The following is a 132877-nucleotide window of genomic DNA, read 5'->3' as shown; positions in this document are numbered from 1 at the left end:
GCCCACTGCCTAGTCTATTTGGTGGGATTGATAGCCATTTGTTGGCTCCCAGGTCTACCTCCTCCTCTCCAGTCCCGGCCTTGCGGAAATGAGGAAGATGACGTGGGAAACACTAGTCAGGCTTTGGCTTTTTGAGATAATGGAGCTCTGCTATCTGCAAAAGACTAGTGTGAATATGCCAACCTCTGCATACCGTACCTGCCCTGTTTGTGCTTTTCTGTCATCTATTTTTTTGAGCCATAATTGAATGTACACACACTAAACAAACGGATTTCTTCAATATTATATATTTATCTTTTCTTTTCTTTTTTTTTTTTTTTTTGAGATGGAGTCTCGCTCTGTCGCCCAGGCTGGAGTGCAGTGGCACGATCTTGGCTCACTGCAGCCTTCGCCTCCCAGGTTCAAGCGATTCTCCTGCCTCAGCCTCCGGAGTAGCTGGGGTTACAGGCACGTGCCACCACGCCCAGCTAATTTTTGTATTTTTAGTAGATACCGGGTTTCACCATGTTGGCCAGGCTGATCTGGAACTCCTGATGTCGTGATCCGCCCGACTTGGCCTCCGAAAGTGCTGGGATTACAGGCGCAAGCCACCGTGCCCAGCCTGCCTCCATGGCTTTTCTAAGCCCTCCCCTGCCCGGGTTCCACACCCTACCATTTCCGGGCCTCTCTCCATTTTTCTGACTTTCATTTCTCCTTCAGTCTTTTTAACACAACCCCTTCCTCGACAACAGAAACCCACAAAAACCTTCCTTATTCCAGTTGAATATACACCATCTTGTCACGGCTACTTCTTGCAAGCTTGTCCAACCTGCCTTATTTTGCTGTTGTTTTGTTTTGTTTTGTTTAGGCTTTTAGCACCCTGAAGCCATGGTTTTTAGTTTCAGTCTCTAGTAATAAGTAGAAAAGAGGGATGAGGAAGGGGCTTTACTGGCCCAACCAGAAACAGAAACTAAGAACCCATGACTGTATTCCCTCCCTTGGACACCATTACTAAGCTGTAAAAAGGGACAAGGGCTTATTTGGACCCCACCCTACCAAAACTGTCCTGTACACTTTTAAATTTTTTATTGAATATAAAATACACACATGCTTTATTATTATTATTATTATTATTATTATTATTAGAGACAGAGTTTCGCTCTGTTGCTGGGCTGAAGTGCAGTGGCACAATCTCAACTCACTGCAACCTCTGCCTCCTGGGTTCAAGCGATTCCCCTGCCTCAGCCTCCTGAGTAGCTGGGATTACAGGCGCATGCCACCACGCCTGCCTAATTTTTTGTATCTTAGTGGAGACGGGGTTTCACCATGTTGGCCAGGATGGTCTCGATCTCCCGACCTTGTGATTCTCCTGCCTCAGCCTCCCAAAGTGTTGGGATTACAGGCATGAGCCACTGCGCCTGGCCAATTTTTGTTGTTGTTGTTTTGAGACTACGTCTCAATCCTTGCCTAGGCTGGAGTGTAGTGGCGCAATCTCCGCTCACTGCAGCCTCCACCTCCTAGGTTCAAGCGGTTCTTCTGCCGCAGCCTCCCAGTAGCTGGGATTACAGGCACATACCAGTATGGCCGGCTAATTTTTGTATTTTTAGTAGGGACGAGGTTTCACCATGTTGGCCAGGCTGTTGTTGAACTCTTGACCTCAGGTGATCCACCCCCCTCAGCCTCTCAAAGTGCTGGGATTACAGACGTGAGCCACTGCGCCCGGCCTGCACATACTTATTTAATCCAAAAGTTTAAAAATATAAAAATGAAAATAGTGTGCCAGGCGCAGTGGCTCACACCTGTCATCCCAGCACTTTGGGAGGCCAAGGCGGGCAGACCACGAGGTTAGGAGATCAAGACCATCCTGGCTAACATGGTGAAATCCCATCTCTACTAAAAATACAAAAAATTAGCCAGGCGTGGTGGCGGGCGCCTGTAGTCCCAGCTACTCCGGAGGCTGAGGCAGGACAATGGCGTGAGCCAAGATCGCGCCACCATACTCCAGCCTGGGCGACAGAGTGCGACTCCGTCTCAAAAAAAAAAAAAAAGAAAGAAAGAAAATAGGGAAAAGTCTGTTTCCCACCTTCACCCCTGATTTGCCCAGTTCCCCCCACAAAGTAACCACTGTTATGAGTTGTTTGGGAATCCATGAGGAGTTATTTTTATCCTAGAACCCTCTTTGTGTTATTTCTGCTTTTGTATTGAAGTTAACTTATTTGCCTTTATGTGTTAATTACACAGGTAATACTTGAATATTTGGGTTCATGATGCAACAATTGAGAAATCTAAAATACAGGGCAAAACTTAAGGAACACGTTTATTTCTCCCCATTAACCTTGCCACCATTTGGTGTGTGCATTTTTCTCTACCTTTTTTTTTGAGACAAGTCTCACTCTGTCGCCCAGGCTGCAGTGGTGTGATCTCAGCTCATTGCAAGCTCCACCTCCTGGGTTCACACCATCCTCCTGCCTCAGCTTCCCGAGTAGCTGGGACTACAGGCGCCCGCCACCACGCCTGGCTAATTTTTTGTATTTTTAGTAGAGACGGGGTTTCACCATGTTGGCCAGGATGGTCTCAATCTCCTGACCTCGTGATCCGCCCGCCTCAGCCTCCCAAAGTGCTGGGATTACAGGCGTGAGCCACCGTGCCCGGCCTATGTATGTATGTATGCATGTATGTATGTATATATTTATTTTCACCATAAATGGTCTGTACATACTGTTCAGTTTCTTTCTTTTTTAACATAATAACATGTCCTGGAGATTGTTCAAATTACACATAGGTCTATCTCACCCGTTTTTTGTTTTTTTTTTTGGAAACAGGTCTTGCTCTGTCTCCCAGGCTGGAGCACAGTGGCATGATCATGTCTCACTGCAGCTTGCAGCTCCCAGGTTCAAGTGATCCTCCTGCCTCAGGCTCCCCAGTATCTGGAACTACAGAGGGGCGTCACTACACCCAACTAATACTTTTATTTTTGCAGAGATGTGCTCTTACTATGTTGACCAGGCTGGCTTCCCACTCCTGGCCTCAAGTAATCCTTGCACTTCTGCCTCCCAAAGTGCTGGGATTACAAACATAAATACTTTACATTTTCAATAGCTTTTGACATATCATAGTATAAATATTTCAAGATTTATCTCATCTTTGTGCACATTACTTTTTCTTTCTTTCTTTTTAAAGAGACAGGACCTCACTATTCACTATGTTGTCCAGGGGAGCGTGTCAATATAGCCAGGCTATAATACTAGGCTCGAGCAGTCCTCACGCCTCAGCTTCCAGAGTAGCTAGGACTACAGATGCATGTCACCATGGCTGCCTTCTGCACTTTGCTTTTATTTTTTTAGGACCTTAGAAGTAGAATTACTAGGTCAAAGGATGTGGGCATTTTAAATTGCCTTATGAGAGGTTTCATCGTTTTACATTTAAACTAGCAATTTAAGAAAAAAGACTTGTTTTTCCACATTCTTGACAAACACGATATCATGGAGTCTCTGAAAACTGGTGTTTGTTTTTGTTTTGACATGGAGCCTCACTCTGTCACCCAGGCTAGAGCATAATGGCATGATCTCAGCTCACTGCAAACTCCTGCTCCCCGGTTTAAGCGATTCTCGTATCTCAGCCTCCTGAGTAGGTAGGATTACAGGTGCACACTGCCATGCCCGGCTAATATTTTGCCTTTTAGTAGAGACGGTGTTTCATCGTGTTGCCCAGGCTGGTCTCGAACTCCTGAGCTCAGGCAATCCACCCGCCTCGGCCTCCAAAAGTGCCGGGTTACAGGTGTGAGCCACTGCGCCCTGCATGAAAACTGGCTTTAATATAACAGGAACTCGTGTTGTACAAAAGAAACCAGACATGAAAGAGTACATACTTTATCAACAGTGTTAGAAATTAGGGGCACTAGGAAACTACAGAACAGTGGCAGAAATATTCTGTATCTTAATCTGGTGTGGTTAGATGGTGTTACATGTTATACACATGTAAAAAACCATCAATCTGTACACTTACTAGTAATGCACTTTACGAAACCTACATTATACCGCAATAAAAAAAATTTTAAAGTCACTTTTTAAAGATTTTATTTTGAAAAGTTCAAACATACAGAAAAGCAAAAAGAATAATACATTTTAGCCAGGTTGCGGTGGCTCACACCTGTAATCCCAGCACTTTGGGAGGCCAAGGTGAGTGAATCACAAGGTCAAGAGTTTGAGACCATCCTGGCCAACATGGTGAAACCCCGTCTCTACTAAAAATATAAAAATTAGCCAGGCGCGGTGGCACATGCCTGTAGTCCCAGCTACTCAGGAGACTGAGGCAGAAGAATCGTTTGAACCCTGGAGGCAGAGGTTGCAGTGAGCCGAGATTGTGCCACTATACTCTAGCCTGGGCGACAGAGCAAGACTCCGTCTCAGAAAAATAAAAAAAATTAAAAAAATTAAAAAAGAGGAAGAAGAAAAAGACATTTTATGTCACGTCCATTAAACAGCTGTGAACATTTCCTCATATATGCCTTATATTAACATATATTTATGTGGTGTGTGTATGTGTGTGTGTAAACACACAATGACTGTTCACACCTGGTTTCTTTAGTATGTACTTCCAAAATAAGCATTTTCTACATACCACAATACCATATCACATCCAGCACAATAACATGCAGTCTGCTTTCAACTTGTTGCTGTTAGAAACCTATGTCAATGGGGAATAACAATTGTTTTCTAAAATTATGCAGTACTCCAAATTTCCTCACTTGTTTGTGTCATCCTTTTTAAAAAATGAGACCCATTAAATGACAATGTATTGCATTTGATTATTACATCTCTCTCTCTCTTTTTTTTTTAGACAGAGCTTCGCTCTTGTTGCACAGGCTGGAGTGCAATGGCACGATCTCAACTCACCGCAACCTCCACCTCCCAGGTTCAAGCTATTCTCCTGCCTCAGCCTCCTGAGTAGCTGAGATTACAGTCATGCACCACCATGCCCGGCTAATTTTTGTATTTTTTGTAGAGATGAGGTTTCTCCCTGTTGGTCGGGCTGGTCTCGAACTCCCGACCTCAGGTGATCTGCCTTCCTCAGCCTCCCAAAGTGCTGGGATTACAGGTGTGAGGCACCACTCCCGGCTAAACTCTCTGTTTTTTTTTTTTTTTTTTTAATTATGCCCCAGAACTGAGCAATCTCTTGTTTTTTGTTTGTTTGTTTTGTTTTGTTTGAGACAGAGTCTCAAATCTCGGCTCACTGTAAACTCTGCCTCCTGGGTTCAAGCCATTCTCCTGCCTCAGAGTAGCTGGGATTGCAGACACACACCACTACACCCAGCTAATTTTTGTGTTTTTAGTAGAGACAGGATTTTACCATGTTGGCCAGGCTGGTCTTGAACTTCCGACCTCAAGTGATCCACCTTCCCCAGCCTCCCAAAGTGCTGGAATTACAGGCTTGAGCCACGACGCCTAGCCAAATAGCTTGTCTTTTTAAACCTAGAGCAGAAGTTCTTAAGCTAGGAGTCCGTGGATACAATTGAAAGGGTCCATGAAGATGAATGAGGCAAAAATAACATTTTAATTTTCACCAAATTCTTTTTTTTTTTTTTTTTTTTTTTTTGTTTTGTTTTGTTTGTGAGACAGAGTCTCACTCTGTCACCCAGGCTGGAGTGCAGTGGCACGATCTCGGCTCACTGCAATCTCTGCCTCCTGGGTTCAAGTGATTCTTCTGCCTCAGCCTCCCGAGTAGCCAGGATTACAGGCACATGGCACCACACCTGGCTAATTTTTGTATTTTTAGTAAAGACAGGGTTTTACCATGTTGGCCAGGCTGGTCCTGAACTCCTGACCTCAGGTGATCTGCCGCCTCAGCCTCCCAAAATGGTAAGATTACAGGCTTGAGCCACTGCATCTGGCCCCAAATTCTAATTAAAATTTAGCGTTTCCTAGGCAGGGCGCAGTGGCTCACGTCTGTAATCCCAGGACTTTGGGAGGCCGAGGCGGGCAGATCATGAGGTCAGGAGATGGAGACCATCTTGGCTAACACAGCGAAACACCATCTCTACGAAAAATACAAAAAATTAGCCGGGTGTGGTGGCAGGCGCCTATAGTCCCAGCTACTCTGGAGGCTGAGGCAGGAGAATACTGTGAACCCGGGAGATGGAGGTTGCAGTGAGCTGAGATTGCGCCACTGCCACTGCACTCCAGCTTGGGCGACAAACCGAGACTCCATCTCTAAATAAATAAATAAAAAAATAAAACTATTGTAGTTATTGGACCTGCTGCTAGATCTTGTTATTTAATGCATTAATAATGGAACATGTGTATTACCATATTGTACTTTTAAATATTTTGGTAACTGTATTTCAATGTAGTTTTTTTTTTAATAATCCTGTTTTTTTTTTTTTTTCTTTTTTTTTTTTAATGCATTTAAGACATTCTGAGAAGAGAATTCACTGGCTTCACCAGACGGTCAATGGGGCTGGAGGGGAAGCCTTTGGCTCAAATACAGTCTGCCCCCCAACACATACCCTTTATTAGTAGTGGTATTAGTCTTTGTTTAGTATTAGTATTTGCTTTCTGAAGAGCCCAAGCCTTTGTTGAATGTCTGACATTCTGAATTCACTCGATTATTTACTCACAGTGTTACTTGTTACTTACATTTCCTATAAATGTAAAGTTAGGTCTAAAGGCTTGATTAGATCTAAGTTGAGTGTTTTGACAAGAATATTTTAAAGGTGATGCTGTGCAGTTCTCATAAAATTACATCAGTAGGCACATAATATCTGGTTGTCCCACTGTTAGTGATGCTAAGTGTGATCACTGGGCTACAGAGGTTAAGACAGTTTTGTTTTTGCATAATCTAATGGTATTTAAATTTATGGAAAAATGTAAACATATACAATAGCAGAGGTGATAGTGTAATGAACTCTGTTGTGTGGGTCACTCGGCTTCTACAATTATTAACATGTGGCCAATCTTGTTTCATTGTTATCTCTTCATTCCTCTCCCCCGAAAAATACATATACCCAGATTCCAGAGATCGTGTCTATTTTATTCATAAACAATAGTATGTATCTCTAAATGACATTATTGCATTTAATTGCAAATAACTCCTTATCTTCAAGTACCCAGTCTGTGTTCAGATTCCCTGATTGTCTCATAGATGTTTCTTTATGACTGGTTCAAATCAAGATGGAAACAAAATCCACACATTTCATTTCATTAAGGTATCTCTGTCTCTCTCTTTTTTTGCCATTTACTTGTTAAAGAAACTGGATTGCATTGAATTAGCACACTGTCTTAAAGTATTCATTTATAGATTAATTGAACATAAAATCTTCAAATATGAGTTCCATGGGAGAATAAAATGTATTTGACATAGTATATCTTTGCATTTTTTAGTACAAATAGCAATAAGTCACTACTCAACGTAATGAATCATCAGCTAACAATAAGAAAAAATATCCATTAAGATTAAGCTTGTTAAAATGCTACTTCTGAAGGCTCAGTGATCCTAACTTCCTCCCTTGACCTTAATTTAGGACTGCATCAAAAAAAAACTATTGCTTCTCATAAAGACTTTTTGAGAATGAAGATGATGACAATTACTTAATATAAAGTATAATAAAAAAAATTTAAAATCAAAGTTACCTCCCAACTGGAATACTGATTGTATTAGTTTCCCGGGGCTGCCAAACATAAATTTATTATTTCACAGTTCTAGAGGCTAGAAATCCCATATAAACATGTTGGTAGGTTTGATTCCTTCTGAGGACTGTGAGGAAGAATCTGTGCCATTCCTGTCCTCTAGCTTCTGGTGGTTTGCTGGCAATCTTTGGCATTGCTTAGCTTGCAGGAACATTTGGTGTTCCTTAGCTTGCAGAAGCATTACCTCAGTTTCTGCCTTCGTCTGCACATGGCTTTCTCCCAGGTTTCCAGATGTTGGTGTCTGGGTTTGTGTGTCTTTTTCCAAATCCCCCCCCGCTTTTTTTTCTTATAAAAATACCAGTTATAATGGATTAGGAGGCCACCTTACTCTGGTATGACCTCATCTTAACTAATTACATCTACAACAGAGCTTTTTCCAAATAAGATCTCATTCTGAGGCTCTGAGGGTTAGCGCTTTAAATAAAAATTTTGGGTGGGACTCAAGTAATCCCGCTCTTCTATTTTAAATTAATGTATAACATTTCCATTGACCTTTCATCAATTTACCAATTTGGTTTTTTTCCCACCTGGTTTACTTCTCTGGAAAAAATCCGGGCCTGGTGCGGTGGCTTATACCTGTAATTCAGCACTTTGGAAGGCCGAAGCAGGTGGGTCACGAGGTCAGAAGTTTGAGGCCATCCTGGCCAACATGGTGAAACTCCCTCTCTACTAAAATACAAAAAGCTAGCCGGGTGTGGTGGTGCGAGCTGTAGTCCCAGCTACTTAGGAGGCTGAGGCAGGGGGATAGCTTGAACCCGCGAGGCAGAGGTTGCAGTGAGCGAGATCGAGCCACTGCACTACAGCCTGGCAACAGAGCAAGATTCTGTCTCAGAAAAAAAAATTTAAAAACAAAAATAAAAAATTCACCTCACCTCCCATCACCTAGAGATTAATTATGCATCTGTAATAACGGGGGTGTTTGGGTATCTTCATTTCTGATGCTGAAATTTGCTGAAAATTTTCATTTTTCTTTTTTTTTTTTGAGGCAGAGTCTGGCTGTCTCCCAGTCTGGAGTGCAGTGGCGCAATCTCGGCTCACTGCAAGCTCCGCCTCCCAGGTTCACGCCATTCTCCTGCCTCAGCCTCCAGAGTAGCTGAGACTACAGGCGCCCGCCACCACACCCGGCTAATTTTTTTTGGTGTTTTTAGTAGAGATGGGGTTTCACCGTGTTAGCCAGGATGGCCTCGATCTCCTGACCTCGTGATCCGCCCGCCTAGGCCTCCCAAAGTGCTGGGATTACAGGCGTGAGCCACGGGCCCAGCCAGATGCTGAAATTTTTTAATATCTTTTTTCCAAGGTCTGAAACTGTATTTTGAATTGATGAGATAACATATAGTAATTGTGGAGAACATTTGAGAATTGCTGGGAATGACTAAAAATATTTAGGTAGAGGAAAAAACTTGGAACTGTCAACATACAATAGTTTTGCTCAAAGAAAGTGAGCTTCTGGCCGGGCGCGGTGGCTCACGCCTGTAATCCTAGCACTTTGAGAGGCCAAGACAGGTGGATTACAAAGTTAGGAGTTCAAGACCAGCCTGGCAAACATGGTGAAACCCGGTCTCTACTAAAATACAAAAATTAGCCGGGTGTGGTGGCCTGCGCCTGTAGTCCCTGCTGCTCAAGATGCTGAGGCAGGAGAATCGCTTGAACCCGGGAGGTGGAGGTTGTAGTGAGCCGAGATCGACTCACTCCACTCCAGCCTGGGTCACAAAGCCAGACTTCGTCTCAAAAAAAGAGAAAAGGAAAAAAAAAAAGAAAGAAAGAAAGTAAAAAGGGTATCTACATAGAAGCACTCAGGAGGAAAAAAAAAAAAGATAAAAAAGTTGTAAGGCTCTGCTCACAGTAACCACCATATTTGTTCATCGCTAAAACAATCTTTTTTTTTTTTTTTTTTTTTGAGGCGGAGTCTCGCTCTGTCGCCCGGACTGGAGTGCAGTGGCCGGATCTCAGCTCACTGCAAGCTCCGCCTCCCGGGTTTACGCCATTCTCCTGCCTCAGCCTCCCGAGTAGCTGGGACTACAGGCGCCCGCCACCTCGCCCGGCTAGTTTTTGTATTTTTAGTAGAGAGGGGGTTTCACTGTGTTAGCCAGGATGGTCTCGATCTCCTGACCTTGTGATCCGCCCGTCTCGGCCTCCCAAAGTGCTGGGATTACAGGCTTGAGCCACCGCGCCCGGCCCGCTAAAACAATCTTAACGGTGGTTTAAAAATATGCAGAATTGTTCTCCAAACTAATCTTCAGTATCACATAATATTAAGTAAAAAATATTTCAGACGTTTTAACAGAGATTACTTCGGCAATATTATGAACTCTACAATTTCGTGAATTTTAATGTCTTCTTATGCCCTAACCTTTGGCGTTCGGCTGCCCTTCAAACAGGCCACTCAGCAACAAATACTTTTCTAATACTTTTCTAGGGCAGATAACCTTTAACTGTGTAATTTACAAGATGAAATTTTCTGGTTTCATTTTTCCTTTTTTTTTTTGGAGACGGAGTCTTGCCCTGTCGCACAGGCTGGAGTGCAATGGCCCGATCTCGGCTCACCTGCAACCTCCACCTCCTGGGTTCAAGCGATTCTCCTGCCACAGCCTCCTGAGCAGCTGAGACTGCAGGCACTCGCCACCACACCCAACTAATTTTTGTATTTTTAGTAGAGACCTTGCGGGGTGGGGGGACGGTGGGGGGGTGGGGGACGGTGTGGGGGATGGGCTCACCATATTGGCCAGGTTGGTCTCGAACTCCTGACCTCGTGAGCCACCCTCCTCGGCCTCCCAAAGTGTTGGGATTACAGACGTGAGTCACCGCGCCCGGCCCATTTTTCCTTTTTTAGGTTAGCTTAGTTTTAGTAGTTTTGTATGTATTGAATTATTTGAAAATAAGACCATACGGGCTGAAGTCTGTTATTACAGTTGATGAGAGCTGAAACTGGTGAAATTACTAACATTGATTAGACCTGAAGTTGGTCAAATGAAAGCAACCTGAAGTTGGTCAAATGAAAGCAAAATAGATGCCGCCCAACGTGGGGCTCGAACCCACGACCCTGGGATTAAGAGTCCCATGCTCTACCGACTGAGCTAGCCGGGCAGTTACACGAAGGTGCTCTTTCTAGATCTTTTCAAAGGGATAAGCTTGTTTTGCTTTGCTCCAAGAAATTGCATTTCGTATTAAACGATCTTTCCGTTTTATATATATATATATATGTATTTTTTGTAAAGTTTTTCACGACTTTTAAAACTTGTGTTTCATGTCTGATTCTGTGCACATAAACTTTTGTTGTTTAATAAAAATGTATAAACAGCCCTCTAGTGGTCAGCACCTTTCCGTTTCCTTAAAGGAAGGCGATGCCGACTCCAGCCCGGAGAATAGGAGTGAGTGTGGGGGTGCTTCCAGTTAATCCTAAAGATTCCCGCCGGCAGAGCGCCCACCCCCTGCAGCGCGGGGACAGGAGATGTTCTCAGCACGCTCGTGGCCCACTGCAAAAGAAGGCTCGGGAGAAACGTCCTGCACACTCTCTGAAAACGATTGAAACTGAAAACCCAGCTGCAGAGCTGGTTGGCCTCTTGAGATCGTGTGACTTAGAGATTTTCGGAATTCTTTTCTTTGGCACGACAGTAGTTCAACTAAGACATACCATGGTGTTCACACAAGAGATTAGAAAACTAAAGCAGTCTCAGCGAGTAATTGAAAATACCGTAGAGAGTTTGCTCACGCTCAAAACTAAAAAGTGAAAACATTTATTCCATAGACTAATGGAACCTCAGTGTGGGAAGGGACCATTATTCCAAGCCTCTCCCTACTAAAACAAAAAAATAAATAAAGATTCATTCTGTTTTCCAGTAGAAACGATTTCACAGTAGCCAAACAGTCCCAGTTAATGAGGGAAACTACTTTGTAAGAAAAAAACAAAGGCCGAGCGCGGTGGCTCACGCCTGTAATCCCAGCACTTTGGGAGACCGAGGCGGGCAGATCACGAAGTCAAGAGATCGAGACCATCCTGGCCAATATGGTGAAACCACGTCTCTTCTAAAAATACAACCGGGCATGGTGGCACGCGCCTGTAATCCCAGCTACTTGGGAGGCTGAAGCAGGAGAATCACTTGAACCCGGGAGGTGGAGGTTGTAGTGAGCTGAGATCATGCTACTGCACTCCAGCCTGGTGACAGAGCAAGACTCTGTCTCAAAAAAAAAAAAAAAAAAGCAGGATTAGAAAAGCATACTTTGGCAAATTCACTTATTATTATTATTATTGACATAGAGTCTTGCTCTGTTGCCCAGGCTGGAGTGCAATGGGGCAATCTCAGCTCACTGCAACCTCCACCTCCAGGTTCAAGTGATCACTCATGTCTCAGCCTCCCGAGTAGCTGAGATTACAGGTGTGCACCACCATGCCAGGCTAATTTTTGTATTTGTAGTAGAGATGTAGTTTCACCATGTTGGCCAGCCTGGCCTCAAACTCCTGACCTCAGGTGATCCACCCGCCTTGGCCTCCCAAAATGCTGGGATTACAGGAGTGAGCCACTGCACCCAGCAGTGGCAAATCCTTTTAAACAATGGTTATCAATTGTGGTTAAACCATTATGTTAATTTTATATGTTAATAGTTGGTGGAGAACTGGATATTTACAGGGTCGAAGTAACACCACACAGGTTAGTAGATGCAAGGACAATCTCATTGTATGATGGTGGGTTCAGGTTGTTATTACCTTAATCCAGAAATTAATCTGAGTTTTGCTAGTGCTTTACTAATCCTCAACGAGATAGATAGTGTATCTTTAGCAGTGATACAACACAAAATCAATGGTAATTATTTATTCTAGTCAAAAAATGTTTTTGATTAATTAGTATCTAAATGTCAATAGGCCTTTAGATATTAATTCCAGTGTACAGGAAATGTAAAGGATAGAGGAACAAGATGAGTGACACCATAAGGAACCAATAACACAAAGTCAGAGGGTGGGAAATTCTCCAGGACAATTAACCTTCAACAAGTATTATATAATTTTTTAATGACTTTTGCTAGTTTTTCTTTTTCTTTTTTTTTTTTCTGAGACGGAGTTTTGCTCTTGTGGCCCAGGCTAGAGTGCAGTTGTACAATCTCGGCTCACTGCAACTTCTGCCTCCCAGGTTCAAGTGATGCTCCTGCCTCAGCCTCCTGAGTAGCTGCGATTACAGGTGCGTGCCACCACACCCAGCTAATTTTTGTATTTTTTGTGGAGATAGGATTTCACCATGTTGGGCAGGGTTTCACCATGTTTGCCAGGCTGCTCTTGAACTCCTGACCTCAGGTGATCCACCTGCCTTGGCCTCCAAAAGTACTGGGATTACATGTGTGAGCTACCAAACCTGGCCAACTTTTGCTAGATTAAAAGAGACAAAAGGGCCATGATAATCAGATGCAACAGGTGATCCTAGATTGGATACTGTTCTGGAAAAACTAGTTACAAAGAGATTTTGGAGTCAACTGGAGAAACTTGAATATAGTTTAAATATTGGATGAGATGAAAATTTACTGTAATGGAAAGTGGAGATGTTTTGCTGAAAAAAGCAAGTTACAGAATAAATGTAATCACTCATTTTGGTAAAAAGAAGGCCATTTACTAAGATATTAGTTATTGTTATTTGGGTAGTGGAAATCTGAATGTTTTACTTTTTTAATTTTTTGCTTGTCTTTGTTTTCAACTTTTCTAAAATGCATATGTATACTTCTGTAATATTAAAAGGGTTCTTTCTTAAAAGTACATGAGAAAGAAGAAATAAAGTAAAGCAAAGATAAAACTTTAAAATGTGGCCAACAATTAGTCTTACTCTGTCGCCCAGGCTGGAGTGCAGTGGTGTGATCTTGGCTCACTGCAGTCTCCGCCTCCCAGGTTCAAGAAATTCTCCTGTCTTAGCCTCCTGAGTAGCTGGGACTACAGGCACCCACCACCATGCCCAGCTAATTTTTGTATGTTTTTAGTAGAGACGGAGTTTCACCATATTGGCCAGGCTGGTCTCGAACTCCTGACCTTGTAATCCTCCCGCCTCAGCCTCCCAAAGTGCCGGGATTACAGGCATGAGCCACCAAGCCCAGTCTCTTTTTTTCCTTTTTATTGTGGCAAAATATACATTACATAAAATTTACCATCTTAACAATTTTTAAGTGCACAGTTCAATGCCATTAGGTACATTCACATTATTATGTGACCATCACCACCATCCATCACCAGAACTGTTTCATCACCCCAAACTGAAACTCCATGCTTAGCAAACTGTGACTTCACACTGCCCTCTCCCACCATCAGCTCCTGCAACCACCTTTTTTTTCTTTTTGAGATGTACTGTTGCCCAAGCTGGAGCCCAGTGGCGCAATCTCGGCTCACTGCAAGCTCCGCCTCCCGGATTCACGCTATTCTCCTGCCTCAGCCTCCCTAGTAGCTGGGACTACAGGCACCTGCCACCACGCCTGACTAATTTTTTTTGCATTTTTAGTAGAGATGGGGTTTCACTGTGTTAGCCAGGAAGGTCTTGATCTCCTGACCTCATGATCCGCCTCCCTCAGCTTCCCAAAGTGCTGGGATTACAGGCATGAGCCACCAGGCCCGGCCGACGCCCTGCTAATTTTTGTATTTAACCGCCATTCTACTGTCTCTATGAATTTGAGTATTCTAGGTACTCATATAAATGGACTCATATAATTTTTGTCTTTTTGTGTCAGGCTTATTTCACATAATGTCTTCAAGGTCCATCCATATGGTAGTATGTATCAGAATTTCATTTCTTATGCTGAATAACATTCCCTTATATGTATATATCAGGGAATTTTTGTTTATCCATTCATCGGTTGATGAACATTTGGGTTGCTTCCACCTTTTGACTATTGTGACTAATGTTGTTATGAACATTGGTATGGGGAATATCCGTTTGAGCTCGTGCTTTCAATTCTTTTGGGTATATACTCAGAAGTGGAATTGTTGAATCATGTAATTCTATTTATAATTTTTTGTGCGTTCCTCTGGAATTTTTTTTTTTTTTTTCGAGATGCAGTCTTGCTCTGCTACCCAGGCTGGAGTACAGTGGCGCGATCTTGGCTCACCGCAGCCTCTGCCTCCCGGGTTCAAGCAATTCTCCTGCCTCAGCCTACTGAGTAGCTGGGATTACAGGCACACACCACCATGCCCGGCTATTTCCTCTTTTTTTTTTTTTTTAGTAGAGTTGGGGTTTCACCATGTTGGCCAGGCTGGTCTCAAACTCCTGACCTCAAGTGATCTGCCCGCCTCAGCCTTCCAAAGTGCTGGGATTACAGGCGTGAGCCACCGCGCCCGGCCTGTTTGGAATTTTAACCTTTATGAAAGTCACTTCCATAATGCAGGCCTCTGTTTCTTCATCTACAAATAAAAAGGCGGGGTAAGAGACAGAGGGAGGGCTAAGTAAGGGAGGGCTTTAGGAGATCTCTAAAGAGCCTCCCAGCCTTATAGCTCAGGAATTGATGATCACTCAGAACCCTGGACAAAAGTGCTGGTCCCCTATTTAGAGCCTCTGTGAGTAAGTACAAGAAGAAAGGCTCTTCTTCCCAAGAGGCACAACTTGATTTTTACTTGGTGCTGGTTCTGGAGGGGCCTAGGGCTGAAGAATGGAGGATGGGTGGCCAAGGTTGCACAGGCTGGTGGCACTACGGGGCCCCTCTGCTTCTCCCCATCTCATCCCAGTATTTCTTTCCCCATCCCCTCACTTACTCAGTTTGCCTCTGTGTGTCAGAGAGAAGTGGGTGAAGCCAAGGTCTAGTCCAGCATGAAACAAAACACTTGAAATTTCAGCAAGGAAATTTCATCAGAAGGAACTGTACTATCTTCCGGTGTCACCATGGAGACGGCTGAGATGAGACTCATGAAAACCCTTGGACTCTAGTCTCCTTGCCTTCTCCCCCTGTATATCAGCTGCAGCTAAACCAGACTCCTCAGTGATTTGTGGAGACCTCTGTAGCCAGCACAATCATTCTGATATTTCCCTAAAACTCTGCAAAATTACCCACTGCTTCAGGATGAAGTCCAAAGTCCAAACTCCTTAACAAGGCCTACCACATCTTGCTTATGGTCTAGCTTCAGCTTACCTCTCGGGCCTAATTGATTGGCAACCTATACCGGATGTTCCAGCCATGCGGAGCTGCTGCAAAGGGCAAAGCCAGGCACTTTCTTTTCTTTTCTTTTTTTTTTTTTGAGACGGAGTCATGCTTTGTTGTCCAGGCTGGAGTGCAATGGCACGACCTTGGCTCACTGCAACAACCTCCGCCTCCCAGCTTCATTCAGTTCTCCCAGTCTTCCAAGTAGCTGGCATTACTGGCCTTCACCACCATGCCCGACTAATTTTTTTGTATTTTTATTAGAGATGGGGTTTCACCATATTGACCAGGCTGGTCTGGAACTCCTGACCTTGTGATCCGCCCGCCTCGGCCTCCCAAAGTGCTGGGATTACAGGTGTGAGACACTGCACCGGCCCTTTTTTTTAAAATTAATTTAAAAAATTTGTCCGGGAGCAGTGGCTTACGCCTGTAATCCCAGCACTTTGGGAGGCTGAGGCGGGCGGATCACAAGTCCAAGAGATCAAGACCATCTTGGCCAACATGGTGAAACCCGGTCTCTACTAAAAATACAAAATTAGCTGGGCATGTTGGTGCACGTCTGTAGTCCCAGCTACTCAGGAGGCTGAGGCAGCAGAATCGCTTGAACCCAGGAGACGGAGGTTGCAGTGAGCAGAGATCACACCACTGCACTCCAGCCTGGCAACAGAGCGAGACTCCGTCTAAAAAAAAAAAACTGGCCGGGCACAGTTGCTCACATCTGTAATCTTAGCACTTTCAGAGGCCAACCAAGGTGGACGGATCACTTGAGGTCAGGAGTTCGAGACCAGCCTGGCCAAAATGGAGAAACCTTGTCTCTACTAAAAATACAAAAATTAGCCGTGTGTGGTGGCACATGCCTGTAGTGCCAGCTACTTGGGAGGCGGAGGCACAAGAATTGTTTGAACTAGAGGTGGAGGCTGCAGTGAGCCAAGATCGCACCACTGCATTCCAGCCTGGGTGACAGAGTGAGACTCTGTCTCCTCCTGCCAAAAAAAAAAAAAAAAAAAAAAAAATTATGCAGAAGGGGTCTTGCTATGCTGCCCAGGCTGGCCTCAAACTCCTGGCCTCAAGCCATCCTCCCACCTCAGGCTCCCAAATTGCTAGAATTACAGATATGAGCCACTGTGCCTGGCCAAGTCATGCACTTTCAAGCTTCCAGAATGCCAAGTGCACTCCTCCCTTACCTTGGAATACTTGCTCCCCACTCTCCTTTCTCAACTGTGTCCTAGAAGACCTGTATCAGGAAGCACCTCCTCCAGGAGGGCCTTACAGCTTACCAGGAAGGCAAATGTGCTCTCTCATACACCCAGACTTGACTGTACTCCCTTTTGACTCAACACAGTCCCTCTGCCATGGCTAGTGTGGAGAGGAAGCACCCAGTGATACCACCTAGGTTCAAATCCTGACCAGACCACTCATAAAACCACAGGACATTAAAAATTGCCTACCTACTTCGTAGGAGCATTTTTGCCCACCTACTTCTTAGGAGCATTGTGAGGACTGCATGAATGAATATGTGTGGTATGTGCTGCCTGGCACATAGAACACTTGGCTTCCTCCTAGCAATCTGTGAACTCAGCTGGACTTGTGTTCTACCCTTAATGGGTGCCCTTTTTTTCTTTCTTTCATTTATTTATTTATTTTTATTTTAGTGTCAGTGTCTCACTCTATCACCCAGGTTGGCGTGTGGTAGCGCAATAATAGCTCACTGAAGCCTTGAACTCCTGGGCTCAAGAGATCCTTCCTCCTCAGCCTCCCTAGTAGCTGGAATTACGGAGTGACTGGGGCTACAGGCCCCCACCACCACACCTGGCTAATTCTTATTTTTTATTTACTTGTTTATTTCAGTAGAGATGGGGTCTCCCTATGTTGTCCAAGCTGGTCTGGAACACTTGGTCTCAAGAGATCCTTCTGCCTTGGTCTCCCAAAGTCCTGGGATTACAGGCATGAGCCACTGTGCCTGGGATGCCTGTTAAATTAGGGGCTTGGTGTCATGAGCTCTCCAGTTGTCTCATTCACATCGAGGAGATGGTATTGTAGATCACATAAGGTTGGATTGTAAGGGAGGGGGCAACCAAGGCAGATTCAGGGGCATTGTGGGGATGACAAGGGAGCAGCCTGAAAGTCAAGGAAAGGCCACACTGCTGCCAAGCTGCTAGCATGAAAAAGACAGATCATAACGAGTATTGGAGAGATGGGGAGAAATTGGAACCTTCATACATTGTTGGTAGGAATGTTAAACGGTGCAGTTGGCAAATTGTATGGCAGTTCCTTAAAAGGTTATGCATAGAGTTACCGTATGACCCAGCAACTCCACTCCTAGGTAGAGATCCAAAAGAAATGAAAATGTGTCCACACTAAAACTTGTACACAAATGTTCATAGGAGCATTACTCAAAATTGCCAAAAAGTGAAAACAAACCATATGTCCATCAATTGATGAATAGAGACATAAAATCTTCTGTAATATTATATTCTATATAATGGAATATTATTCAACCACAAAGTAAATGAAGTACTAATACATGCTACAGCATGGCTGAACCTTGAAAACATTCTACTCTGTGAAGAAAAGCCAGTCACGAAAGACTACATATTGTATGATTCCATGTAGGAGGCAGATTCACAGAGACAGAAAGTAGATTAATGGTTGCCAGGGGCTGGGAGGAAGGATAAAGAAAATGGTATAAAATTAGATAATGATGATGATTGCACACATATATACACTAAAAACCATTGAATTGTACAATTTAACAGGGTGAACTTTGTGGTATGTAAATTATATCTTAATAAGCTGTTATTTTAAAAGGAAGGGAAAACATGACAAAACAAGATTATCAGGTTTAGATATTTTCTAAATATTTATTTAAGTTGCAAGATAAATGTTTGCTTTGCTGCATCTTGTCAGTGTGTTTAATGATAGAATAGACAACTCCGTAAGGAGAAAAGGTCAAATGTCTAGAGTCAAAATGTCTCAAATGTCCTTTGGGAAGGTATGGCCTGGAGCAGTGGGGCCCCCTGCTGCCCCCCATATGAGGCTCTGTTTCCAGCACCAAGTCGGCTGCTGATTTGCCCTGTGGTGCCAGGCAAGTCTCCATCCCACTGGAGTTCCAGGCTCTCCATTTACATAACAAGGAGACTACTGCACAGGATCCTGCAGGCTGTCCCTCCTCTGGCATCCTGCACAACTTTGACCCTCCCTGAAGTTGGCTGGTGGAATTCTGCACGGACCCCCATGCATTCCCACCCAGGCCCCAAATGGCATCCCTTCAGGTTGAAAGGACAGAAAGGAAATTGTGAGCCCTGTGAGCTCACAATGGTGCCATTGTGCCCAGCAGAGCCTCTTTGTTCTTTTCAGCCCTCTTTCAGATCTGTATCCATTTCCCAGCTCTGGAAGGGGTGGGAAGCAGGGCTAGTGAATGCTACGGAATTAAGCCAAGAGGTTAGCAGGCACTTAATGAATATAGTAGCCATTTGTGGAGTCGCCACTCTGTGGAGGCCCGTCAAGTACTAAAAGGACCTCAGCAAGGCTAAATGACTTGTCCAATACCACACAGCTAACTAGTGGCAGTGCTGGGCTTCACACACACTCCTGGACACCTTCAAAACCTCCAGTTACCAATGCCACGGTCAACTTCCTTCTGTAACTCTTTTCATTTTGCATGTCCCAGAGACTTTCCTAAGACTTCATGTATGTTAACTTGTGTAAGTCTCATAACAATCCTGGAAGGAGGGAGTGTTGTCATCATCACAAGGATAAGGAAACTGAGGCACAGAGTGGTTAGGTAACTTGCTCAAGGTCATACAGCTAATAAATGGCAGAGCTTGAACTTGGATAAAGCTGTCAGGCTCCAAAATCCATGCTCTTACTATTATGTACCAGGCAGTTGAATGTGACCTTTCACTTTGATAGACTTATGAAGAACTTCTTGATTGGCTGAATAGAGATTCAAGTATAGTTATAAGAGCTCTGGTGCCCAGGTCTGCCACTGACTGGATGACTGAAGGGCCAAAGGTGCCTGTGAGACTGGTTTTTTTAAATGTCTGATCTAAAGGGGCAGACACTGCTGGACGTGCAGGCCCAAGATCACTGGTTCTGCTGACTTGATTTAGAAACGAATCAGAAATCTGGATTTTAAGTGAAAATTTCTGAATTTTTTTTTTTTCTCTTGAGTTGGAGTTTCACTCTTGTTCCCCAGGCTGGAGTGCAATTGCGCAATCTCTGCCCACTGCAACCTCCGCCTCCTGGGTTCAAGCGATTCTCCTGCTTCAGCCTCTCAAGTAGCTGGGAATACAAGCATGCACCACCACGCCTGGGGAATTTTTTATTTTTAGTAGAGATAGGGTTTCTTCATGTTAGTCAGGCTGGTCTTGAACTCCTAACCTTAGGTGATCCACCAGCCTCGGCCTCCCAAAGTGCTGGGATTACAGGCATGAGCCACCATGCCCGGCTAACTCCTGATTTTTAAATGTTGGCAACTAACTTTTTTTGGGTGCGGTGGGGGACAGGGTCTCACTCTTTTGCCCAGGCTGGAGTACAGTGGTGTGATCTCAGCTTACTGCAATCTCTGCCTCCCAGGTTCAAGCGATCCCCCTCCCAATGTCAGCCTCCTGAGTAGTTGGGACTACAGGTGCGCACCACTACACCCAGCTATTTTTATAGAGACAGGGGTTCCCCATGTTGTCAAGGCTGATCTCGAACTCCTGGACTCAAGCAATCCACCTGCCAAGATCACACCACTGCACTCCAGCTTGGGTGACAAAGCGAGACCGTGTCTTAAAAAAAAAAAAAAAAAAAAAGGCTGGGCACGGTGGCTTATGCCTGTAATTCCAGCACTTTGGGAGGCCAAGACAGTGTCGAGGATTAGATCCAATAAATTGTTTAATTAAATTGTACAATTCAATGGTTTTTCATATATATGTGTGTGTGTGTGTGTGATTATCACCACTATCTAATTTTATACCATTTTCTTCATCCTTCCTCCCAACCCCTGGCAACCTGGGCAAAAAAGTCTCCTGTTGAGAATTCATAACTATAGTGTGGCTTTGGTTTATGGTTTTAGGGCCTAAAGCATATACTTCGTGTGCTAAGATGTGGTCCAAAACAATACAAGCTGTTTTTTTTTTTTTTTTTTTTGAGACAGAGTCTCGTTCTGTCATCCAGGCTGGAGTGCAATGGCATGATCTTGGCTCACTGCAACCTCTGCCTCCCAGGTTCAAGCAATTCTCCTGCCTCAGCCTCCTGAGTAGCTGGGACTACAGGTGCCCACCACCACGCCTGGCTAATTTTTGTATTTTTAATAGAGACAGTGTTTCATTCACCATGTTGGGCAGGCTGGTCTTGAACTCTTGACCTCAAGTAATCTGCCCGCCTCTGCCTTCCAAAGTGCTAGGATTACAGGCGTGAGTCACTGTGCCCTGCCCAAGCTGTATCTTAATTAAAAGTGGCAGAAGCAAATGAAAATCTCTCCGGTGAAGACTACCCTCAATCCAGATGGCAAAGAATTCCTAAAGTGTATGTAAACATGACCTCACAATCAGAAGTGACATCAACAGACATGACTGACAGCATAATTATGCCCATAAAAACTTAAGCTACTATGATTAGACTATAATAACATTAAGTTTAAAGAAATAAAAGATCTACTTGAAAACATGAGTAAGAAACAAAAGGCTAACAAAAATGGGAAGGAGCCAGGTGCTGTGGCTCACACTTGCAATCCCAGCACTTTGGGAGGTCAAGGCAAGAGGAGCGCTTAAGCCCAGAAGTTCAAGGCCAACATAAGCAACAAAGCAAGACTCTGTTTCTATAAAATAAAATAAATACAATAAAATAAATTAGCCAGATGAGGTTGTGTGCACTCATAGTCCCAGCTCTTCGAGAGGCTAAAATGAGAGGATCACTTCAGCTCAGGAGTTCGAAGCTGCAGTGAGCTATGATCTATGATTGGGCCACGGTACTCCGCTTGGATGACAGAGCAAGACCATGTCTCTTAAAAAACAAACAAACAAACAAAAACTTAAAGCAGCCAGAGGGAAAAGACAGATTACCTAAAATAAATCAACAGTTAAATCAGCTGGCTGCGGTGGCTCACACCTGTAATCCCAGCACTTTGGGAGGCCAAGGTCAGTGGATAACCTGAGGTCAGGAGTTTGAGACCAGCCTGACCAACCTGGTGAAACCCCATCTCTACTAAAAATACAAAAATTAGCCAGGCATGGTGGTGTATGCCACTGTAATCCCAGCTACTCGGGAGGCTGAGACAGGAGAATTGCTTGAACCTGGTGAAGGGTACAGTGAGTGGAGACCAGCCTGAGCAACAAGAGTGAAACGCTATCTCAAAACAAAACAAAACAAAACAAAACAAAACAATTAAATTGATAGCCAATTTCTCAAAAGCAAGGATGGAAAACCAGAAGACAGTAGAATAATGTCTTCAAAGAGCTGGAATAAAAAGAACAATCAACTTACGATTAAACTAATGAAGCTGTATTTCAAGAATGGTAAGAAAATCAGATCATTTTCAGACAAAGGAAAATTAAGTTTATCAACAAACCTTCACTAAAGGAATGTTTAAAGGAAATAGTTCAGAAAAAGAGAAAATGAGCCTCAGATAAGTTTGAGATACAAGAACAAATGTTGAACATTATAGGATAGTTATTAAAAGACTAAATGGGCCGGGCGCGGTGGCTCAAGCCTGTAATCCCAGCACTTTGGGAGGCCGAGACGGATGGATCACGAGGTCAGGAGATCGAGACCATCCTGGCTAATATGGTGAAACCCCGTCTCTACTAAAAATACAAAAAACTAGCCGGGCGAGGTGGCGGGCGCCTGTAGTCCCAGCTACTCGGGAGGCTGAGGCAGGAGAATGGCGTAAACCCAGGAGGCAGAGCTTGCAGTGAGCTGAGATCCGGCCATTGCACTCCAGCCTGGGTGACAGAGCGAGACTCTGTCTCAATAAAAAATAAAATAAAATAAAATAAAAAATAAATAAATAAATAAATAAAAGACTAAATGTAGAGTATACTACTCTCCAACTACTAGAGGGAAAAAATGAAATGAGAAAAATAATTAAATCCAAATTGAAAGAGGAAATTAAAACATAGAAAAACAAAGATAATGATAAAGTATCAAATGTGATAGAAACGTATCTAGCCATTACAGTGAAAACCATAATAAATGTGAATGAACTAAATTAGGAAGGCAAAAAAATTGTCAGGCTGGATTAAAAGTAAAACAAAACCAAGTTTATAAGAGAAACACCTAAAATAGACACAGATAAAAATATTTCTAATAACAACTAACTAAAATAAAGCGGGCTGGTTAGCTTGGGCAACATAATGAGACCCAGTATCTACAAAAAAAAATTAAAATAAAAAAATTAAATACAAAATTAGCCAGGCATGGTGGTGTGCACCTGTAATCCCAGTTACTCAGGAGGCTGAGGCAGGAGAGTCTCTTGAACCCGGAAGGTGAGAGGTTGCAGTGAGCCAAGACTGTGATTGTGCCATTGCACTCCTGCCTGGGCAACAGAGCAAGACTCCATCTCGGGGAAAAAAAAAAAAAAAAAAAAAGCCAGGTGCGGTGGCTCACTCCCATAATCCTAGGACTTTGGAAGGCCAAGGAGGGTGGATCACAAGATCAGGAGTTCAAGAACAGCCTGAACAATGTGGTGAAACTCCCTGTCTACTAAAAATACAAAAATTAGCCAGGCGTGGTGGCTGGCACCTGTAATCCCAGCTACTTGGGAGGCTGAGGCAGGAGAATTGCTTGAACCCAGGAGGCGGAGCTTGCAGTGAGTTGAGATTCGCTATTGCACTCCAGCCTAGGTGACAGAGTGAGATTGTGTCTCAAAAAAAAAGAAAAGAAAAGAAAAGAAAAGAAAATCATCTGAGTATGGTGGCATGTACCTGTAGTCCCAGCTACTGGGAAGGCTGAGGTGGGAGGATTGTTTTGAGCCCAGGAGTTCGAGGCACCTATGATCACACCACTGCAGCCTGAGCAACAGAGCAAGACCTGGTCTCAAAAAAAAAAAAAAAAAAAAAAAAAGAAAGAAAAGAAAAGAAAAGAAAAGAAAAGAAAACTGATGAGACTATATTAATTCAAAAAAGGGGAAAAAAGAGATTATAAGAAATGAAAAGATGACCAGATATTAGGGATAGACTGATGAAAAAGACAAGACATCGCCCCATAAACGTTAACTGTAGTAGGGGAAACTTGGAATAGACATAAACAAAAAAAGAAACACCAATGCCAGTGAGTATTATTTTGGAAAAGAACAGGAGAACTCAAAGGAAAACTGTGGTAGAGACACCTATTTTAGATTAGAGGTCAGCAAAGACCTTTTTGAAGAAGTGCCATTTCAGCTGAGCCCCGAAGGCTGTCACCTGAGGCAGGAGATGAGGGGCAGAATGTCCTGGAGAGACAGAACCAATTTCAAGAGTGAAAGCCCCAAATGGGGAAGAGCTGATCATAAGAGGAGAAAGAGAAAGAAGACTGGCTGTGGCCAGTGAATGAGGATGGATAATCCCTTTTCTTCCCAATGGAAACACTGATGGCCACCATCTAACTTTTGCTGTATGAACTGAGAGCCTCACCTTTTGATTTGGAACAGTTGCAAAGAGTTTAAGTGCAGTGAGTTTAGGTGAGAGCTCCCACAGGGAAGCCTGAGCTGGAAAGCGAGCCCACCCCATCTGTTCTAAGAACAGCAGAGCTCCTGAACTGCTCTTTTGCCAAGGTCATTCTTGCCATCAGGGCCCTGAGCATCCTGGGCTAACCAGAGTCACTCTTGCAGGTACCCTAGAAATCAGGTAGGGCAGCCTTGGTCTACAGGCCAGTTTATTTGAATAAAAGGAGTTGAGGTTTCTTGGTTGCTTTCCAGAGGAGCTCAGTTGGAAGAGAAGTTTCCTTCCCTGGAAGGAGAAAGTCAGGGTTGGGACCCCAGAGAGGGGAGACAGATATCCCGGCCCTCAACACTTCTCTTCAGGACTGTGCTGCCAGGGATGGATAGCAAATAAGTGCATACGGCAGGGCATGGTGGCTCACGCCTGTAATCCCAACACTTTGGGAGGCCAAGGCAGGCGGATCACCTGAGGTCAGGAGTTCAGGACCAGCCTGGCCAACATGATGAAACCGTCTCTACTAAAAAATACAAAAATTAGCTGGGCATGGTGGTAGGCACCTATAATACCAGCTACTAGGGAGGCTGAGGCAGGAGAATCACTGGAACCCAGGACATGGGGGTTGTAGTGAGCCGAGATTGCTCCACTGCACTCCAACCTGGGTGACAGAGTAAGAATCTGTCTCAAAAAAAAAAAAAAAAAGTGAATGTCACACCAGGGCCAGACCCTTCCCATGGAAGAGAAAGGGAAGGGTCAAAGTTCCCATGAGTGTTAGCAATGTCCCCTGCCCCATATATCAATTCATTAAACAATCATTAAATGTCATCTTTATCAATGCCTACTGTGTATGTAGCACAGGGCTGGATATAGGAGCCTAGAGTCAAAGAATCAAGACCTAGATAGAGCCTTGGAGATCACTGACTCTGACCTACTTATCTCACAGAGGGGAAGCAGAGACCCAGAGAGGAAAGGGCTTTGCTTACATCACTCACATGTGGGGTGGACTTGGGACAAGCCCTGCCTCCTGGTGCCCAGACCAGTGTCCTGCCCCACAGCCCTGCTCTCCTCCATTTACTCCACCTCCATCTGCCCACGTCCAGTCTCCCTTACTGTTGGATTATGGCAGCTCTGTATACAGAAGCCATGAGCCTCCTTCAGAATCCAGCTCTGTTCTGAGAATTTAAGAAGAAAAGAAGCTCCGGTGAAAAGCCTATTAGTTTCCTCTGCATGGAAACTAATACATATTTAACAGTGGAGTTAAGTTCTGAACCTGCAGGAGCCAGGAGGAGAAATCTTAAATTTCCATCCACAGAGAAACCCAGTGCTTTCACTAAGCCCTAGCTGACTCCTCCATACCTCAGAGGTAGGGACCAACTGGGCCTAGAGCCACCAGGGAGTCGAGATAAGAACAGCTACATTTTGGCCAGATGCAGTGGCTCATGCCTACAATCCCAGCACTTTGGGAGGCCAAGGCGGGCGGATCACTTGAGGACAGAAGTTCAAGACCAGCCTGGCCAACATGGTGAAACCCTGTCTCTATAAAAAATACAAAAATTAGCTGAGTGTGATGAGATCCACCTATAATCCCAACTACTCAAGAAGCTGAGGCAGGAGAATCACTTGAACCCAGGAGGCAGAGATTGCAGTGAATAGAGATCACACCACTGCACTCCAGTCTGGACATCAAAGCAAGACTCAGAAAACCAAAAAAGTCTCAAAAAAAACCCAAAAACAAACAAACAAACAAAAAAACAACAACTGCCTTTTACTGAGTGCTTACTAGGTGCCAGGCAATTTGCAGTTGTTTCTTCTTTACTTCTCAGAGCAACTCAACAGGGTAGATACTAGCATTTCTCACTTCATACATGGGGAAACCAAGACTCAGAGAGATGCGGGAATTTACTTAGGGTCACACAGAGAGCAAGGAACAGAGCTAGCTGGATTTCCCCAAATTGCAGAACATCAGAAAGACTTGCCAGCATATTGCTAACAGAGCCTCTCAAAATACATACCATGTGGTGTACATTTATTGAAAGAAATGTTTACAGAGATCAAAGTTAAATAGCCCAAGAGAGATTTTAAAAATCATGTCTTTTGTACAGATAGAGCACAACAGTCAAAGACAAGCAGAGCTGGAGGCCCAGGGGGAAGTGCCCAGCAAGGCAGACGCTGGGAAGCTTTAGAGCCTCAGCCACCTTAGGCCTGGCGGCCCACCTCACTGCCAGCTGGACCATTGGTCCTGCTGGGTCCAAGTGACAGACTGGGCCTCAGATACCTCTGCTTTTTCACTCTTTTCTAGAACTTGTCTGGAAGGCTTTATAGCCAGAGAAAGAAACCACGACCCATGACCCATAGGGGTAGGATGACCACCACTGGTGTTTGCCTGAGGCTGTATCAGTGTTAGCAATGCCAGGTGCCAGGAATTCCCTCAGTCCCAAGCAAACAGGATGCTTGGTCACCCTGTCTGGGGTGGCCTGGCTTCCTCCTGGGACTCTGTCAGACTTAGAGAGGCAGGCTGTGGCATCTCTTCCTGGTGTATCCTCAGACAGCAGCCTCCCTCCCTGAATCTCAATTTCCCCATCTCTAAAATAGGGATATTTAGGCCGGGCATGATGGCTCATGCCTGTAATCCCAGCACTGCCGAGGCAGGCAGATTGCCTGAGGTTAGGAGTTTGAGACCAGCCTGGCCAGCATGGTGAAATCCCGTCTCTAAAAATACAAATATTAGCTGGGCATGGTGGTGCACACCTGTAGTTCCAGCTACTCGGGATGCTGAGGCAGGAGAATCATTTGAACTGGGAGGCAGAGGTTGCAGTGAGCCGAGATCGCACCACTGCACTCCAGCCTGGGTGACAGCACAAGACTCCATTTCAAAAAAACAAACAAACAAAAAAGGTGGGGGGATATTCAATAGCACCTCTGAGGATGCTTCTAGCTTACATGTTCCACAGTTTCTGAACCAATGTTTTGTTGATTAATGGCATGTTTTGGTCCCTTGCCTAAATTGCCAACTCCCCTGGGGCAGTGCTGAAAAAACAGTGACTACTAGATCCCTGCAGGGGTGGCCTCCTCCACTCCCTGCACACAGAGTCTTACTTTTTCCATTCTCTAAGCGTGTCATTTAAGAGATGATTATTCATGCCAGCCACAGCAAAAGGGCATTTAAAATGGAGCCCTGTTCCACTCCCCATGGAATTAAAAGTGAGTTTACAGATCCCTGCTTACTTGACATTTTAATCAGGGAGTTAAGAGCAGAGAAACTTAAAGGGGAAAGGTCAAGAGCCAGGGTCACACACATTTCCATTTCAGCAAGGAATATTCCACTGCCCACTCCAGGCCAGAGGCTGTTGTGGGGGAGACACACACAGACAGGAGAAGCATGGTCCCAGCTTCCAGAAGCTCCTGCTCAGCTCAGGAAGGGGGTGCCATGCCCACAACGGATGGAACCAGAAGCACCCTGTGGCAGGTGCTCTTCAGAGCCCCCAGGAACCAGAGGAAACCTGAACAAGTGCATGACTTATCAATACAAACCTGCCATATCTGGCAGTCTAAAACATTATTTCCGCCATATCTGGGGATCTAAAACATTATTTCCATCAGGCCCAAACCACTGTCTGTGGAACCTGAGTGCTTTAAAAGAGGTGGTAAAAAATGCTTTGAGAGGCAAGGAAGGCCAAAAAGGGAAGTGGGTTCTGACTCAGGGTGCTGAGTCTAGGGATCAGCAGCCAGGACAACAGAGCACCACAGTACCAGATAAACAACGGACTTTGGGAACAAAAGAAAACCTCCCACCCAGCAGGGCAGGGCAGGACTGGCATTCCAGGCAGAAGGAACAGTGGGAAGTGGATTTGCTCAGGGCACAGGCATGAGGGGCGTGGCCAGAGAAGACTGGAGAGGGAGTCTGGGCCGTGCCAAGGCCATGGGGGAGACAAAGGATTCTGGGCTTTACCTTGCTTCTCAGAGTTCATGCTTCTCAAAATGGGGCTCTCCACAGTGCTACTCAGGATATAGCTGGAATATCTTCCAAGAGCGTCAGTCATTTGAGGATGGGAGAAGGGGATCATTCTTTTTTATTGTAAAATAAACTTGTGAACAGTAGTCAGCAGACAACCAACTAGACTACTTTTGAAGACAAAACTCAAGATTTCGGCTGGGCACGATGGCTCATGCCTGTAATCCCAGCATGCTGGGAGGCCGAGGTGGGCGGATCACTTGAGGTCAGGAGTTCAAGACCAGTCTGGCCAACATGGTGAAATCCCGCATCTACTAACACTATAAAAATTAGCTGGGCATGGTGGTGCTCACCCATAATCCCAGCTACTCGGGAGGCTGAGGCAGGAGAATCGCTTGAGCCTGGAATGCAGAGGTTGCAGTGAGCTGAGATTGTGCCATTGCACCCCAGTCTGGGCAACAGACCAAGACTCCGTCTCAAAAAAAAAGGAAAAAAAAATTTTTTAAGGCATGCTTCACTCACAACCAAAGGCACAGCCCAGAAGTGACTGTGCTCATGCTTTCTCCTCTGTGCCACACTACCTCTACTGCAACCAGAGCCACTTTCACCTTCACGCTGTCTGTCCTTCCCACTCAACTAGTCTCCTTGAGCCCAAAACCTCTGCTGTGGCTCCCTGTTAGACCATGTGGGGCCACTCCCATACTTCTAATCTTGGGCTGGATTTCAACACATTTTTTTGGAGGTGGGGGGACACAATTCAATGCACAATAGCATCTTTTTTCAAATATGGTTGTCAATCTTGGGGTTCATGCTATCTACAACTACCTCCCCAGCCCCCTAAATAACTCTAGGTATTCTCATCCCTCGCAAACGCTCACTCTTCCATGGTCTCTTCTCTCTTCTGTCTTCAGCCTCTTCTGTTCTACTGGCTCCTTCCCACAAGTACCTAAAGAGCCACCTGCTTCTCTTACAACCCTACGGCAACTTCCCATTCTCTTTCTCCATCCCAGGTCATGTTGAAAGGGCTGTCTGCATTTGCAGTCTCAGCTCCTCGGCTCCCATGTATGGACATTGCAGACTCTTCTCCTCACCTCCCACCTATTCTGCCAGCTGCTGTGATCTGGTTTTCCCTGCCCTGCCTCTCCCATCCTGTCCTGGGAGGTTGGAATTCAGCCAGGAGTGGCCTTATATCAGTCAGTGGTCAAGACTCCATTTCTCAGAGAGTATCTTGAAGCTTTTGCTGCAAACCCAAGTCCACTCTCCTCAAGCAACCCCCACAAATCCAAAAGTCTCTAGGACAACCTCTATTAAGATAAAACAATTGTTGACCGGATGTGGTGGCTCACACCTGTAATCTTAGCACTTGGGAGGCTGAGGCACATGGATCTCCTGAAATCAGGAGTTTAAGACCAGCCTGGCCAACATGGTGAAACCCTATCTATACTAAAAATACAAAAATTAGCCAAGTGTGCCTGTAGTCCCAGCTACTCGGGAGGCAGGAGAATCGCTTGAGCCCAGGAGGCGGAGGTTGCAGTGAGCCAAGATAGCACCACTGCTCTCCAGCCTCGGTGACAGAGTGAGACTCCATCTCAAAAATAAATAAATAAATAAATAAATAAATAAATAAATAAATAAATAAATAAAATAAAACAACTATAGAAAGTAGCAAGCCATCAGTCATCTCCACATTTACTTGGATCATTTCTGTCTTGATTAACTCCAGTCTGACAACTCTTATTAAAGGCAGTGCAGGGTGGGAGACCTGGGATTGTCTCTCAGCTCTGTTGTTGATTGACTGTATGCCACTCCTCTGCTTGAAGCCTCAGTTTGCTCCTGCAGGAGGTGGGAACAATAATAAGATCCAGCTCCCAAAGATGCTATGAGGATGAACTGAGATGATGACATAAAGGGGAATGTGGCAGGCTGAACAAATGTGAGTGCCAGAGAAGACTCAGGCCAGCTGGCCCATTCCTCAAGAGCTTGGATTTTAAGAGCAACTTTCTGGAATCTAGGTGAGGCTTTGGCAGACCCTGCTCAGGGTAAGGGAATGAGGAAAGAGACCGAAGACAGCATCATACACAGGCAAACTGGAGAATGAGAATGTACCTTGCAGAGTGCACTCACATATTGGTTATTTATTGAGAACTTACTGTATAAGCAATTCAAGCAAAAGTCAGACACACATTGACAGTTCATAATTGAAGAGAAAACATGAAAACATACTTAGCATTCAGGTTGCTATACCTCACAGGCAAAGCACTGTGCCAGGGGAGCCAGGTAGGCCAAAGGAAGTGCAGGGTGTCCGGGAGTGGAGAGTGAGAGCCACAATACAGACAGAGAAAGGGCACAGGGCACACAGGAGTAGAGCAGTGGGCACAAAGTGGGAATACAAGGGCCCCCAAGAGAGTAGGCTGGGGTTCAGGAAAGGACTAGAACATTTTTTTCTTTTTTTTTTTTTTTTGAGACAGAGTCTCTCTCTGTCGCCCAGGCTGGAGTGCCGATCTCAGCTCACTGCAGTCTCCGCCTCCTGGGTTCAAGTGATTCTCGTATCTCAGCCTCCAGTGTAGCTGGGGTTACAGGCGCCTGCCACCATGCTCGGCTAATTTTTGTATTTTTAGTAGAGACAGGGTTTCACCATGTTGGCCAGGCTGGTCTCGAATTCCTGACCTCAGGTGATCCACCTGCCTTGGCCTCCCAAAGTGCTGGGATTACAGGCATGAGCCACTGTGCCTGGCTAGGACTAGAACATTTCTGTCTGAGGTTCCAACACCTGGAAGAGTCCATGGAGGGGGAGGAGTGAGGTGGAATAGAAGAAAAAGAAAGGCTCAGCCGCTGTCCTGTCTGAAGGGGAAAAGACAAAGGTGGTCAGAGTCAGGAGGGGCTCTGCGCCAGCGAGACTGTGTGACTTAGGGTGGGGAGCTCAGAGAAGCAGTCTGCCCTCTTTGGGAGAGAATTCAGCACAGAAAGCTTGACAGGGCCTAGCCTGCAGAAGCCTGGCTGCTGTGAGAGGTGGGGGACACCTTTGTGAGCTGAAGATGCTCTTTCAGATACCCACCCACCTTTGCCCTCTTGGAGGGGGTGCAGGAGTCCGCGGGCTGCCCCTCACAGCCCTCCCCCATTTGCCACTGAGGGGACTGGGATGTGCTGGGATGAATGACAATATCAGACACACTTATGATTTACTCAGGACATTGCTTCTCACCCTCCTTCCCTCCTCTGCAGCATCTGACACCAACACCAACCCAGCTGCCATTCATTCATTCACCCAGAGCATCTATTCTTTTCCCAGGTGCCTGGCTTCTTTGTGGTCTCTGTGCACCAGGATATAAGTTCTTATTTGGCCTTTTAGAGCACTTTGCTCCCCTTCTTGGCACTTGGCAGATGAGCCATTAGTGATTATGAGTTTGGAGCCAGGCACAGTGGCTCACACCTGTAATCTCAACACTTTTTGAGGCCAAGGTGGGAGGATTGCTTGATCCTAGAAGTTCAAGATCAGTCTGGGCAACATAGTGAGACTCTGTCTAAATACAAAATAAAATAAAATAAGGTAAAATAAGGCAGGGCACAGTGGCTCACCCCTGTAATCTCAGCACTTTGGGAGACCGAGGCGGATGGATCACCTGAGGTCAGGAGTTCAAGACCAGCCTGACTAACATGGTGAAACCTTGTCTCTACCAAAAATACAAAATTAGTCGGATGTGGTGCATGCCTGTAATCCCAGCTACTAGGGAGGCTGAGGCAAGAGAATCACTTGAACCTGGGAGATGGAGGTTGCAGTGAGCCAATATCACACTGTTGCACTCCAGCCTGGGCAACAAGAGTGAAATTCTGTCTCAAAAATAAATAAAATACAAATAAAGAAAATAAAAGCTGGGCATGGTGTCGTGTGCCTGTGGTCCCAGCTACTAGGGAAGCTGAGGTGGAAGGATCATTTGAGCCCGGAAGGTCTAGGTTGCAGTGAGTTGTCATTGCTCCACTGCATCCAATCTGGGCAACAGAGACCCTGCCTCAAGGATGAAAACAAAAACAAAACAAAACAAAACAAAACAAAACAAATGAAAAACCCCAAGAATTTGGACTTCAGAATCAGGGAGCTGTGAATAAAACACTTGCTATGCCATCTTATAAGCTGTGTGACCATGGGCAATTTCATAACCTCTCTGAGCCTCAGTTTCTTCCATACAGCATAAATAATATGATGCACTAAAAACATTTGTGAAGATTAAACATACACGAAGTGCTGCACCTGCCTCATTGTCAAGTGCTCAATAAATGCCAGCCCATGGCTCTTTTACAAACTTTGGGGTTTTTTTTTTTGTTTTGTTTTGTTTTGTTTTTGAGACGGAGTCTTGCTCTGTTGCCCAGGCTGGAGTGCAGTGGCATGATCTCGGCTCACTGCAAGCTCTGCCTCCCGGGTTCACACCATTCTCCTGCCTCAGCCTCCAGAGTAGCTGGGACTACAGGCACCCGCCACCACACCCGGCTAATTTTTTTGTATTTTTAGTAGGGACAGAGTTTCACTGTGTTAGCCAGGATGGTCTGGATCTCCTGACCTCGTGATCTGCCTGCCTTGGCCTCCCAAAGTGTTGGGATTACAGGCGTGAGCCCCTGCGCCCGGCCCTGGGGTTTGTTCTTTCCTTCAGAAACCTCATGTACTCTGCATTTCTCTGCATGCATTTCCTTTGTGTCTCTCTTCTCTGCATTCATTGACTACTCACTCTTCCAGCCACCCTATCCAGACCATCTCCTCCGTGTAACCCTATGCCTTCCTTTGGAGGCACACCAGAGACCCATGTCCATACTGTAGAACAGTTCCCAGAGGACTCAAGAGCACCAGCTCGGAGCTGGGTGCGCAGTCCAGTACTAGCAATATGTGTATTTATTTGATCTTCCCCTCTTAAGAGCCAGTCCTCTTCTGGGTGAGCAACCTGATGCTTTTATAACAAAAGCTAGTAAAATTTCACCCTGGCCTTGATAATAGAAAACATTCAGAAACTAAAAGTTCAATATTTTATAGGATCTCAACTTTGTGGCAAGAAATGACCCAAAAACAATTTGTGCGTAAAGAGTAATTAGAAAAGAATACAGAGTGGGTAAAAACCACTGATCTGAAAAATGCACAAGGAACTCAATTTTTCTCATTTTATAGATGAGGAAACTGGGGTTCAGAGAGGCAAAGTTACTTGCTTAAGGTAACAGGACAAGAAAGAGCAGGGGCTTCTGACCAGGCTGACTCCAAGTTGAATGCCTTTGCCTCCAGACCCTGCTGTCCACTATATGGTGTTTATGGAGTAACTGGTGTAGCTTTCTGCAATATTCTTTAAAGAGAATCGTTTTAGGAGTGACTGTTGGCCAGGATCAGTGGCTCACATCTGTAATCCCAGCACTTTGGGAGGCTGAGGTGGGTGGATTACTTGAGGTCAGGAGTTTGAGACCAGCCTGGGCAACATGGTAAAACCCCATGGTTTAGCTGGGCGTAGGCCAGGAGCGGTGGCTCACGCCTGTAATCCCAGCACTTTGGGAGGCCAAGGTGGGCAGTTCACAAGGTCAGGAGATCGACTAACTGGCTAACATGGTGAAACCTTATCTCTACTAAAAATACAAAAATTAGCCAGTCGTAGTGGTAGGCGCCTGTAGTCGCAGCCACTTGGGAGGCTGAGGCAGGAGAATTGCTTGAACCTGGGAGGTGGAGGTTGCAGTGAGCCGATATTGCGCCCCTGCATTCCAACCTGGCAACAGGGCAAGACTCCATCAAAAAAAAAAAAAAAAAAAAAAAAAAACAGCTGGATGTGGCAGGCACTTGCAATCCCAGCTACTTAGGAGGCTGAGGCAGGAGAATCGCTTGAACCTGGGAGGTGGAGGTTGCAGATTGCGCCATTGCACTCCTGCTTGGGAAACAAGAGTGAAACTCCTTCTCAAAAAAAAAAAAGGGGTGACTTTTGCCCTGGGCTTCTATTTAATAAGGTATTCTTTCTTTCTTTTTCAGGGGTTGGGGGACAGGTTATCACTTTGTCACCCAGCCTGGAATGCAGTGACATGATCTTGGCTCACTGAAACCTCTGCTCCCAGGTTCAAGTGATTCTCCTGCCTCAGCCTCCCTAGTAGCTGGCATTACAGGCAGGTGCTGCCATGCCTGGCTAAGTTTTGTAATTTTTTTTTTTTTTTTTTTAGTAGAGATGGAGTTTCACTATGTTGGCCAGGCTGATCTGGAACTTCTGGCTTCAAGTGATGGGCCCGCCTTGGCCTCCCAAAGTGCTGGGATTACAGGCTGTGAGCCACCGCGCCTGGCCTCCACCCTTTTAATTCTTTTTTTTTTTTTGAGTCTTGCTCTGTCACCCAGGCTAGAGTGCAGTGGCAGGATCTTGACTCACTGTAACCTCTGACTCCCGGGTTCAAACGATTCTCCTGCCTCAGCACTCTTTTCATTCTTCGGACTGTTTCTAACTCAGGGGATGGGCTGCAGGAAGACAGGAAAAAGCATTAGTAGGGGACTCTTCTCCCTCCTATTGCTCCCACAAAACACGTGCCCCTGCACTTGAGGGAGAAATGAGCTACAAATGACTCACTTTATTTTTTATTTTTATTTTTTTTGAGAGAGAGTTTTGCTCTTGTTGCCCAGGCTGGAGTGCAATGGTGCGATCTTGGCTCACTGCAACCTCCACCTCCTGTGTTCAAGCAATTCTCTTGCCTCAGCCTCCCAAGGAGCTGGGATTACAGGCATGCACCACCATGCCGGCTAATTTTTGTATTTTTAGTAGAGACGGGATTTCACCATGTTGGCCAGGCTGGTCTTGAGCTCCTGACCTCAGGTGATCCACCGGCCTTGGTCTCCCAAACGGCTGGAATTACAGGTGTGAGCCACCGTGTCCGGCCATGACTCACTTTAAAAAGAACACCAAGAAAGGCCGGGCGCGGTGCCTCAGACGCCTGTAATCCCAGCACTTTGGGAGGCCGAAGCTGGTGGATCACGAGGTCAAGAGATCGAGACTATCCTAGCCAACATGGTGAAACCTGTCTCTACTAAAAATACAAAAATTAGCTGGGCATGGTGGCATGCACCTGGCATGCACTAGTAGTCCCAGCTACTCAGGAGGCTGAGGCAGGAAAATTGCTTAAATCCAGGAGGTGGAGGTTGCAGTAAGCCGAGATTGTGCCATTGCACTCCAGCCTGGCGACAAAGTGAGACTCAGCCTCGGGAAAAAAAAGAACACCAAGAAAAATAATCAAGGTTTAAAGCTACCTATGAACCACTGCATTCTCTTCTTTCTTTATCTTTTAAATGTTTCCTGACTCCTAGAACTGACACTGTGTTTTCTTCTTTCCAAAAATGTAACTTTCCTTTTAAGTAGACAACCACTACTATAGGAGCTAAGATTCTTTGGTCTGGAGTACTTTGAAGGAATAATAGTATCGCCCACACCAAGCGGTTCAGGCACTCTTATTCCATCAGGCACTAGCTATGGGTAGGTATTGCCCCCAATTCGAGCTGCTCTGGGATGATACATCTGTAGACATTTGGGTTGACACAAGGTCCTGTGCAGGCTCTTTGCTTGGACAGCAGGCATTGTGGAATGTGTTTTTCCCTCTATGTTCAAGCATCAAGTCTTTCTCATTCAACGCATCAGGCATGAAATTTATGAGCAGGTCTTTTTGCAAGCATGCACATATAAATTCTGACCTCTGGCCATCTAATCTCAAGTGATGTGTATTGAGAATGCTGCTTTATGGCGGCTTTGCATCAATATGAGACTCAAGTGTTGCCTATTAGAGAAGGGATCTAACTTGGCTGTCTTTAGATTAACCTTCAGGTGCTTTTGGGGAGCAGGGGAAGAGAGGATGCTGACTGCTAAGGCTTACAGCATGCAAACGCTGAAGTTATACTCCTACCTGGTCCCATATCAGGTACAGGGTCACCAGGCTAAAAGGAATTGCAGAAATCATCTAGTCACTCCACAGCCTCACTAGATGCATCAATTCTGTCTCCAACATTCTTTGTAAGTGATCAGCTAGTCTCTGCTGGAATACCTCCAAAGACAGGGAGCTCATGAGGCTCAGTTGCTCAAAAATGGAAAAAGTCTGTCATAATTAGGATTGAAATCTGCTTCCTATGACTTTTCTACCACTGGTCCCAGTTCTGCCCTCTGTGGTCACCCAGGCCACTGCTGCTTCACCCAGCCTGGGGGTGGGAGAGGGTGACTACCCTGTCCTCTTCTCCAAACTGCACAGCTTCAGCCCTCTGGCTGCTTCTTGCAGCCCCTTTTCATGCAATATCTAACACTCTCAGAGTCAGCATACTGCTGAATCAGTGCTGCTTGGGGTCAGCCAAGTCCCCAGGATCTTAACAGGACATGTAACAGGAAGGTCTTAAAGATGAAAGCTCAGAAATCTTCAGCCATTGAGGGCTGTCTTTGAGCCTGATGCTCCTCCATTGTAGGTTTCCAAAAATGGCCCAGACCTCTCCCTGGGAGCTCCCTCCTAAAAATAAAAAGGAAACAAAACAGAAGCCAGGACAGTTAAGTCCCTTAAAGTGCAATGAATGGAGCTCATACCATTTGCCGAGGCTGTGCTAGGAGGATCAAAGTGCTGGACCTGGCAGAGTCCCCAAGATTCATCTCATCCCCAAACTTTTCCAATGGGGAAACTGAAGCCAGGGAAGATGGGGCTCACCTTAGGACACGCAGGTTAATGATGACTCTCAGTCTTAAGTAATCTCCATCAATGGACCAACCCTGACCTTCCAAGAGACCCCAGAATAGCGGCCTAGAGGTCAGACCCTACTTCTTGATGTCATCGCCCTAACCCCAAATGAGCCAATTTACCCCATGCCTTTGGTACTGAGGCAAAGACAAGCGGCCCTCACTGGGAAAGTGCAGCCGCTGGGGCGCTGCCGTGGGAGTTGGGAGGGACACCGGGCGCTGGGCTTAGCTACACAGCTCTGGAAGGCCCTGTGGGAAGTGGCGCCACAGCAGGCAGTAAAGCAGTGGGCTGAGGCAGTTGTTGCAGTGCGCCAGGCAGATGGAGACCGGGAAGAGGTAGGCCTGAACCAGGAAGTAAGAGCGGTCCAAGGGCATGGCGTTCAGTTTGATTAGCATCCCTCGGAGTGTGAACGCTTGGTTGGGCAGCCAACAGAGCACTAAGACCAGCAGCACGCAGGCCAGCGAGCAGGTGACTCAGGAAAGCAGTCGGCGCCTGACCCTCGACGGCCAGCGTGCACGCCACAATTGCAGGAAGAGCAGCAGCAGTAGCAGCTAGCAAGTACCCAGGGTGGCCAGCGTCAGCACGAAGGCCACCGCGATCTTCTCTGCAGGTGGTAGAGCGTTTGCCAGTTGGGGCCGCCATCGGGGAAGGGCAGCAGACACGAGTGCTTTCCCCCTACCCTAGCTGCCGTGGCGAACAGGGCGGTGGGTGCTGTAGCCAGGACAGCCATAGCCCAGAGCAGGCAGCACACACAGCTGGCCCGGCTCGGAGGCAGCGTGCCAGTCACGGTGCAATAGCGTGCCACGCTCATGGCGCTGAGGAAGAAGCTGCTGGCGTACGTGTTGAGCACTGTGAGCGTCAGCACCACCTTGCAGATGGCACCCCCGAAGGGCCAGCTGAAGTCGCGCACCGTGTCCACGACCCAAAAAGGCAGCGTTAGCACAAACTGCAGGTCAGTGGCTGCCAGGTTGAGGAGGAAGCAATTGAGCAGCCAGTGGCGGCGCCGCTGCTGGGACTAGGATTAGCACCAGCACGTTGCCTACCAGGCCTACAGCGCGCCGGGCCCAGTAGGCGTCCGCAATCAGCGCCCGCAGCGCCGGCGCCGGGACTGCCCCTGCCACCCAGTCCAGGCCGTCCAGGCTGCGGGGACTCCGGGCTGGGCGAGTGCTCTCCCATCCGTTGCCCAGGGAGCTGTTAGGGCGCAGCCCTGACGACGCCTCTTCCAGCCAGCTGAAGGGAAGCACGGCCCAGAGAGCTCGGGCGATTCGACCCTGCCGCTGGCGGACGCCATCGCCGTAGATGGCGATGCAGGGATCCGCTCAGATCCACTCCAACACCGGCAGTCGCTGAGAGAGAATTAGGGGTCTGCGGTACCTCGCCGCAGCACCTTTTAAAAACTGGGGACCACTCGCTAGCCTGCAATCGGCCAGCTGCACCCGTGGTCCCACCCCAAAGGCCTCCGAGCTGTATTTCCATTAGCTGCTTCTGTACCCTTGAATTCGCGTTGAACCGGGGACCCTTTGCGGGTGCAACTGAGACGCGGAGGCCGGAAGCCCGAACCAGAGGAAACAGCGTCTGCGATTCACCCAAGGTGTGGGGCCACAGCTGCTGGTTCCCACCCCACGACGCAGCTCCAGCTTCCCAGTGCCTCCCAGAGGGACTCTGATACTCGGGGGAGCGCGGAGAAGGGAGGTCATACAAATTCTTCCTGTGGAGGCAGTGCGCCCCTCCACCTCCCGTGTGGGCCCCGAGATAGCCAACTGAAGACCAAGGAGGGTTGCCCAAGTCCGACCAGTGGGGCCTGGCAGCCCACTGCCCGCCAACCCTGCTTCCTTGAACCCCCTGCTGCTGATAAAGGCATTTCTCCTCCCCTGCTTTAGCCATGGGTACCCTTCATCTCCACCTTCACTGTGGTCTGCTCTGCAAGTATCTGTGACCTTCTTCCCAAGGTCAGCCTGAGAAGCAACTAATCTAGGAGCAGTGAGAGAAAGAGACACGCAAACAGGGTTTAAAAGACCAGTGTTGGGCCAGGCACGAGGGCTCACGCCTGTAATCTCAGCATTTTGGGAGGCCAAGGGGGCGGATCACCTGAGGTCACGAGTTTGAGACCAGCCTGAACAACATGGTAAAACCCTGTCTCTGCCTAAAATACAAAAATTAGCTGGGCTTGATGGCATGTGCCTGTAATCCCAGCTACTTGGGAGGCTGAGGCAAGAGAATCGCTTGAATCTGGGAGGCGGAGGTTGCAGACAGCCCAGATGGCAGGCCATTGCACTCCAGCCTGTGCGACAGAGTACGATTCCATCTAAAAAAAAAAAAAAAAAAGATTCAGTGTTGAGAGACCAGGACTGGGTCAGCACTCATGCTCAGCATGCATACAGGAGGGTCCTAAAGCCTGGGGAATCCTGAAGGGCTTCTTGGAGGAGGTGATTTTTGAGCTGATCCCAATATTGCCTTGGCTTCCAATTCCAGTGAGTTCCTCCTATAGTTAAAATAAAACCCAGATTTCCTGCTTTGGACTACAAGGCCTTATGACAGAGGCACTCAACTATAGCTTTTTTTTTTTTTTTTTTTTTTTTTTTTTTTTTTTTTTTTTTTTTTTTTTTTTTTTGAGACAGAGTCTCACTCTGTTGCCCAGGCTGGAGTGCAGTGGCATGATCTTGGCTCATTGCAACCTCCGCCTCCTGGGTTCAAGTGATCCTTCTGCCTCAGCCTCCCATGTAGCTGGAACTACAGGGATGCATCACCACACCCAGCTAATTTTTGTGTTTTTAGTAGAGATGGGGTTTCATTTTGTTGGCCAGGCTGGTCTTGAACTCCTGACCTCAGGTGATCTACCTCCCAAAGTGCTGGGATTACAGGTGTGAGCCACCATGCCCAGCCAACTAAGGCTTAAAAAAAAAAAAAAAAGCCAGATGCGGTGGCTCATGCCTGTAATCCCAGCACTTTGGGAGGCCCAGGCAGGCAGATCATGAGGTCAGGAGAATGAGACCATCCTGGCTAACATGGTGAAATCCCTTCTCTACTAAAAATACAAAAAAGGTAGCCGGGCGTGGCGGCGTACTCACGTGGCAGTGAGCCAAGATCGTACCACTGCACTCCAGCCTGGGAGACAGAGCAAGACTTCGTCTCAAACAAAAAACAAAACAAACAAAACAAAACAAAACAACAACAACAAATCAATGCATGGGTCCCATACTCCAGAGGTCTGGAGTAAGCACTGTGTGTGTTTTTTTTTTTAGACAGAGTCTCATTCTGTTGCCCAGGCTGGAGTGCAGTGGAGCGATCGTGGCTGACCACAACCTCCGCCTCCCAGGTTCAAGCGATTCTCCTGCCTCAGCCTCCCGAGGAGCTGGGACTACAGACGCAAGCCACCATTCCTGGCTAATTTTTGCATTTTTAGTAGAGACAGGTTTCACTATGTTGGCCAGGCTGGTCTCAAACTCCTGACCTTGTGATTTGCCCACCTTGGCCTCCCAAAGTGCTGGGATTATAGGCATGAGCCACCGTTCCTGGCCAGCCCTGGTATTTTTAAAGGTGCCTAGGCAATACCACTGTATGCCAGGGTTGACAAGTCCTCTGTGCTCTCTCTGCCCATGTCCTAGACCTTGTCACCTACCACTCTGAGCCTTGCTCACTTCACTCCAGACACAGTGGCCCTTCCCCAGGTATACCACTCTGGCCCGCCTCAGAGTGGTGCTGTTCCATCTGCCAAGAATGCCCTTCAACCGGATTACCATGTGGCTGCTCCTTCTCAGCACTCAGGCCTCAGCCCAAATACCACTTCCTCAGAAGAGACTTTCCTCTGCCACCACTCTGTTTACTTCCAAAAACATTCATTGCGTGCCCACTATGTGCCAAGCACTTTGCTAAGTACCCAGGATGCAGCCTGGAGTGTGTCTTCTACTAGGGGATAAAGACAAACAAGTAAATGAGATGAATGTATGGGGGAAAGAGTGACAATGAAACAAAGCAGGGTAACAAGATACAGAGTGAGGGGCAGGGCAACAGGCTGAAGGAAGGGGTATGAGTTAGGGATGGGAGGGCTCCCAGGGGAGGAGGAGACCATGGTCCCCTTTATGCCACTTACCAGGTGTATGTCTTGGGGTTAACCAGTTTTTATATTTCTTATTTTATTTTATTTTATTTTCGAGATGGAGTCTCACTCTGTCACCCAGGATGAAGTGCAGTGGTGCGATCTTGGCTCACTGCAATCTCCGCCTCCCGGGTTCAAGCAATTCTCATGCTTCAGCCTCCTGGGTAGCTGGGATTACAGGTGCTTGCTACCACACCCGGCAAATTTTTGTACTTCTTAGTAGAAATGGGGTTTTGCCATGTTGGCCAGGCTAGTCTTGAACTCCCGACCTCAGGTGATCCACCCACCTCAGCCTCCCAAAGTGCTGGGATTACAGGTGTGAGCCACCACCTCCAGCCAGAGGTTAACCAATTAATCCTGCCTATCTGTAAAGGAAGATGCTGATAACCCCTTGTCAGGGTCATAGGACAATTAACCAACCTCATGAGAGAAAGCCTTCAGCTCTGTGCCCAGTACGGAACTCTTCTTCTTATGATTATTATTGAGAGGCTAGAGTGACCTCCCATTTTGCTGAAGGCCCTCTCTGGAACTTCTTAGCCAACTTTAGTCTGGAGCTCCCACTGTATGTCAAACCTGGCATACCGTGCACTTGCCTTTTCCTTCTTTCCTACCTCCATTTAGAACACAGGCACAACATGCCACCAGGAGCTGGGAGGTGGTTCCCAGAGGGCAGATCTCCTTCATGTCTCCTGCCCTCAATCAATCACCACTGCCAGAGCCTCCCCATCACTCCCAGGCCTCTGCCTTGCTTGCTCAGGAGACAGGGAATCTGCAGTAAGTGGCATTCTCTGCCCAGCAGTTAGGAAAGGGGAGATTAGCCTACTTACCGAGACATAGACTAGGCCAGAACCTGGATGAACTGGGAATCTGATTGAAAGTTTCCAAAATTAGATCATGCTTTCCCAGGGTTTCCTTCCAGCAGGGTCTGGTGCCTGGGATTTTTTTCTTCCTTCAGTGGAAATTGTCACTGAATGTTAAGTGGCCTGGGTTCTAGTCTCTGTGCCCTAGCACTCTGTGTAAAATCAACTGACTTTTCCCATTCTGGTCTGTTTTCTCATTTGTAAAATAAGACACCTTCTAATTTGAAGAGTGTTTTTAGAGACAAGGTCTCGCTGTGTCACCCAGGCTGGAGTGCAATGGCCTGATCATAGCTCACTGCAGCTTCTTCGCATTGGCTGAGCATCTACTATGTGCCAGGTCCAGTGCCAGGTGTTTTACAAGGATCATCTCCTCCAGTCCCCATGACTGCTCTGTGAGACAGGGAATGTGACCCAGACTTGACACAGGAAGAAGCAGGCTCAGAGAGAGGACTTGCCTAAAGGCCCACCCAGCAGGTGAACAGAAGCCTCCCTCTGAAGAGGCTGTCCAGTTTCCCTGAGGTGCTCTGCTGACAACACTCCTAAAATCTGCACACCAGGGGAGTCTCCCAAGAGAAACAGTTATTGGTAAGGGAGGGTCACAAGTTGGGGATATATTTCTTTTTCTTATTTATTTATTTATGAGACAGAGCCTTGCTCTGTTGCCCAGGCTGGAGTGCAGTGGCTCCAGCTTGGTTCACTACAACCTCTACTTCCCAGGTTCAAACAATTCTCCTGCCTCAGCCTCCCGATTAACTGGGACTACAGCTGTGTGCCACCACACCTGGCTAATTTTTGCATTTTTAGTAGAGATAGGGTTTTGCCATATTGGCCAGGCTGACTCGAACTCCTGACCTCAAGTGATCTGCCCACCTCGGCCTCCCAAAGTGCTGGGATTACAGGTGTGAACCACTGCACCTGGCCAGATGCATTTATTTTTCTTTTAAAAAAGTATCTTTATGTTCAGGCACAGTGGCTCACACCTGTAATTTTAGCACCTTGGGAGGCCAAGGCAAGAGGAACACTTGAGCTCAGGAGTTCAAGACCAGCCTGGGCAACATAGTGAGACCCTTTCTCTATCAAAAAAAAAAAAATTAGCTGGGTGTGGTGGTATGTGCCTGAGGTCCTAGCTACTCAGGAGGCTGAGGTAAGAGGATCGCCTGAGTCCAAGAGTTGGAGGCTGCAGTGAGCCATGCTTGTGCCACTGCACTCCATCTGTGGCAACAGACGAGACCCTGTTTCAAAAAAAAAAAAAAAAAAAAAAATCCCTTTATGGCCAGGTGCAGTGGCTCGCCCCTGTAATCCCAACACTTTGGGAGGCCAAGTTGGGAGGATCACTTGAGCAGAGGAGGTTGGGGGGCAGTAGGCCATGTTCCTGCCACTGTACTCCAACCTGGGTGACAGAGCAAGACCCTGTCTCGAAAAAACAAACAAACAAAAAAGCCCTAAAACACAAAACTCTTTATATTATTACTGCAGTGAAAATATAGCATTTCCACATGTAATTTTGTACAAATTATGTGGCCAGTGTTGATTTTTCCCTTGAGAAAATTTCCCCACCATGAGATTATAGGTGACTGTGTCAAGTTTTGGTGTCTTGCTGCATAATCCCTTTGATTCCCCATTCCCATCTCCACAATAGGCCACTCAGCCCCTTCCTTTGCTGCACTGGGAAGATCACAGAAACATCAGGGCAGTATTCCCAGAGTCCCTGGAGAGCCCAGAGGAAGTGGGGAGGTCCGGAAGCAACAGACAGTAGGTCAAGGCCATGATAGGGAGACAGGCCTGGCCTGGCTCAGGGGCCTTCCCCTCCTCCCACTGCATGAGTGGTGTGTGTGTGTGTGTGTGTGTGTGTGTGTGTGTGTGTTTGATGGGCTAGGACAGAGTGGGCTGGTTTTCAGCTCGTATTTCTGTATACAACTTGACTCTTTTAAACCATGAACATATATTACTTGGATGTAAAGCAAATTAAATAGTAAAAGCACAAAAACCTTTGCAAATTTGATAGGTGGCAAATGCTCCACAGTTGCTTGGATTTGCATTCCTTTAATTTCTGGCAAGGCTGTACATTTCTCAAATGTTTCTGCACCATCTGTATTTTCTCTACACTTTTGGCATTTCCCATCAGGGAATAGGGTAATGGCTGTGGGCCTGGCACCTGGAGGCAGACAGATCTACCTACAAGTCCTGGCTCTGCCAGTTACTGGCAAGGGACTTAATTTCCATTTTTTTCTTGTCTGCACATTGGAGATAAAGGTTGTGTTTCCCTTATTCAAAATGCTTGAGATCAGAAGTGTTTGAGATTTTGGATTTTTTTGGATTTTGGAATATTTGCATATGTATAATGCAAATCTTGGGGACGGGGCCTACGTGTAAACATGGAATGCATTTATGTTTCATATACACCTTATACACATAGCATAAAGGTAATTTTAGGCATTGTTTTATTTTATTTATTTATTTATTTATTTTGAGATGGAGTCTCCCTCTGTCGCCCAGGCTGGAGTGCAGTGGTACTATCTCGGCACACTGCAACCTCCACCTCCTGGGTTCAAGCAGTTCTCCTGCCTCAGCCTCCTGAGTAGCTGGGACTATAGATGGGCACCACCATGCCTGGCTAATTTGTGTATTTTTAGTAGAGACAGAGTTTCACCATGTTGGCCAGGCTGGTCTCAAACTCCTGACCTTAGGTGATCCGCCTGCCTCGGCCTCCCAAAATGCTGTAATTACAGGCGTGAGCCACCATGCCCAGCCTATACATTATTTTAAATAATTTTGTGTATGCACACATCCATTCCTAGACCTCTTGAAATCTGCCCTGGGCTCCCTCATCCCACCTCCATCCAGAGTTGCCTAAGTTGCAGGTCCAGCAGAGGCAGGATTGCTTGGTGGTGAGAAGGTTAGGTCTGGCTCAGACCGAATAAGAAGAGATAAAATTTGCCTAAAACTGGCAATGGCTTTGCTGCATGGCCTGAAAACACCCGTTCCTGCCCTCTCGACTGAAATTTCCTTGTGACACAGAGAAGGGCAAAGGTCTGAGCCCAGAGTTGATGGAGGGAGTATTTCAGGGTTCAATTCTGGGACTCCTAAAACGATGAGGGTGTTAGGGAGACAGGCCCAGAGTGGGGACTGGGAATATAAGGAGAGCTGGGAACAGATCCCTTAGGTTCAGGAAGCTTCTGTGCAAGCAGTGAGGATGGCTGGCGCTATGGGGCTGCTCCGCCTGCCACGCTAGCTGTGAGTTGAGCAAAGCCCTGGGCTCATGGCGCACCAAAAGCCTGCGGCTTGAATCCTAGGCCTGCACAACACATTCAAAAGGATCGTTTTGTTTTGTTTTTAAAGAAAGATGAGATTGGCTTGGTTCTCCATGGGCACATTTTATATAGCTCTTTTTCTTTTTTTCCTTCTCATTTCGTTTTGGGGAAGAAATCTGTACTGTGCTGAGATTGTGAAGAACATCTCTGCACTCAAACAGTTTACAGAAATAAATTTAAAAAAAATTTTTGTGCATGAAACTAAGTCTAGGTACATTGAATCATAGAAAGGAAAGGTGTTGGGTATGGAATTTTCACTTGCGGCACGTCAGTGGTCAAAAGGAGCATTTCAGATTTTGGATTTGTGGATTAGGGATGCTCAACCTGTAGTAAGTTTACCTCATAGGGTTGCTCAACTTTTAACTAGAAAATTAACATAATGCAACATGGTGAAACCCTGACTCTACCAAAAATTAAAAAATTAGCCAGTCTCATAACTTGGTATCAAAAAAAAGTAAATAAAAATTGAAAAATAAAATAATGTTTTTAAATGCTGTATTTTGTTTTATTTTATTTTGAGATAGGATCTTGCTTTGTCACCCAGGCTGGAGTGTAGTGGCCCGATCTTGGATCACTGCAAACTCTGCCTCCCAGGCTCAAGCTATTTCCACTTGCCTCTCCCTGATACCCTGGCTCATTTTTGTATTTTTTGAAGTGATGGGATTTTGCCATGTTGCCAAGGTTGATCTCAAACTCCTGAGCTCAAGCGATCCGCCCGCCTTGGCCTTCCAAAGTGCTAGGACTACAGGCGTGAGCCACCGCGCCTGGCCTGTATTCTATTAATTTTCCTTCCTCCCTTCAGAAAGACATAAAATATCTGTTGTTTGTTTGTATGTTTGTTTTTTTGAGACAGCGTCACACTCTGTCATGTAGGCTGGAGTGCAGTGGCACAATCACAGCTCACTATAACCTCCAGCTCCCAGGTTCAAGTGATCCTCCTGCCTCAGCCTCTCAAGTAGCTGGGACTACAGGCATGCACCACCACACCTCGCTAATTTTTGATTTTGTGCAGAGACAGGGTCTTGCTCTGTTGCCCAGGCTGGTCTTGAACTCCTGGTCTCAAGCAATCCTCTGGCCTCAGCCTCCCAAAGTGCTGGAATTATAGGAATGAGCCACCATACCCAGCCAGATGCTGTATTTCTTTTCTTTTTTTTTCTTTTTTTTTGAGATGGAGTCTCGCTTTGTCACTTAGGCTGGAGTGCAGTGGCATGATCTCAGCTCACTGCATCCTCTGCCTCTCGAGTTCAAGCGATTCTTTTGCCTCAGCCTCCCGAGTAGCTGGGACTAAAGGCGCGTGCCACCACACCTGGCTAATTTTTGTATTTTTAGTAGAGACAGGGTTTCACCATATTGGCCAGGCTGGTCTCGAACTCCTGACCTCATGATCCGCCCGCCTCAGCCTCTCAAAGTGCTGGGATTACAGGTGTGAGCCACCGTGCCTGGCCCAGATGCTGTATTTCTAACAAACTCCTAGGTGATGCTCTGCTGTTGGTCCAAAGGGCCACATTTAATGTAGGGAAGGAAACTATATTCTACTAGTAGCAATGGGCTAATGGCTGGGCATTATAGTCTCTATGTTTTACTGGGAGACTGGTGGTGTTGTAGTGAGTTAGGTTGGCAGAAGTTGCTAAGGAACTTCCACTGTGACTAACACTAGTTTACAAAGTACTTTCGCATATATCATCTCATTTGGGGCATTATTTTAATGCCATAGGGTGTTACTGTAATCATTATTATACCATGGGCCATTATTTTAATCTCCTGTTCTTTTTTTTTTTGAGTTGGGGTCTAGCTCTGCTGCCCAGGCTGTAGTGAAGTGGTGTGATCATAGCTCACTGCAACCTCGAACTCCTGGGCTCAAGTGATCCTCCTGCCTTGGCCTCTCAAAGTGCTGGGATTACAGGCATGAGCCCCTGGACCCAGCCACCAACTCTTTTTTTACACTAAGGATTTAGTGTAAAATCAGAAGGATTGGTTGGGTGCAGTGGCTCACACCTGTAATCCCAGCACTTTGGGAGGCCAAAGCAGGTAGATTGCTTGAGACCAGGAGTTTGAGACCAGCCTGGCCAACATGGTGAAACCCTGTCTCTACTAAAAATACAGAGATTAGCCAGGTATGGTGGTACAAGCTTGTAATCCCAGCTACTCGGGGTTCTGAGGCAGGAGAATCGCTTGAACCTGGGAGGTGGAGGTTGCAGTGAGCCGAGATCACGCCACTGTACTCCAGTCTGGGCAACAGAGCAAGACACTGTCTTAAAAAAAAAAAAAAAAAAAAAAAAAAAGACCAGGCATAGTGCTCATGCCTGTAATCCCAGCACTTTGGGAGGCTGAGGTGGGTGAATCATGAGGTCAGGAGATCGAGACCATCCTGGCCAACATGGTGGAACCCCCTCTATACTAAAAATACAAAAATTAGCTGCGCGTTATGGCATGTGCCTGTAGTCCCAGTTACTCAGGAGGCTGAGGCAAGAGAATTGCTTGAATCCAGGAGGCAGAGGTTGCAGTGAGCTGAGATTGTGCCACTGCACTCCAGCCTGGTGACAGAGTGAGACTCCATCTCAAAAACAAACAAACACAAAAAAACACGTAGCAGAGCTGAGACTTGAACCCAACCGTATTTAACTCCAGAGCCTGCCACCATTACTACGTGGCGCTCACCTTGAGAACATCCAGATCCTGAATCTAGTCTGGAGGGAGGCAGCTAAGTTGAGCCAGGCCTGCGGGTCTTATTTCTACCAGGAGGTGTTACAATTGGTCATTAAGATGATTTGCAATTAAGCCTTTGTGGGTTCCTGTACATAGAGCCAATAATCTCTATTGCTTTGGATTTTGTTCCTTTCTTGTGAAGCCTCCCTCCTGGGTCTCTGCCTTCCTGTTTATGTCTGGACTGGTGTCTCTTCTGGCCTGCTAACCAGCTGTGATCCTGGAATCTACCTTTACTATTATTCTGGAGGCTCCCTTCACCTTACGTTTGTGTTGGATCTGTTCCTTAGGGCCTCAGTCTTTCTCTTTCTTGGCTTACTTCTTCATTTTGGTAGAACACAACGTTTAGTAACTTTTGGAAAAAGGGTTCATAGAAGGCAAATATTTTGAGTCTGGTGCAGTGGCTCATGCCTGTAATTCCAGCACTTTGGGAGGCTGAGGCAGGCAGATCACCTGAGGTCAGGAGTTTGAGACCAGCCTGGTCAACATGGCAAAAACCTGCCTCTACTAAGAATACAAAAATTAGCCTGGCGTGGTGGCAGGTGCCTGTAGTCCCAGCCACTTGGGAGGCTGAGGCAGGAGGACTGTTTGAACCTGGGAGGTGGAGGTTGCAGTGAGCTGAGATCACACCACTGCACTCCAGCCTGGGTGACAGAGCAAGACTCTGACCAGCCCCCCCCAAAAAGTTTGACCTTGTATGTCTTAAAATGTTCTTATTCCACTTTCTTACACTTGATCAAGAGTCTGGGAGTTGAATCCTATGTTGGAAACCATTCTCCCTAGAATTTTGAAGGCATTGCTCTGTTGACCTCTAATCTGTAGCATTACTGGAGAGAATTCTTTTGCCACCCCAGTTACAGAGTCTTTGGACCATTTTTCTTCCTTCTCTGGAAAATCTGGAAACAATTTTCTCTAATATCCCAGAGTTATGGTACGCCAAGATGTCATGTCTTGGTGTGGGTCTTTTTGTGTGTGTGTGTGTGTGCTGGAAGCCAGTAAACCCATCTAGAAATTCATGTGCTTCAGTTCTGAGAAAACTCTTGTATTATTTATTTGATAGTCTTCCCTCTGTTTCCTCTGATCTTGCTAGGTCTCCTATGTTTTGGATGTTGGATTTATGAAGTTTTAAGATATGGACAAGTTTTTACTTTTCATACAGGCATATCCATAAACTGTTTTCCTACAGATTTTGCTGTTGATTTCATCTTTAAAATATCCTTCCCAATCCCAAAAATTATATAACCAACTTCACTTTTCATGTTGGCAATAGCAGTTTCAAAATAAGGTTCATGCTGTTTTTCTTGTCTAAGTTCTACTGTAGGCAGCAGAAGTGACTATTTGTTGGATAAATAAAACAGTGAAATGATTTATTGATTTTAAAAAAGAAAAAGAAAAATGATCCATGTAATTCATTTTATCCAGCATCTTATTGCCAGCAGGGATTCTGATTTTTATTTTTTATTTTTTAAATTTATTTTTTATTGTTTATTTTTGAGACAGGGTCTCACTTGTCGCCCAGGCTGGAGTGCAGTGGCACAATCTTGGCTCACTGCAACTTCAGCCTCCCGGGTTCAGGCAATTCTCCTGCCTCAGCCTCCTGAGTAGCTGGGATTACAGGCACCCACCACCACACCTGGCTAATTTTTGTATTTTTAGTAAAGACAGAGTTTTACCATGTTGGCCAGGCTGGTCTCAAACTCCTGACCTCTGGTGATCCACCCGCCTCGGCCTCCCAAAGTGCTGGGATTACAGGTGTGAGCCACTGTGTCCAGCTGGGATTCTAATTTTTAAATGTGAAAACAAATATTTTCTTTACAAAAGTTAGTAAAATGCATGAAAAAATAAAAGATAAATAATGAGCAGAAAGAGCTCCTAAATATTCAGTAAACACAATAGAAAAGCAATACAAGTTTTCAAATTATTTCCAGACACAAAAATATGGAACATCCATTGCTGAAACAATGGTGTGAAAAAAGAAGAAAAACACAATTTTAAAAAGAAGAAGAGGATGGGCATGGTGGCTCACACCTGTAATCCCAGCACTTTGGGAGGCTGAGGCGGGCGGATCACTTGAGGTCAGGAGTTGGAGAACAACCTGGCCAACATGGTGAAACCCTGTCTCTACTAAAAATACAAAAATTAACCGGTTGTGGTGGCGGGCACCTGCAATCCTAGCTACTCGGCAGGCTGAGGCAGGAGAATCGCTTGAACCTGGGAGGCAGAGGTTGCAGTGAGCCGAGATCACGCCACCGCACTCTAGCCTGGGCGATAAGAGTGAAACTCATTCTAAAAAAAAAGAAAAAGAAGAAGAAAACAGCCAAGGCAGTAAGTAAGCTATAGCATCAAGGTGGTAAAGAAACCCAAAGATGGTTGGGTTTGTACCAGGACAAGGCTGGGTCAGGTAGCGTGTACCGCTCACACTTTCAGCACTGGTTAGACTCTCAAACAACAGTCTTCTGAGATCCTACTAAGCACCAGCCCATCAGACATGGCCCATGCCCTCTCGGTGTTCATGAGCTAGAAGTGAAGATAAGATTTGACTGCAGGAAAGAACGAGATAGCTATCATTAAGAGTCCCTTTGCAAATCAGCATGGCTCTTGGCAATTAGCACTTAGTATATGTTCATCAGTGAGTCTCTGGTGAAGGGGATCTGGCAGCCTCCCACATATCCAGCTGTCTGACAGACTTAGAAACAACTCTAAAAGGAGGAGTCCTGAAGAAACAGATCCTTTAATGATAGAAGCCAAAATTGGTAATTTGGAGAGGCAGTGATATGGAGTGGTTAGGAATCCAGGCACTGGAATTAGGCCAGTCCTGGCCCTGACACCTCCAAATGTGGGATGTTGGGCAAGTTACTTAACCATTCCATGCCCCAGTTTCTCCACTCCTAAAATGAGGAAAATAATATTTGCTTCATGTTGGAAAGATTACATGAGACATTGTGTGTAAGGCACAGTGCCAGAACATAGGATACAGCACTCCTTCAACTATCTCAATTTGCCTCCATCAAATCATCATTCTCACTGCCCAAGTGGCAGCTCAAAGGCAGTAGAAGCCAGTCATGAGCCTTTTTCCCATCAGCTAAGTGCTGGCTCCGAAATCCCAATGTGGATAATTCTCATGACTCTTCCTGTGGCATTTCTCCCCTACGGTGAGGGGGCAGGACAGACTCCCAAGCTGCAGAGGCAGCTGTGGCTATGGCGTTGGCGGGTGAAGGCCGCAGTGCTCCAGAGAATGGGGATAGATTGAAAACACCCATGTCTCCAGGGCTTCCAGAACAATGACTAATCAGGCCCACAGTGGCAGCTCAGCATCCCTTTCCAAGTCAATCATCCCATACATTTTCAAGGCCAGCTCATACTCTGCCCAGTTCTGTCTAATGAGGGAGCTTTTCTGGGGATCCTTGTTTAGAAATCTGCAACCTAAACTGGCGTTTTCAATTATTTTGCAATGCTTGAAATTTACCGGGGTGGAAGGGACCCACCAAAAATAATGTCTTTAATTTGGCAATACCTGTCTATCAAAGTCACAAATGCACACATCTCTGACAGCAATCTCAGTTCAAGGACTTTATCCTACAGATGTACTCATGCAGGTGTATCGTGGACATGGCCAGAAAGAGATCAGAAACAATCTAAATATCCTTCAGTAGAAGATGAGGATAATGGCATATGCACACAATGGAATATCAATCACGTAACATTTATTTAAATATTGAAAATAGCTATTGAACACATACTACACGCCAGCCACTGTCCAAAGTAGTTAGGACACATTAGAGAGCAAAGTAAAGATTGCTTGCTCTCACAGAGCTCATATTGTGGCTTATGTGCCACAAGCTCCACAACCAAGGATATGAAGCCATCTCCAAGTTTATACACATATGTGTGTGTGTGTGTGTGTGTGTATACATATATATACGTGTGCGTGTGTATATGTGTGTGTGTGTGTATATATATATATTTTGTTTTTGAGATAGAGTCTTGCTCTATCACCCAGGCTGGAGTGCAGTGGTACGATCTTGGCTCACTGCAAGCTCCGCTTCCCAGGTTCACTCCATTCTCCTGCCTCAGCCTCCTGAGTAGCTGGGACTACAGGCACCTGCCACCATGCCCTGCTACTTTTTGTATTTTTAGTAGATATGGGGTTTCACCATGTTGGTCAGGATGGTCTTGATCTCTTGACGTCACGATCTGCCTGCCTCGGCCTCCCAAAGTGGTGGGATTACAGGAGTGAGCCACCATGCCCGGCCTATATATATATATATATATATATATATATATATTTTTTTTTAGACAGAGTCTTGCTCTGTTGCCCAGGTTGGAGTACAGTGGCATGATCATAGCTAACCACAGCCTCTCCAGCTAATTTTTTAATTTTTGTAGTCTCACTGTGTGGCCCAGGCTAGTCTTGAACTCCTGAGCTTCAGCAATCCTTCCACCTTACCCTCTCAAAGTGCTGGGATTATAGGTATGAACCAGGACACCCAGCCTCCAAGTTACATTGTTAAATTTTTTAACAAAGCCGGGTAAAGATAGAGAGTATATATGCTAGCATGTGTGTAAAATATATCTTTGTGTTTGCAATGCATTTTTCTGGAAGGATTCATGAGAAACTGAAACAAGTCATGGCCCCTGAGAAGGAGCACTGAGGGACCAGGGGTCAGGTTTGGAAGGGAATAATTACTTTTCAATGTTTGTAAAGTTTACATTTTTAATTCTGTGCTGTCTTACCACAAAATACAAAATAAAACATAAAGGCCTTTACTTTTGCCAAATGCCTCAAATCCTTTCTTTACTCCTCTAGACCAGGGTTTCTCAACCTTGGTACTATTGACACCTGGGGCTGAAGAATTCTTTGTTGCAGGGGGTTGTCATTTAGCCACACCCCTGGCCTCTACCCATTAGATGCCAGTAGCACCCTCTCCCTGGTTGTGACAACCAAAAATGTCTCCAAACATTGCAAATTCCATGGAGGCAGAATCACCCCCACTTAAGAACCACTGCTCTAGATAACATATGAAATAGGGGTGTAGGAGTCTCTATCTCCACTAGACAGATAAGAAAGTTGAGGCCCGAAGAGATTTTATTTTGTTTTTAAGAATTGTGTTCCTTGTCCAGGTGCTGTGGCTCATGCCTGTAATCTTAGCACTTTGGGAGACTGAGGAGGGCGGATCGCTTAAGCCCAGGAGTTTGAGACCAGCCTGGGAAACAGAACTAAACCTCATCTCTACAAAAAAAACAAAAATTAGTTGGGCATGAGGCACATGCCCGTATTCCCAGCTACTCGAGAGGCTGAGGTGGGAGGATCACCTGAACCTGGGGAGTTTGAGGCTGCAGTGAGTCCTGAGCATGCCACTGCACTCCAGCCTTGGTGACAGAGCAAGACCCTGTCTCAAAAAGAAAAAAAATGTGTGGCTCATTTTCTTTGTTATTTATTCATTTATAATTTTAAATGGATGGTGTTCTGCTATACTTTCCTATTTTTTATTTATTATTATTTATTATTTTGAGACAGGGTCTCACTCTTCCTCAGGCTGGAGTGCAGTGGCATAATCATGGCTCACTACAGCCTGGGCCACCGGGCTCAAGCAATCCTCCCACCTCAGCCTCCTGATTAGCTGGGACTACAGGTGTGTGCCACAACACCTGGCTAAATTTTTGTAGAGACAAGGTTTTGCCATGTTGCTCAGGCTGGTCTCCAACTCCTGGACTCAAGCAATCCTCCTGCCTCAACCTCCCAAGAGCCACCACACACAGCCCTTTCCTACTTTTTAAGCAATCTATCAATATATAAATGGATATACAGAAGCAGAACAAATATAGTTTCTTTTTAAATTTTGATCAGTTTCTGGTAATGTTTTAGCTATGTTAAAACTTACTGGAGATGTTGGGTCATATAGCATGATAATCATTTAAACAATAAATGAAATAATTTATATCAAGATACAGGGGAGAAGCTCACTAACTGGATACTCGACACTCTGAACAATGACATAAAATATATGTTGAAATATCAGATCTCTTGCTTTGTTCAAAATGTACACTTTGGGCTGGGCTTGGTGGCTCACGCCTATAATCCCAGCACTTTGAGAGGCCAAGGTGGGCGGATCACTTGAGGTCAGGAGTTTGAGGCCAGCCTGGCCAATATGCCGAAACCTTGTCGATACTAAAAACACAAAAATTAGCCAGGTGAGGTGGCGAACGCCTGTAGTCCCAGCTACTCAGGAGGCCGAGGCGGGAGAATTGCTTGAACCCAGGAGGCAGAGGCTATAGTGAGCCAAGATCGTGCCACTACACTCCGGCCTGGGCAACAGAACGAGACTCCGTCTCTAACAACAACAACAACAACAAAAACAAAACTCAAAAAAAACAAAAACAAAATGTACACTTTACTTCCCAAAATTTGGAGTTGGCTGGTCCTGTATTTCCAGTTGAATCATGCATCATGATGGCATGACTAAGGCTTATCATTTTTTGTATCTTTTTTTGGTATCCCATGGTTTCCAAGGAGGTTTAAAATGAAGGCATCCAGCAGGGTGTGGATGGAGTAAAGACCAGGACCTGGGACACTGGAAGAAGCAGGCAGGGACTGTCATCAGCTGCGGGATTTGAAAACACAAACTTCAAGGCTGCATTTCAGAAAAGCCTCCAATCTACTGTTGGGCCTTGGCAGCATGGAGGCAGTTTGTGGCGTTGGCCAGGGAGGGCTGTGTGTCCCCTCCCAAGATCCTCCTGATCTCTAGGGTTTGCTGTGCTGGTGGCAGGGATCACAAAGACTAAGACATGACCTTAGCATCTCACAGTGTGTCAGGGTTGACAGACCCATAATCAGACAATAGCATTCTAGTGCGCTGTCAACGAGAATGGCAAAGGGTACTCCGGGGAACCTAAGAGGTCAGGGAGGGCATTTTGGAAGGGGTGACGTATAGCCTAGATCTGAAAGGACAAGTCTCAGGGACATCAAGTTTATGCCCATCTTTTATTTATTTTTCTTTTTTTGAGACTGAGTCTCGCTTTGTCACTGGCTGGAGTGCAGTGGCATGATCTCAGCTCACTGCAACCTCTGCCTCCCAGGTTCAAGCAATTCTCTTGCCTCAGCCTCCTGAGTAGCTGGGATTACAGGCATCTGCCCACCACCATGCCCAGCTAATTATTTTGTATTTTTATTAGAGAAGGGATTTCACCATGTTGGCCAGACTGGTCTCAAACTCCTGACCTCAAGTGATCTGCCCTCTTCGGCCTCCCAAAGTGCTAGGATTACAGGTGTGAGACACTGCGCCTGGCCAGTGTCCAGCTTTTTACCATTTATTTTTATTTCTAGAGACAGGGTCTCATTCTCTCGCCTAGGTTGGAGTACAGTGGTGCGATCAGAGCTCACTGCAGCCTCAGTCTCCTGGGCTCAAGGGATCCTCCTTCCACATTCTCCTGAGCAGGTAGGACAACAGGCATGCATCCAGTGCCTGGCTCACATCTTCTCCCTTTCACCTTCACATGACTGGCTCCTTCTTGTCATTCTGGTATCACAGCTTAAATGTCACCTTTTTAGGAAGGCCTTCCCTGGCCACCCCATGGAAAGTAGACTCTCTAGTCACTTCCGGTTTTATTTTCTTCAAAGCACCTCTCTGTAGCTGGTCTTGTTTATATGGTGGTCTGAATTGTTTATCCATCTGTCTATTTGCTTGCTGTCCGTGGCCTCCTCCAGAGTGGGAGCTCCAGGGAACAGAGACCTTATCCATCTGTTCACAGCTGTGCCCCCAGTGCCCTGGGTCTGCAGTGCATACTTGATATTTATGGAGTGAAGAAGATATGTGCCAGGTGATAAGGGCAGAGTGGAGGCGTGTGAATGGGGAGGGCATCTCTAGAACGCACTGCGCAGGTCAAGGTGGAGAAGGAATTTGGCTTTGACACCAAGATGGGGATGGACAAGAGGCTTAGCCTGAGGTACAAACAGGAAAAGGGGGAATCTAGACAACCTTGAGGGAGAAGTTTGACTAAGACAGGGAGCAGGTATGTGGGGTGGGAACTAGAAGAGACATCCAGTCCACGGAGGGGTATTATCAGTACTTTTTTTCTTTTCTTTTTTTTTCTTTTTTGAGACAGGGCCTCACTTTGTTGCACAGGCTGGAATGCAGTGGTGTGATCTTGGCTACTGCTCACAGGTGGGGCTGGGCCCGGCCCAGCCTCAACCTCCTGGACTCAAGTGACCCTCCCACCTCAGCCCCCCAAGTAGCTGGGACCACAGGCATACGTCACCATGCTGGGCTAATTTTTAATTTTTTTGTAGAGACGGTGTTTCACTATGTTGCCCAGGCTGGTCCCAAACTCGAGGCTCAAGTGACCCTTCCACCTTGGCCTCCCAAAGCGTTGGGATTGTAGGTGTGAGGCACCTTGCCTGTTTTTTGTTTGTTTGTTTTTCTCTAGAGACAATGTCTCAGTATGTCTCCCAGCCTGTCCTGGAACTTCTGGGTTTAAGTGATCCTCCCTCCTCAGCCTCCTGAGTATCACTGGGACTACAGGCCTATGCCACTGTGCCCAGCTATTAACAGTATCTTTAATAGGAGGAAGACAAGAATGTTTTTAGACTGACGATCACCAGCCCAAGGAGACCGAGGACAGTGGGGGACACCTGGAGCAGGACCCTTGAGGAGACAGGAGGGGAGGGAGCCACAGAGCCCTGGTGGAAGCATTGTCTCTGACTGCTGGAGGGCACCTGTTTCACAGGTGGAGGGTCTCCACTGCTGGAGGGAGAAGCAAGTGGGTGCCAGCTATAAAGGCTCATTGCATGCAGTGCAATGGATGGGGTGGTCTGAATTGTCCCTGTCACTGAGCAGCAAGACCAGCTGGTGTAAGCGGTGGGGAAGAAATGGAAGGTGGTTGGGTAGGGGCCAGGAGTCAAGCAGTGGATATAGCTAGGGAGGGAAGTAGGTGAAGCCAGGAGGGGCTGGTAGATGGGGCTAAGAGGAAGGTATCAAGGGACTGGAGGAAGAGCAATACATAGTGGGATTGTAAAAGTGGAAAGGAGGGCAGGGTTGGGTCTGAGAGGAGGGCACCTGATCTTCGGATTTCCGAGATGGAGCAGTTCTGAATGATGACACAGCCCAGGCTGTGACCCTGAGACCTGATGGCTAAGGTGGAGTGGAAGGTCATTGGAGATGAGGTAGAGGAAGTAGGTGACCCTGTGCTACTCGAATTCCCTAGAGGACAGAAGGGTTGAGGGTGGAGAGGAAGCCAGAAGTGAGCTTCCAGGAATTGAAGGAAAGCACCCAGGAGATTGAACAATGAGGAGGTGTGCGGACCTCAGAGGGCAGGGGGCACACAAAGGCTAAACAAAGGGAGGAAGCTGACCATAACCTCCCTGAGGACCAGACTGGCATCCTCCGGGCAGGGCCATGTTTAGTGATGGCAGAAGGGAGAGAGGAAGCTCCTGGGAGCACAGGGGGAAGGGGAGCCCGAAGCCAGAGCCAAGGCTGGGGCCGCGAAGAACAGATGGCCGGTGTTAGGGGCGGAGGCTGGCCTGGGATGTGAGATTGGGGTTGGCCGGCCTCCAGGCTCCCCGGGGGCCCCTGTTGAAAGTCTGTGGGCGCTGGCCTAGGCGAAGCCGCGGTCCCCTGCCTGTGGACTCAACTCTGCGCTCTGCTTCAAGCAAACACACTAGGAGGGGAGTCAGGAGATGGGGAACTGCGGGGCCCCACCTAGCGCGGGCAATCCCTGTCCATCCAGGGAGGGCCCAGGCCTCTCTCCGCAGCTAGCTTTGAAGCAGGGACCCCGCTGCCCCTCTGTGTGACCCTGGACCCTCGGGAGGCCTCCCGTGTCCCCTTTTGAGGGGCTGCCCTACTTGGCCCGGAGAACACAGCGAAGGGCACCTCCTGGAGCCCAGTTTAGGGACAACACAGAAATTCTGGAAATTCCAGATTCTTTGTGGGGAGCCTCAACCGGACGGGGTCGAGAAGGCCTGGCTGGGCTCCGCCGGCAGGGGGCGCTGGGGACAGGGGGGCGAGGGGCGCGGACATCCGTCGTGGGGCGCTGCCTGCGCCGGGCCCTGCCAGCCCTTGAGGGGAGCGCGGCCTGCGGGGCCGAAGAGGCCGGGGCCGGTGGGGGCGGGGCGGGGCCGGGGGCGGAGGAAGGAGCCCGAGGGGCGGGGCGGGGGCCGCCAGCCGCCCTCCCTCACCCTCCCTCCCTTTCTTTCTTTCTTTCTTTCTTTCTCTCCTTCTCGCTCTCTTGTCTTTTCTTTGCCTCTGCAGCCGGCCAAGGGGGCGGGCCCTGCAGCCTTTGTTGCCCGCGGACCGAGCGCAGCCGACCGGAGTCTGGGCCGGGTAGTCGGGAGCTGCACGCGGGCGGTGCATGTCCTGAGCCGGACCTGGGACCAGGCAGCGACCGGACGGGACGGACGAGAGCGTGCGCGCGGAGTCACCCGGCGGCCGCCCGGTCCCTGCCATGCCTGGCAGCCCGAGTCCCCGCAGCCCCGCTCCGTTGCTGCGCCCCCTCTTCCTGCTCCTCTGCGCTCTGGTTCCCGGCGCCCCCGGACCCGCACCAGGTGGGTGTCCGCCCCTCCCCGGCCAGCCAGCCCTGCCACCCCTTCCCGCTCCCCAAGTCTCGGTTTAATCCCTCCTCACCTTTGTGGTCCCCGCGCCGGCCCTGCTCTGCCTGGAGGTGGTCGTGTCTTCTGCTCCCAGGGTATTAGGGGACAGGGGTGGGGTCGGGCCGGCGGGGGAGTGAAGCGGTGCCTCTGGGGAAACTTCCTCAGCCCCTGATTCAGCTACTGACACTCTCTGTTGCCTGGAATAAGCCCCTTCCGCTCTTCGGGCTCCGGTTTCCCCACCTCGGGTGCAGCAACGCGCCTCGCTCCTGGGAGAACTCTCGTCCGAGTGGGCTGGATGGAGCGCGGTTTACCCACTGAGGATTTGGTTTCTCACACTCCTTAGCGGCGCTCTCCTGGAAAGCGGGCTGTCCGGGACACCGCCGGCGAGGGCGCCAGGTCGCAGGTCTCCGCGGGTCCCCGCCGCCCCTCCCCCCTCCCCCCCCCGCCAGCTCCCGCCTACCGCATCTGGGCTGCTCGCGCGGTCCCTGGTGGCCGGGGGGACCGGGTCTTGCGCGGTCCTTGCACTTCCTGCCTCTCCCTCCCCCAAGTGTGAAGACGCCGGGAATGGAACGGGGAGCAGGAGCTTCTTTTCCCGGCCGTGGGTTAACTCTCCCCGCCCCGCCGGGCCGGCCTCCGACGAGCCTCTGGCCTGCGTCCAGACTCTTGTTTGGCGGAGACCTGCCGGGCCGCCGCGCTGCTGGCGCGTCCGACGCAGCGCAGCGGGCCTGGGAATTCAGTAACCGAGTATGTAGGAGACCCCAGGCCCGGTGCTCGGGGAGCTCCCAGTCAGGGGAGGCGGTGGATAGTTGGGAGAGCCCTGCAATAGAGGCGATCGGCAGGCTTTGTAGGAGAGGAGGGGCATGAGGTTGGAGAGACTGGAAGGATGGATGGATTCTGGATGGGCTGGAAGGGCGTGGAGGGAGTGGGGCCCTCCCCTGGGGAGCATCAGTTGGGGGACTGGAGTAGGGTTGCTTGCTGGGACGGGGTCGACCTACCTCCCCACTGGAGGGATTGTGACTAGAAAGTAGTCTGGGCGGGAATGATGGGGACATTTACTCTTGGTCTCAGAGGTTTGGAAAGTCAATGAGGGGAGCAGCTGATGAAAGCACTGTTTTGGGAAGATTTGGTCTAGCAGCCATGTGCAGACTGCAGAGGGAGCGAACATTTAATGAGCACCTACTGTGTGCCAGCCTTACGGGTTCTTATTTCTCGTAATCTCCACAACAACCCTGCAAAGCAAGTGATGGAAAGGTCTTGTATGGACCAGCAGACAGGCTCAGAGTAGAGCGACCTGTGGGGTTGGACTCCTGAGCTTCCTGAATGAGGCCTGTGTTTTCCACTGTCCAGAGCTGGGGGCTGAGGAGGATGAACCGGGCAATGGGAATGAGAGAGCAGGAAAATGCTTCCTTCAGGACTTGGGTCCAGGCCCCCTGGCAACTGTGGGAAGAGCTGGGTACGGTCAACCTGGTAGTATTCTTGTGAGGATTAAATGAGATACTGAATATGTCAGTTGCTCAGTACAGGACACAGTGACTACAATGTAGTGGTCATTATTTTTATTAATCTGCCAGGCCAACCCAGGACTCCCCAGATGACCTGGACCTGCTGTTTGCAGGTGGAGGCAGGCCAGGCACTCTCCTTTACCTAATCTGGGCACAAACACTCCAAGGGTGGAGTCTGTCTCTAGTGTTCCCATAGATATAGAGCATGGGGTCCTCCCTGTTCTGCACTCCCTCAGGATTGGTGACTTTGAGGCTGCTGGCCTGTTTGTCATTTTCTTTGGAGCCCAGTATCTAAGCCTGGGGCTCCTCCTCCTACTGAATGTTACCTTCTTTGAGACCAAAGGGCTCATCCTGGGCTCACTTTTAGGAAAATATATCCTTTTTCCCCACTTGTGACTAACCCAGGGACCTGCTAGGGTTTCTGAGGCTGGAGCCCAGTCATGTCTCCTCCTTATGCTGTATGGCACATGTGAACCCTGTGTGCATGTGTTTCTGTGTGTACTAGGACTCACAGAGGAGGGCATTCACATACCACCCCCCACCCTGCCAGTTATTTTTCCTTCTTGGCATGAGCTGTGGGTCATTTGAAGGGTTGGACTGTAACTCAGGTTCTTGATAGGGAGGTGAGTGAGGGTAAACACCATCTTGGCATTTCTTTGGTAGAAACTCCAAAGTGACAGTTCTGTCACCCAGGGGAGATATTAAAAGTATTTAACACCCAATGTGGCAGGAGCTTGGTCCAATCAGAACAGACCTCCTGACTTGGCAGAATAGATATGGCCATGAATCTCTGGCAGTCCTCCTGAATGGTGCCTGTTGCCATCCCACTGTCACTTGAGCTCTGCAGGCTCAGCTTTGATGCAAGCACATGACCATTTGAGACTGGAACCTGCAATTACTCCTTGCTGGCACTGGGTGGTGCTAGTTTCAGCCACCAACAGCTCTACTGCGGTCAACTGTAGGCTACAGTGAAAGTTACTTATTTTTAAACTTACCCCTGCACTCTTTAAAAATATTTTAATGGAAAAGCAATACAAGTTCATTATAAAAACTTAATGCTGGTGGGGTGCAGTGGCTCATGCCTGTAATCCCAGCACTTTGGGAGGCTGAGGCTGGCGGATCTCTTGAGGCCAGGAGTTCAAAACCAGCCTGACCAGCATGGTGAAACTGTTTCTATTAAAATAAAAAAATTAATTGGGTATGGTGGTGCATGCCTGTCATCCCAGCGACTTGGAAGGCTGAGGCATGAGAATCACTTGAACCCAAGAGGCAGAGGTTGCGGTGAGCCGAGATTTCACAACTGCATACCGGCCTGGGTGACACAGGGAGACTCTGTCTCAAAACAAAACAAAACAAAAAACCAACCAACAAACCAAACAAACAAAAACTAAACAAAACAAGAAAAAAATTATTGCAATAGAAGTGGCAACATCCTGTAAGTCTGTTCTTTTCTTGTTGATTGAAAAAGATGTTTTAGACCAGGCACAGTGATGCACACCTGTAATTCCAGCACTTTGGGAGGCTGAAGTAGGCAGATCATTTGAGCCCACGAATTCAAGACTAGCTTGGGCAGCATAATGAGACCCCATCTCTACAAAAAAATTAAAAAATTATCCAGGCCTGGTGGTCCACACCTGTGGTCCCAGCTACTTGGGAGGCTGAGGTGGGAGGATTGCATGAGCCCAGGAGGTCAAGGCTGCAGTAAACCATGATTGCATCACTGCACTCCAGGCTGGGTGACGGGGCGAGACCCTGTCTCAAAAAAAAAAAAGAAAAGAAAAAGAAAGAGAGAGAGAAAGAGAGAGAGAGAGAAAGAGAGAAAGAGAAAGAAAGAAAAAGAAATAAAGAAAAGAAAAGAAAAAAAACATTTTTTGGTTTGGTTTGGTTTGTTTGTTTTTAAGCCATTAGGCAAACAGATAAAACAACACTTTTTTAAAAGAAAAAGCTAAGTATACATTAGAAGTTCTCTTGCTAATTTTCAGTCATAACTTAGCTCACATTTGTTATGTGCCAGCTATTGTTGTAAGCACTTACATGCTAACTTATTTAATTCTTACACAACCAAAAAGAGCAGCTGTAATTATTATCATCCCCATTTTACAGATGGAGAAACTGAGATTCTGAGTGGTTGAGTAATTTACCCATGGTCTCACAGATATGGGTAGCAGAGCTGGGATTCAAACCCAGCCTGTCTGGCTCTAGAGCTCACTAATCCGAATGCTTTTTACCTGCAGCATGGCTCTACTTAGCCCTGTCCACATTTTTGAACTTAATAGGATGCTTCTTTGTAACTCATCTGGAATTTCTGTCTTGCAATATTTGCCTAGGATCTAGAGCAGGTATTCTCAACAGGACTGTACATCCCTTGGGGCATGGGTCCTTCCTCAGAGATACTTTATTTTTTCAAAGCTTTTGGGGCCTTTTCTCCCCAGTGGTTGATTCCTCAGTTACATACCTGCTTCCATCCCCCAACCACATGCATTTGAGGACAAAACTTGCCTAAAAGAGTGTCATGTGGCTCCTCCAGTTGAGAACTTTAGAGCTAGTTGGCATCAGTGCCCCCTGACCTTCAGCTCGTCTTTAGCTGCCTTGGCTGGGATTGTCCTTGCCCTGGGAACCAGTGTTACTACTCACTTAAAACAAGTCTTGGATGGTGGGCACAGTGGCTCATGCCTGTAATCCCAGTACTTTGGGAGGCCGAGGTGGGTGGATCACCTGAGGTCAGGAGTTTGAGACCAGCCTGGCCAACATGGCGAAACCCCATCTCTACTAAAAATACAAAAAATTAGCTGGGCGTGGTGGCTCGCACCTGTAATACAGCTACTTGGGAGGCTGAGGCAGGAGAGCTGAACCCGGGAGCTGGAGGTTGCAGTGAGCCAAGATTGTGCCATTGTATTCCAGCCTGGGGGACAAGAACAAAACTCTCTCTCAAAAAAACAAAAAAACAAAACAAAACAAAACGAGCCTTGGAGTTGTAGTCTCTGCGAATTGTGATCCTTGGGAAAGTGAGGAAATCCCCCACTGGAAATGAACCTGGGAAACAGTTCTTCCCTATCTCTGTCATTTTCATCTCCTTGACCTGGGCTCCCCTCCTTATGTTTTTCTGGCCTGGATTCTCCAAGCAGATGAGGAAACTGAAACCCAGAGACATGCAGTGACTCAGATTATACAACTATTAAGTGGCCCACTTGGGCCTGCCCGTGGTCTTGTTACTTTCAAAGCCCATGCTCTATAGTGCATTATTTTGTCCCTCCATTGCCTCCCATTTTACAAAACACATGCCTGGGCCAAGATTAAACTTCTTGTTGCCCATTCTTCTGGCTTTTCCCCCACTTCTCTGAGGGTTTACCACACAGTGCCCCTACCACCAAGAGGCCCTCCTTGTCTTCACTGTTGAATTAACATATGTTAAGGGCCATCTCAAATGCATCCTCCTTGATGAAACTTTTCTTCATTCTGATGCATTCATAAGGTGTCATCCCCTCCCCTTGCTTGGACCCTGTCAGCACTGTGCCAGAGTGAGGGTCTTGGATTTACCACACCCATTTTTCTGTTTTTTTTTTTTTTTTTTTTTTTTTTTTTTTGGGGTGTGTGTGTGTGTGTGTGTGTGTGTGTGTGTGTTTGGGGGGGAGTCAGAGTCTTGCTCTGTCATCCAGGCTGGAGTACAGTGGTGTAATCTCTGCTTACTGCAATCTCCGCCTCCCAGGCTCAAGTGATCCTCCCACCTTAGCCTCCGGAGTAGCTGAGACTACAGGCATACACCACCATGCCTGGCTAATTTTTGTATTTTTTGTAGAGATGGGATTTCACCATGTTGCCTAGTCTGGTCGCCAACTCTCGAGCTGAAGCAGTCTGCCCTCCTCGGTCTTCCAAAATGCTGCAATTACAGGTGTGAGCCACTGCATCCAGCCATTTCTCCATTTGAAGGCAAGGATGGTGTCTTATCCACTTTCCTGGACTTTGGAGCACCTAGTGCACCCTCACAGTTAGTAGCCAAGGGTCACATACCAAATGCCATGGACTAGGCAGGTAATGTAAATGAGCAAACAAGGTGGGCAGGGAGACAGATTTTTCCTGAAACGTGGGGCCTCTTGGCCCATCTCTTGTTTTCCCACTTTTGTTAGAGACTCAGTTCTTTACTGAGTGAAAGGAAACACAAGCATGATGGGAAAGGGAGCCTACTTGCAGCCACAGTATTGGGAATGAATAGGGAGTGGTGGGGACTGAGGACTGGGGAGCATAGGCCCTTCCTAAAGGGAAGTCACTGCTCCACCCTGGCCACTTTTGCCAGGCAGGAATTTAAGCCTGACATGGATGGATGATAAGACTTTTCAAGAAAAGCTGAAAATTGAGATTTTTGTACAAGATCATGTGATTCTTTTTTTTTTTTTTTTTTTTTTTTTTTTTGAGACGGAGTCTTGCTCTATCGCCCAGGCTGGAGTGCAGTGGCGCTATCTCAGCTCACTGCAAGCTCCGCCTCCCGGGTTCACGCCATTCTCCTGCCTCAGCCTCCCAAGTAGCTGGGACTACAGGCACCCGCCACCATGCCCGGCTAATTTTTTTGTATTTTTAGTGGAGATGGGGTTTCACCATGTTAGCCAGGATGGTCTCGATCTCCTGACCTCGTGATCCGCCTGCCTCGGCCTCCCAAAGTGCTGGGATTACAGGTGTGAGCCACTGTGCCCGGCCCCAAGATCATGTGATTTTTAAACATTGGCAGTTGACTAAAACGTTTTTCAGTATTTGTGTCAGCCAAAACAAACCAAAAAATCAGTAACCGATCAACACAAGCAAATCTGCATGCTGTGATTAAGGAGTTGTAGTCCCATATGCCCTTATTAGGATGTCAGAGCAAGAAGTCTCCTTAAATCTTCCAGTCCGGTGGCTTCTGAATGCCAGCCTCTGAATTGGCTAGATCAGAATCCCTGGGAAGGTCTAGAAAAATACAGAAAATACACATTCTAGGGCCCCCAGAGCCCTAGATCTGTGGAACCAGAATCTCTGGGCTGCGTCCTGGCATCTGCAGTTTTTCAGAGCTCTCCAGGTACTGTGATGACCAGTCAGGTTCACTCCCAGTGGGGGATTTCCTAACCTTCCTGAGGATCACAGTTCCTGGAGGCTCTTGGTAAAAACATAGCTTCCTAGTCCATAGTCCTAGTTTCCTGGAAATGCTGACTTAGTGAGTCTGGGATGGGACCTGGGACTCTTTTTTAAGAAACTTATCTGTGAGGTCTGGAAAATCCTTGCACTAGTGGCCCGCTGAAGCTCAATGACAGGGAAGATTAGCTCAGAGCCACACAGCACGTTGCCCCAGCCTACCCAGTCTCTTGACACTCAGAGAAGGCTCTTTGAGGCTGGCACTGCTGGGGCGGTTGGGAGCAGAGGGAGATGCTCTCAGCAGGGGCACAGCACTGGCATGTGCAGGGCACTCTACGTGCAGTTTGGCAGAGGACAGACTGGAGGGTGGGTTTGGTTTCTGTAGCCTGCTGGGATGGAGCTTTGGACTGGGCAGCAGCAGAAGGAACCCTGGTGGGATGTCAGCAGGGCACTCAGGCATTCATGCGAGCCTGAAGAGTCTATTGTCGTGAACAGCCAGGATCCTGGGAGCTGGGTGTAAATCCAGTCGAGAAACTCCTGGTTGCCAAGTTCCCTAACTGTGCTCTTTAGAGCCTGGGAACTGCAGAGAGGGAAAGGCCAGGGGGGAAAGCATGGGTGCCGGGCTCCCCCAAACTCCAGCACATGAGATTTCTTTTGAGACTAGACCTGGTGGCCAAAGAGATTTGAGAAACGTGATCTAATTCAACTTTTTCACATTAACGATGGGGAAACTGAGGCCCAGCAAGGGATGGAGTATTGAGAATATAGAGCAATGTTACTGAAGAGACTGAAATCATTTGGGGGACTTGAGTCCCAGTCTCAGCACTGTCATTCTTACTGTCACTGTGTGGCTCTAGGCCAGTCTGTCTACCTCTCTGAGCCTCCCTTTGCTCTCTCACCTAGGAAGCAGTCTGGACACCTTACTGCAGGTGTCCTAACCTGGGCTTCACAGCCTGAGGGACTGTGGACTCAGGGGATCCATGAACTTGAATGGGAAAATATTACATATTTACTTTTTGTAACCTCTCAAAGAAATTTAGCATTTCTCTCAATTATGAATATCATTAGCAAATCCCAACAGCACCTGTGGTTTTGTTACCACTAGAACAAATACTTTTCTATCTCATTATGGTTGTTGCACGTATCTTGAAATAAAGTTTACGTTCATCACTACTTCAACATTTCCACAGTTGCCCGGCATAGTGGCTCATGCCTGTAATCCCAGCACTTTTGGAGGCTGAGGTAAGTGGATCACTCAAGGCCAGGAGTTCAAGACCAGCCTTGCCAACATGGCAAAACCCTTCTCTACTAAAAATACAAAAACTTGCTAGGTATAATGGCATGCACCTATAGTCCCAGCTACTTGAAAGGCTAAGGAACAAGAATTGCTTGAACCTGGGAGGCAGAGGTTGGGTTGAGCCAAGATTGAGCTACTGCACTACAGCCTGGGTGACAGAGAGAGACTCTGTCTCAAAAAAAAAAACAAAAAACAAAAACAAACCATAGTTGTTAAATATGCCACAAAATCTTGTTTAAAGTTTAATTCTACACCCTACTTTTAAAGTTATTTTTTGTTTTGTTATGTTTTGTTTTTTAGATAATGTCTCACTCTGTCACCCAGGCTGGAGTGCAATGGCACCATCATGGCTCACTGCAGCCTCGACCTCCTGGGCTTAAGAGAGCCTCCCATCTCAGCATTCCAAGTAGCTGGGACTACAGGTGTGCACCACCTTGCCTGGCTAATTTTTTTTTTTGTAGCAACAAGGTCCCATTATGTTGCCCAGTTGGTCTTGAACTCCTCATTCTCCCAAAGTTCTGGGATTACAGATATGAACGACCATGCCTGGCCTTAAATTATTTGGATAACTATATTTCAGTATAATCAATTTCCTTGGTACTTCTGTGTATTTTATTTTATTTATTTATTTTTTGTGGCAGGGTCTCACTCTGTCACCCAGGCTGGAGTACAGTGATGCGATCTTGGCTCACTACAACCTTCACCTCCCAGGTTCAAGCAATTCTCCTGCCTCAGTCTCCTGAGTAGCTGGGATTACAGGCATGCGCCACCAAGCCTGGCTAATTTTTGCATTTTTAGTAGACACGGGGTTTCACTATGTTGGCCGGGCTGGTCTCAAACTCCTGACCTCAAGTGATTCACCTGCCTCGGCCTCCCAAAGTGCTAGGATTACAGGCGTGAGCCACTGTGCCCAACCACTCCTGTGTATTTTATTTAATGCATTTCAAAACATTGTTCTGAGGAGAAGGAGTTTGTGGCAAAAAGGGATAAGAATCCAGGCCTTACTGGGAAATCCAAGAGGACAGAGCAACAGAGAGGGATTTTTAAACTGCAAGGGCCTGAGCAGAGGTCTGCCAATTTTTTTCATCCCTGGAAGCTTTCTTTAAATGAATTCTTGTATGTAAAAGAAAGAAACCAGAGCTACTCTGTTGAAGTGGCAGTTAGGGGCCAGGGAGCCCCACTGGGGTGGTCTTTCTCTGTCTCTCCATTCCAGGAGGCCTGGAGACATTTGCAGAATGCTCACGCACCTGAGAGCACATTTTTCAATCCATCAGGCTAATAATAATAATAACAATCATAACTGCCATCATATTCAACCGTGGCTCAGGCACTGCTAAATGTGGAGTAGCTCACCAGGTTTAATCTTCACAACAGCATCGAGAGTGTAAGTGCTGTGGTTATCTGCATTCTACAGAGTAGAATTTTGATATTCAACAAATACCAAAAAAGGACTAAGTTCTGGACACTTCCTCTGACACTTAAATCTTCAACAAAGAATATAAAGGGCCAAGTGTGGTGGCTCACACCTATAATCGCAACAATTTAGGAGGCTGAGGTGGGAGGATCACTTGAGGCCTGGAATTTGAGACCAGCCTGGGCAACATAGCAAAACTGCCATCTCTACCAAAAAAAAAAAAAAATTAATCAGGGCCAGCCTTGATGCCTCACACCTGTAATCCCAGCACTATGGGAGGCTGAGGTAGAAGGATTGCTTGAGCCCAGCAGTTTGTCTGAGACCAGCCTGGGCAACATAGTGAGATCCCATCTCTATTAAAAAATTTAAAAATAAAAAAATTAGCCAAATGTGGTGGCACCCACCTGTAGTCCCAGTCCCTTGCTACTTGGGAGGCTGAGATGGGAGGATGACTCAAGCTCAGGAGTTGGAGTCTGCAGTGAGCTATGATTGCACACTTGCACTCCTGTCTGGGTGACAGAGCAAGACCCTGTTTCAAAAAAAAAAAAAAAAGTGCAAAGAATATAGATTCTTGCCTTCCTAGACTACATTGGGAGGGGTGTGAGAAAACAAATAAATAGAAAAAATACTGAAAATGCTAAGTGATATGGTATGTCAGAAGTGATATGGGGAAAAACAAAGCAAGGAAGGGGGATAGGGAGAGCCAGGGAGTTGCAATTTTAAAATAAAGTCATTAGAGGAGGCCTCATTGAGAAGGAGACATTTGAGCAAGAACTCAAAAGTGAATGGTTTAGCCACGTGGAAAACAGAGAGAAGAGTGTTCCAGGTGTAGGGAACATCAATGCAAAATCCTGAAGCAGGAGCATGTCTGGCCTGTGGAGGAACTGCAAGGAGGCCAGTGGGCGGAGTGGAGGCAAATAAGGCGGTATAGCTGGAAATGAGACTGGAGAGGTTACCTTGCCTAGGGCCTCATATAGGCCAGAACTTTGTCTTTTGCTCCCTGAGATGGGCGCCATTGCAGGATTTTGAGCAGAGTAAGACCATGATCGCGCTGGTTTTGAATGAATCTTTCTGGCTTCTATATTGAAAACACGAGGGGAGGGGCACCTGGGGTAGGCAATAGTTGAAACAGAGAGACCTGTTAAGAAGTTACCGCAGCAATCCAGGCCGGGCGCGCAGTGGCTCACGCCTGTAATTCCAGCACTTTGGGAGGCCGAAGCGAGCGTATCGCCTGAGTTCAGGAGCTTGAGACCAGCCTGGTCAACATGGTGAAATCCTGTGTCTACTAAAAATACAAAAAATAACTGGGCGTGGTCGCGTGTGACTGTAGTCCCAGCTACTCCTGAGGCAGGAGAATCGCTTGAACCCAGGAGGCGGAGGTTGCAGTGAGCCGAGATCGCACCACGCACTCCAGCCCGGGCGACAGAGCGAGACTGTCTCAAAACAAACAAACAAACAAAAACCCCAAACACAAACAACAACAACAACAAAATAGGTTACTGCAACGATCCAGATGGAGAAACTGAGGCACGGAAAGATGAAATGGCAAAGTTAGTAGATAGCCCAGGGAGGATTTGAATCCAGATACTCTGACTCCAGCAGCCCCCTCTTGGCTTCTCCCTTCTGGTCTCCGGTCACTAGCAAGGACCCGGGTCTGCCCTGGGCTTAGGCGTTTGTGGTTCTCTCCCTGCAGGACGTGCAACTGAGGGCCGAGCGGCACTGGACATCGTGCACCCGGTTCGCGTTGACGCGGGGGGCTCCTTCCTGTCCTACGAGCTGTGGCCCCGCGCACTGCGCAAGCGGGATGTGTTTGTGCGCCGAGACGCGCCCGCCTTCTACCAGCTGCAATACCGCGGGCGCGAGCTGCGCTTCAACCTGACCGCCAATCAGCACCTGCTGGCCCCCGGCTTTGTGAGCGAGACGCGGCGGCGCGGAGGCCTGGGTCGTGCGCACATCCAGGCCCACACCCCCGCCTGCCACCTCCTTGGCGAGGTGCAGGACCCTGAGCTTGAGGGTGGCCTGGCGGCCATCAGCGCCTGCGACGGCCTGGTGAGTGCGCTGGGACATGTATACTTGGGGCAGTCTCGGGTGGTGGGATGTGGAGATTGGCTCCAGTCTTGCCACGCACTTGTCTGGTGGCTTTGCCCAGTGCATTTTTCCTCTGCCAGCCTCGGTATTCACGCCTGTAAAGTGGGAGTGACAACGCAGGCCTCGTTATCTCTAGGACAGCACTTCTCAAAGTTTAATGTGAAAGCCGGGTGGTGGTGCACCTGTAGTCCCAGCTACTTGGGAGGCTGAGGCGAAAGGATCACTTGAGCCCAGGAGTTCAAGGATGTAGGGTGTGATGATAGAGCTTAACTGGTGATACAGCCAGACCCTAGGCACTAAAAAAGAAAAAAAAAAAGTACTATGAGCTCAAATCACCTGCAGGCCCTGTTTAAACAGAATGCTTGCAGGGTAGGTCTGAGGTGGCGCCAAACACTTGGATTTCTGAAACCGTCTCAGGTAATATTGAAGATGCAGGTCCAGATATCCCACTTTGAGAACCTCTGTTTGACTGGACTAAGTAACTGAAAAAGCAGTTGGCTTCTCTTCCCTGTGGCATCAGTTATGACTGTTCCTTCACAGGTCCTTTTAGGCTGCTCTTCTCCAGGAAAGCCACCCCTCACCCTGTAGCCATTCTGCAGGGTGTGGTGAGGAACCCCTTTCAGCCCCTCTGCCCGGATCAGCATTCCGGGCAAAGCAGGCCTCAGCTTCCTGGCTTCGTCTGGCTGAAGGGTGGTGCTGGCTACTGCCTGCAGCCCTAATGGCTCCCTGACTGGGGCTGATTAGAGCAGCTTCCACTCCAGGCGGAGCAGGGCCCCTTTCTGTTCGTGTTCAGGTGACCAGCCCCACTCTCCCAGCTCTGGAGGTTGGGGGTTTGGGAGGAGTAGGGGATATGTGCACACTGTCAGCGTCCACTGTTCCCAGGAGGCCCTCGGCTTAGATTGCTCAGGCAAAAACCATGGGCTGTGGCTGCACAGGGCCTAATGACAGGGCAGCCCGCAATACAAGCTGCACAACATCTGGACCTTTGAAGGCCCATCCGCCCTGCACAGTATTCTCATTTATGGAGCCTGTGCCTGTCCCTTAATGTACAGTTGATGTTGTTGAGCCTGAGCAGCACCTGTACACACGGGGCATCATTCCCATTTCACAGATGAGGAAACAGGCTCAGAGGGGAACTTGCCCAGGGTCACCTAGTCATTCAGTGAGTGGTGGGTGGGAGGGGGGGGGACTCCGCATTCATACCCTGGTCTCCAGACCCAAGAGCTGATGTACTCTCTAGCCCTCCCTCCAGGCTTCCTGGTCCTGTGTGACCCAAGGGGCAGAATTGGTGCCTACGAGGGGAAGTCCGAGGCACGTAAGACCTTCTTCCCTGTTGGAGCCCTAAGCTTCCTCAGGAGGTAGTGGGCATCAAAGATGCTTCCCAGGGCCCCTCCCCTCCGTGGATTCTGAATGCTGGCAGACATGTCCAAGACACTCCTGCCAGCTTCCCTTCTCTGGGTGGCCCTGGGCCCAGAGAACAGGGTGTCCTGGTGGCTGTGGGCATCTCCTTTGCTCGGGTGTGGGTGTAGATGCCTTGGAGTGATTCATTGCCTTAGGGAGATAGAGGGAAGGTCAGAAGCCCTGGCCAGCTGGCAAGGAGCACAGTGCTGGAAATGGCTGGCATGCAGAGGAGATGGAGAATAGCCTGGAGGCCTGGGCACAAGCTGCCCTGCTCAGGATGGCTGTCTGAGACTCTGGAAGACACCATTTTGTCAGATTGGGATGCAGACCCATTTCCCTCTCCTAACGGGGTGGGTGTGTGGGGCAGTTTCCCCAGGGGTGGAGGCTTCTGAGCTTCACTTTGAAGGTTTGGCTGTGTGTGAAATGGCAGAGAAGGGCTTTCCAGGTGGAGGCTACAGAGTGTGCAAAGGCCCAGTGGGATGAAAGTGCAGAGTGTCCGTGGGCAGTCACAGGTGGTGTGGGCAGTGGGGGCTCAGCTGGACAGGATGGGTCTCTGGGACATGCAGGAAGAGCAGCTGAGGGCCAGCCCTCCCTGTGTAACTCTGGTGCTTCTTCCCCAGAAAGGTGTGTTCCAGCTCTCCAACGAGGACTACTTCATTGAGCCCCTGGACGGTGCCCTGGCCCGGCCTGGCCACGCCCAGCCCCATGTGGTGTACAAGCGTCAGGTCCTGGAGAGGTTGGCACAGCGGGGTGATTCCAGTGCTCCAAGCACCTGTGGGGTGCAAGGTATGCTCTTCTGCTTCCAGTTCTCGGGTGGGTGCTGGGCCTGGGGACATGAAGGGGCCTTTCTAGAAGCCCCTCTTAACATCCCCATGCCCAGTGCCTGTTAGACCAGGGGACACAGATAGACAGACGGATACATCACCATAGCCTGTGCCCTTAATTGTGCCACAAGACTGTGTCCTCTGCCTTTCAGGCCTGCCCCAGTCAATCCCCCACACTGATCTCCTTCGCTCCGTCTCACCTACTTCTCCCACCTTGGGGCTCAACCTCCCTCTGCTCCCTCCCCCCCATAGCCTATGGCACCTGGCTCTGCCAGCCATTCTTCCTCCAGTGCCCAGCTCCAACAGGGCCACTAGCCAGGAACCTCCCTCCCTCCGCCACCCTGCTCCCACCCTAGAATAACTACCTCTATTATTGGAAATTGGAGTGTGGTACCCAGTGCCTCCTCTGCAGAGCAGCAGTAGTGCTGGCCAGTCCAGGTGAGGAGCTGCCTGCTAAGGGTTGCTGGTGTTTGGGGAATGTTTGGCTGGCATGCCAATCTCAAGTTGCCCACAGCTCTGGTCCTCTATTTGCTGGAGTACATATCCACAGAAGCATGCTTCTTGGCCTCAGTTTCCCCAGCTTCATAGATGTGCTTCCTCTTCTGATCTGGAGCAGCCTGGGTCAGGGGAGCAGGCCCAGTAGGGCCAGCTGGGCTGGATCTTGGCCAGCTTCCTCAGGCTGGGGTTTAGAGGGTGAGGTCAGCCTGTGTTGGGATGTACTAACCCCCCAAGAGGGGAGGAAGTGACACAGGGAGATAGAGGCCCAGTTGCCAGCTTTGTCAGGCCCAGGAGTTCCCCTCCCATGGACACAGTACTTTACTGTGTTTATATCCACCATTTCATTTGCCCTTTGAGGTCCCCCTGTGAGGCAGATCAACTTATTCCTATTTTTAGTTAGGGAATCTCAAGATCAGAGAAGGAAGGTGACCAGGCAGAGCCACACAGCACAGGTCTGGGGCAGAGCCAGGAGGAGAATTCAGGCCCCTGACCTCTGATCTCAGTGTGGTTCCCAGTGCCCCAGAGAGAGCTCGCTGAGGAGAGGTCCTGGAGACATGTGCCCTGGGCCAGTCTGCTGGCAGCTAACCTCACCCCATCTGGACCTCCAGTGTCCCCGGAGCTGGAGCCTCGACGGGAGCGTTGGGAGCAGCGGCAGCAGTGGCAGCGGCCGCGGCTAAGGCGTCTACACCAGCGATCGGTCAGCAAAGAGAAGTGGGTGGAGACCTTGGTGGTAGCTGATGCCAAAATGGTGGAGTACCACGGACAGCCGCAGGTTGAGAGCTATGTGCTGACCATCATGAACATGGTGAGTCTGTGTGGGCCAGGAGTGGGTGGAGGGGATAGTGTTAGGGGATGGGGGTGCAAAGAGTGGGTGCAGGGCAGGAAGGCTGGCAGGCTGGACCCCAGACCCAGGTCTAGGCCCCGAGCAGGAAGAAGGGTATCCAAGCTCCTGAGGCAGGAAGGGGTGGGGGTCTTGACAGCAAGTCACTATGAGAGGGCCTGGGCAGAGGGCTGCTGTGGGGACACCACAGAGTGTCATGCCACCGGGAGGGGGAGCGGGAGTGGGAGACTGAGGCAGCCACAACTCTGTGCCTGCCTAGGGGGCTTGTAGACTAGTTGGTTCATTCATGCTTCCCTGCACAGATACCTCCTTCCTTTGTATCAGGACCTGCACTAGATGCTGGAAACACAGAAATGCCTGATCAGACCACACTCTGCCTGAGACCCTGCCTGAGACATCAGCACACATTACAGTTGGAAGGATCTGTGCAGTTCTGTGGTCACTAGCTGGCAGCCTTGGGCAAATCACTTGCCCTGTCTGAGTCTCAGCCTGCTCATCTGTGAACTGGGCATGACCACGGTACCTTGTGGGGTTGGCAAACTGCTCTTGACCCCATATGATGGATGAGATATCAGAGGCCTTGAGAGGACAAGTACTTGCCCAAGTCACACAACGAGGCAGGGTAGAGCCAGATGGGAGCCCAGGTGTCCTAAGTCCCACTGGGGGCACTGTGGCTGATTGCAGCTGGTGATTCCTGGAGCCGACTACTGCAGAGCTGCCACTCCCTGCTCCTGCCCTGTGGGTGCAGGTGGGAGGCCTCAGGCTTCAAGCTGCTTCCTGCAGCCCCTGGGAGGAAAGATCTCTGCTCCTGGCATTCTTAGCAGCCACCTGGTGGGCAGGCCACCATATAACCCTGTTTCTCTCCTGGACTGGGTGGTTGGGGGCAAGGTAAGGGTGTGTGCTGTGAACAGGATGACATCTAAAGGAGCCCTGGGCCAGGATCCTATGCTGCTGCTTCCCCCTGCCAGCCCCTCACCTCCTGCAACCCTAAAGGAAGTACCCTCTGAGATCATCCAGTGTCTGGCCCCCTAGTTTATCACTGTGAAACCTGAGTCTCAGAGAGAGGAAGGGACTGCGTCCAGGGCTATTCTCTCTACGTGCTGGCCACCACATCCCCACTACTTGAGTTCTCATCAGCAAATGCAGCTCTGGGCCAGTTCTTCCCTGACTGGGACACCCTCATTGGCTCCCTGTTCCATATGGAATAAAAGTCACAGCCTTCTGCCTGGCATTTGAGGCCTTGAAGGCCCAGACCAAGCCTCATCTGCCTAGGGAGGGAAGCCACTAACAGCCAGGGTCCAGCAGGGCTATTGCTGGACAGCAGGGCCTGGACCCTGGGCTATAGGGGTGGAGCAAGGGGCAAGACCAAGTTCTCAGGCCTTGAGGTTCCCTCCTTCTCATTCTCAGCACTTTGGGGGCTCAGCCTGAAAGACCCAGGAGGCTGGCTGGAGCCACTGATGATTAACTGGGTTCATTTCACCCCCGCTTTTCTGAGTGTTCCCTGTGCTCTAGATTCTGGGCAAAGTAAGACTCACCTGAGCGGGTGTTGTGGTTCATGGCTATAATCCCAGCACTTTGAGAGGCTGAGGTGGGCAGATCACTTGAGGTCAGGAGTTGGAGACCAGCCTGGCCAACATGGTGAAACCCCATTTCTACCAAAATACAAAAAATAGTTGGGTGTGGTGGTGCACACCTGTAGTCCTAGCCACTTAGGAGGCTGAGGTGGGAGGATCTTGAGCCTGGGAGGCGGAGGTTGCAGTGAGCTGAGATCGCGCCACTGCACTCCCACCTGGGTGACAGAGCGAGACTCCATCTCAAAAATAAAAGACCCACCCAGCCCAACAGGTTCCCCATAACTTAACCTGGGTGACAGGATTCAGGTGTTTTTGCCCCCCAGGTCCTGGCCCCTTCCTGGCTGCCTTGCCCTGGCTCATAGGACCCACACATTCACTTGGCGAGCCCCATCCCTGGGGAGAGGGTGGGCCTGGTTCTCACACTCACCTGCTCTGACAATATCAAGCTTTTCTGAGCTGGTGAGCCCAGCATCGGTCAGGTCAGGATGGGGGCACCTTTGAGCCTGACAGTGCTGGACCCCCTAGGAGGCTGCAGGAATGACAGGGACATGGGAACCCATGTGGCCAGCCTCTGAGGACGGCTGTATTGTGGGCTGAGGCCCTGGTGGGTTAGGGCTGGAGCCTTGTGAATATCTGTCTACTTTTTGTCCAGGGTTCAACACCCAACACCTCACCTAAGCCTCACCCCCATTTTATTTATTTATTTATTTAATTTGTTTATTTATTTTGAGATGAAATTTCACTCTTGTCGCCCAGGCTGGAGTACAATGGCATGATCTCAGCTCACTGCAACTTCCTCCTCCTGTGTTCAAGTGATTCTCCTGCCTCAGTCTCCTGAGTAGCTGGGATTACAAGTGTGCCCCACTACGCCTTGATAATTTTTGTATTTTTAGTAAAGAGGGAGTTTCACCACGTTGGCCAGGCTGTTCTCCCTGGCTCATCCTCCCAAAGTGCTGGGATTACAGGCATGAGCCACCGTACCCGGCCCTCATCCCTATTTTCGAGTTGAGGGAACAAAGATTCAGAGAGGTCAAGGGGCTCGCTCAAGGTCACACAGCTAGTAAGTGGTAGAGCTGGGACTGGGGCTCAGGTCTGTTTGCCTCCAAAGCCCCATTCTGTCTCCTGTGCCCCTTAATCTGCCCTGGAGAGGGGCAGACAGGGTGGGCCAGAAGGATGGGGAACAGATGTTCCCTTGGGATCAGATGTTTATTTAAGACTGACTTGTCGAGAGCCATTGCTCTACCTGGAATAAAGTGATGGATGTGGAAGAGCACGATCCTGCACTTAGGGACTCTGTCTCATTGTAGCATTTCCCAAGGAATATTTCAGGGAATGTGTTCCAAAGAATGCCAGTAGTGTACTGTGAAAAAAGATGCTGCTATTGAGTAATTTGGGCCACACAGGGTTAAAAAAAGTAAAATAGGCCAGGCATGATGGTGCACGCCTGTAGTCCCAGCTACTTGAGGGGCTGAGGTGGGAGGATTGCTTGAGCCCAGGAGGTCGAGGCTGCAGCTGGGCTGCAGTGAGCCGAGATCATGCAACTGCACTCCATCTTGGGTGACAAAGTGAGACCCCGTCTCAAAAGGGAAAAAAAGGTAAAACAGACTTCTTTACTACAGGACTTCTTGGAGCCCTCAAAGTAAATATGCATTGAGAATCCCCAACAGAATAGGCAGGCAGCATTCCCCAAATTTAGGAAATAAGCAGGGGCTTTGAAGCAGCGAAACCTGGGTTCTGAGCCCAGCTTCACCCTCTCTTTGAGCTTCAGTTACTTCATTTGTAAAACGAGGATAATTGTGCCTACCTTAGAAGTAAGAAGATTAAATGAAATAATGCATGCTAAGCCCCCAGCACAGGGACTGTACATGTTAGGCTCGTTCAAGGTTGGCTGTGGCTATTTTTTTGGCTGCTGCAGTATTTGACCTACAACCACCTTCAGGACAGCCACACCTTTCTTTACCAACGCTACCTACAGAGCCCAATTTATCAGTGTTCTCCCTGTGCTAGATTCAGACCTGAGTCCTAGAGCTTGGGTGGGTCTGTCCCAAGGACAGCAAGACAGGTCCCTTTTCACCCCATTTTCTTTCTTTTTTCTTTCTCTCTTTCTCTCTCTCCTTCCTTCCTTCCTTCCTTCCTTCCTTCCTTCCTTCCTTCCTTCCTTCCTTCCTTCCTTCTTCCTTCCTTCCTCCCTCCTTCCTCCCTCTCTTTTCTTTCTTTTGGAGATGGAGTCTTGCTCTGTCACCCAGGTCAGAGTGCAGTGGTGAAATTGCAGCTCACTGCAGCCTCTGCCTCCCTGGGTTCCAGCGATTCTCCTGCCTCAGCCTCAGCCTCCCAGGTAGCCGGGATTACAGGCATGCGCTACTACGCTGAGCTAATTTTTGTATTTTTAGTAGAGATAGGTTTCACCATTTGGCCAGGCTGGTCTCGAACTCCTGACCTCAGGTGATGCAACTGCCTTGGCCTCCCAAAGTATGGGGCTACAGGCATGAGCCACCACACCCAGCCTCCACTGTTTATTTTTAATGAGATAATACATTAGAAATACTGAGCAAGTACCCAAGGTACATTCGTTCATTCAACAAATATGTCTTGAGTGCCCATCATGTTCCAGGTATAAGACGTGTCACTGGGGCTCTAAGAGGAAGTTCACATATAGCTGGCCGTATCCTCATGGAGCTTGCGGTTTCTTGAGGGAGACAGACATTAGTTAATGAAACCATTACCTTGTTGACGATGAAGGAGCAATGGAGGGAGGTGCTAGGAAGGACAAATTCATAGTGCTTTGGGAGTGCTAGATCAAATAAAAGCTCCCCAAAGGACATGACGAGGGGTTGAGGGCAGGAGAGAGGATAGGAGGTAACTTGGGGAAGACAGGTGGGAAGATGTTCCAGGCTGAGGCCATAGCATCTGCAAAGACCTTGTGTTAGGAAGAATTATGGGATTCTAAGAGAAAGACAGAGTGGTTGGAGCCAGAGAGTGAGAGGGAGGCAAGGGGAGGTCAGAGAGGAAGGCAGGGACCAGATCCAAGAGGCCTGTTGGCTAGGCTGGGGACTTCCGTCCTTTTCCTGGACAGTGAAGAGGCACTTACTGCTTTAGGCAAGGGCGTGTCATGATTGGGTTTGCATTTCAAAGACCGATGGTGGAGCCACTAGTCTGCAGGTGGCCTGGAAGGGCTGCAGAATATGGGTACACTTGTAGGAGGCCTCAACAACTGAGCAGATGAGATGATGATGGCAACTTGGACGAGGCAGTGGTGTTGGAGATGGAGAGAAGGGACAGAATCAGGCAAAACTTGGGAGGCAAAATTGGTTGGCTGTATTGGAGAAAGATGGTTCAGGGTTCCAGGGCTCCCAGCCTGTGTGTGGAGGCGACAGTGGCCCATGATATTGCTGTTTATCTTCCCCATTTCTGACCTTGGGTTCTGAGAGTGTCATTCATCCCCATAATCAGGGGCTTTACTGCCCTCTTAACAGTGTTTGTTTGGTCCCTTCCTATTTTAATATTCTTTTTCTTGATGCATTGCTAGAAGCCAACTCACAACGGGCCTTTTCTGCCATCTCTGTCCTCTGGGAACCGGCCAGCTATCCCCAGTCACGGGCTGGCCTCTTTTTTGTTCTGAGGGAGTTTTAATTATAAAAGAGCAGATGGCTTTCCCCACCCATTTCCCCTCACCTTGGCTTATCTTCCATCTTTTGGGGATAGCCCTGTCTCCTGGGGCTCAGTAGGGAGCCCCATGTAGCCATGGGGACTCTGATAGATGTGCATACCTGCCTCCTTGGCCCCATGGCTGCCAGTCCTGGGGAGATGGAATAGCAGAGCAGTGGGGAGGCTCCATAGCCCTGTGCCTACCCTCACTCTACTCTCTGGGCCCTGCCCAGGTCTACGCTTCACTGGAGGGCGCACTCCTGAGATGCTGGTCCTGGCATCCCCAGGTCAGGAGGGCACTGCTGTCATAGACCAGGGGCAGTTGGAGGACTAGGGCCCTGAGACAGGCCAAGAAACCAGCATTTGGAGGTCTTAACTGCCATTGCCTGTGCTGGGTGGGCATGGAGTTGGTACTTGGAAGCAGATCCCAAACTGGTGCTCAAGAGAGGCTGCAACTCTGGGAAGGGGCCTTGGAGGCCTCTTGTCCTCTCCAGGTTCTGCTGCTGCCGGGTTGGGGCAGTGTGTGTGAGGTGTGGGGACACTCATGCATTGGTGTACGTGCATCACCTGTCCGCTGCGCAGCCTGTGTGTACCCATGTCAGCGTCCCTGTGTGTGAGCGTGGGTGTGCGTTGCCCTGGTGGGTGGCTGGGTTGGGGTGATCATTGGCTGCTTGTATCCTTCATCCTGGTGACAGCCTGACCCCCCCATCTCTTGGGCAGGTGGCTGGCCTGTTTCATGACCCCAGCATTGGGAACCCCATCCACATCACCATTGTGCGCCTCGTCCTTCTGGAAGATGAAGAGGTGAGCAGTCATGTGGTCCCACGCTGCCCGGCAATGGCTTCGGCTGCCAGAGCCCTCCTGCACCATGACCTGTGCTGCTCTGTATAGAAGGGCACAGTGAAGGCCTCCTTGGCCTGGACTGTGTCCCCTGCCACCCCCTGGTTCCTGACTGACCCTCTCTCAGGTCCCAGGTCCTCTGCAGGAGGTTCCTACAGGAGGGGTGGTCAGGCCAGAAGCTGGACTGGTGCCTGCGGGCCTCCCACTGCCCTGCTGGGCCTCTGTCTCCTGCCTTTATATGGAGGAGAATTGGGCCTGACCCTCTCGGAACTCAGGGGAGGCATGAGCGGTCATTCTCTCTGCCCCCAGGAGGACCTAAAGATCACGCACCATGCAGACAACACCCTGAAGAGCTTCTGCAAGTGGCAGAAAAGCATCAACATGAAGGGGGACGCCCACCCCCTGCACCATGACACCGCCATCCTGCTCACCAGGTACTGCCAGCTGCAGGAGGGTGGGAGCCTGCATCTCAGGGAGGTGGTTCACGGCCCTACGGGAGAAGCCCTGGTGGAGGAGGGGGCCGTGCTCTCAGGGAGCCCCAATTTTAGGAGAGTTTCCGCACCTTTGGCCCAAGGCTGGATTCTGTCTGCACTCGGGGAGGTCTTTTTATTTTGAAATAATTGTGGATTTTCATGCTGTTGTCAAAAATAATAGAGGACCTCTATAGCCTTCATCCATTTCCCCCAGTGGTAACGTCTTGCATGACTAGAGCACAGTATCCCAACCAGGAAACTGACACTGATACCATCCGCAGACTTCCTCAGATATCATTAGTTCCACACGTACTGCTCTCTGTGTGAATGTGTGTGTATTCAGTTCTGTGCAGTTTCATCACTGTGGGTTCACCTACCCACCCCCACAGTCTAGATACAGATCTGTCTCATCAGAAGGATGTCTTGTACTACCAGTTTATAGTCACAGCCACCTTCCTCCCTCCTCCCCTAACCTCTGGCAACTGCTGATCTGTCCAGAGGCAGTTATTTTCCCTCTGCTGGACTCTGGCAGCTTCTGTCAGCACCCCTGCTGGATAGTAACCAAAATTGTTCTGTGCGGGTCTGTGCTCCCAAGGGCCAAAGAGATGCCCAGCGGATTGTGTGTGAATGAGAGCACCTGCTTCCCATGTGGCCACTGTGCTGGCCTCATGCCACAGAACAGTGGGAGGGACATCCTTTTCGTTTGGAATCAGTTCGGGGGGACCCTTCCCTGGCCTTCGCTCAGGTGGGCCTGGCACTGGGCCAGGTTAGCCTGAAGGCCGCTTCTCTGCCTGTGCAGGAAGGACCTGTGTGCAGCCATGAACCGGCCCTGTGAGACCCTGGGCCTCTCCCACGTGGCGGGCATGTGCCAGCCACACCGCAGCTGCAGCATCAACGAGGACACAGGCCTGCCGCTGGCCTTCACTGTAGCCCACGAGCTCGGGCACAGGTACTGTGCCTGCCCCCATTGCTACACTGAGAGCTGAGCTTCACCCTCCCAGCCTGGGGGCACCGGGTATCCAGTCTGTGGGTCACAAAGTACAGGGGAAAGGAAGCTCTCTGGAGAAGGAGCCCTGACTGTGGCCATGTGCTGTCCCTGCACTGTCCCCTCCCCACAACCAGGCTGCTTCCCTGTAAAGCAGGAGAGAGGCCTGTCTGGGCATCTCTGGGACTTGCCTGGAGGGAGTCTTATGTAAAGGGGAGTTGTGATGGGTCAGAAAGTCATCGTAGGTCTTTGGCTGTCCTTCCCCATTGCCCTCAGTGCTATATTTTTTACTCTCGATCCCTGTCCCTGTTCCTGTTGGCTCTGTGGCCTGGGCCAGTGCCTGCCCTCTCTGGGCCTCTGTGTGCTTCCCATAGATTGAGGGGTTTGGATTCAGTGACGTCCAAGGCTCCCTCCATCTGACACCGCTGCCTGAGGCTCCTGCCTTCACAGGCCTCCAGCCACCTGTGCCCGGGCTGTTGAGCTGGCGAATATGGCAGCATCTTAGATTGTCCAGCAAGCTTTCAAAAGCAGGCTCCCAGAGGGTTCTGTGGTCAAAGCTGTTGGGGTCATCCATTCAGACGTCTGGGTGATGGCTGTGCCTGCAGGACCTTAAAGCTGCCTATGGCTGCAGAAGAACAGCCTGCCGCAGTACTGCAATTTCCTGGTTGTGTTACCCTGGCTAGTTCCTTAGACTCTCTGAGCCTCCCTGGGGGTAATAATGAGAACTGAGTGAGACTGTGTTTCTGAAAGTGCTTAGCATGGCCCCTGGCACAGAGTAGATGCTCAGGAAATAATTTTTCTCGTGTCCTTCCCAAGGATGGTCTCTGGAGACCTTTCTGTGACGCAGCAGCTCAGATCCCCTAACTCAAGTGCACAGCCTTGGGACAAGGACCTGTGAGTGGGAACCTCTGTCAGAGTGTTCTTGAGGCCAGTGAGCTTGCAGCGGCCATCACGGGCCCCCATCTGTGCCACCTGGTTTGCCATTGCTGGCCAGCCCCCAGGCAGGGGCAGGGCTGCTCTGGATCCCTGGCCCTCATTTCAGGCCAGAGCTGGAGCCCTTGGGGTCCTAGCTGTCATACCCTCATTTTACATTAAGGAAACTGAGGCTCAGAGAGGGGAATGTGACTTTCTGCAGCCATTGGGTGTGGCCATTGGGTGGCAGAACCAGCCCTAGAACTAGGACTGTGCACCTTGTGGGTCTCCAGGGGAGGGCAGGCTGGCAGCCTCCCGCCAGCTCACCCGCCCCTGGGGCCTGTGCTCTCACACAGTTTTGGCATTCAGCATGACGGAAGCGGCAATGACTGTGAACCCGTTGGGAAACGGCCTTTCATCATGTCTCCACAGCTCCTGTACGACGCTGCTCCCCTCACCTGGTCCCGCTGCAGCCGCCAGTACATCACCAGGTTCCTTGAGTAAGTCCTCCAGCACCAGGCCCCTACGCCTTGATCCATGAGGTCAGGGTCTACTGGGAGAGCTGCAGACAGTCACATTGGAGGGGTAGAGGGAAGCAGAGGGACAAGGTCGTGATCTGTGAGGTCAAGGTCTAATGGGGGAGATGCAGACAGTCATACTGAAGAGCCGGGGTAGAGGGAAGCAGAGGGGCACCTGGCAAAGATGTGGTGCTGGTGTCCCAAATGTCCTCCTCGAAGGGACACCTGAGCTTGAACTTGGAGGAGGAGCGAGAATTCACACATGTGCAGAAGGGAGAAGAATGGCGCTCCTGGTAGAGGAAGCCTGAGAAAGGCCTGCAGCCGTGAAGGAGCGGGAGAGCTTTTCAGGGAATGGCAGAACCCTGAGCCAGGCTATGGGAGCCAAGGCTGCGTAGAAAATGAGGCTGGAGGAAGCGAGGGCCGGCCACAAGGTCCAGTGAGAGGCAGGAAGAAGGGGCCACTAAGGGAACTGAAATGTGAAGCTTTCTCCTTTTTTTCATGTTCTCTTCATTTGTTCTGGTGTTTTTGTTGTTGTTGTTTGTTTATTTTTTGAGATGGAGTCTCGCTCTGTCTCCCAGGCTGGAGTGCGATGGTGTGATCTTGGCTCACTGCAACCTCTGCCTCCCAGGTTCAAGCGATTCTCCTGCCTCAGCCTCCTGGGTAGCTGGGACTACAGGTGTGCGCCATAATGGCTGACTAATTTTTGTATTTTTAGTAGAGATGAGGTTTTGCCATGTTGGCCAGACTGGTCTTGAACTCCTGACTGCAGATGATCCACCCACCTTGGCCTCCTAGAGTGCTGGAATTGCAGGCATGAGCCACCATGCCTAGCCTGTTCTGGTGTTTTGTTTTGTTTTTTAAATTTGCGATTTAATGTTGTTCTAAGTAAGAAAAAGTTTTAAATTTAAATTGTTGGCATAAATTGTACCATTCATCTTTATTTTGTTTAGTGCCAGTTTTAAATGCAAATATAAGAGTATAGCTGACCCTTGAACAACTTGGGGGTCGGGGTGCTGACCACTGTGCAATTGGAAATCCACGTATAGCTTTCGACTCGCCCAAAACTGCTAATAGCCTACTGTTGACTGGAAGCCTTACTGATAACATAAACAGCTAATACATATTTTGTATGTTATATGTAATATATACTGTGTTCTTACAATAAAGTAAGCTAGAGAAAAGCAAATGTTATTGGAATCATAAGGAAGAGAAAATATGTTCACTGCTCATTAAGTGGAAGTGGATCATCATAAGGGTCTCCATCCTCATCCTCTTCATGTTGAGTAGCCTGAGGAGGGAGGAGAAAGATAGGGGATGATCTCAGGGGTGACAGAGGTGGGAAAAAATCCACATATAAGTGGACCTGTGCAGTTCAAATCCATGTTGTTCAAAGGTCAGTTGTATTAACGTGTATGCAGAGTCACCAAAATTACACAGTTCATCTTTTGTAGCTGATATTTACCAGATGATAAGATAGAATAAAACTATCTCAACTGGTTTCATCTCACTCCTTGATATGGGCACAATTTACCCAGGCTCTCTACCTTTTGTTACCAATGAGGAAGGAAAGACTGAAAGGAGAAGGAACTATGGGGTTCTCTTTTCTCCCATGTCTTCATTTTCTGCATAGCGATTGGCTAATACAGGGGTGTTAACATGAGTAAGAAAGGACGATGGGGCTCCTTGGTCATTGTCTTCTTTCTGCATTTGAAGTAAGTCTGTTCAAATGGAAAATGCCTGTCACTGGGCCTGTCACTGCTCCCCGTCCCTTACTCAGTTGTTGACATAACGTGTTTATCATCTGATAGTTTTGAATCTCACTGAACTCCTACACATTATAGATTCTGAGCTCATGGACCAAAGTAAATGTTAGATGCAAGTAGGGCAGCAAGGAATGCTGGACACAGACATTACCTTTGCCTCCTCTGCTCAGACACAGGCTCCTTTGTCCCATCAGACCTTGCTTACTGGCCCGGCGTGGTGGCTCACGCCTGTAATCCCAGCACTTTGGGAGTCCAGGCAGGTGGATCACTTGAGGTCAGGAGTTTGAGACCAGCCTGGCCAACATGGTGAAACCCCTTCTCTACTGAAAAACACAAAAAATTAGTTGGGCATGGGGGCAGATGCCTGTAATCCCAGCTGTTCAGGAGCCTGAGGCAGGAGAATTGCTTGAACCCAGGAGGCGGAGGCTGCAGTGAGCCAAGATTGCACCACTGCACTCCAGCCTGGGGAACAAGAGCGAAAAAACTCTGTCTCCAAAAAAAAAAAAAAAAAAAAAAAGAAGATTGCAACAGCAGAGCATCGTACACCTGCCCCACTTCTCCCCACCCTCTATTGCTTTTTTCTAGGCAACCACCTTCAAACCTAACACTTTTAGCTTTTTCTTGTATTTACTTTTCTATTTCCAAAAAGCATTGCTAGACTCTCATTTATTGATTTTCCAGTTTAGATATTATCTAGAAGGTTGGGATGTAGCACCCTTGCACCACTTCCTGTACATACATTTGTCTCCTCACCTTTCATCCCAATTTAGTGTTAACATATTTGGATTAAGTCCATATTCTGTGTTTTCATTATTATGGCTATAAATCTTGATGGCTGAACTAAGTGTTGTAATAAGACGGCATTTCTTTCTTTCTTTCTTTCTTTCTTTCTTTCTTTCTTTTTTTTTTTTTTTGAGAGAGAGTCTCACTCTGTTGCCCTGGCTGGAGTACAGTGGTGCAATCTTGGCTCGCTTCAGTCTCTGCCTCCCAGGTTCAAGCGATTCTCATGCCTCAGCCTCCTGAGTAGCTGGGATTACAGGCACCTGCTACCCCCACCCAGCTAATGTTTGTATTTTTAGTAGAGACAGGGTTTCCATGTTGGCCAGGTTGGTCTCAAATTCCTGACCTCAAGTGATTCACCACCTTGGCCTCCCAAAGTGCTGGGATTACAGGCATGAGCCACCGCGCCCAATCCAGATGGCATTTCTTTTTAAGAACAAGTTTTTTAATTGCTTGGTTTTCGTTGCTTTTCCAGGCCTTCCAGCTCCTTTAACAGTTTTATAAGATGTCTCTTAATCCAGTTTTCCCAAAGGTAATCCCTACCATATAATCCAGCAGTTCCCTTCTTTCTTGGACCCTCCTCCCAACTTCCCTCTGTCCTCCAATTTAGACTGGATACTTTCTAGGCCTGCCCCAAAATATTAATGGAGGGTCATCATGTTTCTTAGATCCCATGCTACTTTTTTTATGGGGAGGTACCTTTTTTAAAAATTTGTTTTGGTGGAGCACATCCTCAAGCAGCTTTCTGAGAAAGAGTGCATGGAGGTAAACGGTTTGCCTGTCTCAAAGTGTCTTTATTCTTCCCTCACATCTGATTGGTATTTTGATTTGATATCAACTTCTGGGTTGGAAATGACTCTTCTTCAGAATGTCGAAGGCATTTTTCTGTTGTCTTCTAGTTTCCAACATTGCTCTGAAGAGGTCCCATCCCATTCTGATTTGAATGTGACCTTTTAAAAAATCTGGAAGCTTTTAGGACTCTCTCTCTTTCTCTCTCTCTTTTTGGTGATTTTAAATTTTACAATATATGCCTTGGTCTGTTTTAATTTGAGGGAGCACTCATTGGAGTGTTTTTATCTAGAAACTTGTGACCTTCAGTTCTTGAACTGTTGTTGTATTATTCATTTGATAACTTTCTTACATTTTCTCTTTCTGGAACCCTTCATATGCAGCTATTCTCTTGCTTTCCTATTTTTAAACATTTTACACTTTTTCATCTCTTTCTATTTTCTTTTCCTTTCTATCATCCCTCCTCTCTCTCTCTCTCTCTCTCTCTCTCTCTCTCTCTCTCTCTCTCTCTCTCTTTCTCTCGGTCTTGCTTTGTTGCCCAGGCAATCATGGCTCAATCATGGCTCACTGCAGCCTCGAGCTCCCAGGCACAAATGATCCTCCTGCCTCAGCATTCCAAGTAGCTGGGACAACAGTTGTGTGCCACCACACCCAGCTAATTTTTTAATTTTTACTTTTTTCTAGAGATGGGGTTTTGCCATGTTGCTCAGCCTGGGCTTGAACTCCTGGACTCCTCCCTCAGCCTCCTAAAGTTCTGGGATTACAGACATGAGCCAGCGTGCCCGGCCATCTCTTTCTGTATTCTAGGAGGCATCTGATTTATCTTTACTTTACAATCTTTCTACTAAATTTTTCATTTTTTTCATTGTACTTTTAATTTCTTAAACTTTCTCATTCACTAAATACACATTGTGTGTCTCATATCTGAAATACTTGGGACCAGAAGTGTTTTAGATTTTGGATTTTTTTTTTTTTAATTTTGGAGTATTTGCATTATATTTAGCAGTTCAGAATCCCCAGTTTGAAAGTCCAAAATCTGAAGTGCTCCAAAGAGCATTTCCTCTGAGCATCATGTTAGTGCTCAAAAGTTTTGGATTTTGGAGCATTTGGATTTTGGGATTGGACATGCTCAACCTGTGCACCTTTTGATCCTATTCTTATTTCATGGGTACAGTAGGTTCTCTTATCTCTGTGAGGTTATTACTTACATGGATTTGACTTTTTTCTTCTGTTCCCTGAAATGTTTTTCTTTCCTTTGGGTTATTTTTTAAAAAAATATTTGTTTCATGTTAACAGTTTTCTTGGCCAGGCACAGTGGCTCACGCCTGTAATTCCAGCACTTTGGGAGGCTGAGGCAGGCAGATCTCTTGAGGTCAGGAGTTTGAGACCAGCCTGGCCAACATGGTGAAACCCTGTCTCTACTAAAACAAATATAAAAAATTAGCCGGGCACGGTGACTGGTGCCTGTAATCGCAGCTACTCAGGAGGCTGAGGCAGGAGAATCGCTTGAACCCGGGAGACGGAGGCTGCAGTGAACTGAGATTGCACCACTGTACTCCAACCTTGGCAACAGAGAGAGACTCTCTCAAAAAAAAAGGTTTCTTAAAATGCATTGTCTGTATTTCCTATATAGCAAGGAGATGCAGATACTAATTGTTCAGTTTGTGGACTTGGGCAGGACTTTTCCAAGTCACTGCAGAAGGACTGGTTTGGATAGGGCTGTTTTGGGGAGATACTCTAATGTCAGTATCTGAGGTCATTTTTCTGAGTGATTCAGTTGCCCAAGCGGAATCTTCTAGACTTTTCCTGGGAGAGTGTATGTCTGGCTGCAGCATTCCGGCATCCAAGTGAGGAAGGGGCTTGGCGTGTTTCTTACCCTTCAATGTGTAGACTTTTGCTTGTTCTCTTTTCTCTGTAGGTCCTTCTGCCTTGGGCCTTCATCTATGCCCAGTGTTGCTGGGCCAGAGCCTCTTGGTTCACCCTTGCCAGGGAGTGATCCCCGGCCCTCTGCTGGGTGGCAGGTGACAGTCACTTGGCTACTCAGGGTTGGGGAGGGGATCTAGGGTCTGATCAGTTCTTACAGACTTTCAGCCCTACTGTCTTCAGCCCTCCTGGCCCTAAGGCCCTGAGGGGTCCCTGGCAACTCAATTCCTGAGCCTTTCTGGGCTTCTGCTTCTGAGTGGTTCCTCCCTGCAGGCATTTGACTCTCAGCTTTCATCACTCTACCAAGTCAGCTACTGGCCGGCCATCTGCTTCCCAGCTTCCAGAATCTTGTTGACATCGCTCATTACCCATCAGCACCTCTTATGGATTTATGCTGTGGTCATTTCCTCTACTGTCATCAGAGTGGAGTTTTGGAAGGGAGCATCGATAAATCTGTCTACTCAATGTGCCATGTTTTTCTAGAAGTCCACTCACTGTGGGGTTTAAGCAGGGATGTGACCAGGTCCATTAGGGATGTTAGAGCAAGGAGGCTGGCCTCCAGTGGTAGAGGGATTACTGGTGTGGGGAGTGGGATTAGAAGCAGAGAAGAGTTTTGTTTGGTGGTTAAGGACCTAGACTGGCTGGGCACGGTGGCTCACACCTGTAATCCCAGCACTTTGGGAGACGGAGGTGGGCAGATCCCTTGAGGTCAGGAGTTTGAGACCAGCCTGGCCAACATGGTGAAACCTTGTCTCTACTAAAAATACAAAAATCCGCTGGGCGTGGTGGTGCACGCCTATAATCCCAGCTACTCAGGAGGCTGAGGCAGGAGAATTGCTTGAACCTGGGAGGTGGAGATTGCAGTGAGCTGAGATCACGCCACTGCAGTTCAGCTTGGGTGACAGAGTAAGACTCTGTCTTGTGGGGGGAAAATAAAAGAACCTAGACTGTGGCCCAGGCTTCTACCTGTGTTGGCAGACAAGTTATATTATCCCTTAAGCCTCAAAAAATGGACATCATGATGGGACTGCCTTGTGCATGTGATATGAGGAATAAGTGAGAAAACACGTGCAGTGCTGAGCACCGTGCCTGCCACGCAGTAAGCATTTCACACACGCTCACTACTATTCCTTCCACTGTTACCAAGTGATAGATGGGATGGACTTGAACCAGGCAAGTGGCCTGAAGGTGGAGAGGAGGGTGTGTCTCCGTCCCCAGAGAGAGGCAGAGAATGAGAGAATGGCTTCAGAAAATCAGAATAGTAGCTGCCACCACAGCACCCCCAGGGCTTGTTCCCAGCTGCCCCCACCCAGGGTGCCGCCCAACACCCTGGCTCTAGGACAGACAGACAGACAGACAAGTCTCTGTCCTCATTTGGCTGCTGGCATGCTTGAGGGACTTGGCTCGGGGCCTGGGGTGAGTGGGGGAGGACAGAGTGAGAGTCAGAGCCAGCCGTGGTCTCCCAGAGCCTTGGCACTGGGGTGAGCCAGACAGAAGCAGAGCAATCCATGCCTCGCCAGTGGAGGGGTGTTTGGGAGGAAGAAGAACCCCATCTTCCCAAGGTCCTTCCACACTTTCACCTTTGCATCCTGGGAGTCAGGCAGCAGGGCCCTCCCAAGGCCCAGGAGGTGGACGGAAGAGGGTGTGCGGAGGTGGGGAGGGTGGCAGCAGCCTGTCTCCCAGCCTGCAGCCTTTGGTCTCCTTGCTGGGGGTGGGACAGGAGAGAGAGGATGGGCCCCACCCAAGCTGGTTGGGGGACAGAATGAGTGAGATTCACCGAAGTGCCAAATGGTCAGGCAGTGTTTCCAGGACTTGGGGGCATCTCAGAGGCACTCACAGACAACCCCCTCATCCTGGCTGGTCCTGAAGCCCCTTGGCTTCCTGTGCGTAGATGCTTATCCAGCCAGGTAGACCCACAGGGCTGAATCCAGACTCGTTCTTGCTGTGTCCACAGACTCCATGTCCATCAGGCCCTGTGTGTGGGGACCGTGGTAAAGGAGAGACCTCCAGGTGCCTGTCCTGCAGGTCCTCACACCAGGGGGAGATGGAGAGATGACAGTTGGGGATGATTGGCACTGAGGCACGCAGTCCTCGTGGGCTGTAGGACTGGGGAGAGGGGCACCAAGCCCTCCTGGGGTCAGGAACAGTGACTCGGAGAAGGAGCCTGCCCTCTAAAGGCTGACTTCCACCCCGAGGAAGAAGGGTGCCAAGTGGAGGGCAGGCTGGGCAGAGGCTGGGGCCACACGAGTGTAGGGTGGGGCAGAAGAACCCTGAGGAGGTGGCGGGGAGGGGGTGCTGGAGGGTAGCATCTGGAGCTTGTCCAAGAGGGTTGACCTGAAGAACTCTAAGATCCTTTCCGCGCTGACAGGTGCTTTAAGGGACCCTGGGCAGAGGTCACAGCATTTCATTGATGTCAACTTGGACTTGGGTGGGAGAAGGGGAGGCCCTGGTCCCTGCTTTCCTTGAAGCCAGCATTTCTACAGGGAGAGAGACAGGCTGGGTCACATGTGGGGTCTTTCGCTTCACCCCATGGACCCCCCATTCAGTGACTCCATGACCAGATCCCAGGGGTGGCCAGGGGAGTGGGCCCACAGGTCTCTCCTGTCAGTGGTGGGCAGCTCTTTGCAGTCTCAAGGTGAGAGTGAGGTTTCTGACCAGAGTCACCTACTGTCTGCTCTGACCTCTTGTGGGACTGCCCAGCCCCGCTATAATTAGCTTAAGGAGGGGCGTGGAGGGGAAGGGCTGACGGGTTTGGGGATCTGGGTGTGTCGGCAGCGCAGAGGAGCTGGCGGTGAGCCTGCCAGAGGAAGGAAGGGCTGGCTGCCGGCCGCCTGTGTGATTTTTCCCAAGAAGACACTGCTATTTATACCCCTGTAGCTTGGGATCAGCTTCTTGCAGATGAGGACGTGAAGGCCCAAGGCCACACAGCAACTACAGCCAGGCAAAGAGTAGAACTTGGGTTTCTGACTCCCAAGACAGCACCTGGGCCTGATTCTGGCAGTGGATTCTGTGAGGGTCGCCTCATGCTCCCGACTTCTCCCACACACCCAGGGTGGGCTGAGAGGTTGTTGTGGCTTCAGCTGCCCAGCAGCAGGCCCACAGGAGCCACACGAGCAACGAGTCAGCACTGGGCCAGCCAGGAAACAGAAGGGCTGGGCTGTAGCCCAGGGACTGTTGGTGCCGGGATGAGACGCATTGGACCCCTCAGCCACGGGGTCAAAGGACTCCCTGGCTGGGATGGGTGAGCCCCCAGTCTACCTCCTGGAGCCATGGAATGCTAGCGGGAAGGAGGGAGCCCAGCCCAGCTGAGCCCACCACCCCCTGCTGACACTCTGCCCCGGGTGCAGGCCCAGGGAGACTCAGGGAGCCCCAAGCTGCAGGAGCACTTGGGACATTCCTTTCTCCCCACTAGGCCTTGGCTGCCATGGTTTTGAACTTGTATTTGGGGTGAAGTATTTGAGGCCAGGCTTGTGGCTGAATGGGAGGAGCCCTGCACTGGGGGCAGCTTAGTGAGTAGACACAGCCTGGTGCAGGCAGCCTGGGCCTGGCTTCAGATCCTGGCCATCACGTCCCTTTTGTGTGACCCAGGGCAAGTGACGTATGGGCCCTGAGTGTATGAGGAGAGATGATGGTAGAGTCTGCCCGGCATGTTGTGAGGAGCAAATGAGAGGGTATGCCCCCAGTACTCGGGACCAGCCTGGCACGTGGTCATCTTGGGCACTAGAACTGCATCCAGCAGCTGCTCATCTGCCAATGCCCGTGTTCCAGGGTCTGTTTCCAGCCAGCATGGGCAGTCTGGGTGATTCCAGGAGGATTCCAGGGTTCTCAGTAGAAGTCTGGTCACCTTGGCTTTCTTCTCTGCAGCTCCGGGCAGAGCCAGGGGCCTGTCATTGGCCAGGGGACTTAGGAGACCACACAGACCACCCACCCCACCCTGGGTCTCCCAGCTGCCAGGCCCCCTCCTCTGAAATCTGGGTTTTGGGATTCCATGGTCTGATCTACCCTCCCAGCCTCTTTCCACACCTGCCTTCAGCGGTCTTGGCTCTGTTTCCAGACCCTTTCATGTTCTCCCAGCCTCTCCATATCTCGGAGTATCTCTTTCTCTCCCTGTTGGACTCCAGGATCCATCACCTTTGCCCTTCTTCCCTGTGCAACCCCCCGCCTGTCCCAGTCAGGACTGTATGCTCATCGTGGCCCTCTGGCCTGGCACCACCTACCCTGAGGCCACCCAGACTGGAGAACTGGAGGGTTTGTGCCTCCCCATCTCTCCTGCCTGGCTAGAGGCCCCAGGTCCCACGGGTCCTGCCTCCCTCCATTGCTTCTGCCCAAGCCGTGGTTGCCTGGGTCATCCCCAGTCCTGCATGTCTGCGTGGCTCAATTCTCCCCAGCCACTGCTGCTGCCAGAAGGCCCCGAACCTTCCTCCAGGACAGCAGTGAGCCATAGGTGGGGTGGTCAGCGGGTTAGGGCACTCCTGCTGCTAAGCCGTAGTGGTGCCTGCCTAAGGTCCAGCAGGGGCAGCAGGCTGGTCACCTATCCCAGAAGCAGTAGTATACCCAAGGGCTGTACAGAGTGAGGCAGAGGCAGAGGCAGAAGTGAGTGCCAGCTGGGCCTGGGCCACCCTCCCCAGGCTCCCCACCTCTGTGCTCCCTGCCTTGTGGTGTTGTGTCTGGGCAGCCTTGTCTTCACCAGACTGCAGCAGCAGGAGTGTGTGGTGGACACACATGGCACCTGCTCGTGTCTGCCAGTTTCCCTGCCACCACTGCCAGGGAATGCTGGCTGGAGGAAGACAGGAGTGGAGGCCGGAGGCCAGCCCTGTCAGGGGGTGGGGGGAACCGGACAGGCACGGCTGCCCTGGGCTCTCTCCCGGGAGTGGCTGCTTTCCAGACCTTGCCCTTCCACAGATGACCTGAGGTCTCTGCCTGGGCGGGGCCATCGGAGGCTCTGTTTTGTCAACTGTGATGTGATGTTCTCTGGATCCTTGTTGGGCCTGGCTCCAGGGTCTGGGCTCAGGGACGGAGGCTGCAGGGTCAGAGAGCAGCGCCACATGAGGGCTTGGCGGTCCAGGAGGCCTTCTGAGGGAAGGGCCCTGGCAGCGTGTGCAGAGGGCTGGGATTGGGGTTGGGGTTGTTTAGCCAGCTGGAGTGCCCAGGAGGTGAGATGAGAGAGGCCGGGAGGGCCTGTGCTGCTGGCTGTGGTTGGAGGATCAGCTGAATCGAGCGGGGAAGCTGGAGTTTCCTACAGCTGTAGGGCTCTGTGCCCCTCCCACCTCTCCTCCTCTCCCGGCCCCACCGAGGCTTCTCCGATGGGTCTCACAGGCTACACCCCCTCCATCCTCCCGTCCCATCTCTAGCCGTGGGTGGGGCCTGTGCCTGGACGACCCTCCTGCCAAGGACATCATCGACTTCCCCTCGGTGCCACCTGGCGTCCTCTATGATGTGAGCCACCAGTGCCGCCTCCAGTACGGAGCCTACTCTGCCTTCTGCGAGGACATGGATGTGAGTGGGGCTGGTGTGGGTGTGGGTGTGGGGACCTGGCAGGAGGGCTCAGGGGACAGCTCTCACCAGCCCGTGGATGCCAGCCTGGGAGTAACCTCACCTGGCCTGGGCTGCGCTCCCGAGTGATACTGTGAGACATCAAGTGGCCTGTGGGAGAGGCCAGGGATGGGCGGCCACAGACCCAGCTCTGATTTCTGGGTCAACCATGGACCCACTGTGACACTTTGGGCAAGTCCCTTAGCCTCTCTGGAGCTGGCTCATAAGAGGGAAAAGGGACCCCAGTGGGGAGGGTCTATTTATCCTGGAGAAGATTGCCTGAAGTGATCTTCTAACGGGAGTGTTTCCAGAGGAGGGGCTGGGCCGGGAGAGGTGGGGACAGCTGGGGATGGCTCTGAGCAGCGCGGCCCCGGGCACCCCACACCACCACATGGTCTGAGGAGGAAAGTGGGAGCAGACACACAAGAAGGGACCTCTGGGGGTCTGTGGGCTCCTGCCATGTGAAGGGGTGCCTAGGGGACCCTTGGGGACAGGGAGGGGGCAGGGTGGGTGGTGGCGCTGGGAGGGTTGAGGGTATGGCCCATGCCCTCCTCCTCGCAGAACGTCTGCCACACACTCTGGTGCTCTGTGGGGACCACCTGTCACTCCAAGCTGGATGCAGCTGTGGACGGCACCCGGTGTGGGGAGAATAAGGTAGGGGATGTCCCCAGTCCCGGCGGTGGGTGTTGGAGAGGACAGACCTGCTGTGACCGGGCCCTGGGGTCAGCCCCGGCTCACAGTCTTGCTTGTGCTCCTAGCAGAGCCCCACACTCTCTACAGCCCAAGGCCCCATCTGCAAAGCGGAGGCATTGGGGCCAGGGCTTTGATTTGATTCCATGATTCCCCAGGGTGTCTTCAGCTGAGTCAGCACGTGGGCTGTTTTACTCCCTGCTCAGCTCCTCCCTGCGGCCTGGGTCACAGATGATTGTGATGATTGTGATGATTGTGATGATTGTGAGGGGGTCTCTCTCACCTTCCATCCTTACCCTCTGTGCCTTTCGCAGCCTTCCCACCCACCTTGTTCTCACTAGGGTGAGGATGACTGATAGGCTGGGGGGTGGGGTGGCTCTACCTCCATCTGTCACAGTAGTGGTGTCTCAATGGAGAGTGCGTACCCGTGGGCTTCCGGCCCGAGGCCGTGGATGGTGGCTGGTCTGGCTGGAGTGCCTGGTCCATCTGCTCGCGGAGCTGTGGCGTGGGCGTACAGAGCGCCGAGCGGCAGTGCACGCAGCCTACGTGAGTGTGGGGCCCAGGGTTCCCTGGGCAATGGGACAGAGGGACCCAAGCAGTCAGCCGATTGCAGGAGCTTGGCTCTGTCTCAGCCCCTGGCTCTTAGAAGTGTCCTCATAATGGTCAGTCCGAGTGTCCAGGCCACCTTGAGTCACTTTCAAGGAGTGTTCTGGGAGCTGACAGGGTCCCTACTACTGACCCCTTTCCAGAGAGGGGGACACTGAGGCCCAGAGACTGGAGAGACTCATCAGAGGCCACATGGCAAAGCAGTTGCTGGCTGGAAGGAGGCAGGAGAGAAGCAGTGGCGAAGAGCATGGGCCCTGGACCTTAGATGGCTCTGGGTTCGAATCCTCTGTTCACCCCTTCTCTGGGCCTCCGTTTCCTCATCTATATAATAGCAGTGCCCATCCAGTAAAGTTGTAGTTGGGGGCAAATGCAGTTTATGCAGGCCAGGCCCTCAGTTTTGCAGCTCGTCTGTAGTGGGCACTCAGTGGGAGGGGCTTGGTGGCCTCAGAGGCACAACAAAGGTCTGAGATGAGACAGGGCAGCTTGGAGGAGGTGACAGCATTCAAGGGGTGGCCTGAGGTGAGGTGACTTCACCTCTCTGGGCCTCTGTTTCCCTGTCTAAACGGTGGGGTGTGAAGATCTGGTGAGATGCAGAGGCCAGTGGCACTGAAGATTGAAGCACTACCTGGCTGATCTTCACTTCAGGAGGCCACCCGGGGCAGGCATGGGGTTCACAGCCAGCCCCACCCAGGACCCTGTGCTTACCCAAGACTGGCCTGTGGCTCTCCTGCCTCCTGGCCTCCAGGTCTGAGCTGGGTGGGGGCCAGCGACCCTGGCTTAGATGCAGAGGGTTTCAGGAGCTGTGCTCGGTCAGACCTCTCAGCTGGCTGGGGCCCTGGGCGCTTCCTTTAGACCCAGGCTGGGGGTACTGCCACCAGGAGGGAGGCTGAGGACTCAAGGGCTTGTTAGGATGCTGGTGTCATGGGCTGGAGACTCGGAGCAGTCCCTCCAGCCAGTGCCAGTCATGCCTGCAGCTTGTCCCAGCTTCTCAACAGCCCTCTGCAGAGGCAGCCCCAACCTCACTTTATACTGGAGGAAACTGAGGCCCAGAGGGTGGCTGAAGACTTGCCCCCGATCACACAGCAGGTTGGGGGCAGAGTTCAGGCTTCCTGCTGCCACCTCCCCGCAGGTCCTTACAAACAGGGAGGGTGTGTCTGGGCCAGAGGGTGGGCAGCCCAAGGGAGGAGAGCAGCGTGCACAAAGCTGGGCGGCAGGGATCTCGGGGTGTGGGTGCAGGAGGAAGCTGCTCGCTCTGGGCTGTGGCCATGCAGTAGTATTCACCAGTCCCTCACTGGGGCGCACCCCGGTCCTCCCCACAGGCCCAAATACAAAGGCAAATACTGTGTGGGTGAGCGGAAGCGCTTCCGCCTCTGCAACCTACAGGCCTGCCCCGCTGGCCGCCCCTCCTTCCGCCACGTCCAGTGCAGCCACTTTGACGCTATGCTCTACAAGGGCCAGCTGCACACATGGGTGCCCGTGGTCAATGATGGTGAGTGCTGCCTCCCATGGAGACACTGAGGCTCAGAGGGCTGGGGGTGTGTGTGTCCAAGGTTACCTTGTGATGCAAGCAGGAGGCCCAGTCTCCATCACAAGCCTGGGCTGCTCCCAATGTCCCCTGGGGCTGCTGCTCACCCCAGCTCTCCAGTCCGCAGCCTTGCAGATAGCTACCAGCCCAGCCGGAGCCTCCAGCATGTTGGTGTTGCTTGGGAGCCTCTAGCCTGCTATGGATGTGTGTCACAGAGGGGTCTTCCTCTTCCTGGTGGCCTCCACACTCCTGCCCCAGCTGTTGCTGATGGCTCTTCTACTTGGGCCCCCAGTGAACCCCTGCGAGCTGCACTGCCGGCCCTCGAATGAGTACTTTGCTGAGAAGCTGCGGGATGCTGTGGTCGATGGCACCCCCTGCTACCAGGTCCGGGCCAGCAGGGACCTCTGCATCAACGGCATCTGCAAGGTGTGCCTGGTTAGAAGAGGCTCTCCCAGCACTGGCTGCCCCCAGCCCCACTGGCGGGCCTCAGGTTCTCTCCTGGGTCCCTCCTGGTCCTCCTCAGGCCACCCTCCCCATGCTCTATCTTTGGGCTTCCCAGCCCCTACCCTCTATGACCTCTAAGGCAAAGCCCCTACTATGCCTCCTGGTACTGGGGACCCCTCCCAGTCAGGCCTCGCCCCCTGCATCTCCTTGGATGCCTGCACCAGCACTGCCCCAACCAGGAAACCAAAGCCCAGACAGTGACTTGACCTCTTGCTGGCTGGCTGACCCCAGGCAGTGGTTTGCTCCCTGACAGAAGGGGTTAAATGAAGTGGCCCAGGTGACATGAAGGGCTCTGAGCCCAGAAGAATAGTGCTCAGTATTTGGTAACAATTTCTATTCTTATTTTTAATAACAACGATGGCCTCTCCTCTTTGCCTATGTCCCCAGCCACCTACTTGTCCCTGCTTCTTGCCCTCTAAGCCTCTGGGGTATCAAGGCCTGGGCTCTGAGGAGGACCAGCAGGGAGGTGCCAACCCCCAGTGCCTTTGACGTTGAAATTCCCTGCACGCGCTGGTCAGGAGCCTATGGCGCGTCAGATCCCCTGCCTGCCCACGGCCTTTGCAGAACTCTTTCCTTCTTTTGTCTCATGTGATGCTCACGACATGCCTTTAAGCAAGGGGTGGGTCTCCCCATCTCACATCTGAGAAAACTGAGGCTCAGGGAGGTAGAGAAGTTCACCTGGGTCAGAGGCACAGCTGGGGTGGGGCAGGACCAAAGAGAGGCCTCCTGACCCCCACTCCCAGCTTTCTCCTCCTGAGCCTGGCTGGCCCCCGGGGCTGGGGCCACAGAGGGCTGGCCGCCAGCACCAGGAGCCTCCCCTCCTTGTGTGTTGCAGAACGTGGGCTGTGACTTTGAGATTGACTCCAGTGCTATGGAGGATCGCTGTGGTGTGTGCCACGGCAACGGCTCCACCTGCCACACCGTGACTGGGACCTTCGAAGAGGCCGAGGGCCTGGGTATGGGGTGGGACCGCTGTGGGGGAGGGATGTGCTCTTCACCTGGTGGCCCCTGGCCCATCTCCCCTGGGCCCCTGTCCTTGGCCTCCGTGGTCCCCACCCAGCCTGGAGATGGCTAAGCAGGGAAGCCTTGCTGGGGTGGAATTCTTGCAGGAGTCAGGGGACCCCTGGTCCACGTGCAGACACCTGTCCCCATGGGGAGTCCTCCTGTCCCAGAGACCCAGGCAGGGCCAACCCGGCTTGCGTGTGGCCCCTGGGCCTTTCAAAGAATGGTAGTCTCCTCCTGAAGCTTCTGAGACCCCCAGCTCTGTGCCCTCACCTCCAGTCTGTTTTGCACGCATTGCTCAAATACTGACTGTGTGCTAGGTGATGGGGACATACAGGCGAAGCGCTCAGTCCTGCAGGGGGCAGAAGCTTCTGGTGTGACCAGTGCAGTGGAGGGAGGCCCAGAGGGCTATGGGAGCACCGAGGAAGAAGGTCCTGGCCTGGGGAAGTCAGGGAAGGTTTCCTTTAGGAGGTGAAAGTTGAGCTGAATCATAAAAATCAGAAGAGATGGAAGGGGCCTTCCAAAATGGAGGAAGAGCTTGCGCCAGAGCCTGGAGGCAAGAAGAGAAGGCAGGACCAGCTATGGGGCCTTGAATGTCAGGCTGAGAAGCTTAGATTTCATCCCAGAGATGCAGTGCAGTGTGGTGGATAAAGCACTGGCCCTGGAGGCTGCTCATATCCCAGCAGGACGCTCATGCACGTTACTATCCCTGTCTGCCTCATTCTGCTCATCTGTAAAATGCGGATAACAATAGTACCTAGGCTATAGGGCCATTACCCATGAACTTACACAAGTGCTGAGAGTAGTGCCTGGCATGTGACGGGTGTGACGGAAGTGAACGAATAAAAGCAGGCTGTGTGGGGATGAGGAGGGTGTCCCAGGAGAAAGGCCTGGGCACTTTGGTTTTTTTAGAAAGAGAATTAGTGTAGGGGATGGATCTAGCCTTATGATGACCAGTTTAGGTCCTCAAGAGAGGGGTGACGGGGCATGGCCACGGGGTCAGGATCTGTGGCACCTCTGTGAGGTTTTGGTGACCATGACACATCTGAGCAATTTGGGGAGCTCAGACTTTAAAGCTAATGGTGAAATCTTTGGCATCAGCAGGAGGAGGCAAGTGGGGAGAGACGTGAGGGAAGCGGGTGGGGGATAAGCAACCTTCTCACCCCGGGCACAACCTACGCACAACCCTTGGCTGACAGGGTATGTGGACGTGGGGCTGATCCCAGCCGGCGCACGCGAGATCCGCATCCAGGAGGTGGCCGAGGCTGCCAACTTCCTGGCACTGCGGAGCGAGGACCCAGAGAAATACTTCCTCAATGGTGGCTGGACCATCCAGTGGAACGGGGACTACCAAGTGGCAGGGACCACCTTCACATACGCACGCAGGGGCAACTGGGAGAACCTCACGTCCCCGGGTCCCACCAACGAGCCTGTCTGGATCCAGGTGCCTGCCTCCTGAGGCCCAGGGTGGGGGAGCGGAGGCGCAGTCCCCAGGCCCAGCACCCCCGATGGCAGGTCTCGTCCTGGAGGAGTGAGCCCTGGGTCAGTCACAGAGCCTGGCTCTGAGCCAGGCCCTCCTGCTGTGGCCTCTACCTTGGTTTCCCTATCTTTAAAATGGCCCAGTGGTGTAGCTGCAGTTCACAGAGGTGGCTGGGGTCAGCTCCTTTAGGACTGGGTGGATGGAGAAGACACCTCGTGCTCACAGGCTCCTGCCTGCCCACCCAGCTGCTGTTCCAGGAGAGCAACCCCGGGGTGCGCTATGAGTACACCATCCACAGGGAGGCAGGCGACCATGGCGAGGTCCCACCACCCGAGTTCTCCTGGCACTATGGGCCCTGGACCAAGTGCACAGTCACCTGCGGCAGAGGTGAGAAGTGGGGCAGGCACAGCCTCGCCAGCAGAGGCTTTGTCTCTAGACAGGGACGCTGGCTTCAGCTTCCAGCTCACTGCTGGGCCACCATGGGTTTGGAAGTTGGCTTCTCTGAGCCTCAGTTCCCCATCTGTGAGATGAGGCTGGCAACTGCCCCATGTCCCAGGCCCACTGGGAGGGTAAATGGATGAGGCAGGTGGGTGCTGGCTTGCGGCACGTGCTCAGTGTGCTCCAGCTCTTGGCATTCTCCCTCCAGCGGACACAGCTCCCTCCCGATTGTGTCCTTGCTCAGCTCCGGCAGGTCTTGTGCCTGCATTTCTGCTGCGTCCTGGAGACCAGTCCAGTGGCCCCTCACCACGCTGACTTATTTCCCTGAACTATTTATAAAAAGTAGGGCAATTTCATTAACTCCGACTCTTCCTCCCCATATTTCCCTCAGTCTCCCCACATGCTCCTCAGTCCCCCCCTCTGTCTCTTTGTCTCCTCCCCACTGCTCCTCAGTCTCCCCTCTGCCCCTCCGTCTCCTCCCATACTTCTCAGTCTTCCCTCACACCCCTCAGTCTCCCTCCTGCCCTCCAGTCCCACCCATGCCCCTCGGTCTTCCTCTCCGCCCGCTTGGTCTCCCCCACCGTTCCTCGGTCTCCCCACACCTCAGTCTCCCCTTTTGTCTCTTAGTCCTCCCTTTTCCCCTCGGTCTTCCCATCGTTGACACTCAGTGTCCTCAGGGTCTCATAATCGGGAATCTGAGATACAGACATTTGTGCATTCCTTAAAATGCTATTATGATGACAAAATGAAAATGGAGAACTGGGCAGATACCTTCCAAAGCTAGGAAACCCATGTTATCTAATACAGCTGTCTTTATTTATTTTATTTTATTTGAGATGGAGTCTCACCCTGTTGCCCAGACTGGAGCTCAATGGCATGATCTTGGCTCATGGCAGCCTCTACCTCCCAGGTTCCAGTGATTCTCCTGCCTCAGCCTCCTGAGTAGCTGGGATTTACAGGAACGCGCCACCATGCCTGGCTAATTTATATTGTTAGTAGAGATGGGGTTTCACCATGTTGGCCAGACTGATCTTGAACTCCTGACCTCAGGTGATTTGCCTGACTTGGCCTCCCATAGTGTTGGGAGGCGTGAGCCACTGTGCCTGGCCTAACACAGGTGTCTTTAATTGGACAAACGTGGAAACCAACACATACATTTGGAGCACTAGACATTTGGGGAATTGTCTTTCAGCAAATTGGCTGCTTCGCAGGTGGACCACTTGGGAGTGTCTGCAGAGGCAAGTGCCCAGTGGTGGCTGGAACAGACAGGGGTTCTTTGTCTCAGGCAGGAAGTCCCAGATGCACAGTCCAAGCTGGCGGGACCTGGAACTGACTGGCCCTCCGCCACTGTCCTTGCCACAGCAGCCTCCCCTACACTCTTGCTTGTCACAGATGGTGTCCTCCCTTCCAGGGCTCTTACCGTGTACCGGGCAGGAAGAAGGAGAGGGGAAAGGGTTGACTCCCAGCAAGGGACTTGTGCCTTTTTCTCCCCAGCCAGAACTGTGTCCCAGACCCCGTAGTTGCAAGGGAGCGGCAGTGGGGTGTGTTTTCAGCAGGTCCCATTGCTGCCTTGAACAAAATCAGAATCTGTTGGTGAGGAAAGAGGGGGATGGGTGTGGGACCGGCAGCTCAGGGGAGGGACAACTTACTCTCAGGACCACGGGGCAGGGGGTGGAGCAGAGAAGGCAGAGCCACCTGCAGAGGGGGTCCTGCGGCTGGGCCTCAACAGGCAGTATGGAAGTGTGTGTCCAAGGTGAGGAGCGTGGCCGTGCAAAGGCCCCAGGATGGGCAGTGGCAGATGGTGTGAAGGACAGGAGCAGTGCCAAGGCTAGTACGGGGGTGGAGAGCAGGGGCTGCCCCTTGATGCCCAATTTCTTGTCCAGATGTTCTCTGAGCCATTGGGAAGGGTGTGGATGGTGGGATGGTGTGTCGGTGGCCCCTGTACACACTGGGCCCTGAAGGCTCAGGCAGCGGCTCCTCCAGCCACAAGTTCTTCAATGAGGCTGACTTCATCCCAGGCCACCTGGCCCCATGCCTTTCACCCACCTCATCACCCAAGCCAGCCCCGGGAAGAAGCAGAGGGAGCTGGGCTTTCATTCTCTTCCCAAGGCTGAAGCCCCAGCCCCTGGTCACCCCTCACCCCAGACTGAGCCAGCCTGGACACCTGTGGTCCTCCTCTTTGGGCCCCTGGATGTGGAAATAGGCCTCAGGGCAGGCTCAGTTTCCTTGAGGGGAGGGTGGCAGGAGCCATGGGTGGGTTTGCGTGCTAGCAGCAGCTGGCATGGATTGAGCTCTTAGGATGTGCCAGGCGTGGGCTGAGCCTGCACATGCAAGAACACACGCAGTCCTCCCTCCAGGGCTTGGAGGAGGCAGGATTGTTGCTCCCACTTCACAGAGGAGGACGCTGAGGTTCAGAGAGGCCAAATGAGTTGTCCAGGGTTTCAGCTAGGATGCAGAGGGTCGAGGCACCAAAAACCTATTAATCCTCCACACTCTGCCACCCCTCCAGGGGCAGCCAGAGGGGAGGCTACATAAGAGAGAGGGGGTGAGTGAGAACCAGGAGGACAGCGAGGAGGTGACGGTGGAGGTCTGCCTTCATCTTGACATGGGCAGTAAGGCGCTGTTCTGGGAGGGTTCTGGCAGAAAGGGTGTCTTTGGGTCTTGGGCGGTGGGCACCTGGGTGCCAGTCCCAGGCTAAGCCCCATGGCCCCCAGGTGTGCAGAGGCAGAGTGTGTACTGCTCGGAGCGGCAGGCAGGGCCCGTGGACGAGGAGCACTGTGACCCCCTGGGCCGGCCTGATGACCGCCAGAGGAAGTGCAGCGAGCAGCCCTGCCCTGCCAGGTGAGCCCGCCCCTACTCCCCCACCAACTCCCCACCCCTCGGTGTCTTGAGTCTGCCACAGGCCCCTACATCTGGGTCCCCAGAGGCCCTGGGGAGGAGCAGAGGGAGCCAGGCTTTCATTCTCTTCCCAAGGCTGAAACCCCAGCCCCCGGTCTCCCCTCACCCCCCAGCCTGGGCCAGCCTGGACACCTGTGATCCTCCTCTTTGGGTCCCTGGATGGGGAAATAGGCCTCAGATCAGTTTCCTGAGGGAAGTTTCCCTGAGGGGAGGGTGGCAGGAATGGAGGGGGTGTGCCATGTCATCAGGCTCAGTTTCCCGGAGCGGAGGGTGGCAGGAATGGAGGAGCTGTGCCATGTCACCAGGCTTTGAGGGCAGGACACTTACCTGGGCTTGGAGCTCTGGAGAATCATCCACTGGCCTCAGTCCCAGCTCTGCCCAAACCCTGAGGGCCTGGAAGCCCAGCCTGGCCCTCCCTGCTGGTGAGCCTGCCGGTGCCACCCATCTGATGCCATGCTGATGCCACCTGTGTGCCCTCGCCAGGTGGTGGGCAGGTGAGTGGCAGCTGTGCTCCAGCTCCTGTGGGCCTTGGGGCCTCTCCCAGCGGGCCGTGCTCTGCATCCGCAGCGTGGGGCTGGATGAGCAGAGTGCTCTGGAGCCCCCCGCCTGTGAACACCTTCCCCGGCCCCCTACTGAAACCCCTTGCAACCGCCATGTGCCCTGTCCGGCCACCTGGGCTGTGGGGAACTGGTCTCAGGTGAGTGTGGGATGGGAGGGGGTCCGCCTCCAGCTCCACCCTTGGTCTTCGGCTACAGATAGGCAGATAGCCTTCCTGGAGCCTTCGTGGGTGGGAGGGAGCCTGGGCATTCCAGGGTCCAGCCCCTGACTCTAAAGCCTCAGGGATCAGGAAGCCCCTGGCAAGCATGTCCACAGCCATGGCCTTGAGCTGGGCAGGGCCAGAGAGGGCTGGCTGGGATCTCTGCCACTCTGACATCAGGCAGTGGACAGGTTACCCAGCCATGACCCTCATCCTGGCTTCCCCTGCAGTGCTCAGTGACGTGTGGGGAGGGCACTCAGCACCGAAATGTCCTCTGCACCAATGACACTGGTGTCCCCTGTGACGAGGCCCAGCAGCCAGCCAGCCAAGTCACCTGCTCTCTGCTACCCTGTCGGTGGCCCCTGGACACACTGGGCCCTGAAGGCTCAGGTAGCGGCTCCTCCAGCCACGAGCTCTTCAATGAGGCTGACTTCATCCCACGCCACCTCACCCCACACCCTTCACCCGTCTCATCACCCAAGCCAGCCACCATGGGCAACGCCATTGAGGAGGAGGCCCTAGAGCTGGACCTGCCGGGGCCCGTGTTTGTGGATGACTTCTACTATGACTACAATTTCATCAACTTCCATGAGGATCTGTCCTATGGGCCCTCTGAGGGGCCTGATCTAGACCTGGCGGAGACGGGGGATCAGACGCCCCCACCACACAGTGGTCCTGCTGTGCCCTCCACAGGTAGCCCTGTGCCTGCCACAGAGCCTCCTGCAGCCAAGGAGGAGGGGGAACCAGCACCTTGGTCCCCTAGCCCTTGGCCCAGCCAGGCCGGCCGCTCCCCACCCCCACCCTCAGAGCAGACCCCTGGGAACCCTTTGATCAATTTCCTGCCTGAGGAAGACGCCCCCATAGGGGCCCCAGACCTTGGGCTCCCCAGCCTGCCCTGGCCCAGGGTTTCCACTGATGGCCTGCAGACGCCTGCTGCCCCTGAGAGCCAAAATGACTTCCCAGTTGGCAAGGACAGCCAGAGCCAGCTGCCCCCTCCATGGAGGGACAGGACCAATGAGGTTTTCAAGGATGATGAGGAACCCGAGGGCCGTGGAGCACCCCACCTGCCTCTGAGACCCAGCCCCACGCTGCCCCCTTTGTCCTCTGTCGGCAGCACCCACTCCTCTCCTAGTCCTGACGTGACGGAGCTATGGACAGGAGGGACTGTGGCCTGGGAGCCAGCTCTGGAGGGTGGCCTGGGGCCTGTGGACAGTGAACTGTGGCCCACTGTTGGGGTGGCTCCTCCCCCTCCTGCCCCCATAGCCCATCTGCCAGAGATGAAGGGCAGGGACAACTCCCTGGAGCCGAGGACTCCCACCCTCCCAACCCCAGGACCAGGCTCATGGGACATGCAGACTGTGGCAGTATGGGGGACCTTCCTCCCCACAACCCTGACTGGCCTCGGGCACACACCTGAGCCTGCCCTGAACCCAGGACCCAAGGGCCAGCCTGAGTCCCTCAGCCCTGAGGTGCCCCTGAGCTCTAGGCTGCTGTCCACGCCAGCTTGGGACAGCCCCGCCAACAGCCACAGAACCCCTGAGACCCAGCCGCTGGCTCCCAGCCTGGCTAAAGCAGTCTCCCCTGCAGACCTGTTGGCTGTCAGGAACGCTAGCTGGCAAGCGGGAAACTGGAGCCAGGCAAGTGGTGCGCGCTGGGTGGGCTGGGAGGGCTGGGAGTTTGCGGAGGACCTTGGTGACTGTTTCCTCATCTGAAAATGAGCAGGGTGGGACACAGGCGTCATCTGTCTCGCCTCTCTTGGGGCAGGAGTTCCCAGGATTAGGGGAATGAGGGGACCCCAGGGCCCACTTCTAGGCAGCAAAGGGGGCCTCAGGGAAGGCAGGGGCAGGCACGCTCTGGCAGCACAGCACACCCCAGGATGGAGCTGGCTCAGACACTGTGCAGTGGGGAGGGTCCCCGCATGGCTGCCAGGCCCAGTCCTGCCCAGCAGGCAGCAGCTTCCCTGAGGCTCGGCCTGGCTCCTCCAGGCTGGGCTCAGCCCACTGCCACCTGGCTCTGCCCTGAGTGACTCCACCCTCCTTTGACAGTGACCTGCAGGCATCTGAGCTGCCTGAAAGAAGCTGGCCAGGGCCCCCTCCCTAGGTCCCCAGATGGTCACTGCAGGAGAAGCAAGCTTCTGTTCAGATCCCTAATTTGGGGGTGGGAAGGGGCAGGCTGAGGCCCACAGGGCTTGTTTTGCGCATCGATACCCAGCGATTTGGCTGCTGGTTCCAGGACCCAGCCTTCCTTCCCTGGTGCCTCTGGGAAGCGACGAGGCTGGTCAGGACAGCTGGTCAGGGGTGCCCCCAGGGTCCCCTCCCCGACCTCTGCACCAATGACACTGGAACACAGGCCCTTTGTCCCATGTGAGCGGGGACGGTTGGTTGCTGGGGGGATTTGACTTTTCATTCTCACGGTCTTCCTGGGAGATGGGTGGAGGAGCCTATTTTGCAAATAAGGAAACTGAGGCCCAGAAGAGGGCCCCTGTCTTGCTGAGGTCTCGCTAGGCTAGGTAGGTAGTTTCCTGGCTGTAGAGGCCTGGCGGGGATGGGATCTGCCTGGCTTTCACCAGTCTGTGCCCTGCAGTGCTCTACCACCTGCGGCCTGGGTGCCGTCTGGAGGCCAGTGCGCTGTAGCTCTGGCCGAGATGAGGACTGCGCCCCCGCTGGCCGGCCCCAGCCTGCTCGCCGCTGCCACCTGCGGCCCTGTGCCACCTGGCACTCAGGCAACTGGAGTAAGGTGCGTGAGGATGGAGCCAGTACAGGCATTCCCAGGGCATGGGTTGGAGCCCTGGTTCCCCATGGCCTGTGTTCCAAAAGCAGCAGGACAGGGGAGGGCTCCAGGCTGCACGTCTCTGCCCCCGATCACACCGGATTCCGAATCTCTTGGGAGTATTCTCATCTTTGTCTGGCTTGGCCTGTCTCCTTTCCTCTGTATTTTCGACCCCATCTGGACTTGTCTTTCACCAGCTTGCCTTTGTTCCTCCCTTTCTCTGTCTGTCCCAGCCCCTGGCAGCCCCTGGCCGTGCCACCTTTTGCCTGGGTCCTGCCAGCCTTGGCCTCTCACTGGAGCTTTTCAGGGACTTGCCCAGAGCTGGGGCCTGGGCCTGATGCCTTTCCTGCCACGTGCCTCATGGGGTCACGCCTGTGGGCCTGCACGTGGCGATGTGTTCCCACACATCTCTCGGTCCCCAGTGCTCCCGCAGCTGCGGCGGAGGTTCCTCAGTGCGGGATGTGCAGTGTGTGGACACACGGGACCTCCGGCTGCTGCGGCCCTTCCATTGTCAGCCTGGGCCTGCCAAGCCACCTGCGCACAGGCGCTGCGGGGCCCAGCCCTGCCTCAGCTGGTACACCTCTTCCTGGAGGGAGGTGAGGCCTGGGGTTTCAGTTGGGGGGAGAGGACGCCCTCAGATGCTGGCTGTGCCCTGACTCCTTCCCTGCCCACCCAGTGCTCCGAGGCCTGTGGAGGTGGTGAGCAGCAGCGTCTGGTGACCTGTCCAGAGCCAGGCCTCTGCGAGGAGGCGCTGAGACCCAATACCACACGGTCCTGCAATACCCACCCCTGCACACAGTGGGTGGTGGGGCCCTGGGGCCAGGTGAGCTGGGCTGCGTGGAGGAGCAGGGAGCAAGTTTGTGATGGCGCCTGGTCAGTCCTGGGTTGGGTGAAGGATCTTTTGAGTGTGTGCTGTGAGCCAGGCTCTCTGTGGCCCCTGCGCATGCAGCAGTGACTGGACGAGGCCCTGCCCCGCTGATGCTCACACCTGCCAGGGAGAAACAGACAAGGAAAGGGCACGTGTGCTGTGATGTCAGGGAAGGCCTTCCAAGGAAGGGTCTGGGGTTGAGACCCGAGGGAGGAGTCAGTGATGCCAAGGACAGGGATCAACGGGACAGCAGGTGTGAAGTCTGAGGCAGGAATGACAAGCTTGGGGGTATCAGGGAGCCCAGCAAAGACCAGCGGCAGAAGGGGGCAGAAGAGGGGCCTCAGATGGGCAGGACACCTTCTGCTGGGCCTGTTTGGAACTCAGGGGTTCAGGCGTTTCAGATTTGGGCCCTGAACAGGGTCCTGGAGTCAGCTGGGCCAGCGTTTGAGTCTTTGTCCCACTGGCTGCTGAGTGACTCTGGGCAGGTTGCTTTGCTTTGCTGGGTCACTGTTTTTTCATCTGTAAAATTGGGACAGCTTGGGAGAGGAGGGTTGGGAAGATTAAATGAACGAACACAACAAAGCACAGGGCTGGGCACAGCACGACACTGGCACAGACTCAGCACATGTTTAGGGCTTTCAGACCCACACCTGATAACAACGAAACCTGGTGGGCTGGGCCCCGGCTGTGAAACCTGTCTCCTCCCCTCCTGCCCATGGACTGCGGCAGGTCCTCTGCCCTGTCCCTCGGGCACAGCGGTGTCTCACCCACATTTCTGCCTACTGCTGCATCAGGGCTCCATCCCGGGGCCCCTGCCCAGGCCTCTCAAGCATGTCCCGTGTGAGGGGCTCACTGCCCAGGAACTCCGAGGGTTGTCCCACTGTTCTCATGTCCCTCCCCTCTGCAGGAGCTGATCCCACAAGTGAGAGTGGGGTTCCAGCACCAAGTGGGCTCTAGGAATGGGACCAGGTCCTCCAGGAGGCACTGAGGGGGCGGCTGGGAGCAAGGGCAGGCCTGTCAGGTACAGGGCACAGGGATGGCTTCCCAGAGGAGGTGTCACTGTCCCCATTGCTAGGACTGGCCCCGGAGAAACTCATTCCTCCCCCGCTCCCCCCAGTGCTCAGCCCCCTGTGGTGGTGGCGTCCAGCGGCGCCTGGTCAAGTGTGTCAACACCCAGACGGGGCTGCCAGAGGAAGACAGTGACCAGTGTGGTCATGAGGCGTGGCCTGAGAACTCCCGACCGTGTGGCACCGAGGATTGTGAGCCCGTCGAGCTTCCCCGTGAGTCCCCTGACCCCAAGCTCTCTGCTGAAGTGAGGTGGGGCAGGGAGGGCAATGGGGAAATGGGGTTGTCAAACCATTGCGTCTGGGCTCAGGAGCCATGTGGCCACTGAAAATCCTGATGCCACAGGATGCCATGCTGGAGGCTGGGCTGTGCTGGGGGTCAGTCAAGGGGAGTCCCAGTCACACAACATCCTGCAGGCAGCTGTCTGACCTCGGGGGAGTAGAGGGAGCAGCCCTGGCCCCTGATTTGCTGTGTGAACCTGGGTAAGCTCTTTCCCCTCTGGGTCTCAGTCTTCACAGTGAGACCAGGGATGTCCCTGAGGCTGTGTGAAAACTGGGCCTGGGTGAGTCCCTGTCCCCAGTCCTGGCCTGTCCATTCCCTGGCCAGAGGACTGCCTAGAGTGAGCAATGGAGCCGCAGGAAGGGCCTCCCTTCCAGGATCCTGCTGATGAGCTAATGGGGTTTGAGGCAGGAAGGGCCTCCCTTCCAGGGTTCTGCTAATCCCAGTGGTGGGGGGTTTCCTGGCCAGCTGGGTCCTGGTGGAAGGGCCTGGGCTAGAGGTGGTTCTGCACAACCCTGCTGCTGCCTCCAACACACACACACACACACACACACACACACACACTCATACACTTCCTTCCTGCAGCCCCAGCTGCTCTCAGCAGTGCTGATGGCAGGAAACGTGGTGGCCCTGGAGTGTCACCTAGGCTCCCCTCACCAGTTGTGTGGCCTTGGGCTCCATTTCCCTCTCAGGGCCTTCATGTGCTGAATAAAGGGGCTGCTAAGCCCCATCCTTGCATAAATGAAGTCTGGGCATGAAGGGCCCAGCACTGCGTGGGCATCGAGGGGATACTCAGGGAAAGCAACTTTTTCCCCTGTGCCAAAGCCACTGTCATCCCCAATTGCAAGGTCAGGGAGAGGGCCTGGGACCAGCCCTGCCAGTCTAAGGAATCCAGAAGCTGTGGCGTGAGGAGCTGTGGCCCCTGTGCTATTGGCTGTCTGCTCCCTACCCCTAGGACAGAGTCCTCAGCCAGGGCCCTCAAGCTGGCATTCGGGGCCCCTGCAATCTCCCCGGTCTGCCTTCTCCCCTTGTCCAATACAGCCTTCTCTATTGCACTGGCTCCTGGGCAGCCTTCATTCAGGCTCAGAGTGGCCCCTGCCATGCCTCGTTACCCTGCCTCTGGCAGGGGTGGCCTTCCTGCCTCAAACCGCATTACCTCAAGGCCCAGTGGCAGTGCCCCCACCCTGTCCTGCCTGCCCTCAGCATGCACCTAGCCAGCATCTCAGAGTGCTCCTGTGTGTCGCCTAAGCTGGGTGCTGGCACCATGTCTCTCACCTTCAGGGTTAGGGCTGGCCAGAGGGAGCAGGGTGGTTATGATCCCCGGGGATGAGGACCAGATGGGGCAGAGAACAGGAACTGAGGCACCTGGGGGCCTAGAACCAAGGACGGATGGCCCAGGAGGCTCTGGGCTTGCAAGGTCTCCCAGGAGCGGGTGTGAGTGAGCTGCAGGGAGTGGGCAACGGGGGCTGGTTAGGTGGCTGAACTAGAAGCTGTCCTAAGTGAGGAGTTTTCTGCCACCAGTGAACAGTGGAGGGGCAGCTGGGAAGGTATCTTGGACTTCCAGACCTGGAATTCCCAGGATGTTTTGCCGGTCTGTGGGACAGTTGGCGGGACATGTGGAAAGCCGGAAAACTGGTGTGTGTGTGATCACTGCAATGACCCAGCATGGCCACATCCGTTTGCTGTGGAGGTGGGGTTGACAGAGGAGGGAACCAAGGCCCAAGAGGTGAAGCAGCGTATCTGAGGTCACCCCGGGTGACCAGGATGTAGGCCTGCAGATGTACACTTTGGAGCTCTGCCTGGAGTTGGGGTGGAGGAGCCTGCCTGCTGCCTCGTGCCCTCTGCCGGGCCTGGAGGATGTCCCAGGGGCTGCTGCCTTCCTGCTCCTCCTCCCCAGGGAGGTCTGCTGGAGTAAGCAGGGCCCGGGCAGCAGTTGGGGGCTGTCAGCAGTGGCAGTGGCATCAGGAGCAAGGCCAGGAGGCTGGAAACAAGCCACTTCCCAAAATAGCTCTGATAACCTGGGGCAGGAGGGCCCAGCCAAGCCTCAGCCCTGACAAGCACAGCCTGCAGCCGGCCTCCCTCCCCAGTGGGCCTGGGCTCAGTCCCTGGTTTCCGCTGACAGCCTGTAAGGCCCACTCTCTCTAGGCTTCGTGGCCCACCTGAGAAGTGGGAGGCTGGTCTGGGAGATGGGACCCTGTGACCCAGAACCAGAGGCTGAGTACAGCCCCTGTGGCTCGAAGTGGTCACGGAGGCCTGGCAGGACAGATGTACTGGGGCAGCGGGCAGTTCTGGGAGTTGGGGGACAGAGGCTGCTGCAGGCTGGCAGGAGGCCCTGGGACCGTAGTTCTGTGCCAGGATCTGTTGGGGAACACCAGGGGTGAGCAAGGATGGAGATGGGGTGGCAGGGAGTCGCCCTGGGCAGGCTCTTTCATGGGCATGTGAGGGCATCAGGATGGGGTCTCAGGACCTTTCCTCCAGAAACCTCAGCCCAGCAGCGCCCATTCTCGAGTCTTGGGGTTGGTCATGAGTAGGTGGGAGAGAGACAGCAACAGTTGGAGACCTGCAACTCCGGTTCGCGAGCCACTCCAAAAACCGAGGCTCTCTACTTGGTGGGGTGCTGCTGGAGCCTCCTTAAGGTGGTTGGGGTGGGGAGCCAGGTTCTGGGTACCCTAAACCACTGGTTCTGATGCCTCTTTGCCCCCCACTCCAGGCTGTGAGCGGGACCGCCTATCCTTCGGGTTCTGTGAGAGGCTGCGCCTACTGGGCCGCTGCCAGCTGCCAACCATCCGCATGCAGTGCTGCCGCTCGTGCTCTCCACCCAGCCACGGCGCCCCCTCCCGAGGCCATCAGCGGGTTGCCCGCCGCTGACTGTGCCAGGATGCACAGACCGACCGACAGACCTCAGTGCCCACCACGGGCTGTGGCGGAGCTTCCACCCCCTGCGCCCTAATGGTGCTAACCCTCTCCCTACCCAGCGGCAGGCTGGGGACCTCCTCCCCATCAAAAAAGGTATTTTTTTTTATTCTAACAGTTCGTGTAACATTTATTATGATTTTACATAAATGAGCATCTACCATTCCAAAGCACAGTGTGACTTCATCCTGGATTTGGGGAATCTTAAAAGTCAGAAACTCTTCCCCCAACCCCTCTGCCCAAAACTCCACCACAGCAGCACCTTGGCAGGTGCGGCTTTTCATGTGCTCCTCTGGGGCAGATCTGCAGTGGGCAGAGCAGCAGTCGGGTCCATGAGAGCATGGTGTCTGGTGAGGCACAGAAGGCCTTGGAAGCCGGGGGCTGCTGCCCAGGGAGGCCTGTCTGCAGAGGGTGGGGTTCTGGGGGCAGGAAGGTCTTCTGGGCAGGGGCACAGCTTGGCCCTTACTTGCTGCCTGCCTCCAGCTCAGGCTCCCAGCCTCCCCTGGGGCCCCACTCTGTGGTTGTCAGAGACCTGTTCCACAGGGATTGGGCCCACCTTGTCACTTGCAGGGACTGCCCCCTGGAGTGATGGGGACTGGGGCCCCCGGGGGCACCTCCCTGGCCCTGTTTGTTCTATCTGTTGACTCTTCTGCAAAAAGCGGGCAGAGAGGGGAAGAGCAGGGTGGCCAGCTGTGCACTACTGTGTCCCCACGTGTCCCTTCATCTCTGTGCCCAGAGATAGGGCTGGGCTAATTGCCACTGCCTCGGGGTGGCCCCTTTCCCACCACCAGCCCCAGCAACAGGTTCCTACCGTGCTGATCAATGGTCCAGCACCTGGCACCTGCCTACCCACAGCCCCTTCCCCTCCCATAAAACCTAGTCCCATGGAGCCAGACAGTGGTGCCCACAGCAGGGAACAGATGGGCATGAATGTGTTTTAAAAAGGGTCCTGTCCTGGCCAGGGGCAGGAGGCTGGGGAAGGGGCAGACACTGTCCGCCCAGGCCCAGGCCCAGCCCTGGAGCTGACCCTATCCTCTGTCTGTGAGCCTTGGACTCAGCTGTTGACAATTTCTTCCTCAGCCCTCCCCCTGGAAGGTGTTACGCCCATTCTCCAGGTGGGGACACTAAGGTTCAGAGAGGTCACCCTGCAGCCTACAGGGGTCACCTCTCACATTCTACTCTCCAGCATATGACATCCCTGGATGAAAGGCGAGTGTGGCCCTGGAGCCTGCATGCGGCAGCCACGGCCACTCAGGGCTGGATGTACGCTGGGGATGGAGGAGACACCACTGAAAATCACTCCTGGCTGGGTGCAGTGGCTCATGCCTGTAATCCCAGTGCTTTGGGAGGCTGAGGTGGGCAGATCACCTGAGGTCAGGAGTTTGAAACCAGCCTGGCCAATGTGGCAAAACCCCGTCTCTGCTAAAAATACAAAAATTAGCCCGGTGCAGTGGTGGGTACCTGTAATCCCAGCTACTCAGGAGGCTGAGGAAGGAGAATCACTTGAACCCAGGAGGCGGAGGTTGCGGAGAGCTGAGATCGCGCCTTTACACTCCATCCTGGGCAACAGAGTGAGACTCCATCTCAAAAAAAAAAAAAAAAAAAAAAAAAAAACAAGTGACTCCTTAGGGACTGAGACCAAGAAACAGTATCAGAGGCTGAATCTTGTGCGATGAGCATCTGTCCAAGGACTTGGAAGGGAGGGAGGGAGCGTGGCCAGGGTAGCTGCCTGCTGTTGCGTGTCCTGCTGCTCCCCAACTCAACATGCTCACCTCATTTCACACCAACACACCCTATCCTCAGAGGAGGAGCCCAAGGCTCTGAGAGGAAGTAACTGGCCCAAGGGCACATGCCCTGCTGACACAGGCTCATCCTAGGCTCCGACTGCCCACCTCCAAGCTCCAGGCCACCCTGAGCAGGTGGAAGAGGGAGAGGGCCCCGAGCAGGTCCCAGCGGCGGCTTTGCACAAAGCAGGCAGCCTGCCAGAGGTCACGCAGGAAAGCAAGTTGCTGGGCAAGCTAGCGTGAGTCCCAGCCCTGCTGTGCTGCCCGAGGGTGGAGGAGCGTCAGGAGTGCTTCCTGTCTGTCTACAGCAGCCCGGCTGGCCCAAAGAGACCCTGGGGGCCCATGCTCTGAGTCATGGCTTCCCAGGCCTTAGTCAGAACTGCCTGTGGTGGCAGCCCCTTCCAAGGGGTGGGGAGCAGGGCCTGTCGACTTGCTCCTGACCCACACACTGAGCCAGTCCCTGTCCCAGCTCTGCCGCCGCTGCTGTGCTGCGTGACTTCAGGAACCCCCAGCCTCGCTGAATCCATGTTCCCAGAAGGGAAAAGCCTGCCAGGTCTTGGCTTGCCCTGTCTGGGAATCCTTGCTGGAGCCACCCCTGAAACACCCCTATGGGAACCCCTTTGGCTCATCATTCTTGGGTGTTTTCCACTGATGGCTGGGGGTGTCTCCAGTGGCAGCTGGGCCTGAGCTGTCAGCCCAGGCAGGAGACAAACAAGCCTGTGACTCAGGCAGGGCATGGCACAGCTGGCGGAAGGAGGCGTGCCTGTTCTTTGTGGCTGGGTGGGGGGTTATCTGGACACAGGGAGTCTCCAGCTCCTGGCTTTCCACTTTGGTGCCCCCAGCCCACACCTGCAGCTTGGCCATGGTTCTTGGGGCCTCCCAAGGCTGCCCCTGCTGGCAAAGGCATCCTGACGCACCTGCCCCAGGGTGAGCCAAGGGCAGGGACACCCAGAAATGCCAGGCTGGAAGGTCAGAGAGCCCCTCCTCGCCTCCCAACACCAATAAGCCCTGGTCCACCCTCCAAGCCCTTGGGGTGAGCCTCATCACTAGTGACTATAACAGAATTTCAGTGCAGAATATCATACAAATTAGTTTATTTCTTCCTTAGTATTACAGTTCCAAAATGTAACTTGAAGGTCAGCACAGGAGCTGCTATGATATAAAAGGAGAGAGTCACCTGGCGCCCCCTGCAGTCCTCCAGTTGCCCAGCAGCGATGGGACACTCAGCAGCACACACTAGGTCTCTGTATGGCCTCCCACCTGCAAGGACTTCCCCGGGCAGGCCCAGCTGCCCAGAAGCCCCGGAACACACAGGAAGACAAAACTATAGGATGGCGGGTGGGGATCTGTGCAGTACAAACTTGTAGTTAGAAAACCCAACCGAGGATCTGTCTGGAATACTTTCTATATCAATATACCGTAGTTGGAACCAGAACCGTCTCCAGCCATCAGCAGTCTTGGCGGCTACTGTACAGCTGTCAGCATGACTACAGGCGGCGCCCGGGGCTACCTGGGGTAAGAAGTGGGCCCGGACATCACATCAGCGAGTCAGTGAGAGTCAGGGCCTGAGGGAAGAGCAACTCGGAGGCTCAGGCTGGCACAGATACAAGGGAGTCACACACATAACATAAGAACTTGTTATATAAAATAGATATGTGGAATCTAGAAACACCTTGAGAAAATAGCCTATAAAAATATAAACTGTAGTGAAAGCACACAAAAGTATTAACAGAGGTTCAACCCATAAAAAAACCCCATCCATATAAAAGTTGGCAATTCCCAGCAGGTGTGGGGAGGGAGCTCCCCTCGGTCCTGGTGCGTGTATTTGGACAGGCCTTTGGGTTTCCCAGCTGGCAAAGTCCCCCTTGCAGCGGCCATGGGCTGGGTGTTGGGGTGAAGGTTCTGAGGAGGAACAGCAGTGTGGGGCAGCCCCTGCCAGAAGGCCCCCTGCCATGGCAGCCAGTGGAGGCCAGGGACCTTCAGGGCACTGGAGGGGACAGAGCAGCTCTTTCCTCAGTGACATGAAGCGGGGAAGTGTTAGCATGAAAGAGTGGAGGCCACAGTCCTGGAAGGAGGAGTTGGCTCCATCCTGTTCCCAAACTAGAACCAGGCAGAGCTGTCCTCTCTTGCCTTCTGGACACACATCACTTGATTCTAGGCAGGAGAACCTCTGAGAAAGTGTCCCCAGTCCCTTTCCTCCAGGAACTCTCCTGCTCTCACACACACTGCCCGGCAGCTGCTGACAACAGTCTGGAAACACGAACATACCACTGTGGGTTGCAGCCATGACGGGACCCAGGTCAGGTGCATCTCTCAGGGCAAACTGGACAACACGAGCCTGTCCCTAAAGGCAGCGCGTCTTAGCCTCAGGACATGGCAGTATGTGCTGGCATGTTCTAGGGGCCATCAGCTTGGAAACTAAAACCTGAGGGCAGCTGGTGCCGGCCCACGGGCCCAGCCCCATTCCTGCTGCACCTCCTCAGCAGCCGCCCCCCAGGCTGACAGCTGTCGTTTCCCGATGGGCTGAGGGGTTGGGAGGTTCCAACACTTGATTCGAGCAGACTGCAATTCCCAGCTCACAGTCCTGAAGGAGTCAGACCTCAAACTGCTGCTCTCAAAGACAAAGACAATGACAACACCCATTTTTGATGCCTGAAAAGAAGCAAAGGCTTTTGGCTAAATATAGAGGCCAGCCCCTCTACCCAGTGAAACGTTAACCAGCTCCACTAAAGACAAGAAGCCGGAGCTCAGTCTAGCGTGCGGAAACGCCAGCTTCGCCGTGGCACTGCTAGAAAGTTGACAGCAAAAAATAATAGGAAAAAAGTACTTCTTAAAACTGCATTGCTATTTTGGGAGGCCGAGACGGGTGGATCACGAGGTCAGGAGATCAAGACCATCCTGGCTAACACATTGAAACCCCTTCTCTACTAAAAAAATACAAAAAACTGGCCGGGCGCGGTGGCTCAAGCCTGTAATCCCAGCACTTTGGGAGGCCAAGACAGGCGGATCACGAGGTCCGGAGATTGAGACCATCCTGGCTAACTCGGTGAAACCCCGTCTCTACTAAAAAAAATACAAAAAACTAGCTGGGCGAGGTGGTGGGCGCCTGTAGTCCCAGCTACTCGGGAGGCTGAGGCAGGAAAATGGCATAAACCCGGGAGGTGGAGCTTGCAGTGAGCTGAGATCCGGCCACTGCACTCCAGCCTGGGTGACAGAGCGAGACTCTGTCTCAAAAACAAAACAAAACAAAAAAACTGCATTGCTTCAATTCTTAGTCTCGGTGTGTTCGTATCAACAAAGGATGATTTCCAGTTTTTTTTCAGGTAATATGAAACATTCCACTGAGACCGTTTTTCTTGTATTTTCATAACACTGTGGGAGAAAACGTCCTCTCACATCTACGCATCAGGGATGGTCTAGAGGGATTAAGCAAAAATGAGCTCCTTGCTCAAAGCCTCTTCCCAGCCTTCAGAAAGGCAGTCCTGTGAGTTCCCAGAAACTGCCGTGTCAGAGGCATCAGTGACCCTGTGTCCTGGCAGAGAACAAGGATGCTTCCAGGCAGTGGTGGGGTGGGCACACACCTGGGAGAGCTCACCCAAGCCTGGGCCCCAAGCAAAAAAGTTTCCCAGCCCCGGGCACTGGCAGCCGGCCTCCTGCACAACCCAGTCAGGTGGAGGAGACACCAGGAGCACTGGCCATCTCCAAGGAAGCCAAGGTTTTCAACTGTCCAAGAGCATTCATGCTGCAGCTGCACCACTGCCCTGCAAAGCGCCACCGAAAAGATTCCTCCATCCCCTCGACCAAGGCCAGCCCAGGGGTGGGTCTGCTTTGCAATATGCCGGTCCACCGTTGACTTGGAATCCCGAACCATCGTACTTGGTGAATGATTCCCACAAGTCAAGAAGGGCATTCCACAGAATCTCACCAAGCCACGCCAGGCACGCGACAAGCTGGGGACAGAGCAGCCCAGTGATCTGCAAACGCAGGCTGGCCATGAGAAGTGAGGGTGGGTGTCTGGGCAGCCAGGCCCTCCCCATGCAGGCTGGGAGCCACTATTGGAAGGGTTGCATGTGGAAGAGCAAAGGCTATTCTAGAAATGGGGCATGGCTGGCAGCTTAAAGCCACTGGTGGGAGGTTCACAGGCTTTCTACAGTGGCCATTTCTGAACAAGGGATGTGTCTGCTTTTCTAAGGCAGTCCCTTTTCATACCGACCTTATGCTGAGGCAGCAACCCTCTGGCCTACAGGTGCCTGAAGCACAGTGGGCATCCTTCACAGCACTGCCATTCAAAACCACACACCACTGCCCACTATGTACAGGAGAGAGAACATGGGGGAGACGCCCAGCAAAGCAAGGGTTCGGGGTCAGAGCACCGACAGGCTGACGGAGGCTGGAAACAGGCTCTTGCAAATAGCCACTGGTAAGCCTGAGGATCCACCAATCAGGCAGAAAGCATGACTGAGATACGTGTAACCAAAAGCATGGCATGGAAATGGCTGTAAACAGATGAGACCTCCCACCCCTGCCCCCGCACAGTGGGAAATGAGGAAGTGCAGTCTGGCTTTGGACATCTGCCCAGCAGATTCCCAGAGGCCACACACGTTACATTCTGGCTTTTAAGCGTGCTTTCACCCTTTGGGCACACTTTGGTTGTGAAGGCAGGAAGAGCAGCATCCCGGGACCCACTCAGGTATCCTCCTCCTCATCGCTGACCAGCTCACCCTTGTCAGGGCTGGTGTCCCGCTCACGCAGGAAATCCTCACGGATGGCCTCCAGCTCGGTCAGCTCCAGCCGGACCTTCTCCAAGTGGTAGGCGCGTCGGTTCCGGATCTGGCGTAGGGGGAAGGGGTTCAGGTCCCCAAAGGAGATACTGATCAGCTTCCTGGCAGGATGCAGGGGAGAGATAAGAGAATCAGCAGTGCTCATGTGAGTGCTCATGCACAGCCCTCACAAGCACAGCAGGTGGCCTGACGCAGGGTGGGAAGAGTGCTGGCCAGGCTAGGGGTCTGACGTAGGGGACGAGGCCCACCTTCTGCAGAGAGGTGACAAGGAACAATGGCCCAGCCAGGGGCAGGTTCAGAATGATGGCCTGGACTCCAGCTCTGCCACATGCTTGCTGTGTGACTGAAATCACCCCCTTTTCTGGCCTCTGATTCCTCATCTGCACACTGGGGATAACAGTAGTGCCACCTCCTAGGGTGTGGGATTACTCGAGTTCCCACACATAAGCGCTGAGAAGAGTGCCCAGCACTTGCATGGTGATGACGGGCGTGGGTGTGTCTGCATCCTCAGGTAGGCATGAGGCCTGGCACCGGGCATGAGTCCGGGACTGTCTGTGTCCCAGGACTGATTGACTGGGAATGAACACAGGCCCAGGCAGTCCCGGTGATGACTGTCAGAGCCAGTTGGCAATGTGACAAGTGTCCAGATGCAGTCTACAGAGAAACGTGCAGCTCGTGGGTTTCACATTATCCCCAGGTCAAAGCTCCAATTTACAATAAAAATGTTAAGGTTGTGATCACTTGCTCCTAACCACTGGTCAGTGGCTTAATAGAAAAGAAACCAAAAGCTGTCCTGAGGCCTGGCTATGGATTTGTAGCACTAAGGGGTCAGCCACGCTGGTCTCTGGGGATCACAAAATAAGCCAGTTCCTCCAACATGGGGCCACCATCTTCCCCTCTCTGGATTCTGCCAGGCCTCAGACGCTCTGCATCCAGCAACAGGGGCTCGTTCCTTTCCTGTCAACCAAAGGCCCAACAGATACACCAGCCCCAGGAAAAGCTGTGATGAAACAGAAATGCCCCGAAGAACTTCCTGCCTGTCCCCAGTGGAGCAGGCCATTTGCTCCTGCTGCCGTCAGCCGCCTGGGTTCCTGTCAACACACGGCGCACACGAGGGTGCAGCCTTCTGTGTTTCCAAACCCCGCTGCCTGGACATGCTTAACTCTCGTCCAGAGGCTCAAGGTCAGAAAGGCCAGCTTTATTTAAATTCTGAATTCCCCAGCGTGTGTTCTAGAACATGGGAGCACCAGAGAACAGGGAATACCTGAGCACAGGGGTCCCCGCATGTGGATTTCTCAGGTTCCACCTCCTGCCTGGCTCTGCGGACTGGGCTGCCAGCCCCACCAGGTGGGAGGAGGCTTCATGTGAACGGGGCACGGGGTCCCCACTCACCAGTACTTTCTCCCCCATAGCTGTCAGCCCACAGCCCCCACAAACCCCAAACCTAGGGTGCCCACCCCTCCTGTGCTGCAGAACGTGAGCCTGAAGTGTAATTCTTCATTTGCTCCTCAGTCAGGAGCTGACAGAGGCCTCTGAGCCCAGGCTGGCACCCGGGAAGCCAGACCCCACCTCTGCCTCAGGCCTGGAAGATTCCTCTGGGAGATGAGAAGACGCTCTGTGGTCAGCTAAATTTGGGAGATGATGCTCAGCACCTTGAAAGGCTCCCAGAAGTCCCGCTGCAGGGCCTGGTTCAATCCTGTTTAATCCCTGTCTCCCGAATGCAGCTGACCACACAACTCCCTCCCTGTGTTTCTGAAGGCCACTCACTGTGCTGCAGGACTGGCCTCCTTGCAACCTCTAGTCTGGGGAGCTCACTAAAACACTGAGGCTGCAGCCCATAGGTGGGTTATGGGCCCCTGCAGTCTTGATAACATCAGGGAGCCTGCCGCCATGCTTGGACACTCTTTAAAACACCTGTCGGTCTGGCGACCCCACTTTCTAAAGCAAGCTGCGGGGGAGACCATATCAGGAGCCGTTCACAAGGAGGCGCTGCAGGACCATGCAAGGTCCAGCAGTGTGGGAGGGGCCAGGTCGACCTGCGGTGCCAGGGAAGGGGCGGGCACTTGCCAGAGCCATGCCCACTCACCTCCGCTCCTCCTGGCAGCACCTGGAACCCAGTACAGAACTGAGGGCAGCGGCACTCCCGACACAGCCCTAGCTGTCGGCATGGGTGAGCTCATTCCGTGTCACTCTCAGGAATCCTGACCCAACACGAGATGAACAGAAACTCTCCAGGCTCACCCCAGGACTCAGAATCAAACTTTCCCCAGCAAATATGATTCTCATATCCTTCCTCATTTGGCAGAAATCAGGACACTGTTGTGGGTGCTATTAGTAAGCCTGAAACTATTACAAACCCACTTCCTAAATAAAAGGCCCTAAAAATAGTGATGACCTCCTGGAAGCCTGGCATGACCTCAGCCAGCACCTCAGCTCCCAGTGTCCAAATCGGCTGTCAGCGTCAGAGCAGCCAACAGCTGTGGTCCAGGGGACGAGAGTGGCCCAGAAAAGGCAATGACTGTGTGGCCAGGGAGGTTCCTAAACACTTGGCTGCCCAGGCCATAAACCCAGGGCTCTTCCAAGTCAAGGATTGCTTGAGCCCAGGAGTTCGAGACCAGTCTGGGCAACATAGTGAGACTTGGTCTCTATGCAAAAATTTTAAAACTAGCTGGGCTTGGTGGTGGCATGTGCCTGTAGTCCTAGCTACTTGACAGGCTGATGTTGGAGGATCACTTTGACCCCAGGAGTTTGAGGCTGCAGGGAGTGGTGATATCACCCACTGTACTCCAGCCTGGCGATGGAACAATATCCTATCTCCAAAAAAAAATTTTTTAAACTGAGTAGACAGGTGTCCTGGTGGCATGATAGGTCCTGGGTCCCCTTCCACATCTGTGATCTTGGACAGGTGACTTTTCCTCTGGACCTCAGTGTCCCCATCTGAGTGGGAAAAGGTGGTTGGGAGGCAGATCTTCGAGTTGAAGCAGTGTAGAAGCCACGTCTGAAAAGCCATACTTGGGGCTCCAAGTCCAGCACACAGTACTAGGGCCCGGCAGGGCAGCCAGGGTGGCACAGGCATCAGGTTCCAACCTCCTTCCCTTTTTGCCCACTCTCAGACCAACGAGTTCATCTTCTCAGAGCTGCTGGCCAACCTGTACTAGCATGGGGATGAGAACACGCTGATGGAGGAGTCAGCAGAGCAGGCACAGCCGGGCGATGAGATGCTGCACATGTACCATGTTTTGATGGAGGTGCCCAGCATCATCGGTGACATCAACATGACCACTGTCAGCACACCCATGGGGGCTGGTGGATGACTCCTGGTTGCAGATGCAGAGCATCCCAGCTAGATGCAGGTACCAGGGCCGGCCCCCATTGGCCCCAAAGTCCCCCAGCCTCCATGACTGAGCCTGGGGGCTCTTGAAACAGGCTCCATGCCCAAGCTTTCAGATGTGGGTGCTCTCTGGAGCCAGCAGAGAGGGCAGAGAGCTCGTGGTTCATGGTGTAGGGGCTGGGAGCTTGGAAGGGGTTGTGTGTGGGGATGGACTCTGAGGTGGCCAGAGGTCTAGGAACATCACCCTGGGCACACCGTACCTGTCATGCAGTCTGAGTCATGCTGCCAGGTCAGGGCATCCAGCTCCCAGCCTGGGAGTGCCGAGAGCCAAATCCACTGCAGAGCAGGGGTGATAGTCAGGGTCCCACCTCCTCTATCAGTTGGCAATCCAGTGGCGATCTAGGTGAGAGTCCCACACACACAGTCATCCCACAACACACTCCACAGGCAAGGCAGGGACACACAGCCCCCTTCCCTCCCTCCCAGGTGCCATCATAGCTGCTAGTGTGTGACCAAAGGCAGGGTCCCTGGCCCCCAGTGAAGCACTACCACTGGCCAGCAGGCTCACACACCTTGGCCTGTTTTTCCTAGAGGTCGCCTGTGCTATTCAGCCAATGGGACCACAGTGCCAGCTGAGCTCTGCCTAGCGAGCCCACCTGCCTTTCCTGCCATGGACTCTCCCTCTTCTGCCTTTCCCAGTAGGAAGGGCGCAGCCTCACCTATGCAACCTGCAGCCCCCTATCAACCAGTTGAGACTCCCCTCATAGATCTATAAGTCTATGGCCAGTGGCATCCGGCTACCTGCCCTCCCTGCCTTCCCCAGGCTCCCTTCAGAGGGCCCTGGTCTTGCTGACCACCCAGAGGGGCCTCTGGTGCTCACTCCAGCCATCCATCCTTTATAGCTTCACCCTTTCGGTTCAAGCAGTGTTTCTTATCAGGCCAGTTGGCTGTTGGGTGGGGCTCCCCAAGCAAGAGGTGGCCCTGGGCCAGTGGGTTGGAAGACAGGGTGACCAGAGAAGAGGGAAGCCCGAGGAGGCTGAGCATTGAACTATGATAGGTGCACTGCCTGGGTCCTGTGAGAGAGGTCAGCATGTGTGGGCTGGGGAGGGCCACCACAGCCCCCAGGCACCACTTGTGAAGCTCTGGCTCCTCCCTCCCTCTTCCTCCCCTTTCCCTTCCAGCCCCTCTTTTCTAGGAACCTTGCCACACCCACACCTGTGCCTCCCCTCCCCAGCCCTCCCACAGCTGCTGTGGCTCGCCCATGCTTTGGACTTGCCTCACCAGCTCTGGCTTTTCTTTAATCTGTTTTCTCTGCTTCCCTCCAACTCCCAGCTGAATGGGTCAGGCAAGTCCATCCCATCCTGAGAGCCCCAGGTCCCCCTTCAACCTCTAAACAGATCCTCCTCTTCTGGGAGGCCTCCCTTTCCAAGCCTGCCTGGGTGGGTGTCCTGTGACTTGACAGTGGCTCCCCAGCCCAAAGCCAGCCCCCTTCATCTGTGACTTAGTCTGTTTTAGTGCTGAGCTGACACATCCAGGTATGACCGTTGTTGAAAACTTGTGCTCCCTCTGTGGTATGCCCTGCCCTGTTCTATAAATATCTATAAATATTCTGTGGTATGCCCTGCCCTGTTCTATAAATAGCTCTAAATACTCATATATATATATACATCTACACATGGCTGACCGCCTCACCTCTAGCGCTGGGAATCAGTCACTGTGCTGTCCTTGTGGAGTCTTATGGCCCAACAAGAGAAAGCTGTCCTTTGACATTGCCCTTCCAAAGAGCGCCACCTCCAGTGAGCCTCCCTGTCATGCCCAGCCTGTGGACAGCCAGCCTCCGCCATCCCTCCCACCCCCCACCAAGCATGGGGGTGCTGTGCAGGCAGCTGTGTGGGCTGACAGTCTCTACCAGTCCTGCTGTCCCTCAGCTGAGAATCAAATCCATTTCTGGATGACAGGGAATGTGTCCTCTGCTGGCTGTGTTCTCTGTGGAGCTCAGGGGAGGGAAAAGGCCAACCCATTTCTAGGGTGCTGTTGGGAGTGGTGAAAAGGCCACACCCTTTCCAAGTGACACTTCCAGAAAAGCCACTGGAGCTTAGCTGGCTCTTATCCTGTGAAGCTGGCTGTGGCCACTAGGGGGCAGGGCCATGAACTCAGCCTGGAGGAGCCTGCGGGGCACCTGTCACTCTGGAGGGACAGACAGAACAGGCCACCCAGTGCAGATAGGCGAGAGGGGCAGGGGGGCTGAAGGGAAGATGCCTGGGGTGGATGGAAGTCAGTGTCCTTGGGTGCTGGTATCTGCCTTCCTGGCCACTGCTACATCAGGCTTCTGAGACTGTTGGCTGTCAGGGCCTTGCTGTGCCCTATAGGTGCCATGGCAGCCCCCGTGGAATCCACCAGGTGTCATCAGACAGCATATAAGTAACAGGCCTGGAAGGTCCTCAACAGCTGAGCTGGACATGCTCAGACACTCTGGGACTCCTCGTTCAGTGGCACAAACTCCAGGACCCAGTGAGGGAAACAGGAACCCAGCGGGCTGAGCAGTATGGCTAAATCCATTTATTCCAAAATGAAAAGCAAAATAAACAGGAGTCGCAGCACCAGGGAGCCACAACCCCATCCCCACCTCCTTCCTCTGTCCTATGCTATCAATAAATAAGTTTCCCAGCCATAAATAATGATTAGAACCTCCTCCTCATATGCCAGCTCCACCCTCCACTAGGTACGATACAGGGGGCAGCCCTACCTCCCGGAATATACAAAATGTTACACAGATACTATATGCACACTGGGGAAGGGGGGCCACCCCAGCAGCCGGTGCCCTCGCCTGCTCTACACTTAGCCCCACTGTCCCACCTCAGCTGCCTCTCTGAATAAGAAGATGGGAGCCCCCCGAGGGAAAAGTTGCTTTGGTAAGAGTAGGGAGGCCATCAGGACTCCTCCAAACAAACCAACTCCAACAGCTCTGGCTCCTAAATAACAAACATCACCATCCGGAAATTTAAGCACTCAGCCCTGGTCAAGATGGCAAAGGGTCTGTTTGTCTCCCTCCATTAGATGGGGTCTTGTCTTGCTACCCTAATGGTAAAGGGGTGACTGGGAAGGGGTGGTTGGTACATGGTGGGGCGAAGACTCTAGCCTCACTTCTCCAGGCTTATGCTGACAGGGGCTTGCTTTTATTTATTTTTATTTTTATCCCATGACTTTTTAAAAAATCTCATAACTTCTTATAACTTTTAAAAAAAACTTTTCATAAAACTTTTTCTACTTTTTTGGCCACTTTTCCACAGCATTTTTTATCCCATAACTGTTTCATCCCACAACTGTCTTAAATTCCCATAACTTCTTTTTAGTTTCTGTTCTTTTAATAAACACACTTGCATAGTTACAATTTTGTAAAAATAAAAGCCGGTTATCTCATGCCAAGCGTGCCCAGCATTTGCACAGTCTCAATACCTTTAATACCATAGTTTTCAAGACACACAAAATTTACGGCAAAAACAACACTTTGCAACAATTTCCCAATTTATTACATTACAGTAGCATCACAGTAGCAGTCAATAATTCCAGTTTACACAAAAGTTTTTCAGTATTTCCATTATACATTCTGTTGACAGGAATTCATAAATTGGTAAAAGTCATTCTAAGAAAACTCAGCAAATAAAGCTTTGCATTGGAATTGGCATTTCTTTCTCTACTTTTCCTTCCCCCAGGTTCTTTGCTTTAAACTACAGTATTCATATGTTAAGATGTTTTAACTTATTTTAAAACATTAACATAGTTACATTTTTGAATAGTTATATCATTTTAAAGTGACTCTGTAAGATAAAGTTTTAGAGAAAGTATTATGGATAGGGCTGATTTACATTTTCACATTTTCTAAAAATCAGCTTTGGTTTTAGAACTGATTTTTTTTTTTTCATTTCTGGAAAACCTTTCAGGTTTAATCAGATACTTTAAAAATAATGACCATATATTGCAATCTTTAAATAGGTATTTTGATTCTTTACTTCCTACAGAAATTCAATTTTATTCAGTTCAACTCACATTTAAAAATTCTGTATTTCTGATGAACTCTAACCTTCTAATGTTGCCTTCTAAGCAGATTGAAAGTTGCCTTATACTGAATGAGGAAGAGAACAAATACTTGGCTGAATGAGGTATTGCAAAGATTGCATGCGCTTTGAAGACTTAAGTTATTGTCATAGGATTTCCATTCTTTCTAGCTTTTTCTGAAACATATGACAAAATACCTACACAAAGTGGTATTTCAGTTAATATAGTACATTTATTTTCCAGACTGACATTCAGCTTAAATATGCCAATATGTGATTTAATCCGTGACCACATTATTGTCAGATTGGTTACAGCTGCTAAACACTATCTGAAGGTCATTCCTAGTCATTTATATTTATCAGGGTAAAAGTGAAGTGATTTAAACCAAAAAAATTCCTTTGAAATAATTTATCAATGTATTAGGTAAACCCAGTTTCAGAATGATAAAGAAAAACTGTTAGACCAAACAAGGTGGCTAATTAACAGTGGTGCGATTTCTAGCCCGAGGGTTTAAAATGGACTTAAAGTAACTGTCTTTCAAGTGAACTCAAATAATGCAAAAGTGGCAAGTTCACAAAATAGAAGGCAAGAACAGGACCTTAAGTCCATTTTAAACACTCAGGCTAGAAATCGTACTACTGTTAATTAGCCACATTATTTGGTCTAACAGTTTTTCTTTATCATTCTGAAACTGAGTTTATCTAATACATTGATAAATTCATACAATTTGGAAGAGCCAGTTGAAGTCACAAGGACCCAATATTTGCACTCTTTCAGTGAATGCAGGCAAATCTGTTATTCCATCTGTAAAATCATATTATTGCTCTCCTATTAATGTCGTATTTATGAAAGTATCATGAGGATGTCAAATGCTAAAAATGGAGATGGTCTAGTAACTAGAAATGCCCACCCCAGGGAGCGCACATGCATCTCTCCGTACATCCTAATACTGTGACGTATTTTCGAACATAGACATTAGAACTTCATGAAGTTTTAACTGTTGATTCTTTCCCAAGCATCATGAAGTTATGATTTAGGTAATGTATGACTGAAATAATTCATTCATCATGTATAGGCACATTAACATAAATGTGGCACAAAATATGCCTCTAACTGAAACCGAGAGGTATAAAAACATATTTCACTCTTCGTAAAGAACTTTGTGAGGAAATATAACTCTGTGATTGTATAGACACTTTTCCTCATAATACTGTGACATTCACCAACAGTAGATTGCACTGCAGTTTGTAAACATTTTAAGTTGTGTAAACTTCCCCTTGATTTTCAAATGTAGTATAATAGTGTCCACTAAAACTGCTTTTTGTTTCAACTAAGTACTGTCACATATATTGGTTTATAGTAATGGTTGTTATGATTTTTAAAGTGTTTTCCATTCAAGGAAAAGAAGTAAATTCCTATTTCAGAGTAACCAATGTGGTTGAAGTATAGGTATTAGCCAGAGAGGTCTAGATGGTAAAATCAATCTTCTAGCCTCAAGGAAGATCCATGAACATAGAAGAATGCCAGGTATCACTCAAATTCATTCTTGACCAGAGCCTGTATGCCTGTTCCAGGGATATTTAAACTCTGAAAGGATTTCTTATGATATTTACTAAATACATTAAGAAGAATATCAACCAGTGCCCTTTTGTGTACCGGGACATGTAGTCATGTGATTAAAACAGGTAACATGAACTCTGACGTTAAAATGTATTATAGATATAAATGCTCTAAGCTAGAAAAGGTTTTCCGCATCCACAGTCAATGATGGGAGCCTTTCATTCCTCAGAAAGAATCCCTTTTTAGGTCATTGAGAAAGAGTCCAACTGCTGCAGCTCATGCTGCAATATCTTCATGAGCCCAGAGTACATACAAATCCTAAGGGAACTACCATAGTACAGCACTCATTCCTTGCACCAGAACAAATGAATCACACTCTATCCTGCACACACCTGCCAGAGCAGGCCACTTTCCTCTTCTGTGAGATTTAAAAAGCTCCCCAAAATGTTATTACTCCCATCCCCAATACACAGAAAATAGGGGAAAGGCTGTTTCCAGTTCTCGGCCTTTAAACAACTCTAAATGTCGGTACTCACAGTGGCATATTACAAAGTAAGAAACAGTTTGCACTTGAGGGCAAACCACATATTGAGCTAATGAAGAGCTCACTGTGATTAGGATTCGATCAAACATCATAGCAGAACATAAGCAGATTTTATCTGAATTCTGTAATGAATATACATGCTGCAATAACATTTAAAAAGCATGGCAGCCTATTCCAAACCATCAAGAATAGTTTTGTGCAAAGAGTGGGTCTTTGTGTGTTTGAACTCCCACCATCTAAGGGCAAACTCGATATGCGAGCTAATGACCTACAATTATCAAATTAAAACCAAAAATGCTAAAGGAAGCCAGAGTGAACATCAGGAAAAGACCCACTCTCCCTTAACTTTTCACAAAGAAATTTAAACTGTAAATTAGAAACATAAATAAACACGAGGGGCTCTAACATTCCAATGAGGTAAATGAATTGTGTAGGGGATTAACCTCATAACTGTTTTTTTTTTTTTTAATTTCTTGACCAGCTCTTAGATTATGATGATGTTTATATCCCTGTTCTCGGCTGCCCGGTAAAAGAATGGCATGCAGGGTCTGGTGGCCAAGCCTGGGTGCTCCTGGGTGTCCTGCATTACAGGAAGCAGCTGCAGGATCTTCTGTGCAGTGGGGTTGTCATGGGGAGAACCCTCCCTGGCCTCTCCTGGTGCAGGCTCCACACTGTCGGCCAGGCTCACCTCATAAAAATCTTCAGAGAAAGGGAGGTGGGGGTCTGAGCACAGTGCGAGCCTCCCCTGTCCCTACCTGTCCACCCCGCCTGAGGGCTTTACTCACCACCCTGCTCATGGGCAGCCCCAAGTTCCTGGGGGGCTGGGGCCCCTGGAGCGGGCTCATCAACAGGGTTCTGGGCAGCGGGGAGGAATTTGTCATGCCCCTCATGGTCACCCACAAGTGGCAACACCAGCTCCTGCAGCTCCAGCAGCTTCACCTGAAGGGAGGAGTGCTCAGCTACCACATCAGAGCCTGTGCTCACACCCACCACCATCCCTGCAGAAATGTTTCATGCCCTACATTCATCTCCTCCTCATTCTGGTCCAGACTGTTGACCTCCTCCTCCTGGTGCCGCCTGTTTGGCACTGCCCCTTGGCTCCCATATACGGTGATGTACTCTCCTGCAAGAGGACAGGGCTCAGACTCTGGGGCCCCTCCAACAGCCCTGCAGCTCCCCATACCTACGCCGTGGCCTCCCACTCACTCATGCCATCTGTTGCTCCAGAGAGTTGGATGAATCCAAGCTCTAGGTTCTCCACCTGCTCCTTCCCATCCACCTTCTCCTTTGGGAGGTCCATAAAGCTGCTCTGGAGTCAAAATAATGGGGTCACATCTTGGGAGTGACCTCTCCTGCCCCACCCCCACTTTTCTTGGCCCATGTCAGGACTCACTCACTTTCACCTTCTCCATGGCCTCCTTCAGGACCCAGTGGCTCTCCCCACACACAAACTCACCCCCAGTCCCTGGGGCTGGGGCCTCTGCCTCTGGCTCCTTCCAGGCCGAGGCCACCAGGTGAGCCAGGTGCAGGCAGCACAGCCTTCACACCTTCCACTGCCCACATAGCCGTGCCTGCTTCTCCTGGAAACTGGCTCCAGTGGAGTTGAAAAATGCCACTTGAAGGCAAGAGGTGAGTATTCTTGTAGGGGCATACACAGAACAAATGGGGCAGGGAGGTGGAGCACAGCCCCTTCCTTTGGGGCCTCAGAGAGTGCACCTGTTGGTCACCGATGAAATGATGTCTGACCACTGGCTCCTGGAAGGGGTGAGGGTCCAGAGAAATCAGAAGGCGGGGAAACCAAGAGCATAAGGGGGTCTGGGAGGGACCACAGAGGAAGGTGGCAAAGTGGGGGCAGGGAAAGTCAGTCTCACCATGGCCTCCTGGCTCTCCAGGTCCTCTGGGATGCTCGGCATAGGCCGAGGCACGCCCTCCTCCTCAGTGTCCAGATGTCCTCCTCCATCTCCTGTGGGGAGGTGGCCAGAGGGGTCCTCAGACAACCCAACTAGGGAGGTACTGCGGGCCCACCTCTGTCCCCACCCTCACTGTGTGACCCGAGACAGCCCCTCCCCAGAGGCGAATGAGCTGCTGTTCTTTATTTTTCCTTTTAAAAACCAAGATCCTGCTATATTGCCCAGGCACAGTCCTGCTACTTGTGGGTGTGGGAGTTCTGACCTGCTCCCTTTCTGATCTGGGCCAGTTCATTCATCCTTAGGCAACCCGGTGGCTCCCTGCTCCCGGGCGGTCATCATATTGATGCCAAACTTAGTGTAGACACCCCGTTGGCATAACAACCAGCTGTTCTAAAGGTCTCTTCCAACCCCTCAATCTTATGCTGACAGTCCCCCCTTCCTCCTGGGGCTCTCTCCTCTTCCTCTGAGTGGTCTCCTGTACCTTCTCCAGGGAGAGCCATGAGACTGAACTGGGTCTCTAGCTGTTGATTCTCCTGGTTGGCAGCTTCTAGGTGCTCCTAAGGGGATGGAAAACAGACTGAGAAGGCACGGAGGCTGCCAGGTCATCCCCGTCCTCAGCGACTCCCTCTCCTGGGTCTCCTGCAACTTTTGGCAGGCCATCTCAGCCACCGCTTCGCCCTGAGCTTCCTGCTGCTGCAGCTGGTCCACAAGCTGGGTCTGCAGCAGTAACTGCCTGTGAGGCGCTTCCTTCTCAGGGGTCAGCTGCTGATAGGTGACCACGTACTGCTGCAGGTGACCCAGGTACCAGTCTCACTGCTGCTGCTGCAGACTCTGAGACTCTTGGCTCTTCAGCTGTATCTGCAGGAAGACCCTGGGCATGAGGGCATGTGGTGGTTGGCTTCCGATTCTGGGCCCATTAATAGGGTAGTGAGGGCACTGTGGGACTCTGTCACCTGCCCGGGACCCTGGCCCCTTGCTCCAGGCCTAAGAGACTTCCCCTCTTGCCTAGAACCCCACGCCTCCTTCCCCAGCCTCAAATCTCATGTCCTTCTTCCCACCATTTAAACTGTAGACCACAGACTGGTGGAAAAGCAGAAGGAGCCAACCACCATCTGCTAAGCGTGCTACATGCCTAATGCTTTCCATGTGTTCTCTCATTTAATCCTCAGCACCTCCATAAGAAAAATGCTAACTTCCTTTTGAAGTTAAAGAAACAGAGACTTAGAGAGGAAAAGTAGTTGAATGGTGACCAGTGGAACCGAGGCAGGAATCCAGTTTGAATCTAAGCAGGCTTTTTTCTTTTGTTTTGAGACAGAGTGTCACCATGTGGCCCATACTGGAGTGCAGTGGTGCAATCTCAGCTCACTGCAACCTCCACCTCCCAGGCTCAAGAGATTCTCATGCCTCAGTCTCCTGAGTAGCTGGGATTACAGGCATGTGCCACCATGCCAGGCTAATTTTTTGTTGTTGTTATAATTTTAGTAGAGATGAGGTTTCACCATGTTGGCCAGGCTGGTCTCAAACTCCTGACCTCAAGAGATTCTCCTGCCTCAGCATCCCAAAGTGCTGGGATTACAGGCAGGAGCCACTGTGCCCGGCATAAGGACCCTCTTATACCACTGTCTCCATCCCTATGATTGGGGGAATCCATGCCTCTAGCTGGGAAGATGATGTCCAGACCTGGGAGGAGCCCAGGGCTACCCACCTCTAAAAGTCAGAGGGCAGGAAGCAAGAAACAGTCATGGAGCTGCCCTGGAGGGTGCTGGGGTCACCTGCCCCCCAGCTGGAGCTGCCTTTGGCCTGGCACCTCTCCTCCTCAGAGGCTGGTGCATGCCTCCCAGCCCTTCTTGGATGGGGCAGAGGTTACCATCTCATTCACCTCACTCAGCTTCTCCTGCAGCTCGTTTACTTGCTGCTCCAACAGCAGTGCGCTCTTGTTCTTGTTGTTCTGGACAGAGAGAAGCAATCAGTGGTCAGCCACTGCAGCTGGAGACCCCAGAACTTGGTGTCTGCCTCCCATATCACCGGGAAGGGTGGAGGTAGGTTAGAAAAATCATCCCCTCTCCCCTACAGCCATCAGAGCAGGGCCTGATGAGCTCTGGCTCACAGGTGCCTTTAGAAGTACCATGTCATGTGAGGGCTACACTGCCTCCTTTTACAGGTGGGGAAACAAAGGCCTGGAGGGCTAGGGATGAGGGCAGGCTGCCCAGGTGGGGCAACCCACCAGATTCTCCAAGTCACACTGTGGCTCAGCCAGTTGCTTGTCGAACTTGTGGTTCTGGGAGAGCAGGAGCCTCTCCTCCTGCTTTTGCAGCCTCTCCTCCTGTTTTTGTAGCCTCTCCTCCTTCTCCCACATTCTCTCCTCCTGTTTTTGTAGCCTCTCCTCCTTCTCCCACAGTCTCTCCTCCTGCTTTTGCAGCCTCTCCTCCTGTTTTTGTAGCCTCTCCTCCTTCTCCCACAGTCTCTCCTCCTGCTTTTGTAGCCTCTCCTCCTGCTTTTGCAGCCTCTCCTCCTCCTTTCGCAGCCTCTCCTCCTGCTTTCGTAGCCTGTCCTCCTGCTTTCCCAGCCTCTCACCCTGCTCCCCCAGCCTCTTCTGCTTCTCCTGAAGCCTCTCCTTTTGCTCACATAGTCTCTCCTCCTCCCGCAACCTCCTCTCTTCCTGCTCTTGGAGCCTCTCCTCCTGCTCTTGGAGCCTCTCCTGCTGCTCTCTGAGCCTCTCCTTCTGCTCCTGGAGCCTTTCCTTTTGTTCCTTGCTCAGGAGACTCAAGGCCTGATTGTTTTCCATCTGGAATTGGAGCTGTCCCTCCAGACTTTCCACCTCCTTCCTCAGGTGTTTGGCCTCATCTTGTAGCTGTTCCACCTCAGATGTTCCTGCTGGGTCCACCGGGGATGGGGGCTCAGCTGAGAAATGAAGCAGACAATAAGGGTCTCTGGATTCCCCACCCACCCCCCACTCAAAGAAAAAGCCCTCCTTTTGATGCAGCTCAGCTCGTCTCAGGCTTCCCAAATTGGCCTCACTGTTAATAATTCCTTGCACCCAATGGTAGCCAATTTCCAAGCCATGTCAGATAGAGGACACTGTGGGTGGCTGACAATGGGCACTCCTCCCTCTTGGCTGACAGGGACCCTGAGGCTCATGGAGATGACAAGACTTGCCTGCTGCTGGCACAGACCTCTTTACCTCTGCCTCAAATCCCTTCCATCCACCCATCTCCCTGGGGCATTCTAAGCCACCCCACAGCCCTCTGATGCCAGTCCTGCTCCCAGGTCACACCACCCCCATCTTACCAATCTGGTGTTTGATTTCAGACAAGCTCCTCTCCAGCTCCTGTATCCGATGTATGTCATGCTTCTTCTCCTCCCTCAATGCGTGAGCCTGCCCAAAGCACAGGGGGAAAGGGCCCTGGAGACAGGGGCTGGTTGCTGGACAGGCTACCATCTCCCTCTCTGCCCCCACCTCCACAAAGCCCAGACCCATGACCACCTCTGGCTGTACTAGTCCCATTTTACAGATGCCCAGAAAGATCCAGTGACCCATCTAAGGTGGGGCTGAAGGGTCAGGTCTCACCTCCATCAACATTTTCTGCATCCTCTCCTGCCACCAGGCCCTCTCTCCTTTTATATGTTGAGCATATTCATCTCTCTGTAGCTGGACTTGTTTAAGTGACTCTGTCACCTGCAAGAATGGGCACAGAAGTTAAGAAGGCTGTCACTAGTCCTCACCTGCTCCTGGTCAGCTGGGATCATCTTCCCTCCACATCCCTCCCTCTGCAAAGCCTCACCTGTGTCACGTGTGCGTTCAGCAGCGCCTGCTCCTTTCTGGTCTGCTGTAACTGCCGCT

The 132877-nt window shown here is 50.9% G+C and overlaps 3 protein-coding genes and 1 non-coding gene across 4 annotated transcripts in view; 1 reads left to right on the top strand and 3 right to left on the bottom strand.

The window, feature by feature from the left end:
* Positions 1-10675: 10675 nt before the first annotated feature.
* On the bottom strand, positions 10676-10748 carry TRNAK-CUU. The gene has a single exon. It is a non-coding gene; the product is annotated as a tRNA-Lys (tRNA).
* A 47442-nt stretch (positions 10749-58190) lies between these two features.
* ADAMTS7 (ADAM metallopeptidase with thrombospondin type 1 motif 7) lies at positions 58191-111243 on the top strand. The gene is made up of 24 exons (XM_030931698.1): positions 58191-58535; positions 69584-69939; positions 72000-72165; positions 73310-73506; positions 79482-79565; positions 79911-80035; positions 80874-81023; positions 82328-82471; positions 93096-93240; positions 93838-93930; positions 94367-94512; positions 95892-96061; positions 96390-96523; positions 97437-97557; positions 98803-99047; positions 99329-99470; positions 102236-102362; positions 102903-103116; positions 103407-104813; positions 105760-105912; positions 106368-106541; positions 106622-106768; positions 107931-108093; positions 110868-111243. The coding sequence occupies exons 1-24, from the start codon at positions 58436-58438 to the stop codon at positions 111023-111025; spliced, it is 5061 nt and encodes a 1686-aa protein (XP_030787558.1). The 5' UTR covers positions 58191-58435; the 3' UTR covers positions 111026-111243.
* Positions 111244-116364: 5121 nt separating this feature from the next.
* Positions 116365-119045, bottom strand: LOC115897582. The gene is made up of 3 exons (XM_030930838.1): positions 118900-119045; positions 118621-118761; positions 116365-117736 (listed from the first exon to the last, which is right to left on the bottom strand). The coding sequence occupies exons 1-3, from the start codon at positions 119043-119045 to the stop codon at positions 117541-117543; spliced, it is 483 nt and encodes a 160-aa protein (XP_030786698.1). The 3' UTR covers positions 116365-117540.
* A 7693-nt stretch (positions 119046-126738) lies between these two features.
* Positions 126739-132877, bottom strand: part of LOC104662170 (golgin subfamily A member 6C-like) — a 13179-nt gene continuing 7040 nt past the window's right edge. The window contains exons 8-20 of the mRNA XM_030930944.1: positions 132819-132877; positions 132605-132712; positions 132325-132412; positions 131772-131937; positions 131478-131729; positions 131261-131351; positions 130916-130984; positions 129518-129593; positions 128998-129089; positions 128333-128435; positions 128149-128249; positions 127912-128065; positions 126739-127825 (exon numbers count right to left, since the gene is read on the bottom strand). The exon at positions 132819-132877 is cut by the window's right edge and continues 28 nt beyond it. Coding sequence (XP_030786804.1) covers positions 127611-127825; positions 127912-128065; positions 128149-128249; positions 128333-128435; positions 128998-129089; positions 129518-129593; positions 130916-130984; positions 131261-131351; positions 131478-131729; positions 131772-131937; positions 132325-132412; positions 132605-132712; positions 132819-132877 — 1574 coding nt within the window. The 3' untranslated portion in view covers positions 126739-127610. The remainder of the gene's footprint in view (positions 127826-127911; positions 128066-128148; positions 128250-128332; positions 128436-128997; positions 129090-129517; positions 129594-130915; positions 130985-131260; positions 131352-131477; positions 131730-131771; positions 131938-132324; positions 132413-132604; positions 132713-132818) is intronic.

This window comes from Rhinopithecus roxellana, chromosome 5 (genome assembly GCF_007565055.1).
Source record: "Rhinopithecus roxellana isolate Shanxi Qingling chromosome 5, ASM756505v1, whole genome shotgun sequence".
NCBI lineage: Eukaryota > Metazoa > Chordata > Mammalia > Primates > Cercopithecidae > Rhinopithecus > Rhinopithecus roxellana.
The sequence above is the reverse complement of the archived record's forward strand: the minus strand, read 5'-3'. Positions and strand labels throughout refer to the sequence as shown.

What these genes read in the sequence shown, in the direction of transcription:
- ADAMTS7 (XM_030931698.1), top strand. Translation starts at nt 58,436, where the DNA reads ATGCCTGGCAGCCCGAGTCCCCGCAGCCCCGCTCCGTTGCTGCGCCCC. An exon ending in GCCCACGAGCTCGGGCACAG is followed by an intron (nt 81,024 to 82,327) that starts GTACTGTGCCTG and finishes GCTCTCACACAG; the next exon opens with TTTTGGCATTCAGCATGACG. An exon ending in GGTGCCCGTGGTCAATGATG is followed by an intron (nt 96,062 to 96,389) that starts GTGAGTGCTGCC and finishes TTGGGCCCCCAG; the next exon opens with TGAACCCCTGCGAGCTGCAC.
- LOC115897582 (XM_030930838.1), bottom strand. Translation starts at nt 119,045, where the DNA reads ATGGGGGAGAAAGTACTGGTGAGTGGGGACCCCGTGCCCCGTTCACAT. An exon ending in GCGGGGACCCCTGTGCTCAG is followed by an intron (nt 118,762 to 118,899) that starts GTATTCCCTGTT and finishes TTGGAAACACAG; the next exon opens with AAGGCTGCACCCTCGTGTGC. An exon ending in CACAGCTTTTCCTGGGGCTG is followed by an intron (nt 117,737 to 118,620) that starts GTGTATCTGTTG and finishes GCATCCTGCCAG; the next exon opens with GAAGCTGATCAGTATCTCCT.